This window comes from Oxyura jamaicensis, chromosome 3, assembly GCF_011077185.1.
Source record: "Oxyura jamaicensis isolate SHBP4307 breed ruddy duck chromosome 3, BPBGC_Ojam_1.0, whole genome shotgun sequence".
Taxonomy (NCBI): Eukaryota; Metazoa; Chordata; class Aves; order Anseriformes; family Anatidae; genus Oxyura; species Oxyura jamaicensis.
The window spans coordinates 72,895,471-73,026,716 of NC_048895.1; the positions used below are offsets into that span (position 1 = coordinate 72,895,471).

Sequence of the window (131,246 nt, forward strand, 5' to 3'; positions counted from 1 at the left end):
ACAGTTGCTTTTTATTACTTAAAACACGCCTTTCAACTTTCATTGTCACCAAGACAAAATGGCTTCAAACAAAAAAGTCCCTCTAAAACAAACAAACAAATGAAGGGTCACGAATCCTCAAAAATAACAATGCTGCAGGTCTATTTTGGTAATGCTCTTGGCAGAGCAATATGGAAGCTTCTCTTAAATGAACTGCTTCCAAGTTTCAAGGGAACTGGTCATAAATAGATTGTCCAGGAAATTCACAAAGTTTGGGTATGATAATGAGAAAGTAGTTGATTAAAGTTCAGATGTGCTATCTGACTAGGTAACTTGCCCCCCAGACAGGACACCAGTGTTTCTCTTTTTTTAACCCTTTGGTTTTTTTTGCTTATTTTGTTTTGTTTTGTTTTTGTTTTGTTTTGTTTTGTTTCTAAATTAAATCTCCATCCTTTTCTTAAAGAAGGGTTTTATCTCTGGAGCCAGAGATAGCCTTTGGGCCAGGCGAGGAGAGGACACGCCACAATAAAGGACATAGAGGTCTTTGTGATGACAACAGGAAAAGCTCAAGAACGAAAAGAAAAGAGCATGGTGCTGAAGGATGTGTGCCAGAGAGGGACCGGGGAGCAGGGGAGGGAGGGGATGCAGGGGCCAGGCAGGGAAGAAGCTGAAGGAGCCCTGGAAGCCCCTGTTATTTCAAGAGATGGCACAGATAGGCAGAGAGCAGGCTGCAGAGCGCGGACGCTGACCTTTGGGGAGCTTCACGTTACAGCAGCCCTCGGCAGCTGCCCCGACAGAGCTAGTCCATCCCCAGCGGTACCCCGAGACACCCCGAGCTGCACCGCAGCCACTCGTCCCTCTGCCACGGGCGGTGCTCGCTTTCCACAATTTCTTATTTTCAACCCCCGTGAACCTCCCCACTGCTCAGGCAGGCTGCCTTCATTCGGCACACAGCTGGGAAAAGTTTGACATCGCAGGATTTCAGGAGGAAAGGAGATTTTGATTTCTCCACCAAAACATGCGGTTTATCTTTAATCCCCGTGAAAGAAATCCAAGAGGAACTCTGAAACACTTCCAACTTTCCTCTTCTTTTTGAGGGGAAAATACACATAAGAGTGATTCCATCATCAGGAAATAATTTTTAAAGAAACAGAAATGATGTAGGAAGACTTTCTTTTCCTTTTCAAAACGTTTTTTTCTACTGAAGAAAATAATCCTACAGACTTAATATTATTCTTGCAAGAATAGGGTAAAGTAGACATTTCTCACTCATTTCTCTGTTTAAAAAATTACCTAAGTAAAAAAGATTAACTTTCTTCTGGACATCTCTCCCTCTACATGTATCTGTAAAAAATTATAGATTAGTCATAAAAAGAAAATGGCACATTCAGACTTGTGTTATTAACAGTAAAAAAAAAAAAAAAAAAAAAAAAGTACATTAGCCAGGATGTTTCCTTCCAAAGTATCCTAAAACGTTTTAGATAAATACTCTAAGGGGTACCATGATATATTACTGACATTCAGTCATTCGTCTGCTGAAACTCAGCACCTTGTCAGCTGCAACACTACCTAGTTATTTAAGACAGGAAGTGAAATATATTTCACCTAACTGCAGGAATGATATGTGTGGCTAGAGTAGTACTTTGATTTGGTATTTGGTCGCGTCATGCATTTAATAGCAGTGTTATTGTGACAAGTGCCATGCAATTCTCCGCAACCCAAGTGGTCAATATCATTTTTCTGAACGATGGCATCCTCAAGAGCCGAGTACTGCCCAAAACATCACCCGGGACTCAGAAGGGCTACACTAACCTGCCAAAGTGTTTCAAACACCATTCTCTACACAACATGTTTCCGGGATGTTTTTTGCTCAAAGCAGGGTCCTTCTTAAAGGTAGTAGTTTTGAGAGCTGAAGAAGAGCTAGCATATAGGGAGTGGAAGCTTCCTTTAGAGAATTAGAGATGCTGCTCACTCTTAGTTTGATATTCTGATTGATGTATGCTGGCCAAAATATATATATATATATATATATATATATATATAAACAGTGCAAGTTCTGCAAGATTTCAGCACAGTCTTTGCTGTAATGTGGATAGATCCTCAAAGCAACTTTCGCTGAAAACCATTCTGTTTTCCAGAAAAATTTCACAGAGTTTTCTTTCTTATAAGTGGAATAAATAGCAAGGTAAGTCTTGCAAGGACCGTCATTCAAACTTGTACACAAGTGATCATTTCCAATGAATACTCCCACACGCACCGCAGAAGGTACCACATCAAGAAGATGCAGCACAACTTCCTGTGTCCTAACAAAACAAACAAAAAAAAAGGATGCTGTGTTTGTTGTTTGCAAGTTCTCTGTATCTTTTGGCCATCCCCTTGTCCCAGAACTGTTTTCTGAGGTATTTGAAGAAGCACGACCTCTTAGTTACCTCCCCCAGCCTGTTTTGTGAGAGTAAGACAAGTTAATTGTGCCTGACGATATGGATGGCCCTTTCAAGTCATGTAAAATGATACTGCTTTGCTTATCGCAGGTAGATAACCATTAATATTACGTGTGCCATCTATGGGAAGAGAAAGGGTCTTGTTTGTTTTGAATGTTTTCAAAGGTAGGAAACAAAGGGTTCTGTGGGGACACCAGCGGGCAGCAGACAGTGCAGCCATACAAACTGAAATTAGAAGACAGGAGCCTGTAGTAAAAATGGGTGAAAGACAGAAACCTGGCTGTTTCACTTCAAAAAAGGCTAAGCTATTTCACTGGGGGGTGCAGCAATACAGAAATAGAATAACATTGTATTTAGCTCAGGCAGAGCTCCAGGTCAGAGCTCCTTCTTGGTCAGTCACTATTTTTACTGAATAAAATCCTCAGGTCTGGCTCATTTTTGACTTTGTACACCCATAGTAAAATCTCTTAACATAATTTGTATCTATCAGAATCTGCACCAGCATCATTTTTTCCAAGAGACAAAGAAATGAGGGTGTAGAGATGATGCCTTTGCATTACTGTATATCAGTCATTACAATTTATGTATTTATATATTTATTTATTATAACATGCAACAACTATTGCACTCTGAGAAATCACACCTTTTAAGTCATTGGAAAATGTATCGTTAGTTCCAACTGGCTTTGGATCAAGCTCCAAAAGGTGTTCAAAAGACATCCCCAGTGTCTGAGGGCTTCAAATAGACCAATTTTCAGAAATGGCATCCAACAATTTCTGGTGCTATTTTAAAATCATATAATGTGTGCCACATCATAATAACATGTAACATGATAACAAATATCAAGTTTAGATGTCATCTGACAGATTTTGAGCTATCTGTAGAGAAAGAATGTAAAGTATAGAATTGCTGGGCAGGCAAGGAGCTGATTGAGGGGAGGGATCTCTCAACAGAGCTCAGTGGGACCACGGTGCTTCAGAGAAGAATGAAGATCCCAGATCCCCGGTGCCATGGTCACCTTGGAATAATTAGGGGTTCACTTGCTAAGGGTCAGATCGTCTCTTTGACCTCTAAACATTCTGATCTTTAGGAACCTCCTCAAAACAGGTGAAAATTAAACAAGAACTCTGCCTTTTCAAGTGAGTCCTCAGGAAAACAAAAAGATGTGATTTCTTTGAAATTATTCAAAAGGATTTCTTTTTTGAAGCCTTTCAAAAAGGCAGCTGTTGCCTTTGTTAAGTGAAAAGGTAACATATCTCTTGTATCTTGCAGAGAATAAATGCATTTTAAGATTGCTCTAAAGGAAAATTACCTTTGAATAATTTTGCTTTAAAAAAAAAAATCATTCTTTTTCACCAATAATAGAAAAATCTCCATTTCATGGTGCCTGGAACACTTTCATAGTGTGCGAACAAAGAGACATAAAAAATGATGAAGTTGGAAACATGTTTCATTAATGTTTCAAATGAAAAAGTAAAATTAAGCACTTGATAATGAATAGCATGTGCATAGCTGATTTCCAGAAGGTTGCAAAAAAACTATCCAAAAGAATTTTCAGAGCAATAGAATTCAGTATTGATCCTGCAGTGTTGTATTTGAGTAATAGCCTATTTTAATGGCTACATGAGTTTAGTTCACTTGCAGAGAAAGACTTCAAAAAAAGTTTTAAAAAGCTTTAAAACCAGGAAGATTTCAACCTGAAATAAAATTATAGCATTGTATGCTTATATTTTTTGTGTGTTTTGCAGAACAAATGGTTCTTCGGATTTTCTTTGGACATACCTGATACTGCCATAAAACTCTTTAAAACATTGTATGAGAAATTATTATTTTTTTTTAATAAAAATCTTACTATTATAAAAATTTCTCCAACAGCATGCATACCTTCTGCTAGTATATATATATATATAAAAGAATATTAAATTAGCAACGTCAGAGAAATTAACATATTCCCCACTACCCTGAAAAAATACCTCTTAAAAAAGAGAAGTGCCCAAAGCATCATGAAATCCCCTTGTGCCCTTGCTTCTGCTATTGATTTTATGTAGAGGGCACTTAAGGCTTGAAAGATACACATGCATCTAGACCCTCTGAGATCATGACACTTCTTAGGCACTTAAACACTTTGTAGTATTTAAGCTTTACACTGCAGTGGTAGGCTGCATTGGACAATTCTTAGGCAGAAAGCCATGCTCTTCCAAATATCTTTCCAATACTAGTAGGAATACTTGCTCACTTTGGTTTTCAAAAGTAAAAATCCTATTTAATACAGTTTTCATTTAAGGTTTCATTTTATCTGTGTGAAAATCCACAGATATTTTGCTGAATTCTCTAGGAAAGACCCTATTTACTTACTATAACCTACATGCAAAATAATTTGCTAGAAACCCCCGTGACGATAAATTTTAGAGCACTCATAAAACATTATGCACGGGACAAGCGAGGCCATATTACACAGAAAAATGGACTCTGTCCATGGAGTTATCAGTTAGGTTAGTGGTTAATATGTAATCTTCAATCTACAAACCCTGAAAAATGAACTCTCCGCACTCCATATCACCTCAAAAAATGTGTGGGTATAGTCACTTTCCATGATCTCATAACTTTATCACTGATTTTGTTAACTTCAGAGTATCAAGCTGAACAAAAACTCTACTTCCATCATTTTTCTGCCACACACAAACTTTTCATGCTAAAAAGCTACTTCAGTACTTCTCCTGCTAAATGCATTTTTTTTATTAGAGCATTTTTACTTATATAAAGAATTGAAACTATTATACTTTTTTGTATATTATATGATCCAAAACTGTAACATGGAAATTTGTGAGTATCTAGAAGATGTATTTTACCTAGGTCATTCAAGAATCTAATATACCATCTTGTGTAAGATCCTTATGATTTTAACAAAATTGATCAAAAAAGGTGCCACTAGTTTTAAAACTTGATGGTGTTTTTGTTAATATCTTTTTAAAAAGCGACGCTGTATTTTGCTAGCCAAACATGATTTAAATACAGAGATTGTTGTACTGCATTCTCTTCACACAAACCATGGGATAAATACATGTAGTGCAGAATTATGCAGACACCTTTATAACTATGTTGTCTGCTGCTACTGCACACTAAAAGTAGAAGTCTCAGAGAAATACTATTTGTGCTAGGTAGGAATGGATTTGGCTACACTATTTTCCTTTAGTATAATCCATACCCAGAGGAAATCGTTACTCAAATAGAAATGGGAGCACATACTTCAAGTTTCAGGGGGACATTGTGTTCCCTAATAAACCCTAAATAAAGACCTTTTCCCTAAATAAAGACCCAACAAAACCTGCCTAAGAAGCTACGGAAGTGACTGAACTTTTATTGAACCTCAAAGTTTTGGCTTATCTCTTGGGCAATGGCTGGGCTGGTTCTTATTTATATCCCTATTTAAAACAAGCAGATTAATTCTTGGGTTTGCTTTCAAATTCAGTCACACATGGAATGTCTTAATTGTTTGTTAAAGGAACAGCAGGTTGTGGTCAGGGTCAAATGCCCTTGTGCTCAACAGATTTTAACTTTGCATAGTACTAACTCTTGAGACTATGATAAGCAAGCAAAGCAAACCCAGAGGAAGATCTTCATGCTGTGTATGAGGGAAGCGCTGAGTGTGCAGGTATGCAAGGGCAAGGAAAAGGGAGGAGGGAGCCTGAGCCCATGGAGTGGGCATTTTTTACCATACTGTGTGATGTGGTATGTACTGGTACATGGACTGTCGGTGCATGCACTTCTGTTAATGTGGGATTCTGCAGCAAAACATTGCAAGATGCAGAGTTGACCTGAATCTTAACAGAAGGGTTTAAGGAATGAAACCTGGTTCTGTGTTCACTCCTGCTAGAAGCTCATCACCTGCTTCATAGTGGAGCTGCAGGCTGGACCACGGACCTGCTGAATGTCCTCCCGCAGTGCCATTCCAGAATTGCCTGTTGCCCTAGAATGGGTGGGCTCCTCTCTGAGTCTCTGGGGAAGGATCATGAGATTTGCAAAAACTAACAACTCAAGAACTAATGCAGGTATTGCAAAATGGCTGTTCTCACCCAAAGTAGATTTGACCCAGGTGTGGAGAAGCACAGCCAATTGTTTCTGTTCATGTATGGTGGGGATGTCCTTCAGAAATACATGAGGGAAGGCAAGGGCCTGGTGGAGTGACAGAGCCACAAGGCACCGCAGGAGAGCTGCCCGGAGGCATGAGCCCAGTGGTTGGACCAGCGCAGCTGGGAGAGCCATGGGCTAGCTGCCTGGGTGCTAAGGCAGAGTCCCAGGGTGCTGTGGCATGAAGGCTCCCCTCACCACTTCCTCACTGGCCTTCCAGATCTGATCCTGCCTGTGCAGGGATGGATTATGAGGGCGCCTGGAGCAGTCAGATGTCATCAGGGAAGACATAGAGAATTCCCTTTCCACGTGACCTAGGAAGCGTCAGACACAGGTGTAGCACTCCCTGCCATCACGGGGTTCCTCTCCCAGCTGGCAAGCAAATCCTCCCAAAAAGGAGAAGTTTGCAGGAGTAAATCAGGGGGGTTCAACCTGCCCCACCACAGTGGGCTGGGGGAAATGGATGGCTCAGCAGGGAAACTGCCTGCTCCAGCCTGATGGCTGTCCCAGAGTCTCACTTGCGCATCAGGCAGCCTCCAGGGAAGAGAAAAAGGTTATTTTAACTCAGTCAAGTGTGGTTTCAGCTCTGTGCTCTTCTGCAAGGAGAAGTGGAGTGGCTGTCCAGTGTTTGGGACTGAGGGACTGCTTTTGTTTGTTTTCATACGGAGAAGATTGATAGCCAACTTTTCCACTCCTTGGAATGAAGGGGCTGGCTTCGTTTATTTTCAGCACCCTCCAGGAAATGAGGCTGTTACATTTATTATCCTGAAGCTGGAAGGCCAGATCAGTTTCTTAAGTAGGTGTAGGGGCACAGTTACTAAATATACTATGCTTTTTCCAAAGGTTGAGCCTTGGAGCAAGTCTGTTATTCCCACTAATTACCTGGTGCCTCCATGTGTCTTTGGCCAAACCTGCCACCTCAGATCGTGACCTACCAGCATGAGCAAAGCCCTTACAAAAGGAGCAACCTTCCAGTTAGTTCTGGTAACAGAGAAATCCTGTGAGCTGTGTAGAAATGTACCTATTGCCATGTGCTTGTAGCTGGGTTTGAATGACGCCGGGCACAGCGGTGTATCAGTCTGGGGCAGTGAGGGCCAGCTTACAGCAATGTGCCAGTCTTCTGAAAGACAAAAAGAAAATCCAGGTAGCATTACACAAGAGAAAGGTACATTTCTTTCTCCGATCTCTTTAGTGCTTACAAGATTTAGATAACGTGCTTATCATGAAGCAAATGGAGATATTTTGCAAGTTTTACTTGGTGTGGTAACCATTATTACCCTTTATACCTTTGTAAATACCCTGACGTCCGCAAGAGTAAGGGCATAAATAAAGCTAACAAACACAGCCGAGCTCCAAATACCTCCTGGCTTTTCACATACATACCTAATTAAATGATGAGGATGAATTTTTGTGAGGTTGTAATAAAATACAGTTATTTAAGTAAATATCTAAACAAAATAGTCACATTGCCAGAATAAATTACCATCATATTTTTGATTACTGAAGTGTGTTTTGGTAGGAGGGAATGAATAATATTAAAAGATTTAATTAGTGAATTCATAGAGAGGCTATTTACAACACTAACATCAATGACGTTACATCTAACATTATTAGGGATCAAAAAAAGCCTACTACAACACTAACATCTAACATAACTAGAGATCAAATAAATTCTACTAGGCAAGCAAGACCCTTCTTGCAGCGGAAGATGTTGTCTCCCAGTCTTTAGTTCTTGCCTTTAAGTTTTTGTTCTCTCCTGTAAGTTTCTTTCCCAAGTACTTTTATTTCATCTAGAACACTTAACCATAAGCAATTAAATAATTTTTGTAAGGAATCAAATGACCTGCAGGAGTTGACTTTTCTGCATTGACTGCTGAATATTGACTTCAGGGTACCACCACCTATGAAGCGCAATGGGAAGCAGGACATGTCACTGTTATTTTGCACATAAGCTAATTTATTAATTTATTTATTTTTCCCAAGATGCATAAAGGGTCCTTCTGGGTAATTTCAGTGGAGCTTTGGAATAGTAGGTCTGCCCTATAACCAAAGGTTATACATTCACCTTGTCCTGTGTCTTTTGATGGCTCAGGCGTGTGCAGGATTTAGAATAGGACTCCTGCCAGAATTTGATGAATTTGATGAATTTGATGTTTGTGAGGATTTTTTGTGCGATTTTCTTCCATCAAAATGTGTCATATATATTTCTTCAGTTTCCTTGACTTGCTCCATGCTTTCCGGCTGTACTTGGGAACCTGTTCCAGTCAGTGAAGAGGATGCCTCCTCCGCCTAGAACAAAGGCAAAATAACAACATCTATTAAAAATGTTCGGAGAAGGAATTTATTTTCACAAACTTCAAACCTTCAAAACTCAGTTTCTCTTTTCCCTCATTTTCTGTCAGAATTCTAAGCCCTATAAACATAAAAAAAAAATAAAAAATATGAAAGCTTGAAAAATCATAAAAATTTCCAAGTGAGAAGAAATAAAAGTTATACTTATTTGAATATCTATTGAGTCTTCGAAAGTCCTGTTCCTTTGAAATCACTGCACACTTTATCATGAGCAGGAAATAAAATATATTGAAGGCATTTGTTTTCAGTAATATTGTTTTAACCTGAGAAACTTAAAATTCATCTCCTAAAGTGACTATCTTCTCAGTAAACAACAAAGGGTTTCTGTACCAGCTCTGCACTAGATTAGAATCTGTGTATTAAAAAGTTTTGGCGGTAGGATTTAAAATCACTTAGTTATTAAAAGCATTTATTATCAATAAATCTCACGCTAAAATAGGTGAATAATGTGTCCTCCCCCTGTTGAGGGCACCTCCTCTCTGGGTAAGCTCATCTGTAAACACAAGCCCAACCGCTCATGCTGATGACTCAAATCCACTCTTATGCTCCCTTCTGTCCAAGCCCAGATCTCAGCCTGCTTCTCTCCGAATGTCTAGCCATCGGCTCAAGCTTAGTATGGCTCACCAGAGCTCTTAATCTTTCTTCTAAGCTTTCTTTGCTGCTGCTTTTTGCAGTCGCTGTGGCTAACATCACCGTCCTGTCTGCTGCTTAGTCCTTGAATTTGTCAGCACCCTTAGACTAGATCCTTATCTGCCTCAGCTTCTCATATCAAGGGCTCCGTGTAAATCTTGATACATGAGACTTCAAAGCTATGACCTCCCTCATACTTCCACACAGCTAAAATTATCAGTCCGTGTTTCATCCTTTTGCATGTCTGTTCCCACAAGACGGTCCTCCCTCATTTTGACAGAGTGCTTTCCCACTCTTTCCTCTTTACTCACAATTGTAAACAGATTTCCTCTCTCCTTGCTTCGTCACACCATCCTCGCCATTACCAAGCACAACATAATTTTCCTCTGTGCAGATTCCAGCCCTACTCTCATGTCTGATAACCCAGAGATGTGCCAGCAGTCATGACACCTTTTACACCATTACTTTTTCTACACTGTCCTTCCAGCCTGGGAGGAGCAATCTGTGAAAAAAAAAAAATACACAGTGCACGGTGAAGCCCTGGTCCGTGTCTGAATTACACAGACACTGCAATACTAGAAATACAGAGATTTCACATACAGCTATACAAATGTTAGGAATGTGTTCTTCAAATACAGAACTAGGTTTAATTCATACTCTCTTAAAAGAGGTGATATTAAAATCACCTCTAAATGTAAAAAGAATAAAAATAAAGTTGGATCCTTAACAAATATAAGTATTTAGTGTCTACCAAAATGTAGTGCCTTTCTTAAAAGACACTTCTGGAACTAAAATTATTTCTTTTTATTTTTGTCTCCATTATTGAACTGTAGTTCCAGTATTTTAAATCAGTTGTTATATGGGGTGGTCAGAGCACAGCAGTAAGTGATAACCTAGTACATTGTCCAATGTCGTTTGCATTTCCAGTTCAGTGGTCGCTAAATTGCAGACAGTCTTATTTCCTTCTTTTTCGCATGTATTGAGAGGTTCTTCTCAAAGGCATGTTCACGTCTTGTTTGGAATCACATTTCTAGTGCTCTAAATTTTATTTTTTCTTCAGGGATCTATAGTTTCTATAGCATTATAACCCAAACCAAATGTTTTCTGAGGCACAACGGAAAGCTCTTTTTCTAAGGTATTTGAACACATGTACTAAAAATGTATTAAGCATGGATAGACGATGACTGCAGAAGAAGATATTTCTAAATGTGGAGTCTTTTAGAAGGAGCTAAAACTCTTTTCCCTTCCAAGAAAAATATATCAGTTTTCCTATGTTTAGTGTATTTCAAATTCTGTCAACAAGTCATAAGCTGTTAACAGGAAGCTGACTTCTGTTTTGCTTGCTGCCAAGATTAGGGGTGACATTCCTACCCTCTTGAAATTAATGACAAAACTTCCTTTGACTTCAGTGGGGAGAACGATTCATCTAGAGCAAGAAAATGATACTTTCTCATATTTTCATAACTGGAAAGAATAAAAAGCCTTCTTTCAATTCACTTTTCTCTCTCTCTCTCTCTCTTTTATTCAGATACTGCCATGTATCAATTATTTTTACTGTCTTTCCTTACAATATGGAAGTTATCTGACTTGGTTTTAAGACCTGAAAATGGGAATTAGCTTATAATTTTTTTTACTGTACAAAACACCAAAATAAAAGACGGAAAGACAAATTAAAAAAAATCCCACATAAAAATAAGCAACTTTTATTAATATGGATTTGCTATCTTCCCACACAAAAGAACGAATATAATTTCATTAGACAGAAAATGATGCTTATAAAGGTAGAGTTCATTTTGCAGAATTGTGTTTGGTGGGAGGGAGGGAAGAAAGGTTGATGGGGGTGAAAAAAATAGGTAGAAAAACTTCTGTTGATTGTGTGGAGCTTTATGTTACAGTCTTTCTCGTCTGTTAAGTAGTGTGTAGCAACAAAAGGTCAAACCCTTCTAACTTTTCTGAAAAAGCCTTCTTCAGAAGAACAGCAAAACATATGAACCTTGGAGTCCCAGCTGAATTGTAAAAGATTAGGATGCCCTTCCAGAAATGCTGAAGGAAGTATATATAATCTAAGTGTCAGGAATACACCATGACCTGGTGGATAAATAGATAGTTACCTAACCTAGCAAACCCTGATAACTATAAAAAGACCCAGATACACCAAAATCAGTAAAAGTTGAATATTCAGTATCTACTCAGGGATACAAGAGCCCATATTTTCCTATGTTGTCTCTGGTGTTTGGTAAATCCTTCTTATCCTTCTTTTAATGGCTAATTGTTATCAGATAACAATTGGGGAATAAAAACAAAGGGCCAATTAAGAAAAATTTGGTCATTGACCTCTTTTAGGATTAGAATTTTGTTCATTCTTCACTTCACAAGGAAGGTCACTGTGGAAGGAAAAGGTAAGCCTAAAACACTTTAACTCTTACCTGTCTGAAAAGATTCGTGCAGTTTAAGAAAATGTATTTTATTTGAAGGTAGTTATTCTAAGATGATATTTATGTTGATACTCATACGCCAGTTTAGATATGGTTTATCACACTATAATCATGATAGATTTGTCCGAGATACTTTGAAATAGCTTCTCTGTAATTGCTATTCCACGCTAACTCCCCATGTGGATATCCCTACATTACTTAACTGACTTCATAGCACCAGAGTGTAAGCATATCAGCCCAGAACACCATGGTAAAGTAGAGAAAGATTCTGTAGCATGCCACTGACTTTAATGCACCCATCCTGTCCCTTAGTGTCCAGAGCAGTAAACAACAACGAAATAGTGCTTTGCTTGACTGCACTTTCAAATGTTGACCATCATGTAGTAGTTTATTTAACTTAAATAGTAAAAACATATTCTGTGTTATGCTCAAAAAAACAAACACACAAACAAACAAAAAACAGCAACCCTTCAGTTATCCATAAATGATACTGAATTTTCACATGTAACATGTACTGTAGGAGAACAGTATTTAGAAATCAATGATTCATTGGAAATCAACAGGACTTAGTCTCTTGAATCAGTGCTTTCAAAATAGAAAACCAGCAGGGCAGATACTTTTAGAATCACATTCCTCTGAAACTTGAATTATTTGTACACCTCAGCAGGCTCCTGTTAATGAAAGACTGAGGTTCTGCTGACACCTGTTGATAAATGTCTGAACAGCAGAACTGGTGCCTTACAATTAAGTAAATGACATCTTAAAAACTAAGAAAACAAGAGCAAAGGTACAAGCCTGCCTTTTTGCTATAGCAGAAAAGTTTGAAGTCATTGTCAAGTCCTAGTGGTACAGTGAGGTTGGGGAAAAGAATGAAAAGGAAAGGTGAAAAGAAAATGTGTTGCCCTTTTTTTTTAAAAAAAAAAAAAAATCTTCCCTGACAAGGATAATGAGGTCACTTCCTACTGAGTCAATATACAACTTGCAGTGAGTCATTGTGGATCTGCTGACTAAGGTGAAAGAAATTTACTAATGACTGGATGATCAGCAGAAGTGTAATTAATATCAGCAGAGACGAGAATGTGTTTGTTTCTCAAATGATCAAATTCATGCTAACATGGGAGTATGATAAATGATAAAGACTACTGAGAGATTTTCAAACTTTTTTTTTTTAAGAACAGGAAGAGAATTTTTGCTTACTCAGCAGCGTATCCTCAAAACTCAGCAAATATCATATCTGAACTCTGCTGGTTTTTTTTAGGCCCAGGAAAAGCTAAAATTTACTAAAATTTTTACCTGCTGCTGCACCACTGAACAATTAAACTAGGCTTCAGAGTTATGACACAATCCCAACAGTAATCCCTTTTAACTCTGTGTTAAACAAACATATGGAAAAAGGGAGAAGATTGCTACATCTTTTGTAATAAGTACCTCTGTTAACAGAGTGCACACTGCACTCCCTTTCATTTGTACAGGGAGTACAAGCTCACTGGTAAGAAAAACATGTCTGGGGCAGTGTTTTAGACACTGTGTAACCTGTAATAACTGCTTTTCTGATAAGAAAAGTTCAGACAGTGTAGATTTTCTCCTTTAGCTATTGTTCACATGCAATCTCTTCCCCCACCCCCCACACCCCGAGAAACAAAAGAGAAATTTACATTAAAGAAAAAATTCACTCTCTGCCTGTCCCTGGTGCTCACCTTTGAAAGAAAATTACTGCTTGTAAGATACAGGCCCAACGATCTTATCTTGGGCAACCATGTACTTGGGTTTCTTTGTACATTCCCGCCTTCTCTGTATCCAGGATGAATTGGAAGGTATTATAATGGATAATTACTGTGATTACTGGATGCTTGCCAGCCCATGCAGTAATTACTGTGCACTGGTTTGAGAGGGTTGCTCAAGTCTGAAAAGTATGGGCACTCCTCTGGGTCACGGTGGCATGCAGTCAGCCTGCCCTCTCCTGGCAGGTCAGATTTCTTCATGTGCCCAAAGTACATCTGTCCAAAAGTACAGTACGTGTCTGCTGGGCTGCTATTACTGCATGATGCTGATCTACAGATACACTGTGGAAATGTCCAGGCTGCTTGGGTGTATGGCTGCTCAGTCAGAGCTACCTGCAAGTCTGACCAAGCTGATAAACATCCAGAAATCCTGGACATTTCCTGTGAAATACATTCATTCTGGACAACATTCTAAGGTGGAAAAGAAGACATTTTCTGCAAGAAAACTGAAATCAGGAAATATGAATCAGATGCTAGGCCTTTGCTATGTACGAAGGCCTTTTGCAGTTGAGACAGCTCAAAATTCTCTACTATTCAAAGGTTTTGAGCCAACTCAAAACTCTCTTGGCTGAACAGCTGGGCCTGGAGGGCAGTGGTCAATGGTGCAAAGTCTAGCTGGAGGCCAGTAACAAGCAGAGGTCCGTACTGGGTCAAGTCCTCTTTAACATCTTCATTAATGATCTGGATGATGAGGTAGAGTGCACCCGCAGTAAATTTGTGGGTGACACAAAACCGGGGCAATGGCTGACTCACCATAGGGCCATGCAGCCACCTGGAGGGACCTTGGCAGGCTGGAGAAATGGGCTGACAGGAACCTCATGGAGTTCAGCAAGGAGAAGTGCTGCCTGTGGAGAGGAACACCCCTGGGCACCACGATATGCTGGGGACCAGCCAGCTGGAAAGCAGCTCTGCAGCTCCTGGTGGACACCAGCTGAACAAGAGCCAGCAGTGTGCCCTTGCTGCTAGGAATGCTGATGGTATCCTAGGCTGCGTTAGGCAAAGTATCACCAGCAGGTCAAGAGACATGGTCCTTCTGCTCTGCTCAGCATTGATAAGGCTGCACCTGGAGCACTGTGCCCAGTTCTGGGCCCCCACTGCAAGAGAGACCTGGACATCCTGAAGAGAGTTCAAGAGGGCCAGAAACATGATCAAAGGACTGGAATACCTCTCCTATGGGGAAAACCTGAGAGAGCTGGGACTGTCCAGCCTGGAGAAGGCTCAGGGAGATCTCATCAATGTGTATCAATGTATAAAAATGCCTGAAGGGAGGGTGCAAAGAGGACAGAACCAAGCTCTCTTCAGCTGAGCCCAGTGCCAGGACCAGAGGCAAAGCACATGAACTGAAACACAAGAGATTCCATCTGAACACCAACACTTATTTAGTGTGTGGCTGACCAAGCACAGAACAGGTTGCCCAGTGAGGTTGTAAAGTCTCCCTCCTTGGAGATCTTCAAAAACATCTGGATGAGGTCCTGGGCAAGCAGTTCTGGGTGTCCCTGCTTGAGCAGGGCCAGATGGCCTCTGGAGGTCCCTTCCAACCTAAACTGTTCTGTGATTCTGATTTACAGTACACATGCAGCATATTTGTGTAGCACACAGGCAAGCTTTACAGAAGTATTGAGCTAATTCTCCATATAACAATTCATGTGCATATATATTCTGCCTGGGAAGCTCAGCCTTTCCCTTTCAGTATTTATCTGAGCAAGTCACTCAGAAAACTAGCAAACTTTTGGCAGCATTGGGATCATCAAGGCATTGCCATTAACCACATTGCTGGCTGCATGTTTTAAGTGCTAGAAGAAAAGGTGTAGTTGGCAGCTATGTTACAGCCTTACACAAGAAGAAGATTAATAGAGCAACAAGGTAAGAAGGAAAAATGACCAAAAGAGAAGGGATGAGAGACAAGAAGCCATATGGGTGTTGTTTAGGATGTAAATGAAGCTGATGAACATAGTTATGTCAATTAGTAACAGTGATCAGTATTGCATTGCCTTATTTCATCATACTTAAAAAATCCTCCCCCAAAATATGCCCAATTAGAGATGGTAGCTCTTTTCATTAAGAGAAACCAATCAAGACACATTTCTGAGCCAGTAACTATGAATGTTTGATTCAATTTCTGGGATATTTTATATCATTGTCATTCCAAACTGTCTTTACATGGGACTGTGAACACTCCTTGGGCTGCTCTAGCCTTTAGACACCACTACGTGTAAACATAATTGTCTCCAGCTTCGCATCACGCGCCACACGTACACACGAGTTTACCTTGGGGAAATTCAGTTAAACCCTCCCCACAACAGCAGAGTGATTTTGTGAGAGCTATGAATGGAAACTTTGAAGCAACATCAGTTTGGAAGGAAAGCAGCTTCGTCATGCTGCTGGACAAAGAACCAAGAGCCCGTCTCCTGCACATTTCCACTATTTTTATGATATGGGAGTCCAGTGGGTCGCTTACTTCAAAGGAAAAGGGGTTATAAGATGTACAATAATAGAAGCCCTGTTGTAAAATAAACACCTGGCTGAGGAGCCCCGAAGTCATCCATCCAACACCTTCACTGGGTGAACTTCCACCCAGGCCAGCCACGCAGGTCAGAGCCTGCCTCTGCACAGGACCAGAGCTGGGACACCACAGGGACCAGGACAAATGCCAGCTGGCCAGGCTGGTGTGCTGGAGGCACGGGTCCCACAGGGACTCTGTGGACAGCTAGGACTTTGCTCTTGGAGTGAAACCTCATCTCTGGCAGCTTCCAGGCAGTGTGAGAGAGCAGAGCCCGAGCCTCTCCCCACAGACAGCATCAAGGTGCGCGAGCTGAGGAAAACAAACCCCAAAACCAAGCATCAAAACGTATTTTTATTTTATTTTTTTAACCTAAAGCGTTCACTCTAAGCAAGGCGAAACCCACCGGCGGGGTGGCGAAGGCGAAGGAGCCCCCACAGAAGGGCAGGGGCTGCGCCAGGAGGGGCCGCTCCCAGCAGGGGGCGCCGAGCTCCCGTGTCCGCCGCCGGCCTCCCCCGGCTGGGGCGGGCCCCGGCCCCATGGCGGCGGCGGGGGGCGGGTCCTATGGCGGCCGCGCTCCGCCTGGGCCGCGCTGCACGCCTGCTGCCGGCCGCTGCCTCCCCGGCCTCCGCTTCAGCCCTGCGGCCGCCTCCGCGCCTCGGTTCCTCCTCCTCATCCTCGTCTCCCCGCCGCTGCCCGCCGCCCGTCGCCATGCAGGCCTTCCAGTACCCCGAGGTGTACCGCGACGAGACCGCCGTGAGTACGCGGCCTCCCGGCGCCTGGCTGGGCCGAGGGGAGCCGCCCCGGGCGCGGGTGGCGGCCGCTTGGCCGGGGGCAGGGGAAGGGCCGGGGGGCTCCCGGGCAGCCCTCAGCCTCCTGCCGCTCGTGTCGGGCCGGCAGGGCCGAGCCCAGCGCTTCCCGAACCGCCCGGGTGTCCCTAGAAAGCCAGGCCTCCCCCGGGGGGAGCGGGGCTGCGGCAGGGCCGGGGATTCTGTTTTCGGGGGTGAAATAAACCCATCTCCGCGTGTCGCGGCCATGACTTGGTGCGCACGAGGGGTTACCCTGTCGTCTTGGCTAAAATTGTGCCAGTCTTCTGCTGCTTTTTCTTCTGCTTCCACAAAATGCTGTGCCTCAGGCACCGGTGCAGGAATTATTTACAGAAACTGGCCTCACTTTTAAACCAAAATGTTTGCCAAGATGAGCCAGCAGTGGAAAAGCTTCAGTGTTTCCTTTAGTAGTTGAGTGAAAGGAAGAATTGTGCAACTCCTAACAGCAGGTATCTTTTTTTTTCCTTTTTTTTTTTTTTTGTACTCTGGAGAAAGCAAGCAGATAAAAGACCTAACCTGTGTGGTAGAACATGTGGTTTGACTTCCATGTTGATGTGCATACTTTGCTGGGATATTGGTGAGGAACATTAGCAGGAGGAGGCAGTTAATCACCTAAAAACCAGAGACATAACCAGAAATTACAGTTCGGGTGTATCCTGTAATCAGGTTTTGTGATTGCACTTGAGCGTCTGGATTTGGAAGAAGGGTTGTGTTTGTTTGTTTGTTTTTAAAATAATTCTTCTCATCTAGCTTGTGGAAGGAATTAATGTTCGTGTTCTGCATTTCTCTGGTGCTTTGTGTTTGTTTTTTTTTCTGAGGATAAATGTGCTACCTTAGTTCTTCCACCAAAAATGATAAAATTAGGAACTCACCTGACAGCAAGGTGCTGCTTTTCTCTTCTTAGCCCTGTGTGGTTATGTGAATTTCCGAATATACTTCCTTTTGGTGTAGTTTGTTCCTTGATTAATGGAGTTTGCTTGTATGCGTATCTCTTTTTATAAAGCATTGTCTCTTATAAATTCAGGTGTTGGATTACCATGGGCATAAAATCAGCGACCCATACTGCTGGCTTGAAGATCCCGACAGCGAGCAGACAAAGGTAACTTTTCTTTGTTCAGGAACGTCCATGTCAACTTAGATCTTTCTTACAGGCTAAGCACATGGGTGTTCCGTAGTTTTTTAAAATTTCCCATTGTGAATGTAGGTGTGATGTAGTACACCTGATACTTAAAGGTGCCAACAGAGCAGTGCTGTTATTCTGCAGCTTTGTGTTAAGCCAGGGAAAAGACTGAGACACTTGGTGTAACCTAGGTCGGTCACACAGTTTGGAAAATGAAGGCCCTACTTCACTTGCACCCATTTTTTTAGGCAATTCACATGTTCAAGGTTACATTGGCATTTTGAAGAGAAATGCTCTGATTTTAAAGTGCTTTATCTCTGTCCTAAGTACATCTAAAATTGCCATAATAAAACAGGTAAGAAAGGGTAGAAAGAAAACTTTTCTTGGTACAGTGACAAGTGTGTGATTCCCCTTTAGAATGGCTAATAACTTTATGCCAGCTGTAGTTCCAGAGCTGCAGCTCTGGGTTCTATCTGGTGTGCTTGACTGTTTGAGACAGAAGATAGAGGGCAGGTTCTTCGTTTAGAGAAATCCTGCAAGGTATCTTTCCATTGAGGTTCTCTCATATATATGATATACATGATAACATTTTGATGAGCTAGAGGATGGCTGAATATAATTTACTGTAACAGTTATGAGTAAAATAAAATGTACACAGATTTAGAAGTAGGAAAGAGGAGGCTGTCAGGATTTATAAATATTCACCTGAATTAAAAAGGTTTAGTATTTTGGTGGAAAACTCAGCTGTGGATGTTAACAAGGGGAATTAGATTGGTAGTAAGTTGGGAGTATTTTGATCTTTTGATTCTGGTATCCTTAAGAAATGGTACACATAGGATAGTTTTATGTCAAATTCAGACGGATGCATTTGTCAGGAGTTATGGTTCTGCCTTTCTCTTAAAGCAACCATATGAATACCCATTCAGGTGGTTTCAGAATCCTGTGGAAGAGAGGTAGGATTGAGAAAATGACAATACACGACTTCTTGAGTCCCCGTGTTCAATGCTTTTCCCACATATTGTGAACAGATTGGGGAAGAAAAGTTAAAGGAAATGCTGTTAAATCTTACTTGCCTGTATTCCAAAAAACATATGCCTTGGCAGGATTTTGCAGTGCTGCAGTAGCATGATGCAAACAGTGGAGAGAATTCCTGTTTGTATTTGAGTAGGTCATCTTTTTGCTATGTTCCGGGAGTTAGCAAGCAACGGGGAATTTTGCTTTCCTACTTCTTTCACAGAAGAGGTCAAAAAAAAAGTCTTGAAGTGCTAAGCCTTTCATCTGCTTCATCGCTTGCTTTCTTGTGCTCTGCATCAGAGGTTGCTGACAACCACTCTTTCTTGCTAGCCCTTCTGAATAGTTTTATCTCCATGTTCTTGAGATTATTCTACAGGACTCATGAAGAGCAGCTGTTCCGTACCCACCAGATCAAACAATAACCAGACACTGGTATAGGAGCAGGCTTCAGAGAGAATTTGGAGCGTACTCTGTAGACGTTTCAAGCCTTCAAGTCACTGATCTTGAGACCTGTGTCCTTCCCTACTCCTCTTCCAAGTCCCACTCTTTCTTTACGTGCTCCTTAGTATCCCACACTTCCATCTCTTTGGGGAAAAGTCAAATGTCTGGTGTCCACCCCCTCCAATAGGCTACCTTTTAATCTGCTACATATTAAACACAGAACTAGAAGAATTCCTGTGGCATTCATGCTTATCTGCAGTGAAAAACTCCTATTCAGTTCCTGTTTACAACATGCTTGATTTGTGTATGTATAACAGGGAGAATTCTGGATTATGCTAAAAGTGAAGGGTGAACTTCAGTTAGGTGGTTAGGAGTATTTCCTCACACAAAAAATAGTTTAGTGTGTGCTGTTGGATAGCTGGACAAATATGTTTAGAATTCTACTTTTGAACTCTGGACATTGCAGTCATGTCAGGCATTGGTGTGGTCATAGAAAATAAAAGGGCAGGCTTGCTTTTTTTCTGTGTTGACAGGTGTCAGTGAAGCATCACTTAAAAGAAATTATTGAAAATCTGTAAAAAGACATCTATAAAAGAAATTATTGAAACCTGCAGGTGGGTAACCAGGACTGCTTCTCGTCAGGTGAGCAGTTCTAGAGTTGATGAAGCCAATAATCAAGTCACATCCTCAGTCTCGTGAGAAGCTGTTGTTCAAGAAATGCACACTTCCATGTCCATGATCTGTGTGCTTGTTGTAGTACTATTTTTCTTGTGTGTGCATGGTGGATGTACTTGTGCAAAGTTATAAGCAACTAAAAATCCCTTCTGCGGATACATAAATAGAAATGGAAGCACTGATCAGAGGAGGAAATTCCTATCTAACTTTGGAGAGAAGAGGGCAGACAGTGGGTTCCTGCTCTACTGTTCATTGACCTTTAAGACAAACTGAGGAAACTTCCCTGGCTCAGTTGCAGTGTTTTGCTGCTCTGATAAAACATTTCTGGTGATGACACAGGCCACAACTGCAAAACCACACTTTGCTGGTGTCTTGGGTTTGGCTTGGTTGGACTCAGCTTCTTGGCTTGTTTTACGCTTTGTGGGATATAAGCTCTATTTTGGTCCAGGAAAGTCTTTTGCTTCTCTACGTTAGTCATATACAACATCCTACCTTCCTAAAACAGCTGTGTAGACAGGAATGTGTAGCTTGTTTCAGACCCAAGGTATGGACAAGGGATGAAAACGCAGGGATTGTGTAGCAGACAGTTGACCTGTGTTATTATGAACAGCTGTGTGTTTGGGCTGAGACTAGAATTGAAACTCTCAAAACTAAATTTACTTTTTTGATAGTTTTGCAATTGCACTTTAAATTTTGATTTAGTAAATCCTAAAGTAATACTAAAAGTAAATGCTAATGGGCAAGCCACCAGAAACCTACTTAGTTTTATTTTTATATTAAGGTTGGAAAGTACCTCCAAGATCATCTGGTCCAACCACCCCGCTACCACCAATGTCACCCACTAAGCCATATCCCTAAGCACCAGGTCCAACCATTCCTTGAACACCCCCAGGGACAGTGCCCCACCACCTCCCTGGACAACCTGTTCCAATGCATAACCACTCATTCTGAGAAGAAATGTCTCCTAATTTCCAACCTGAACCTCCCCTGGCGCAACTTGAGGCCATTCCCTCTTGTCCTAGTTTTGTAATGTTTGATACGAGGTATGTGCCCTCTTGTATTCAGAACTGCAGTGAGAAGATACATATGGAGACTTCGGAAATAACTATTAAACTGTAAATATTTACAGGTTAATGACAAAGACTGGTAAAGCTTTAAATACAATTTCTATCCTAAGAATTCTCCTTGGAAAGTGTACTGTGAGCAACCTTGGCAATTTTCTTCTTAGGTAGAAATCATTATCTTGTTCAGAGAATGGCATGGTAGCATGTGGAAAGCTGATGCTTTGTAACAAAACATGGTTAAAAAAAATGTCACTTGTTGTTCAGATAAAATGTAAATATAAAGTTTTTTAAAATGACAATTGACATGCTGAAGTGATAGCCAAACACTTCAGCCTTAAGTAGAATGTCTCTGCTCCTACTGCCATGCTTTAGAAATTGTCCTTTCAAAGTTTATCAGATGTGGATTTCAACAGGTAAAATCTTTTCTCTGGAGGTTCATGAAGGTTTATGGACAGCTGTTGTTAGTCCTATACCATGGGTGGCATCTGTTTAACTCAGCACGGTTGATACTGAGTTGGTACTTAAATATATAGTGACTTTTGAATATGAGTGCAACCTCGTGATCAAATATGTAAGAACATATCCCAAATTGCACAGGATCTCTTTCAAAAACCCGTAATTCCTACCTCATTTTTTAGATAGCAATGATATTCCCTTTTATAGTCTCATGATCTTTGGTGCATTCTGAGTGGAAGTGGGAAAAATGTGTGAAACTGCTGTAAAAGCAAAATTACTAGTAATTCAGTTGAGTGCAACAGTTGACTTGCAAGCATGTTCTTGTGCAATGAACACTTGCAAGGAAAAGTTTCTCTGCTCCTTGAATACCAGTGATGAAAGCAGATGTGGTGAAAGGGGTGGCTGTAGTTAGAAGTGAGTAACACGCAGTCCCATTATACCCTTGCAGCAATATTGCTGTTTTGGTCCCATTATTGATCTAGGAAACAAAAGATCTGTGCTGATTTCTGTCCACTAAAGACAGTTGCAAAGTGCTTTTGCCTGTCTAGTACAGTGGGTAGTTTTACACATCTTTTTACTAATACAGGTTTACTCTGAGGATGTCACGGCACTTAGAGTAGGTCATGTGGTATGTGCTGTCTGGATTTTCATGTCTGTGCTCTTTCAAATTCACGTGCTTCCATTTAGAGAAAACAGATTCAGATATATGTAATTCCTGGGTAGATTTGGTTAAGTTATTTTGTCATCTGGTGGAGGTGGGAAACAGTGTTAGTACGAGGTGGAGGCTGCACCCTGTTCTGAGCAGAGCAATGTTTTGACTTACCACTGGGATGTGCTGTGCTGCCGTGCTGGATGCTAAAGAGGCCTATGCCAGTACCACCCTCAAAGGGAGATCAAACGTAAAAAATCAGCTTTTCCTTAGCAATGTATTCATCTCTTGCCTTCTTCTTTCTCAGGAGATAATTTCCTGACTCTGTCCTCACTGATGCATGGAGTCTAACTTGAGCAAAGGTCCAGAAGTCTTAGCTGTTAGCCCTCTGTACCTTTCCCTTTTCAGTGTTGTGCTGGTCATTTTTTTTTGTCATCCTTGAGTGGTGACTTGCATGTAAGCAGCCCACGTGTTCTTCAACTAATGTATTTCAGCACTTTGCCAAGTGTTCTTAGAGCATTACTAATTCTGCACTTGTATTTAAAGCTTATCACTTTCTGTATGCTTTGTTGGACATGAACAAATACCTCTCAAGTGGAGAGTGACCATAATTAATGCACTTTCTCCCTTACCTTGTAGCCTGACAAGTCTCAGAAAACAAAGCTTGGCATGCATTGCAACTGTTGGCCATGTACTGCTGTGGCAGTGAGGTGAATGAGAAAGGGAGTCTGTCATTCTCCTTGCTTCGTGGAGTCACTTTTCACTGTGTGAAATGTCTGTGAAATGCCACTGAAAGAATTTTATGTTCTATTCTTTCCGCTTTTTTACCTGAAGAATTGATAAATGGGTAAACATTGTCGGCAGTTGGTGAATGTGTGTCTGGTACTCTGTAGAGCAGCTGGCATTTCTGAGGAGTCGTGAAATGCAGGTTGTAGAACGTGGTTTGTAGCCCACCTGCGCCTGTAGTTCATACCCTGCTGTGAAATGCAGCTCAGGCATTACCATGCACTGATCTGCTTGCTGCATGACAGATTTGGGACAGGTAGAAGCAATGACCTCATTCAAAGGAACTGGGGAAGAAATCCTTGTAAGCAAGAGATGGAGTTTGAGGTTTCAGGCTGGAGTACTTGCTACATTGCAATGACAGTTAGAGGGTAGCTTCTGCGTGGTGCTGCAAAATGCCATCACTGCAAAGCCTTACAGCTACGTGCGCGGTGCCCTGTCCTTTCTACTCCATCTTAACAGAAAAGCCTGTGTGTCTGCTGCTTAACAGCTGTGGTTCACACCCTGTCACCTGAAGATGCTTAGGTATTAATTTGATGTTAATGCACTGTGCTGTAAGGAGGGATGGTGAAACACCAACGTAGCACCAGTTTTTCCGTCTCTGTCATGGGAGTGGTAGCCTCTAACAAGCAGCTGAAGTGGTGGTGGTTTTGGCCACTGTAGTTACATGTTTGCATCTTTCAGGTAGTGTTTCAAAGAAACCAGACCCCCTGAAGTTACCTTTTTAGATGTTACATATTCTTGTCTTTTGTAACTAAGAACTGATCTGTGGCTGGGGTGGGAAAAACAGCCTCATCCGTACTTGTGAAGGACAGTACTTTGGCCCAAGAAATACTGGCTCGGACTAATCCTAAGTGTTTTGTTAATAGGATGACCAGATGGTGCGCATGACATTTTGTATCATTTTCCAGCTCTTCACAGTTCCTGAAATGATAGTCATAGATATGGGCAAAAGGGTTCGTTACTAAGTTTCTTATTGATCTGCTCAACAGTATTGGAGTATTATGTATTTGTGATGACGTAAGAGGTGACTTTTCCTAGGTGTTTTCTGTAACTTAGCTTTATCTATACCATTTAGATAAATACAGGGAGAGTTTAAAAAAAGGGGTGGGGGGGGGAAATAAAACAAGCTTTGGTGGTTTTGTTTGTTTTTGTTTGTTCTTTTAAAGGAGAGTGGCAGGAATCTAGCTTGTCTTTGTCCTGACCACTGCTTACCCTAATATGTGTGATGGAGAGATTATCTGAGATATAAAATCAACATAGAACATAGCAGCATTTAATAATGCAGACAAGTACGTGAGGCTGTTCAGGTGTAACTCTACACACCCTATATGGGGGTAAGATGTTGGCAATGCATTGCATCAAAAAAAGTGTTTCCTGTGGGAAATGTAAATTTCTGCTTGAACTCATGTATTCTGGGGGGGGGGGGGGTCTTTTCTTACAGGCGTTTGTGGAGGCTCAGAACAAGCTTACAGTACCCTTTCTGGAGCAGTGTCCCGTCAGAGGACTGTTCAAAGAACGAATGACTGAACTCTACGATTATCCTAAGTACAGTTGCCACTTCAAGAAAGGAAAGAGGTATGTGAGGAATGTCTTTGTAGATGATGATGAATATGGAGCAAGTCAAAAGCAACTACAAGATAAATTTGAAAATATGCTTGCCTTTATTCCTTTATTGTTGGGACCTAGGAAAAGTATGTGTTCAAGCCAGTATTGGTATGTTGCATGATGCAGAGCATAAGATGCTTGATTGTCTCTAATTCCCAGTCATATTATCGTCTTGTGCTTTTGTCATCTTTTTATAAGAGGAGTAGTGAGTTTATCAAAATTTCATTGTAGAAGATCAAGTAAAAGTGAAACTGTGAGGAGTTCCTTTCCGGGTCTGTCAGGTAGAGCCACTTCATCCTAGAAAAAGCACAAGTCTGTCAGGTGCATGTTGTTCTCAATATTTTCTAAAACATGTTGGTCCTACTTAGAGCAGCTGGTCAGACTTTTATTTAGACACAGCCAGTGAAAAGCACTTTTTTGAAACTGCTCCTAAAACCCTAAATTGAATATACACCAATTTTCTGCTGAAGAATAGTCGCTAAAGGACAGTGTCTGAAGAGATGTTCTGTAGGATCTGCAAAAGTAAGAGTGTCCTGCTGTCGCAGTCGTATTGTTTGACCTTTGCTTCTCAGCTTATTGCTTAGCATTGCAGAGATAAAATTGGCTAGAAAATGCATGGTCAAATGGAAGATGACGTATATTTTTCTTCTGTTGCTTTGAATATTTCTGTTTTCTTGCTCACTGAACATACGTTTAGTATTTGAACATGTTCAATGTGCAGATTGTTAGCCAGGCCTTTGCAAGTGTAGTTCCCCCTTCTGGGTTTACCAGTGTCTCATGCCTGTATCCAAGTACAAGTCATTCTTAGGGAAAGGGTAAACTTATATTCAGGCTTAAACGTTACCCCATAGCTTTCCCTGCTCCCCTGGGTGAAGCTGCTATTTGGTTTAAGTTGCAGGTTTGTGTAGTAGAACTCAGAAAAGTTATTTGAAGGAAGGAAACTGTAGTATCTATGAATTACATAAAATACAGTTACTAATTCTTGTCTTCTCTAGTGTCTTCTAATGTGAACAGTATCTCACTGAAAACTATGCAACTCTCCTACAACTGTTTCAAAATGCCCACAGAGTTAACGGATCTTGGGAAATAGAGACAAAACAATTTCAGTTCTGTTTCATTTGAACATTTGTCTACTGCCCAGTACAGCTTGAAAGCGGACAAGTGAATGACAAAGCATAGATCATAGGAGATGGGAACCTTTGCCAACACTTGTAACAGAAACTCTAAGGCTGCCAGAGCTTTTCAGCAGACAGTTACTTGGAATTTATAGAATGTTTTGCTTTGTTTGAAATGCACTGTGGTAAATGCATTTTTTTATTGCTAAAAGATATTTTAGGTGCATCCTACAGTCTCCTTTGTGTAATCTTTATATCTTGTTGAGCTGAGATTCCTCTGATCTTCACCGAAATTAGTGTCTGGGCCTCTGTGCCAAGGAAGGAGCAAGGCACATACAGTGGATGATTGACTCCCTGATGGCTGAAGGGAAGCCATGGTTCTTGCTCTAATGCAAAGCTTGTTTTTCTATATATTTTATCTGCCTTTTATTTCTTGACAGTCTCACACAAATTTGTCTGTTAGCCTAATTGAAAATCTGAGTTCACTGATTTTGCCCTCTTTCGTTCCTTTAGGTATTTTCACTTTTACAATACTGGACTACAGAATCAGCGAGTTTTATATGTACAAGACTCCTTGGATGCTGATGCCAAAGTTTTTCTTGATCCAAATAAGCTTTCTGATGATGGCACTGTGGCTTTACGAGGTTGGTGAAATAGCAGTTCCTGCTGAACGAATCCGGGTTTTGTCTTTCCAGCACAAGTTGGAAATGGTTTGCAGCTCTTCATGTGTAGAAGTATGGCTAGAGTGGTGTGTTTGCATGAAAGGAGTCACAGTAGCCATATGTGGATTTGTATAGCCTTTCAGAAGAACACTTCTGAGTCTATATTTTATTCACAAAATATTGCAAAAATGAACAAAGTTTTTTTTTTCTCACAACTGGAATGTATTTCACTGAAATATGAACTGTCCATAGCTAGGAAAGAAAAGTTGATGCATTTGTATCGACTAATTCTCTTAACATTTTAAAGCCAGCGAGATGATGTAAGATGCTTTGAAGGAGCACAGCATTAATTTCTGTGGGAATCACACAATGGCTTGTATTCACTAGAGTATTAACTCATGTTATCTGTCCATTTTCCCACTTGCGATTGGCTTTTTAAGTTCAAGAGCCTTGCTTCTATGAAGTCTTTGAAGTCTGTACAAGATCAATTAATAAAAATTATGCAGAGGACAGAATTAGGGGATGCTTCTTTAAGAATGATACAGTTGAAAAGAATCAATATTGTTTTCTTAAGGAGAAGTCCTGCCTTAAAGTGTGGATATTACAGGTTATGTACATATAATTGTGCTATATTTCTAAATGTGTTTGGAAAGAGACGTATATTTGAAAGAGACTGCTTTTTAGAGGAAACAACCACAGAACAAGAGGTGAAAGCCCTGGCACTGATAAATAATTGACTTAAAGGCAAGGACAGGAATAACTGACCAGCTCTCAAAGTGGAAATCTCCAGTGGAGCTCTGTCAGGGACTGTGCTAGGACTTAAACTGTTTGGTATGTTCACGTATATAGAAAAAAGAGTGAACAGAAAGCTGGCAGAGTTTGCTAATATAACTCTGCCCAGGTAAAGGCTGAAGAGTGACTGTGAAGAGCTGCAGGAAGACCTTAGTGATAGTAAGTGAGCAATAATTATCAATTAAAAGTCTACGTAGATAAACTAAGTAATGCACAGGGGACAAAGAATCCTGACCTCATTTGGAAAGGATGGATGGGATTCTGAGCTGACCATGACTATTTCGGAAGAATTCTTATGTTGTAATCGATAGATAGTTCTATGAAAATGTCACCGTGGTTCTCCGTAGTGGCCAAAAAAAAACACCACAGAAAATGTCAGAAGTGATTAAGAAGGAAATGGAGAACAAAACAGAAAATGCCATAATATTAGTAACCCAGGGGCTATACAGTAGCACTTAAATACAATTCTGGTCCCCTCAGCTCAAAAGGGGCTCTGACCTCTAGATCAGAGGAGGGCAATAGGAACAATCAAAGGTCTGGAGCAATCATCAGGAACAGTTGAATGTGCCCAGACAGATCAGTTTGAGGGAGGAGAGAATTTAGTAGGGTATGGTAGCAGTCTACCAAATTCTGTACAACACAAGCATGGAGAAGATGAAAAGGAAGTTGTTATCCCTCATTTTTTCTATTACAAGAATGAGGGGATATGAAATGAAGGCAGTGGGAGTCAAGACTGACTGACTCAAGAAGGGGGTGGTTCATGCTGGAAGTAGTAGATTTAGACAGCAACGTTGGATGTTGTTGATGACAGCTTACTGTGAGTTTAAAGGGAAGCTGGAGAAGGTCAAGGAGGAGGGGAACCACTGATGATAATTAACAGCCTACTTTATGGGAAAGAAGTCTTCTAAGTTAAAAATGGTCAGAGGCTGAAAGAACACTTAGGGGAAATATGTGCTTGCCTTCTTGCTCTTGCAGGCACCTCCTCGTGGTTACTTTTAAAGACATCTAGACAGAATCTTGTTCTGAATCAGAACAGCCATTCTTATGTTCTTGCAGGGGGGAGAACATACTAGGGTAGAACAGTGGCATCTCTCAAACCTAAAATTTCTGCAATTTTTTGGTTATTTTTTCCAACTCTAACTTTCAGGTGTTGATAGGTGTGCATTAATTCAGCCTCTTCACTTGAGTTGATTTGCAGAAGTTAATTTGATCTTTGGCAGCTATGATGGAAACTTTTCTGATTTTTTTTCAGAATCATTTTTTCTTCACACTTCAGAGACAACTACATATATTTCAGATCTTAGCTGAGAATACCAGGAATTAACCTATTGGCTCACTGGTGGGGATTTTTTCCAGTTACTTCAGTTTTCATGGTTTTTAGTTTTCAGTGATTCCAGTATTGAAATGGAAGCTGCCTTATATCAGGTTGTATTGTTTGCATTTCAATTCATGTTGACTTCTTTGGTGCTGTTACTTAGAATCTCATTTTATGGTCTATACCTGTGTGCATTTTCAGTCTCCACCCCTTACCCCAACCTCAGGGAAGCAGAAGAGCTATTACTCAAATTGTCTATCAGATGTTGGACATAAGTGATGTTACTGAATCTATTTCCTGAGTGTGCGTGCCTAAACATGGATCTATGAATTATTTGAGAAGTCCACAGAGACAGGAAAAGTGCTGCACATCCCAAATAATAACATGTAGCTACTTCCACTGTCTTTTAGAAAATAAATCCTCTCCTCTTGGTGTTGAGTAAACACAGTTCTTTTACCTGCTTTCACAGTTTTACTTCCCTTTTGTTGGGATTTGACTAATGTATAGTAAGTAGTAAAAAGCTGTTTGGCAAAATAAACACTGTATTGAAAATGCTGATTTGTTGTACTGGTTCCTACCGCATCTTGTTCGGTTCCAATTTCCTAGGATATGCGTTCAGTGAAGATGGTGAATACTTTGCGTATGGCCTGAGTTCCAGCGGTTCTGACTGGGTTACTATCAAGTTCATGAAGGTGGAAGGTCCTGAGGAACTTCCAGATACGCTGGAGAGAGTTAAGTTCAGTTGCATGGCATGGACCCATGATGGAAAAGGAATGTTCTATAACTGCTATCCAAAACAAGATGGGAAAAGTGATGGTAAGTGTGGCTGTACCGATTGTATGCTACGAGGAAACAAAAGGAACTTTTCATTAAGCTGGTGCAACAAATAGTTAGCTATACTACTTTATACAATTAGATATCAGATTGTCTTGTATGACCAAAACCTATATTTAATTAGTGTCCCTTCCTTTCATAAGGACACTCTTGTCTGCCAGGCCCTGTCTTTCTTTGGAAAGTTTGCTGGTCCTTTTCTTTTTCTCTGCAATGATTTTTCTTTGCTTTCGTACAGGGTGTTGTTGGCTGGAAGATGATGTCTCGTGACAGTTTACTTAGTTTACTGCCTTTTATGGATTTTTATGGGCATAGGTGAACTGACTTGGGAAGTTGACTTGGTGAAGAGCAAACTGGGGCATAAGGTTTTTGTTATTCAGTCAGGTTAATTTAATCTGTGTTTCACTGCCCAGTTTAAGCTAGCAAAACTCGAGGAGTAGCACAAGAAAGGAGCTGTTACTGTGAGGCAGTACTTACTTACCAGAAGCTGTTACTGTAAGGCAGTACTACAGAAAAGTTTCTTCTGGATCTATGCTCTTTATTAAACCTTAGGGAGAGTACCTAAATCTGTCCATATTTATATTTGCAGCCTATAACTTTGCCAAACTTGCAAGTTAAGTACACACCATGTGTTTTCTTTACTTTTAAGCATGTTTGTAGTTCAGAAGCTGAAGTGTTGCATTGGAAAATGCTGCAAAAATATTAAAAGGAAGAGATAAATAGCACTTCCTGCAGCTCTTTAGAATGTTTTTTATTTTCAGCAGATGGAAATATGAAAGTTTCTAGGATTAGTAGTAGATCTCCTCTTAATTGCCCAAGGTGAGATGGGAGCAAACACATCACTGAATGATGTGCCAGAGACTGCTGTTTTTCTTTGCTTGTTTAGTATTTCTATAAAGTGAAGCTTGAAATGATGAATCCTGACATTTGAAGAAAGTATCTGCAATAAAACAAAAGGGTAACTGAACAGGTCTGCCATGTGGTTTGATGCCTTATTTTATTGTATCTAACATTGCTTGTTTGCAGGGGAATGGTTTGTAGACTTGAATTCTTCCTAGTTCTTTCTCCTGAATGGTTCTCTTTTTTTTAAATATAAAGGGTTATTGAAGGTTCTGAGGGTTTTACTTGGGTGTTGATTTGACAACTAATTAGTTTAAATATCTACATTTCACTAGGCACTGAGACCTCCACTAATCTGCACCAAAAGCTGCATTATCATGTATTAGGAACTAACCAGTCAGAAGATATCCTATGTGCTGAATTTCCTGATGAACCAAAATGGATGGGTGGAGCTGAGGTATGGTAAACACTGTGAAGCTTATCATCAAGTCTGGCTTTTCAGGTTCTAACAGCTGGTAGCAGGTGTAGAATGGAAAACAGTTTGTTAAAAGAAAGCTTTTTATTAGTGTTGCAGAGCTGAGCATTGAACTAAGAATTATTGACTAAGAATTGCTGAAAGTAAGACTGGTCTTTAAATCAGTCCTCAAGTCTGTAATGACACCGTTATGTACTCTTTTTTTAATATATAATTCTTTGAGGACATTCAGTCTGACATAAATTCCAGAATACGCAAGGATCATTTGATGGAAAATCTGTCACTGTTCTGTTTGCTCAGTGTCAAGTCCCAGCCTTCATTTCTTGCATAAAAAGCTTATTCCAGTAAGCATCATGTCTGGATATTCCCTGCCATATATTTATTTTGCTTTTGTTTTCTTGGTGTCTTTCCTGAAAACAAGTATGTCTGTTCTACTTGAAGAATAGAGACATTTAAACTTTCTGTTAATACCATGTGCACAGTTGGAGAGTTTTAATTTTCCCCTTCAACAAACTTTATCAACACAGATATGCTGTGGACAGTGTTACTGGAGATGGAAAGAGTGACTGCTGAAAATGCCTTCTTAAGTTTATTCTGTAGAGCTACATCTACATTGTTCAAAGTCCCAGTTACTCATAGTTGTAGGTAGCCATGCTCTTTTCTTCCCTATCCCTACTTGAATGCTTCAAAAGACTGTAAGTTTTCTCACTGGTGTTTTATTGTTCGTATTAGAATTACACAGTCGCTTAAGCATTGTTGAAGTGCTGTTGGAACATAGAGATCATTCTGTTAATCAGGGAACTTATATTTTTACCAGTGGATAACATCCTGTTGCAATTCTTCGTACTTTTCTGGCTACCGTGCTTTATCTGTAGGTTTTGTTTCTATGGAAGGTCTCATTTGGTGTAACACTTTTGATTGAATATAGAAGGCACTTACCTTGACTGGGGTATTCAGTTCCAGGAAATACTTTTCCCTGAGTATCTCCTTTTAAAGATTTGATCATCAATTTATCCTCGCCATTCAGTATATCAATACATGAAAATGTTGGGGGGATCTTTTCTGTGGGCTGCCAGCAAACAAAGCTTCCCTCCAAGAATTTTACTGTGAGATTCAAAATGAGACAGCAAATGTGCATGTGACAGGTTCTTCACCAAGTGACCACGCTGAATTTTGTCTATACAAATCAAATTTATTCACAGAACCTACAGATAAACAACCTTTTTACATAATGTCATCTGTTCATGAAGCATACCTTTGCCATCTGACTTGTATATCAGTATAAACTTGCAAATAGGGCTTTGAAACTTTTTTACTGTTCAAAAGTTAGTCAGTTCTGTTGAGTTAAACTAGAACTGCATGGAATTTAGAATCGTTATCCTTATTTTTCCCTAGTTCCATAAATAAATGGGTTTCTTTCTGTTGGTGCCAGATGTCTTGTAGTGATGTATCCACTGAGTCACACAAGTGATGCATCCAGTGATGATTGCTTTGCATTGTCCTGAGTGAAACTACACATGTTGTTGTGATGCAAATTCGTTTTCCTTGGGGGAGTGGTATTGCAGTCTTGATTCATTTGCATATACCGCTTTTTAGGGTGGCAAAAGTTTGCAGACACAGATATAATTTCCATGTAATTTAATGCTATCTTCTGCATTAGGCGTAGAGGTACTCTTTTCTTACAGGTAGGGTCTTGTTTAGCAGAGCCATCTTGGAGATAATAGCATGGTGATAGAGCCTTTTCTAACCTGAGTTGAACAAACAGTGCGGGAGCATTTCAAGATCAGAAATATGGAACTGAACATTAGGAGGACTGTGGAAGAGAACTCATAGCTGATATTTAAAAATAAATGCTATTTAAGGTGTGTTAAAGCAGAGATCCACCTCAGTAAACAACCATGAGCTTATTATCTAAGTGATGGTACTATATAAAACAGCTGATTTTCTAGGGTTGTGCTGTGAGCTCTAGCTGTTAAATGTGGCTCAGTCTTCCTGATATTAATGAAAGATGGTTTTTAATGGTCTGGAGAAAACAAATATTCTGCAATTAAAGTACACCACTGTAATTGCAAAATGTGGCTTCATCTTTGTGGAATAGGTCAAAAATCTCCTTTTGAGACTATTCAAACAAGTTTTCTGGTCATTTTTTTAAAGCAGGTCCTTGAGAAAGTGGAAGACCACAAAATAATAGGGAAAAATTAAAGTAGCTTTAGTAAAAATCAAATGATACAGCGTATTGGCGCTACCCTAAATATAAATATTCTTACCTGGTACTAATATGCTGCCAGAGATTTTAAAATGCAGCTTTGTGCAGCTCAGCGTTTTATGAAAGTCTGCTTACTTGCATTCCTGACAGATTAAAGTAAAAACATTTGTTTATTACAGGCCCTTGCTGGCCAAATAGGCAGAAACAGTTGGATTCTCTTCTGTTGTACACAAGTTCCAGGGGAGACAGTTGGATTATGGTGTGCGTTGTTTAAGTATCAACTCACTCAACCTTTAAAGTAGGGATGGAACTTGAAGTTTTGTACGTAGGTTTTGAGTAGAAATTGCAGATTTTTTAACCATAGGGTAGAAGGAGAAAAATACCTTACTTGCCAGCAAAAAGTACCTGACACGGAGATCCTTCAGAGACTGTAAAAGTTCTAATGTTGCCATCGTACTTGAAAAAATAAGTAATCGTGGGTGCACTATAGGGAGTTGGTGTGGTGTATGCTTCAACAGAGAGAAGAAGCTAGGTGACTGATTAGGACAGAAGAGGGTTGAGAAAAACTTTGTCAGGTTATTGTATTTACAAGTCAACATTCAAGAAAATACCTTCAGTTTTTTAACTTGTTACTCGTTCAGTGCCAGCACTAAGCATGCTTGATTTTTAAACAAAGTCTGTGGTGCTGAAAATGGTGTTGGGATAGAAAGACAGATGCATTTCCATCTCCTCACTTGAATGGACTGCTTTTGAGAAAAATGTGTTTATTGCTAATCATACTTTATAGCTAGGTCAGTTTTGAAGAAGATGCTATCAAATCTTTTCATTAGTTTGGAAAAGCATTTTTAACTTTTTTAGAAAAGCATTTAGAAAAAAGCATTTAGCATTTAGAAAAGCATTTTTAACTTTTCTGATACAGATTCTAGGATGGTAGAGGATTTAGGAAGAAGCAGAGATGGAGCTCGAGTAACATCCCAGTAGATGGCAGTCTGGTATGAAGATTTTTAAAACCTCTGCAATGTCACCGATACTCTGAAAGTAGAGGAGCTTCCCAGGCTTCTATCTTTGTGGTGTGTTCTTGTTTCTTCTCCAGACTCATATATCATAACTGTCTTTCACAGCCAGACTGTTATTCTCAAAGTTAAACAGTAAATTATATAAGAGCCTTTCACAGTTGGTAGTGCTAAAAGTTGCTGCTGTAGAGACAGGAATGTAAACAGGAGTGAAAGGAGAGGGTTGGGGAACCCTCCTGTCCTAATTCTGCCAGCAGTAAAACAAGTACAGTTTGTTGTCTGGCACACACTGTGTGCAATCCATAACCTGACAAAATTTATTTTTTTTAAGTTTCAGAGCTGTCAGTTTACATCAGTGGTTCCCAGCCAGGGAGGTGAACTTGCAAATGAAATTCAGAGTGCAGAGGAGCAACCTCTGCCAGACGTGTGCTGGCTAGGGCGTGTTTTCACTGCAAGAACATGAAAGTGCAGCATCCACAGGGGAAGAATGAACAGGAAGGGCTCAAAACATTGTCAGTTTGCTCAAGTGAAACAGCCAGGCAAACCTTCTGGCTGCAAATAGGGATGGTAATCTCTTACAGAGACAAGTTCCTGATGCTATGGGGCTTTCATTGCACTCAAAAGCAAGTTAATGACCACAGACAAAATCAGATTCAATGTTAGTCTGTTACCTCGGAAGGCTACTAGTCTTACTCTGTACTAGATTTAAGAAGGAGAATGCCTGTAAATACCCAGGTGCCTATTGCTGTGTTCCCTTTGGAACAAGGCTGTCTTGTGTAGGAAATTGAGTTAATGCTCAAAGCGATTTCTCTAGGCTGGGGAATGGATGGGGGGAGAGCACACCGGCATGTTTACATATAGTAAGGCCGTATGCTACCTAGAGTATATCCAGCCTCCTCCTTGATGTAGAAAGTGGGATTCTGTTGGACCTGATGCTGAAATCAACCATTGCTGTGATCACCCGCTATTAGGTCTTCTGAAATGTAGTTGATTAAACCAGTGTGATACAAATAGAAAACAAAACAAGCATTTGCAGCCTTCTCAGGGGGCTTGGATTGCGCAGTCAGAAGAGGCTGCTTGGTAAAAGGAAGTTCTCCTTCCAGTTTGCATCTCAAAAAATGCTACGACATAAAATATGACAGCAGCTATGTGCAAGCCTCAGTGGTGTTTTGGAACCACTGCATAGAAAATTGTTCTGAGATTATATGTTCCTTTCATTAAAAACAAATGAGCTGTCCTGGTTTCAGTTGGGATAGAGTTAATTCTCTTCCTAGCAGCTGCTACGGTGCTGTGTTTTGGATTTAGGATGAGAATAATGCTGATAACACGAGGATGTTTCAGTCACTGCAGAGCAGTGCTCGCACAGAGCCGAGGCCTCTCCTGCTCCTGGTGCTGCCCAGCCAGCGAGGAGGCTGGGGGTGCCCCAGGAGCTGGGAGGGGACACGGCCAGGACAGCTGGCCCAGGCTGCCCAAAGGGATGTCCCACACCCTGTGGTGCTGTGCTCTGTGATAGCGGCTGGGGGGGTTCAGCCACTGATTGGGGATGGGATGGGCATTGGTCAGCAGGTGGTGACCAATTCCATTGTGCATCACTTGTTTTCTGTATTTTTATTATTACTAATTTCCCTTCCTTTTCTGAGATTCACTGTCTTTATCTCAATCTGTAATCGATTTATTTTATTCTTTACCCCATCCCAACTTTCCACTTTGATGATAAGAAGGGCAAAAGTGGTAAAAACTTATAATTGATTAGCTTAAAATTTTAAGCATTACTTGCTTAAAATGGCCTTGATATAATAATATGCATTTGAAGGGATTGTATTTGTGAACTAAAAAGAGAAGGCTCTTCCCTATCCTAAATCTTGCAGTGGTGACTACCCAGGTAGTACTCAAAGAACTAGCATTAATATTCACTGGGGTTGCTGTCAAGCCACTTTACTTGGAAGCAAAGCACTTTAATGTCTCTCCTATTGACTTTTTAGTTGAGCAGCAATACATAAAGCCAGGAAGTCTGAAACCTTATGGCCTTCTGTTTGTTCTTGTTTGTTTGTTTAATTATGTATGAATTTCTTGTCTGAAATGTGTTGCTGTTAGACAAAATAATATCACAGAATATCCAAGTTGGAGGGGACCCACAAGGATCATCGAGTCCAGCTCCTGGGTCCCCAAAGGACCACCCCACCACCCCCACCCCCCCCCCCCCCCCCGAAAAACCAGACCACGTGTCTGAGAGCATTGTACAAACGCTGCTTGAACTCCATCAGGCTCGGTGCCATGACCACTGCCCTGGGGAGCCTGTCCCAGTGCCCAACCACCTCTGGGTGCAGAACTGTCTCCTGATATCCAGCCCGAATAGTTAACTTCACTTGTGCTGTGGATCCTCATAGACTGTTATTGCTATTTTAAATGCAGAAGATAGAACTCTGGTGTTCCTTACATGACTTGTATTATGGGTTAACTGTGTTTTGTAAAAGAAAGAATGTAAGTAGTTGGAGAACTTTTTACATGTATGCACTGCTTAGGCTTTAAAGAAAGAAATGTATATCCAGTAACTTACCCAGCCCACAGGTAAACTGCTTCCTCTCGATATTTTTCAGAGCAGTGCTTACTTTTCATGGAAATGGAGAGAACAGGTAACACTGAAACAACATTGCTAGTAAGACCAAAAAATATCCCTCTATAAAGTAAAATGTAGAGGAGGTTTGATTTAGAGGGTGTGATCACTGAGAGCTTAAATAGAGCATTACTTGTGAGCAGCTCTGTTGTAGTGATACACTATTCAAACACAAAGAAGTAAAGATGGTTAGAAAAATATGCCCGAAATAGCAGATCTAATCCATTCAAAACTGCCATTTGATTGAACAGCAACAGCAAAACTACAAGCTATATACTAACAGCTGCTCTTTGAAATAATCCTTCCTTTACCAGTGCTGAGTTAGGGCTTCTTGCTGTGTTATGTCAATAAAGCCATTGTTAAGCTGAAGGCTTTGAAAAGCATTGAGCAGACTCAGGAGCTCAGCTCCAGTTGAAAGGCTACAAAACTACTTCTGGGCTATTTTGCCAGGACCTTAAGAAGTTTGTTTGCTTTATAAACTCCTTACCTTTTATCAGGTGTTGTCTGAAATGATAGAAATTATATTAGTGAGAGAAATGTGAATGAGTGTTGTGAATCTCTCGCAGAAATTCTTGAGATGTGTTTCTCTTTCAGCTTGAATGTGGGAAAACAGAAGAATTTACTTCTGATTCAAGCTGTCAGTTCTGACATTACAGCTGTCTCCCTTGCGCTGAACCATGAGTGCATTCTAAGATTTGAGTGAAATGCTGGTATGGGATTTCAATTCATAAGTTTGTGGGCCAAGGATTGCAGTTGACCTCACGATGATGTATCTGTGCAAGGATAACCAAATGATACGTGGGAAATCCTATTTCCTTTGTCACTTTGAAAGCAAGACTTGTCTGTTTATGGTATAGAGAAGTCAGGGGCATTCAGGCCGTGATTGCACACTCATCAGTACTACCATCTGAGCTGCCTTCAAAGCAACCTCTGCCCCTGTTACTCATGTTTCCAGTTGCTCGGTGCGCTCTTAGCTCAGTCATTTGAGCAGCTGCACAGTGAACTGACTGAGATACTAGTCTGGCAGAGGGGCTTTCCCTTTTATTATTTTTTTTCTTTTTTTTTTTTTCTTTTTTTTCTTTTTTCTTTTTTTTTTTCCTTTTTTCTTTCCCCCTGGGTTTTTGTTTGTTTGCAAGGGGCAGTGAGGACTGTTCTTGGACATGGTATTTTTACAGCTGGAGCAGTTTCCCAGTCTAGCTTGCTACACAAATGGTAAATGCCTGCACTGGTATGACTAGGGGAATGAACTTGTATGGATACAAGCAACCATAGCAGAAAGAAGAGCTAGAGCTGGAGACTGCATAAGCTGGTACTGCTGCCCAAATTTGCTCATCAAGCTGTAACTTTGGAATGCCAGTGTCTAAATTTGTGCTATAATACTGAACACTTGAGCATGCTGCAGTCAGCAGTATCTCGTCCTGTTTCTGTCACATTCCTTTGGATTACAGAACTCACTTCAGTGATAGGGACAGACCGAATTGGCATCCTGCCAGCAATGTGTTTTGGGAATTCCTGCTTCAAATTAAACATAAACTGCTATCAACTCTTCACTTGTCCAGCTGGGAATGTGGAAAGAAAAACTCATTAGATGTGCTCAAATTTGCTGTCGTCAGAGGTTCTGAATTGCCCTCGCTACAACAACATCTGAAATTTGCAAATAAGTTTTCTTTCTTGGGTAAAGTGAGCAGTCTTCTGTTAACTGTTAACTCACAGCATCAAAGAACAGATTTGTGTGGGTTCTGGCTGTGACTGAAAGGCTTTGTTCATCATACTGTTGAGCTAAACTGAAATTTATATTTGTGTATGGCACTTGCTATTTCTTAGCATGTTTTATGACTTAGTCAGGAAAAGAAAGAAACTTGGTGCTTTTACAAGTATGAGCAGTTGTTTAAGCAGCATATTGCAGTAACTACTTTAATGAAAACTGTTAATTTTTGTCTAAAAACACTGAAGATGCTTCTCTCAAAAGAGATCACCTGATCTTGGTTTTCATTTCTGGATATAATCCATCTTGGAAGGAGGAGGCAAAATGTCTAAATGACTGCCCTTTCAAACCTGTCGTAGCTGTTTTTCTTAGTCCGGGAGGATTCCTTGGTGTTCAATTCTGTTCATCTTGTGAACTTTCAGATGTATGGACATCTTCAGTGGTCTAATTCATTGCTGATAAAAATGCTTGTCAAAAAGATAAGTTGGAAACACTCATTTGCTGTTTTTTTTGTTGTTGTTGTTGTTGTTTTTAGTCAGCTTCCTTGTACTGAGATTTGATGCTGTATTTTAAGTTCGTTTGTGTCCTTCAAAACCATAGATGTGTTTGAATAGCAGTATAGGCAAAGGCTAATTCTTCTGAAATTTATTCTGCATAACTAAGTCTACAAATAGTTAGGAATATTAACCCATGTAAGTCTAAGAAGTAAGCAGAAAAAAAGTAAAAAGTAAAAAGAAACAGAAGCAATCTGTGAGTAATATTTTTTGAAGATGCTTAGGGCCAAATGGAAAGCTTCCAGAATTTGGACTCATACTTGGTGACTAAAGATTTGATTTTTCCATTACACTCTGTTATGTAAGAATGTGGACAGGAACCAACATCCTACATCTGCTGTTAATAACACATCTAAACCTGGTGATTTTGGAACACACTCAGAAGAACTCTGCAAGGAGAGGGAAACTTTAAATTGATGCCTTCCTGTTACCTCCTGCCTTCCATTCATGAACTTGCACTTTCAAAAGATTTGCAAAAGATTTTTAAAAGGAAACAGGGTATGTTTGCAAAGCGTTGAGTAGGAAGAAGGCTTCATTGATGAGTTTATGTACCAGCAGACTCCATTTTGGAAACTTTATCACGTCTATGTGTTTCTCCAAAGGCAAAAAACAGAAGCTTTATCTGAAAATTCATGATGTGTTTGTAGCTTATGATATTAATTTAACAGCACTGGATTTTTATGTAAATTTGTTGAAAATGACAAAAATGAAAATTTTGTAAGCATTGTTTAATTTGCCACGGTAAGTGCATATGTGCTTAAAATTAGCATCTTGGATGACTTCTAGGATGTTGTGTGCTGCTTTGTGATGCAAAACATATCTAATTGTCACTTGAAAAACTGAGGGGACAAATTCTGCTGTGAATGAAGTGACCGTCATTTAGACAGTCACTGGGAGACAAAGATGCAAGCCTCTTTGCACCTCCAAGGCAGAGAAAGGTGCCTTGAAAGCTCATTGTAATGAGGCAAACCAAAAATTCAAAGCTATGCTCTACCACCTGATTAAGTCCTGGTGTTGCATGTGGCACTACGAATAATAGTATTAAGTAGGATAGTGGTTTTTCTAGTAAAAATAAATTGATATAGCAAGAATGTGTGTTTCACACACAGACTGCTTTTGTTCAAATACTTTTTTTTTAATTAAAGCTAGGAATAAACAGATAAAGCTGTCTGATTTTGATCTCCTGAAATGTCAGCAGATTATAGTGATGCTATTTGTTGATATAAGCGGTGAATGAGGGTTCTTGGTGAGTTCTCATATTCCATATACATCTGTTAATTCAACTAAATGTAGCATCAATTAATTTTTGCAAGGATTTTAGGGACTAACCTTTCCAATTAGATTTTTTTTTTTTTTGGAGGAATTGACTTTGATTTTCTATATCTCATAGGTATCAGATGATGGTCGATATGTCCTGCTGTCCATTCGGGAAGGGTGTGATCCAGTCAACAGACTGTGGTACTGTGACCTACAAAGAGAGTCTCAGGGCATATCAGGTATGTGTTTTCTTGCTTTGCAGCTGTTTCTTCATTTTAAGGCAGTTTTAAATATTTATGTTTGAACATATATATTGAAATGTGTATCGCTTAATCTCTTTTTTTCTAACACAGAGTATGAGAAGATAACACTTTTAGAACTTGCTTTTCTTTGTTATGTAACAGTAGATGGAAAAATCCATTCTTAGTTTTGTAGTTTGTTTGAAAAGTCACTAGGAAAAATTGAGATAATATAGTCAGTCTTACTAGTATGTATTTTAGGTTTTTCTCCACCAGTACTATTTTTTTATTTTTTTCACATTTCAAAAATGCATGCCTCTCTTAAAGAATTGCTCAGCACTTTAAAATAAAACAAAAATCTGACATCCCCCTCCCCCTCCCAAAAAAAAAAAAAAAAAAAAAAAAACTGATTTCTGTGCATTTTTTTTGTTTGCATATTTTGTTTCATACCAGGACATGAATGAAAATACTTTGATGTTTTATTACTAAAATCTTTGCTTTGTAGCACTGTTATTCTTACAGTAGAAATAGCTACTAAGGATTCAAACACATTTAAAACTGTCGTTTACTTGCTTGGATAGTTGAGTACCTTTTGGCTTTTGTGTATTTGTTGTATTAGCTTCAATACTGTGGGCAGAAAGTAATGTGCTGTGGCTGATGGTTGGCATAGTTAATTTTTTTAATGATTGGTGTTTTTTGTACTGTCAAATTATTGCATTGTTGAAATCTCTTCCTTAATTTATGTTTTACGCAGAAGAAAACAACTTAGTTCTTTTTGATTCTTTGCTGCTTCTATTTTCAGGGACATTAAATAATGCAGTACCTCCTTGTTAAATGTTGGATCTTAAGAAACTTGTTCTCTTGGCCATAAACAGAATATTCAAGGCTTATGAGAGTGATTAGAACTGAGAGCAGCTCTGCAGTAGGGGTGTATTTTTTTTTTCCTCCCTGTCAGTGCCATTATTACACTACATGGTTGCATGTTCATCAACAAGACTTAGTACAGTAGTTTGATTTTTGGTGAGTTAGGTGTTAGTGATGATAATTTATACTTTTAAATTCTTTTCCAGGGAGATTAATTTTTTGTTTGTATGGAGGCATTTAACTCTACCCTTTTAAAATATTTCTTAATTACTTCTAAATTTGTCTTAGGCAACTTTAGTTGTTTAATGTCCTCTTGAATGTAGAAAATGGAGGACCTAATGGAAATTATCACAGATGCTTTCCTTGGAACTTTATTACAACTGAGTAGGTAAAACCGTTTAGTATAGTGAAGGGGTTTTGTAAATGATAAATTGTATTGTCATTCAAGATGACATTTTCCAGCTAGAGATAGAATGCATAAAAAGTATAGCTCTCCTCCTCTGTTCACCCTCTTATTTATAGATACGCTAGATAACCTTGAAGACAAAATTAGGGGAATCAAGTCTTACTTTAAAAATATCGTGCTTTAAAAAATATTATATTATCCTTCTATCTCTTAGAATTGAATTTATTTATAATGAGAAGAGTTCGTACCTCTGGTTACATCTAAGATACTTCTTATGATTTTCCTTTCTCAAAAGTGTTGATGGTTTAATCTGTGCCTTTTTACTTGTCCTGTTTACAATGGTCTGTTTGTTCAAAAATACATTCTAGTGTTCAGAATATATATATATAGATAGATAGATAGGGAAAGAAAACCAGGACAGGTAGTGTATTTCCAGTGTCCTAGATGGTACTTGAAATTGAGGAAAAAATAGTTTCTCAGATATTTCTCTTCCTTCCTTGCTCTTTTAATCCAGGTTGTCCAAGGATGCAGTCATTCTCTGTTTTTTTCTTTATGCTTTAGATTTTTCAAGTATTATACTTCTCTAGATTTACTCAGAGGGCGTTGGGGGAAAAAAAAAGAAAAAGGCAGTGAAATTTTTTCAGAAGGTAACAAGCACCTTTTTTGGGGTGAGGAAATAAAAGCAACTGCTAATCTGAAGGTACTGGATGAGATCCGATTTCTTATGAAGCCTGTAACAAAACACTAGTTATAGAATGACATTTCAACAGATTGTTTTTAAAGCTACTCTGTAGCAAATATTGGTTATAAATACCATTTCAATTATATCATCATGAATTTGTTTTTTAAAATACTTTTTCCCAAGGTCAGCATACCACTGCATAATTTGAAATGCCTGTGTGTAAAGTCATGAGTTAAAGAATTTTCTGTTGCTTCTATAGAATTACAAAAAAATACACAGAGCTGATTATGATCTGTGATTTATTACCTGAAAAACCTATTTCCAAATGTCAAGTTAACTAACTTAGGCACACCTTTCTTGCTTTTGATTGCCAGCAGTGCAATCTTTTCTTTTGACAGGAGGTAATCAAATTTCTTAGTTGTTTAAAGAGTTTTCTTTAAAAAGGTGTTTTCATAGTCAAGTCATATGACCACTGAAGATTGAATTTCTTTTCCCTCTGATGTACTGAGGGCCTTGTGGAGTTAACTGTAGTTCTGTTACTATTGCGTTGAAATGATGGTTGCAATAAAAAAGGCCACTTGTTTGGCCCACTTCTTCACAAATGGTTGTGAAGAAGTCACGAAGTTCAGTGTTGCGACCTCAGTACTGAATGTCAAAAATGCCAGGTTGTTGGCTGTTGGAAAATTGCAGGGGTATCTGTGAAATGAGATTCATTATGGTTCAAGACCAGTAGTTTATTACCAACAGGGAAATTTATCTTTTTACTGGGAGATAAATTCCATATTTCATGATTCAAGAAAAATGTGATTGTTTTGTTTTTTAAATAATGCAATTGTTTGTTTGTGTGAATATTTTTGATGGTTCAAAAGCAAAGAAGATTAGTTCTGAAACCCCAAAATAAATACTGTATATTTACAGTCTCTTGTGCCTCTTGGCTTCAGTATAACAGCACAAATTAGTTTTGTGTAAGAGCACAAACATAGCTCAAGTTACACAGGCAGCCTATCCCATTCCTAAGATGGAGCAGTGGAGGGATGCCTCACCATGTGCTCCAATCAGCCAGAAGATCTGACGGGCTCAGGACTTTCAACAGGAGGGTAGTACTGAGAAGAAAACACAAAACCTATGGATGCATTGCTGCCTCCCCTAATAAACACTTTCTACTTCTGGAAAGTTAGAAAGAATGCCTTGGATGGGAGCTGGGAAAGTGTCTTTCATATTAAGAATTAAAATAGCCAAAGTCTAGAGGGAGAGGAGGAAGTTCCCATATCTGTAGGTTAGAGGTAAAGTCTTCGAGAGAGGGTTGAAAATGGCAAGGTGTATGAAAAGAGTGTGTATATACATGTGAGCATGCACATTCCCTTTATAGCCTTCTCTTCTTTTATACCTGTGGCAAAGTCTGTATTAGAATATTCTGTGTAATGTCTTTTTCAGTAGGAAGGATGTGAGGACAAGATAACATATAACCTAAAAGTTGCATCAGACCTAGGTTTGGTGTGTTCTTATTGAAAAATTGGTAGTTTATTATCTAATATGCATCAGATCTTTTAATTACCGAATCTTTTTGTGGTGATGGTAGTAACATCTGTTAGTCCCCTTTGCTGATGTTATTGAAAGCACAAACGGTTAACTTCTTGCCTGCTTATGTTTACATGGTGAGGCATGTTTCACAGCTTTTCAGTTGTTATATTTAGTGTCACATTTCAGCATTCATCTGTTACTCTACCTGTGGCTATCTTGATTTCTAGACAGAGTTAATGTCTAAGGGTAACAGGAGTAGTATTCTTTTTGTTGTTTTAACCCAGGTTGTCTTACACCTCAGTCATCAAGATTAAAACTTGCTTCAGCGGTACTGAGCAAATACTCCAGAGATTTCACAACATCCGGATCTGCTGTAGCCTTGAATAAGTCAGTAGGAGTATGATAAATTGAAAAAGGTAATTTCTTGAAAACAATCCAATCTTACCCAAAAAGAACCAAGTTGTTCTATTCGGTGAAGGCTGCACAAAGAAATTTCTCTTAGCGATAATATGTCATCAGCACCTTTCCCTGAATGAAATGAGATTTTTTTTTCCTTCTCTTGAGCCTGGATGTTTATTAGTTGCATAATGTGTATAGTGATAGAATTTATTAGTATTCCTTACTTCATACTTTATCCAGTAGTGTCATTCATTAACACAGTGAAAAAGCAATAATTAGCGTCTTCCAAAGGTGTACTCAAATAATCTACTTTTCCAGACTGTAGTGTTTTGAAAGCTTGAAATTATAATTTAACCTTGTCCAGTTGCAGTCTTTTCATTTTTGTTTTATAGTGGATGAAAATACAGGCTGAAAAACCTCACCTTAGGAAGATGTGAGAGAACAGAAGAAAATAGATTTGGGCTCTTCAAAAAAATCATGGTGCATTTTCATAGTTCACCTCTTAATCAGTAACAACCTCCAAAACTGACAAAAATCCAGTTTCCAAGGCAGCTGGACTCTAATTATCCTACTAACACTTCTAAATGCAATTAACAGATTATCTAGATAAAATTTTACAATGAAGCAGTATAATTAATTATTACTGTCCTCACAGCTTCAAGAATGAACTGAAGGCAGCTAAAAGGCAGTTCCCATTGATCAGTGTATAATCTGTACCTTTCTTTGTTGTATTTCCTGAAAAGGAGAAGACAAGTCTGAGATATTTTGGCACCCCTTAGCAATGATCCCAGTCACCATACCCTCTACTACCCTTTGCTCTTGCTGAAACAGAGACCTTGAACAGAATTGACAAACAATAGGGGAGGCAGCAATGCATCCATAGGTTTTGTGTGTTCTTCTCAGTACTACCCTCCTGTTGGAAGTCCTGAGCCTGTCAGATCTTCTGGCTGATTGGAGCACATGGTGAGGCATCCCTCCACTGCTCCATCTTAGGAATGGGATAGGCTGCCTGTGTAACTTGAGCTATGTTTGTGCTCTTACACAAAACTAATTTGTGCTGTTACACTGAAGCCAAGAGGCACAAGCCAGCTCTCCTCCATGTGCCAGAGCTCTCTTCACTCCCAGGCATTGTGACTGTGGCTAGCCTGTCTACTGGGAATGTTTTTGGCAAACACTGTCCCCCATACTGTGACCACATATTGTCTGCTAATTGTCACAGACCAAAAATGTGACAAGGGGTCATGCTAACAATTGAACAGCACAGAAGCCATGGAGCAGTGCATCAAGCCTGTGTCCCAGCTCTCTCACATACTCATGTTTATATATAACCTGATTGATTTGACACAGCAGCCTGTTCTGTGTTGATTTCTACAGCTGGGCTTGTGAATTACGTGGCATAGAGTATAGACTTTTATCTAGGTGGCATGTTTCCAGCTGAACTATTCAAGAGCTGAGGAGATGGCAGCATTGGATGATAGAAGTGGGGAAAGGAAGCAATACAGTTGCAGTCTGCCTGAATGAAAGTTACATGCCTTTAAGGAGCAATTGTCACAAAATGTGGATGGTAAATGATGGTAATGCCTGTCATAGATCACTTCAACCAAAAGCTGACCTAAAGAAACCTCTCTGTTTCCTTAAGAGATGGTCTCCATCTCCTTCTTTCTCTATATGCATTTCTGCTATATTTGTTCAAGTGCTAACTTGTCAGCTACATAATTATTTAGGTTGGAAGGGACCTCTTGAGATTACCTAGTCTAATTCCCCCTGCTCTAGCAGGGTCCCAAGACAATGTCCAGTTGGGTTTTGAATATCTCAACAGATGAAGATCCCACAACTCCTCTGGGCAACCTACTTCAGTGTTTGACCACCTCAGAAAAATTCTGGCCCTTTTCTTTCTTTCCCCCTATCAAGTATTTATACACATTGATAAGACACATCTCCTACCATTCCCAAGCCTTCTCTTGTCCAGACTGAAAAGTCAGAGCTCCTTCAGCCTCTTCTCATGTATGAGATGCTTAATCATGTATGTTGTCCTGTGCTGGGCTGCCTCCAGTAAGTCCATATCCATCTTCTGCAAGGGAGCCCAGAAGTAGAGAAGTACTCAGGATGTGGCCTCACCAGTGCTGAGCAGAAAGGAGGCATTACCTCCTGTGACTTGCTGGCAACGTGCTTCTTCAGGCTGTTTGCCTTCTTTGATGCAAGGGCACACTGGTGGCTCATGCTCAGCTTGCTGTCCAGCACGACTCCAAGGTACTTTTCTGCAGAGCTGCTTTCCAGCCAGCTGGCCCTCATTGCATGTTCATGCATGGGGTTATTCTTTCCCTTGTTGAATCACAGGAGATTCATTACAGCTCAATTCACCAACCTGTTCTGGTCCCTATGAATGGCACCATAACCATCTGGTTTATTAGCCACTCCCTCCAGGTTTGTATCTTCTGCAAACTTGAGCATGCTCTCCCAGCATTCAGGTCATCATTGAAGGTCTTAAAGAATATTAGCTCCAGTGTCAACTGCTGAGATATACCACTAGTGACTTGTCTTCAACCGGACAGCAGCCAAGGCTGCCTCTGACTTTCACGTCCGCAACTAATTGTTCCTTGTTTGTAAGTATTGGGTCAAGCAGAGCACCTTTCTTTCTTTGTCTTCATCACCTGTGTCAGATCCAGGCACTCTAGAAATCTCTTAGACTGCTTGAACCCTGCTGTATTGTCCTTCCAGCAGATAACATAATGGTTAAAGTTCCCCATAAGAAAAAGTAAAGATAAGGCTTCTCCCAGCCGTCTGAAGACCACCTCTTCTTATTTTTCCTGTTCAGGAAGGTCTGTAGTAGATACCCACTACTGTAGCCCCCATGTTGGTCTGTCTGCTCATCTTGACCCATAGCATTTGACTGGCTCCTGATACATCCATCCCAAGCCTACCACAACAAGTCCATGATTCCAGTGAGCTTCATAGCCCTGTAATGGCACACAGACTTCTAACTCCTCATGTTTGTTCCCCATGTTGTGTGCATTAATGTGAAGGCATTTCAGAGTCGCACCCAACCACGCCGATTCCCCTGTGCAAGTTTGAGAACTTCCTGATGAGGCTGTTCAGCAGGCACTTTCTTCTTCACATGCTTACACTTGGAGTGATTCCACTTCAGTTCTGCTGTGTTGATTGCTGTGTCCTTTCTGTTCCTGTCACCCAGGCCCATGACTTGCCTACCCAACCACAACTTTTGTACTTTCCCCTGTCATTTCTAGTTTAAAGCTCTCCTTGTTAGGTTGGCCAGCCAGTTGCAAGGATACTTTTTGCCACGCTTAGGTGGGTAACAGAATAGTAGCACAGAGCGAGATAATACAGAATAGCTGCTGTATCATTAGTTTCTCTAATGGATCTATATGGATGGGTGTCTTCTATTCCTTAACTTGATTTCCATGGAAATAAGAGGTACTTGATCCCACTTTGCATTTTGAAACATTAGCTCCTACATTCAATCTACATGTAATCTGTATAGGTCCACGTAGGTTGCAGCCTTCACAATATTGCATGGGAGGTCAATATCCAGGGAGAAGCAAGAGCCTGTTACATGAGGGGCTGCAACATAAACTTGATTTTGCTGTGCCATGACAATTTACTCACATGAGTTACATGGGTGCCTGAGGTACGGAGAAAGCTTCAGGAGACGTTTTTGCCTTGGTAGACTTGAGACACTTTGAGTTCAGGTTTTATCCCCTATGGATTACCTGAGACATGAAAATCAATGAAGTTTGTCCTTCAGTTGTGACATTAATAACAGTGCTCTTCTCTGTGAATTCTCTGATGAATAGTAAGATGGCATCTTGCTTATGCTGAATCTTAATACAAATTGAGTTAAAATGTCAACAAGTGACTTCCTACAAGTCTGTACACCAAGTTTCAGAATGTGTGACTTAGATTAAAAATTTCTTTCACTACCACAAAATAATGAGAGGAAAGGAATGAAAAGATGTTGGAAAATTACAGTGGCTCCTGTCCCTGATGAGGAGATGATTGATCTCATGACTAAAATCCTGCATGGTCTTGATGGATTTCTGTTATAGATTTGTTTTCTACAGAACTTGCATACTTACCTGGAGGATGCCACTCGGTATTTTAATACAAGTCCCCAAGTAGAAAGTAGGTACAGAAAGGCACCCCTTCCAGGCTATTTGTTGTCTTGAATTATTGTCATCTTCGCCAGGGCTATGTCATCACTGGTATCGTTGTGACCTGAGATGGTACAGTTCCAGAACCGATCCATGGACTGGAAGGAGCAGTAAGAAACAGCTGTGTTTCTAGGGAACTCCTTAAGTTGTTTTCTGACTGTTCCTAGAGGTGACAAGTCAGAAATCAATTCATAGTGTTTTACAACTGTATTCTCAGAGCCAAAATAAAGTTTAACTGGTATAACTGGAAAAACGTACCAGAATAAATACCATTGTGAAGGAGGATTGGACAATGTGGTATATTATTTGAAGGACATATATGATGAACAAATACAGGGTAGTGGTTGGTTTAAAATTTGTATGTCCTTTTTCTTGAACTGGCTAATTACTGAGATGGAGATTGCGTATGTAATAACAGGGCTAAGCTGTTTTTAGTCTCTTCTGATTTCAGGCGTTCATTAAGCTAATCCTACAGCTAGTTGCATTATTCACTGCAGTGAGATCCCATTTGGCTAGGACGGGTAATGAACTTTGTTATGTTATGCTGCACTGCAAAAATGCAGTCCCTGCTGAATTCTGCGTAAGAGGTAATGTGAGAGTCACTTCCAGAGCCTAGATGTCTTAAAGGAGGGGATGGACAAAGTTGACCTGTGTAGGCCATTTGCTGAGGCTCCTGCATTCCTGCCCTTTCCCTGCAGCTATAAGGCAGATAGATTCCCTGTGAAATCAAAGTCCTCAGGATAATGACATGGTGCCTCTGTATGGTCCTACACTTCTGTGCTGAATGCAAAGGGTACACATGGCAGTGGGGCTGGTATCTCCTGTGCTCCTTAAATTAAAAGGAGGGAAAGAAATGGGCGAGACCACAAAACTAAGGACCACTCTCAAAAATTAAAAGGCAAAAATTCCTCTTGTGGTATTTGAAAAAAGTACATAGCAGAAGTGAGGGAGAAAATGAGGCAATTAAGATGCAGCTGTTCACAAAGATCTCAGAGAACTAGTTGGAAGACTATTTAAATGAGCATTCGTTATTTTAGAAATTGTACAGACAGGCAAGGAGGGAATGAGGGATATTGAAAAATGAAAGAAAATGTCAGGATATTACAGGTATTAACTCTATCCCAGCCAAAATCAGGACAGTCCCAGATCTACCAGATAACACCTCTGATATAGGTGCCTCCTGCATGTTGTAAGGACAAAGTGCTTTGACAATGTTACTCCCATTTAGTGACCTTAAAGAAGAGATGAAACAGCATCAAATTAGAAATAGGGGGACTTTGGTTACTTCAATCCAAATACCTTTACATCCTGTAGAAGCTTGTTGTGGAAAGATATATGCCAGTAGTCTGACTTTGCAACTGGAAGCTGAGAGAATGAACACTTTGTTTTTTAACACCATGCTAAGGTAAAATCAATTAAACTGGGTATTGGACTGTGGAAGGCAATTGATTGAAGAAAGCTTCTGTCATATATGCCAGAGATGGTACTCTGGTTTTGTAATGAGGAAAGAACAGCTGTTATTTTAAAAGAAATGATCTAAAACTGTAAAGAGGATCTAAAACTCTAAAATTGTACCTTAAAATTGAAGGGTCGTGACTAGGTTTCTGGTATTATAAATGGTTTTGTAGGAATTCTGTGCTTGGGTTATCTTTTTTTCTTCTCCTTCCTTGTTCTGTTAGAGGCCCTTGACATCCATGTTCCCTACAGTGTTTGGACATGTACTTTAAGATCTGACAGGGCCAAAATTCTCCTAAGTTACAGGAGTGTCCTTCATCCTGTTTAATTCCTTTGAGATGCATCAGAATTTAAATATTGTTTTGAGTAGCAGGTCAAAATAATAAGTACATGTGAGTATATGTAAGGACTAAAGCTGCTCTTCCATTGTAGAAGCTCACAGCTTGTACTGATCATGTCTCTACACAGCGGCATAATGGCTGTAGTAGCAAGGTGGAAAGATGAATGGGGGCAGATCTTACTACTTGTGTCTAGATGGGGCCAAACAAATGTAGGGCTTCCCTTAACTACAAAGGGATTGGGTTAATCAACTAAGGCCGTTTATTCGTCCCAGATATTTTGTAGGCATGTTACATGCTGATACCTCTTCTCTTACAGCATAGCAATGTTGTGGTGTCTAGTATGACGTTCTTCTATTTAGTGGAAGACATTTGTGTTGCCATGAAATGGTTCGTGGCTTGGATCCCTGTGATATTGTGCTGTGAAACTTAAAGTTTAAAGCCATTACTGTTTCTTATTCTCATTTTAAAAGGGCCTTCAAAAAAAGTGTGTGTGGGGGGTGTCATGCAGTATGACAGTACTACTTGGAGGCTGGTAGGTGGCAGACTTCATACACATGTATGAACCTTGGTCATCTCTGTCATGTTTAAATAGTGTCTTCCACTATTATTTTTTTTCTGTTGGTTTTAGCTGTGCTAGTCTCAATTCAGTGCACAGATACAGGAATTACACTCTTTGAATATTTCAAGTCTGATATCAACCAATTTCACATAGTTCTGAATTTATGTTTTAAAGTTTAGAAAGCTGCATTGCAGCAGTAAATACACTATTACGAAGGGATGTTAAAATTACTGTTGGATACTTAAGGTGTTTGGTATTTGTGTTTCTGACTTAGCATATGTTAGAAATGTGCAATTAAGAAAAAAACACGAGCTATCTATTAAGAAAGCTCGGAGTAAAGTTTTATTTTCAGTCTGAAAGACAAAAAGAAAAAACAATAAATCACTGTCCTTTGAACAATACAGTATCCAGTTGAATTATTTGGCTTACGTTTGCAGGAGAGATTGAAGAAGTGGGTAAAAAAAAAAATACATCTTGGGAAAAGAAAAAAGAAATAGAAATGCAAAATGATGAAACAGTTTGTTTCACATGTGGAAATTGAAAACACTTTCCAGAAAGCTGCCTGAGAGAACTCAAGATGATTGTGAATTCAAGGATGAGTCAGCTACTCTGGGAATTACTGTGCAACACAACATAACCCACAGCAGGCTTACAGGAGTTCAGAACTTTCTTTCCCCACCAGATGGAAGGAATGTGTGGTCTTCCCTTTTTACCTTTGTTTACATATAGCATGTTTTTATAAGAAGAAAAGGATTTCATTTTTAACTGCAAATTGAATTAGTTTCTGACTGTTTTGAAAAGATGAATACAACAGGATAAGTATATCCAATTGAACAGTAAAGCTGTAAAACCTTTTTTTGCTTCCTTAAATTACAAACTCTTTTCCTTTTTATGGTCAATTACATGCTCATCCTGTTTTTCATTGGATATCTAGACAATACAAATAAGTGAATCATCAGCTTTTCCATATTAGAGGCTGAAATGGAAGATCAAGATCATCCCGTGAGAATCAGTAGGAATGGAACAATTGAATAAAAAGGTCACCCCTCTTTTGTTAACAATCTGTAAGTAGTAGGAACAATGCCTTACTTTCCAAAGCAATGGAACAGTATTCTAGCTGTTCCTTTGTGTCTTATTCCTGACAGTGATTTTCTATTTTTTTTTTTATCTCCTTTAAGCTTCTGTTTAATTCACTCATCTCTTTTCCAAAGGGAATCTGGTGGGCAGTGACGCAAAATGTTAGTGCTTTGTTGTCTCAAGGTGCCTGACATAGCTCGCTCATCTTTAGCCGTCTTTATTTACAATAACTTCCTTTTTTTTTCCTATGGAAAGTGATGCTTTCAGTTGCAAGAGTGAGCATCATCTTCAGTAATCTTGCTAGTGAAGAAGAATTACAAACATGGAACATAAAGTATATTTCCATGTTTTGTCCTGTATTGAATAGATGTGTTCTTTACTGCTCCATGGCATCCACAGTCCTGAGCTACATTTCCATTCTGTAAGAATCAAAGAGAGACAGGGACCACAGAAAGACACATGATAAACCTGAGTACTGAGCTACTGAAATTAGAAAGTAGATGGTGTTGAGGCAAGAGGAACAACGGGAAACTACGTGGGGTGCAGACGCTCTGTTCTCATGCTACCACTCTGAGGTGCCACAAAACATGTTAGGAAGTACTGTCTCTCTTGTTCTTTTTGTGTGTTGTTTTTTTTTTGTTGTTGTTTTTATTTTGCGTGGTGGTGGTGGTTGTTTTTGTTTTCCACAGTCAGCCCAGGAAGAGCTCACCTAAGCAGTGACAGACTTGGTTTCAGCTCTCTTGCAACTTTAAAGGATTTGATAGTTTCTCACACCTGTAACCAAATCCTGTAAACATCTTTGGAAGCTCTTCTTTTGTACATATAGTCAGATATTGTTTGAAGCAAAAGGTAGTCTCTGGCTACCACTGTGCTACTAAATTTAATGTGTTGGTGAATGTTTTTTGGCACCAAGGCCAATTGACTTTTAACAACCAATGCTAATGCTGGGCATCCTTCTTATCCTTTAAAAGTCGGGGTGGCTTCATTCAGACTGCTTATTATGAATGATTCCTGGACTTAAATCATACCCCAGCCTGGAATTTTCTGGTGACCATTTTTTTTTAGTATTGATGTAGTCTGACTTAGGCAAGTGACAAGGGTCGGTAGAGGTTGACTTGGGCTGCAGTTCCTCATCAGATATTTCATGGAAGAACTGGCCAGGACTTCCCAGTTGTGTGCCATTGCAGCTCTCTCTATCCTAATGAGCATTCACTGAATTACCATATGCAGTGGAAACTTCGGAGACAGTATAAAGTATCCAGTAACCCAGCGGTTCAACAATACGGAAGTTGGAATGGATTCTCAGCCTTCCCTGTGTTTCCCAGCTCAATTTGCAGGTATCCTCAAAGCGTTATATTATATTAGTAGCAGAAGTGCTGGCACTGGTACACTCCTGACCTCTAATTCACAGAAAATTGCATAGACAAGATGACTTTCACGCTAGTGATAACTGCTTAGAAGATCTAGTGTAAGCTAGTTGGCTAGGCTTCTTTTGTCTTTGTGGAGATAAGGAGAGTGGCACTTTCAGAGAGCAATTTGTTTTATCCTGAATGATAAAGTAGTAGTGCCTTTCTTTCCATATACTGTAACAATATGCTAGATTACTAGCTTGGTTTACATCTTTTAGGTGCTAAATGTTAAGTGGCATGAGTTTTGCACCAGGTAACCACCTGAATGGCAAACATGTGAAGGCAAATGGTGGCATTTGCATTTGGCGATAAGCTGAAGAAGAATTCGGTTCCCTTATAGCAGGTCTTCTCTGTGTAGCCTAGGTTTTGGAAAAGCTGGAACAGATATCGTAAACAGACCAAAATAAAACTACTTCCTTCTTATGAAATAAGTTTTAATGCTTTGTAGAGGTTCAAAATGGCTGGTGTGACCATGTAGTTTAAGCATGTCACTAACTTCTGTGTTAGTTTTGGTTTAGAAGTTAGAATATGCCTTCTCAGTGTGCAGTCCTGGTTTTAAAAATGAACTCTGTACAGGTGTTCTTGCCAGATAAGTATTTTGCTAGGAGCTAAATTTCTCTTACCTATCATTTGTACATTGAAGCTGACTTTGCTGACTTTGTTTGTTAGCAGTATAATCCTGTAAAATTGACTCAATCTGTTTTAGTGGGTATGGCATTGTTTGTGTTTATGCTGTTTCTTCAGGCTAGAATTCTCTGTTAAATGCATTCCAAAATACAGTATGGTGGAGATAAACAGTCATATAAGATACCTGCAGTGAGTTACCAAATTTAAGAACAGGACTTCTGATTTGTAAACTTTGTCCTAGTCTTAAACAGTTCTCAAATACCATCAACACAGATGCACATTTTATCTTTCCTGATAAATATGTATATCTATCTCTTTAAGTCTAGAGAGGGGGATCTTGTTCAAACTACTGAGCAATTAATTCTTTTGCATCTTACTTTTTCTGTAGAACAGTCTTTTCTTTAATCTCAGGTAAACTATCCGTCATGGCTTGGCAGGGCTAATGTTTATGTAGCAGGATAGCTACCTTCTTGGGAATATCAAGTGGGATTCACTTGGCATATGGTAATACAAGCTAGTCTGTACAACATCCAAAGCTAGTTTGTGTATTACTTGTAGATAAGAATTAAACAACATGTCTTAAGTGTTTGTTTGATCACTGTGTGGGGGGGACTAATGATGGAAATGGGGCTAATGCAATGCTGGAATTACTTTTTTCAGGAAACTCATCAGATCTATCTAAAATTGAAGTGAGTGTGGTGTGAGGATGCTGGTGAATTACAGAAGAGGTTTTGGAAAAGAAATTGACAAAACAGCAATCCACTTACCAGGACAGATAAATAAGTCTACAGGAACTCATGAAGGAACCCATGAGTTCTAGAAGAACTCAAGGTAAAACTACCCAACTATTGAGGTAGTGTGCAGGGTAGCAAATGAAAGGTAGGAAAGGGATGCAAAATCTGTAAAAGACTTCTAGGAAGTCTGATGTCTGTACAAGATAAACTAGTAGAAAGTATAGGTATAGAATTGTAGGCACTTGAATAAGTAAGAGTCTGCCTTGGTTTTGTAAAGGAAAACATTGTCTTATCACAGAATCGTCTAGGTTGGAAGAGACCTCCAAGATCACCGAGTCACCTCTGACCTAACGCTAACAAGTCCTCCACTAAAACCATATCCCTAAGCTCTACATCTAAATGTCTTTTAAAGACCTCCAGGGATGGTGACTCCACCACTTCCCTGGGCAGCCTATTCCAGTGACTAACAACCCTTCTGGTAAAGAAGTTTTTCCTAATATCCAAACTAACAAACTAAACTTCCTCTGGCACAACTTTAGCCCATTCCCCCTCGTCCTGTCACCAGGCACGTGGGAGAATAGACCAACCCCCACCTCGCTACAGCCTCCTTTCAGGTACCTGTAGAGTGTGATAAGGTCGCCCCTGAGCCTCCTTTTCTCCAGGCTGAACAACCCCACCTCCCTCAGCCGCTCCTCGTAAGACTTGTTCTCCAGGCCCCTCACCAGCTTCGTAGCCCTTCTCTGGACTCGCTCGAGCACCTCCATGTCCTTCTTGTAGCGAGGGGCCCAAAACTGAACGCAGTACTCGAGGTGCGGCCTCACCAGAGCCAAGTACAGGGGGACAGTCACTTCCCTGGACCTGCTGGCCACACTGTTTCTTACTCAAGCCAGGATGCTCTTGGCCTTCTTGGCCGCCTGAGCACACTGCTGGCTCATATTCAGCCGACTGTCAATCACTACTCCCGGGTCCTTCTCTGACAGGCAGCTTTCTAACCACACATCTCCCAGCCTGTAGCTCTGTTTGGGGTCGTTGTGCCCCAGGTGCAGGACCCGGCACTTGGCCTTGTTGAACTTCATACTGTTGGCTTCAGCCCATGGGTTCAGCCTATCCAGCTCCTCCTGCAGAGCCTTCCTACCCTCGAGCAGATCGACACACGCACCTAACTTGGTGTCGTCTGCAAACTTGCTGAGGGTGCACTCGATCCCCTCATCCAGGTCATTGATAAAGACGTTAAGATATTATAAATCAGTTGGTGTTCTTTGAAGGGAACAGCAGGCTTTTGAATGTAGGTGATGTGAATTTGTACAGTTATGTTGGATTTCCAAAAGGCTTACAACCATGTACTTCAACAAAAACTTACTCCTCACAGTACAGGCATAGTATGGAGAACACATACGGTTGTCTTTGCTGTAACTGCAGATGTTTTTTGAGAAGAGATTCTGTATTCACTCCATACTTTGTCTTCAACTTAACCTCTTAACTTAGACGCTACATGCATTTTAATCAAGTCAAAATCTGAAAATTGCTATTTTAAGTACTATGGGGAAAATGTTACCTGTGGAAATGATCTGCTCTACGTTTCAGTACAGCATCCTAGATGTCAGCCAGTACAACTAAACCACGTTGATGTAGAGGGAATCTGGCTTAACTGTCTTGTAAGTCATCTTTTTATGAAACATGGTTTGCCCAATATTTGCCACTTCATTATTGTTGTAGTAATCTTGAGTTAATGCATTTCATTAACTTCCAGCACAGTATGAGTTGTGGCTTCTCTTTGTAGTACTCCCTTTAATTTATAAGTGAGGAGATAATGATATCATTAAAGACTCTGTGCAAGCATGACATTGTATTAGTTTTGCTGCTGTGAGGGTAGTCGACTTGGGTATTCATTGATTCTTTATTTCAGTGGATGTGGACCTGTGGAAGTCAAATTGCTCCGTGTTGGTTAGGAAATGATCTTGACTATGAATGGAGATCACATCTAACAAACAAGGATGGGCTACTTCTAAATGTTTAAGAAACACAACAGATTTGACTTGCTTATTTCTGCATTTGAAAATTTAAGTGTCAGCTAGCCCTTTCCCCTTTTCTGCATGGGAGTGCTCATGATACTTTGTCAGCAGCCATGGGTTAATTGAATTTGCAGTGCAATCTTCTATAATAATCCTTGTCAATGTGTTTTCCCTAGAAGATAACCTGTAAAACAGTGCTTCCGTTTCCTTTTACTAACGTTAAAGGAAGCATCTTTTCTGCTTCTCAGGTTAGGTAAAATGTTCTTCAAGCTTCCCTTCCCCCCTTCACAATCCCTCATACTGCATACAGACTGAGTCATCTTGCTCTTCAAATATTCAGTTTATTTGCTAGGGTTTTAAATGGGCCATTGTGATCTATTTGTGCCAAGAATGCCCCTTTTTAGAATAGAAAATCACCGTGTAACTTCTGACAAATGCATTGCTACTTTTTAAGGAGAGCTGTGATTTAGGCTGCAAAGACGAGGTTTGGGGGAATATTGTTTTCCCTCCCCCCCCCCTTCTACTACATGTACCTCACAAATCCCACCAAGTTAACCCTGTTCGCGGCTTAGTTTTTTACCAGAGAAATCTTCATGTTAAGAATAGCCAGGCTTATTAACCAGAGTTTCATGCTTACAACCAGTTTAACCAAATGCAGCTTAAAAAAAAAAAAAAAAAAAGCTTGATATTATTTAATTCTAATGTGTTTTGCAAATTCTTCATTCTTCAAGACTAGATACTTGTGCTCTTAATTCACAATACTACAAAAAGTCTTAGACACCAGTGGAAGAAGACGGCTGGGCTATTATTTATGTTTGTGGAGAAACTTTCTTGCCCTATTCAACCTAAAGTAGGTATCCCTCTTTGGGTGCTTATGGGATTGGGTTTAGAAAGATCGGGGAAAATTAAAGTGTCAGAATTCTTGCTGGTTTTCCACTGCTGTTTGTCAGCCACTGAACAGGCTAATGAAGTTTAATTTTGTTTTATGAGATTTCAGTAGCAGAGGTGCGGCAGCTGCACCTTTTATCGGGAAGGGTAGCACTGTGGGTTCATGTCCCAAAGGTTATCCCTCATTCAAGACCACATTTCTTTACTTGTCTTGCCAAACTGAGCATAGGTTTCTCAAGCACAGACTTCTGTAACAGTTTTTAAAATGTTTTAATGGTGAATATTTATTTTAAAAACCACAGTTGCCCAGTAGCTGAGCACTGTAAGGCACAATTTTTAATAGCTATTTTATCAAACTTGTCCTCTACAATGCTGGCAACATTCTGGAGTTTGCATATTGAACCAGTCAAACTGAACAACTTTTCTCATTCGTCACTTGGCTTAATTGTTGTTCTCAGTATGCCTCCATCATATTAGCCAAACAGCTGAATACATAGCAATCAAGCTCTTATATATTAGCAAACCTTGTTGTACACCTTACAAAAAAAAAAAGTATCATTTTTTTCTCCTGACATGTCTCTTATTGTTTTTGTGTCTGGTAATAATTTTTTTCCCTTCTAGAAAATGTTTTTTGATTAAGTTGTCAGCCTTGATTGTTTATTCTTTTGAACGTGTGGCTTGGTGAAGGTAGAAGGGGATTTAGCACAAATCTGTAGGCATACAAAGAGAAGCAAATGAAAGCTCTTTAATCATCCTTGGCTAAAAATTTAAACCCATGTGACAAGGCCAATTGGTCTTTTTGAAGTTCTTAATGCTGACCTTTTCCTTTATTTTGTATTGTGGCAGTTAGGAGGCCTAATAAAGAAACAGGATCCTCTGTTTATAGCACCATAGAGCTGATTTACGAGTCACTGTCTCAGAGCTCTGGATGGATCTTTCCTTTTCCTGGGGGGAGCTAAAGCATGTGAACAGAGTGAGAAAGGAAGGACATGGTGGTGAGAGGTCTTATGCTTGGGTAATGGGAACTGGAGACTTGGGGCTGCTTGGAGCCTGGTAGTTTGTCTGGTGGGAACAGAGGGAGGTAGGAGGTGGACATGGGAACAGGAAGAGAAGGTAGTCCAAAATATTTGAAAACTACTGGCTTGGAAGAGGCAAGAAAAATTGAGCAAAAGGTGAAGTTCAGAGTTCGCGAATTGCTTAGTCGTCAGATGGAATTGCTTTGTACTGGATACTTCATACTTTGTACCAGGCTGGCAGGGACAGGTTGCAAGAAGGAATTTTAAAAGCAGGGTTATCAGCTATAAGAATTTTTATTTTGTTCTTTTGCTTGGAAGGGTGTTCAATTTTTCCTAGGCACACTGAAGAAAGTGTTTATGTGCTTTGAGGGCAGGTAGAAAAACAAAGGTGATGTTTCTCAACTTCTTGTTGAAAATCCATTTATGTGACCTTTTGTATTTTAGTTCAGCCTTGCAGTTTATAAGATCATCTTTAAAATAAGCAAATAAAAAGGAATGAACAGTGCTGTCTATATACAGTAACATCAAAAGGATGAGTCAGTATGTGATTGCCGTGTAGCCTGAAAATGTGGATCAAAACCTTTGTAATGAAAATGAACAAGAGAAAGGACGGTGAGGAATGAGACAGTAGTTATCAGCCAGAAAGCTGAGCGTGGTGTTGGGGAGCATACTCTTTTTTGAAAGACTTTCCTGTGATTCAAGTAAGTTAAGAAAAAATGTATATTCTAAAATAAATACTGAAACTAGGCCACTACATCCTAGTTCCCTAACAAATAGAGAGTAAAGAAACAGTTGAGTCTTGGAAAATATGTAGAAGCCTCATGTCATGTTAAGGGTACGTGGCTGAGGGAGGCCCTCCTGTTGCATCACAAGGTTCAGAAAGGGTCCTTTTGCTTTCCAAACTTTTTCTCAGAGGGCAACCTAGGTTCGGCTGCATCCAGTCCCAGACTTGCTCACTGGTTTATGCCTAAAGGATTATGTATACAGCCACTTACTGGAGTCAGCGTCTGACTGTTTCACAGCCTTGCCAAGGACTTTCACTGAGACAGTTTGGCAAAGTTGAAAAGATGGGTGGCTTATTAAGGCAACAGGTCTAACAGATTCAGAGCTGTTGTTGATAAATTCACTTACTGCAATGATTGAGCTCAGGTTAATAGCTCGGTGTTTTAGTCATCAGTATTTTCCTGGGTAACATCAGACAGAACCAGAGGCAAGCCTCTTACCAAAGAGGTGTCCTGCTTGGGAATGAGAGAGGTCCAGGCCATCGACCTGTTGGAGTTCTCATCCACAAAACAGGCTTCTGAATACCAGATCTATACTTTCGGTGAGCTGGGACTGAGACGTCCATCGTGTGCCGATTGTCTCTCAGCAAGGCTTGCTGTGTGGTTTGGTCAAGAAGAAAGGAGGAGGGAAGGGGTGAGGCCAGCATTTGGTCCAGAGGCAGCTTGCTTTCTCAGCTTTACTCAAACAGCATCAGGCTGTGAGGCTTCAGCCTGACTGGGCAAAACATTTATAAGTAGTACACATGGTGAGGTTATTTTTTAGACTATGTATAATTTGTGCATTAGGGAATGTGAGGTGTGAGAGGTCACCTTTGGTTCCTGGTTTTCTGTTGCTCCATTCTGCTGCATGAGGGCATAAGCTATAACTCTCAAAACAAAGCATATATATATTCTCTCCTGTCTTTTGAGTAATCACCCAAATGGAAGTAAAGTAGAAGCCTTGAAACTGATGGAGAAATCTCTGCTCATAAAAGTGCTTGATTTCTTTCTTCTGGGCTAGTATTTGATATATCTTGACACGTCTGAACTTTTTAACTCAGAGGAATAACGCATTATATTTTGATGATGAGTGAGTAGCCATCATCCACCGCATGAGTGGTACTGAGAGCCCTCTCAGTACAAACACGACAAAGTTGCATTGCTTTCAGGAGCCCTTAATACCTCTGCCTCAGATGTTCCTAAGTGAAGTCAGGTCCCAAGAGATTGAGATGTTAACTTCAAAAATAGTCCAAGAGTCCAAGTTTCTTGGACTCGCTCTTACCTTTGGAGACCGGAATGACACAATTAAAGGCTTGTGGCAGTGAAGAAGAAAGAGGAGAGAAAAAAAAAAAAAAAAAGAAAACCACCAACCCTGCATTCTTTTCTGTAGCTGTGTAGCTCTGAGCAAGAGCTTAAAAACAAGCCAGGTATTGCACGATTCAAAATGCAATTACATTTTGAAGTCCGAGTGAAGGGCTGCATGCTGTCATTCATTTTCCAAGATGTGTTGCGGTCATACCACCATGAAGCAGTCATTTCCAGTTTGAACCATAATATGTACCATGACATTTATCTATCATGGGTTGAACATAATTTATGTTTATTAATACTGTGACAAATGCTGGAGTAAATGACTGATTTTCAAAATCTCTTCTCATAGAGGGTACTTGAAATTTAGATGCCTCTAAATATACATATTTTCAGGGTCTGAAAAGTCTCTTAAAAGCCGGATCTGATTTGCTGGTATTCCGCAATGAAAGCGTGCTTCTGCATGAAAACTTAGATACTTCTCATATGGTGACTGCATCCTAAACCATGCTGACTTTGTGCAGTTAAGCTGTTGGCTGGCATGAGTGGTTATGGTGAAAATTAAAAGATAAACTTCAACTTCATCTGCTAGTCCACGTGATTACTTTTCCAAGCAACATATTCACTAGCACCATTTTTTTGTCATTTTGGTTTGATTTTTGTTCGTTTGTTGGACACCAGGAAAGGATAGTGGCTATATAAACTATCATCCTAAACATCATGTGGTTTTTGTCTTCACAGATGTCTTCTCTGGTGACAAATGGCTTGAAATTTTATAGTAGGGATAAAACTTTTCATACTATTTTTAAAAGAAATTCAGCTTTCTTTGGCACCCACAGTAACAAGTTCAGAAATTGAGATAACACGGGTGTTTTTTACATTGAAAACATCAGAAACAATATGGTGTTTTTCTTAAATATGTGTGGTATGTTACTGAATTGATCATTAGATATTCTCCACTAGACGCATTTTATTCTCTGTACTTGGTAAATAGGAATAGCTAGCTATACACAAGCATGATCTGCCATCCTCTTGCATCTTATAGTTGGTTGTGATTATTTTAATTGTTTTGTTTTCTTTTTGTAAGAAGGTTACTGGTAGAGCAAAGCCTGATGTCTCAGAACCACAATAGAGCTACGGAGCTGGCTTGTCGTTTAAGAGCATTTCTGAAGAGAAGTCTCCAGAAGATGGAAAGTACAAATCAAGTGAAGATGTGCAGTTGATCCCAGCTGCTGACATAAGTTAGTAGGAAGCAAGAGATTAACATCAGTATGGTGGCTTGGGTTTTGCAACAACAACAAACAGTTATCTTCAACCTTTAAAACAGAGCCTCCAACTTAGCTACAGGTCTGAATTTCTAAACTGAAATACTTTTGATAGCATTCACCAGTTTGGAATGCATTTCACCTTTCATCCTACAGATCAAAATTTGTTTCATTATTTCAATTAAGAATAAAATCTAAGAGTTGAAAAACCATGATCTTTCCTTGAGTAGAAGTTTGCCTACATAATGGATATGCCATAATGAAATTTGGCATAACTCTTTCAGGTAAAATGCCTATCCCTTCATTCTGAACCAAAGCTCATGGTTCACTAGGTTCCCTGATCATTCATTCTCAGCACTCCCCTGTTTCCAGAAAAACTATAAATCTTACAAAAAATGTAACTGATGTAAGGTGGGATGGAGTATAGTTTAATGGAAATTAGCATTTATATCTTTACCTGATAACATTGACTGCTAGCGTACATGAAAAGAGATGAATGAGAGGGATTTTTATAACATCAGATGAAAAGCTACCATTAGCTGATCAGTAAACCCTGTCTCTACAGCCACCACAGTCAAGAGGTTATTTGCTGCAAATGGATTGTTTGGCCTTTCCATGAACCATGAAATACAGAAGGAATTATTGAGAACATTTGCTAACTGATGAACAGTGACTCTCAAGCTCTGTCTTTCTCAAAGAGGGTTGACAGCAGGCTCTCTGTGATCGTTCTTGCTGTTATAATCACAGTTTGTTCAAATTATTTTTTCCTTCCACTAGTTTTCATCAGTCAGCCACAAAACTGCTTCATCATACAGAGAGCCCTTAGCAGACCACTGAACGTTTTGCTGTGTTCAGAGGCCTGCTGAGGACTGAATCTGTGCTGCTTACTGATATCATTTCCCTTTGTTTGCATTGATGAGAAAATTTTGCTTAAAAATCCTGCCCGTACACTCTAGGTTGTTACTGTTCTAAATATTGCTGAAGAGGGCTCAGCTATGTAGGATTATGACCTTCTGCAACATGCCACATCTTTTACTGACTATCAACCAGAAGTTATAAATTCTGTGTCCCCCCCAGTTCCTATTGTGATGCAGTTACTTATGATGGATAGCAGTCCGGTGAAGTATGTATGCAAAAGCATCTATAGCTCTTCAGGAATGTGTTTTACTGGAAGGACTGGCAGAGAAAAGGATTAGGTTATAGCAACAGTATACAGAGAACTATCAAGAGCTTCAGCCTTACACTTTTTCCATACGTAATAAATCTGTCTCCACTGCATGCTCATATAGATCAAGGTCTTGAGTTTTCAATGGCTTTGGTGTTAAGGATAATGGAGCCTGGACTACAAGTGTCACTTCTCAATGGCTCTCCTCAAAGACATGTTCTCAGAACGTAGCTAATTAAAACTGCAAATCTTTATCAAAATCTTGGTTTTTAGTTACAGGTTTTGATAAAATTTGCTTTTAGAGGGTGTTTGAAACTCATAACTCATCAATGTGCTGTTCTTTCTGTTGCTTAAAGGCTGTTTCTTCATGGTTTGAGTCTGAAAGAGTCTGAAACAAGGATCTTTCATCTGCCTCTAGACCAGGGTGCCTCGTCTTAAAGAAACCATATAGTTCATCTCCGTTTCCTTAGCTTTATGCCCTTCAGTAAGGCATATGCTTTTTTGACTACAGCTGCATGTTCATTGATACCTTCACTGTTTTTCCCAGGTCCGTGGGGAATCAGTACAAGTAACTTTGTGCTGCAACAAGTGTCTTGGGAGGCTTTGTTTCCCATCTATTCTGGTGTAGTCATCTTTGTTTTTCTTCCAGCAATAGTTATAATGTGGGTCCTCCACGGTCAAGCACGCTTTCCTATATCTACACGGCATGCTAGACTGCTTTTCTGGTTACCTCTGATCACTGGAACATCCTCTTCTTCTGTTGATGCTTAGGATAACAGCTAAAGTATGCTTCACACTTTAAGTTACATTCATTCAAACAAACTCACCTCCTCGTGCAGCATCCTGTCTTCAATAACAATGTACTTTGTCTGTTTGAGTACTGGGGAGAGCAGTTTGAGACAGGGCCAGCCTAAGCAGTTGCTGCCCTGGAAGAGAGATGTCCCATCTATCTATCTTCACATGCACGGGCATTACCTACTGCTGGCCCCTCCATTCAAGTCAATCAGCATCTTTTGTCTCACTCTATGAGCAGGTGATTGCATTCGCTAATCTGTCAGGGGAAAAAAAAAAACTGTCTCCTGTAGAACAGAAAAATTAATTTTCTTCTAGGTTAACTAATTTAATGAGCTTTACTATTCACTCAGGCAAATGCCAAACCAAGCGTGAAAGTGGAGACATGCTGATGGAGGGGGAGGGCGAAATGGGCAGGGGCAGTGTTCTGCAGTCAAGCTTATCTTATGGCTCATTGGTAATGAAAAATGTTTGTGATCTTCTGCCTCTTTGTTGCTGCCTCATGCATACTGGCTGCCTTGTAAGTGATAGTGCTCCTCTGCTCTAACAGGGAGCTGGTGCAGGCAACAAAAGGGAGAACTTTATTTTGTAGCACAGTTTTTTTTGGTCACTTAATTATTTGAACCAGCTCCCTGCTAGGGCAGATGAGCGAAACAGCAGTAGGGTGAAGGACAGCTCCTCTCAGGTACTGAAAAGGTGCTAGGTCAACTCAGCTGCATGGTCAGGCAGCTCACCATGGTGCAGTTCCCTGCTGCAGGCCATGCGGCTACAACTGCCCTTTTCCTTGTGCTGGCATTGGTGAGATCTGGGGATCAGCAGCCAGGAGGAGCTCAGCCATCTAATAAATGGTCCCCCATCCCAAGTCATTTTTCAGCCACGTTAGTGCTCTGTAAGCTGCCCGTGCTGCTCAGCAAGCTGTTATTCCTAGCTCAAAGGAGAGCAAAACAGCAATCCCAGGCAATCCTAGGACACATGTTTCAGTTGTAAGCCACATCTGGATCAGCTGCAGCCAGCCATAAAGATGCACCTCTATGGCTGACATATCTCAGTGTAGAGTTTCTTCCTATCACTGAAAAAAGTACAAGAAATACTAATCTGTACAGTATCAAATGTACTGGATGTAACTTCACTTTCAGCTTCTTGTAGTTGCCTTGTTGCCTAACTCAGAGCAGATATTGATGTAATTAACCACTTCAGTGAGACAATGGTTTAGAGGTAATTCATCTGCAGTATTTGTCTTCTAAGGACTATATAACATCCACTTTAACAAGATGAAAGCTCTTGATTTTTGTAATAACATTTAGTGTCTCCCTGTAGAATATCAACCCTCTCGCTGTGTGCTGACTGTTCATTTGGGAGTGGATGAATGAGTTGCAAGGCAGTGATGTAAATCACTAATGTAACAGTGTTGTCCCTTTTCTCTATGGAATATAATTTTTGTTGTGACTGTGCAGATTACAGCTACTGTGTGTATTTACCATTAAAAAAATGATTTTTTCAACAGTCTTGGGATTCCTTTTTATGAAGGTTTGTTCTTCCTTAGTAGAATGGTTTAATTCTGTCAGATACTAAAATATAAATGTAATATTTTTATAGTGTTACTCTGCAATTAACTTTTTATTTACCAAAACACTTGTGCATTGCTTTGAGATCTTTGAACAGTTTTGCAGGTGTACATCAGACTTAGATATAGTCTGGATTTTCTGTTTCATGGGCATCAAAGCATGTTTTCTATGGAACTTGAGGGACTTCAGCAGGATTTTTCTTTACCATGAAATCTCTTGAGAAGAATGAAGCTTTGGACCTCAGTGAAAAATCAAAATTTCACATGAAATTGGCCCACTCAGACAGAATACTATGTTGACAAGATTATCTGGAAAGTTTGTATTGCAGTAGTATTAAAAAGTAGAATTTAATTGGCTAATTCCTTAGTTTACGTGAAGAGCCAGGGAAGTTTTCCTTAAACTGAAACAGCAATTAAGAGATCTGAACTTTATGAATGTACTAGACCTTATTGCATTTAATGGGTTTAAAATGCCATCTCCCTCCTTCCTCAATTATTCCTTAGAGCAGTTATAGCTCAGCTATGATCTAATTCTATTTTTCTTGCTCAGCTTTTAATATTACAAAATAAGTCGTGTTGTTTTATGGAAGCAAGCGTTATATTGTGGAGTTTCAACGACAGGCTTGTGCACAGATTGTTTGTTTCAACTTAAAAGCAAGGACCCAACCTTTAGTTTTAGGGATGAGACAGGGAGTGGGCAATTGTTTTCAGATATTAAGGCTTCAGTTTCTCTCATCAGGAAGGACTGATTTTTATTTTACTTTTTTTTTTTTTTTGCATAGCTGATATACAGTTCTTATGATAACACATTTGGCTGATAGTTTGAATTGTAGCTATAACAAGCATATTACATACCTGATCTAGCCTTGCTTCTTTTTCTTTCTGCTACCTTCTAAACCTATTTCAAAACAGTAAAATGTGAATAAATAGTGTAGTCTTTCACTCCTAACTCTAGGTTTAGTCAATACTAGGACTGTGATAGAGAGCAAATAAATTGAAGCAATTCATATTTGAGAGGTGTGCATGTATATTAATGGGTGTGATACTCTAAAAGGTTGGTAGGGAAAAATGCAATATAATTCTTGACAAACCTGTAAGTTAACATTTTAGTTAACTGTGCGTAGTCCTTCTTGGTGGTAGTGACAATCTTCTGTAGAATAACATTCCAGAAACGCCGTCTCTGAATTGACAGGGAGAGGCTTTAAATTTATTGTACTCAATTATCATCATTTCTATTCTGTGGGAAATTTTGTGCTTTCAGGAATGCAAAAAAAGATGGAAAACTTTATGCTTCAAGAAAAAATAACTTTTTTTTCAGAAAGAAAACAAAGAACTTCTTTTATGGTTAAGTACTATTTTAAAAAAATCTATTTAGTAGAATCAAGCTTGAAAGCTTATTGCAGAGTTCTTTGGCTCAGCTGTAACTCTCAATTCCAAGAAATGCATGTAAGTGGGGGCTGGTGAGCTGTTGCCAAGACCCTCATGCACTCAGCATTGTTGGCTCCAGGGCACGCAGTGTGGTAGAAGTGTCTGCACAGCTAATATCTGAGCTTTCCAGCAGCCCCTTAAGAAAGCTGATGAAAAGTTGGGCATGGTTCTGTCAGTATTGTGCATGAGTTTAACTAGAAATTCCTCAAAACCAGTATGTTAACACGTCCATGATCTGGCATTTTTCCTCTGCAGCCTATTAAACTGGCCAATTCTTCATAAGCTCCTAATATTTAGTATATATTCAGCCCTTCCCATAGCTGTACCCCTTCTGGTCAGTGCTCTTGCTGGAGAAAGCCTACAGCAATTGTTGGAAGACTTTGCTTTCAGGTGTTAAAAAATAAAATAAAAATATTAGTTTCAGGAGGTGAAGAATTTGCTCTGTGTGTTTAATCTTGCAGGAATTCTTCATTGGGTGAAGCTGATAGATAACTTCGAGGCTGAGTATGAGTATGTCACCAATGAAGGAACAGTTTTCACCTTCAAGACAAACCGTCATTCTCCGAATTACCGGTTAATCAACATTGACTTCAGTGACCCAGAGGAATCCAAATGGAAAGTTCTCATCCCTGAACATGAAAGAGATGTTCTAGGTAAGAGTTTATATCAAGTAAGACTCTTCCTTTTTTTTTTTCAAACTAATTCAGTCATTAGTCTTTTGAATGATCTTGTACAGACCTCGTTACTTTTTTTATTGTGTTTAAACTTTGTTTAGGATTTGACATGTTTGCTTGCAGTTAAGGCTTGCCTGAGACATGAGAGATCCAAATTCTGTTTCTTGCTCTGTAACATCCTGTGTGGCCATAGTGAAGTCACTTCATCTGACCCTGTGTTTGTAGGAAATAAGGGGAAAGTATTTTCCTGCTTTGTGTCAATGTAGTAATTGTTTACTAGACAGCCAGGAATTACAGCAAGGGGTGCTTTGTAATCAGAAAGAAGGAAAACAGCAAGCCTAGAAGTGTAGCACATTGAACAGAACTGGTCAGAAACAAGATTATCTGTTGTTCCTAGAATAAGAGGAGTGGGCACCACTTGAAAAAAGCCTTAAGAAAGTCAAACTGCATGGAATTTTCTGAGTGTAAAAGCAAGTTCAAAATATTCAAAACATAAAAGATTTTGATAAAAAAAGGAAATGATAAATTCAGAAAATGATAAATTTTCTGAAATAAGTTTCAGCATTAGGGTTTTTCTTAATCTCGTCATTGAGGGGGGAAATTATATTAAAACTTAATACTTGAATTAGTTTCAGGTAATATAGAAAAACCTCCCTTGAGCTATTTTTTTTAGCAAATGCTTTGTGTACATTTATGTAGTCTATTCTCCAGACAGTGCAAGATATAACTATGATTTATCTGAGTAGCATAATTACAGCTATGCAAAAAGACTCAGCGTTTATTTTTTTTATTAATCCTTCTTTATACAGCTCCACTCATTCATTGTCTGTTACTGCTCCACTGAAGAGCTGTTTTTTAGAATGAGCAGAATTCTCTGTGTATATGATAAGTGTATATGCAGTAACTTCTGTCTTTTCTCACTAAGACAAATCTATTTGGCTACCATTTCAAATTCCTCTCAAGATCTTTCCAGGACCTCTAAAAATAATCTCACTTTCTGCAATCTGTCCTCTGATTTCTGCCAGAGACTAGGCAGACTGCATCTCCAGTATGATAAAAATGGAGACTAAAGCTATTATAACATGATGTTTGGTAGGTTCTTCAGATGACCAAAAGCTGTCTGGCCAGCCCCTGTGCCATCTGTGTCGTAAAACATATTTGGGAGGGAAAATGAGGCACCTATAGAGCATGTCCTACTCTACTCTGCGCTGGGGCAGCCTCACCTCGAGTACTGAGTGCATCTTGGGGTGCCACACTATAAAGAGGATATAAAAACTATTGGAATGCATCCAGAGGAGGGTAACAAAGATGGTAAAGGGTCTGTTGAGCAAGACGTGAGGAGCGGCTGAGGCCCCTTGGTTCGTCCAGCCCAGCGCAGAGCAGGCTGAGGGGAGGCCTCATGGTGGCCTGCAGCTCCCTCACGAGGGGAGCAGAGGGGCAGGCGCTGAGCTCTGCTCTCTGGGGACAGCAACAGGACCCGAGGGAACAGCATGGAGCTGGGACAGGGGATGGTCAGGCTGGGGGTTAGGGAAAGGTTCTGCACCCACAGGTGGTCGGGCACTGGGACAGGCTCCCCAGGGCAGTGGTCACCGCACCGAGCCTGACGGAGTTCAAGAAGTGTTTGAACAATGCTCTCAGACACATGGCCTGGTTTTTGGGTGGTCCTGTGTGGAGCCAGGGGTTTGGACTCATTGAGCCTCGTGGGTCCCTTCCAACACTGGATATTCTGTGATTCTATTCTACATCCAGAACTGTAGTGAAGTTGCAAACAGCTGGGGTTTTGAGTGCAGCCAAATTTTTGCTAAACACAAAAGTAGCAAGCAGAACTTAATGAAAACCAAATCTTCTTAAGTTTGTGAACTCTTTGAATCAGGAACAATCTGGATTTTAAATGAAGTACCTTTGAAGCCGTAGGCAGATCATAAAGAATAAGTAAAAGCAAAAAATTACTTCCAAGTCTAGTTTCAGACTGCATGCAAATTTGTTGACATGATGTCCATGAAGCCATTTTTAGGTTCATACAGCAATCTATAAAAAGGGACAAAGTTGCAGAATTGACCTGGGGATGGCACTTCCAAATAGAATGGGAAAGAAATGTGATTTGTCTAAAATGTTTACTGGGTAAGGATTTATCTGAGATGTGGCCTAGACAGCCTAGGAGCATTAAGTAGTGGCTATATAGGCACTAGCTATACGTTCCTTCCTAGAAACATATCTGTTCTTAACTACAATGTGATATTTAGCTCAACTCCATTTTGTTTTCGTTCTAAAGACAAAGTCACACTGAGTTCGTGTTCGTGCATGTATATGTATGTGTATGTATAGAATGTATGCAACACTCCTCTAATGGATTATACGTGGTAGTCTTGACTGTATAAACATAACAAGTGCTGCAGTTAGAGAATCAAAAGCCCAGATAAATGGATTTGCTGAGGGCACTGGCCTTCAGACTATAAACACAACGGTCATTCAGCTCTTACGTACTTGAAGGCAAGCATAATCTGTCACATGAAAACATCTTAGTGACTTTCAGGAGTCTATTGTGTTATCATGAGGCTTTTGCTGTATTTGAATTTGGAGCTAGAGTACGCAATCATATGCATGTGTTTCTCTTCAGCATTTTGGGGTGGCACGTAAAGGAGTTGTGTTAAAGGAGCAAATGAAAACATCTTCATAAGAAGATGAGTTATAAGTAAATCTCAGAGTTAGTGCTACAGTAAACTTGAAGTGTTTACTTGCTTTTTTGTGGCTCACAGTTGCAAATCAATGTATTCTCTGCTCCAAGGTAAGGGAGTTTTATCATTTTCAGAAGGTTATCGCCTGAGTAAATTAGAACACACAAAAACCAACAACAACAAAAAAAATGCGTTCACACTCAAAGTCAGCAAGTAAGCCAGTCTTTGTCATTTTGTTTTAATCTTTCCAAGATTTGGCTTGGAAAGACATAATTATGGCAGAAGGCAGTTAATAATTCATTGTTTTGAAAGCCTTGCAGTCAAGGGAATTTGATTTTGTGTGATCCAGAGATTACTGTAATGAAGATCCTTCTGCAAAAGCTAGGACAGCACTGATTCAAAGGGTAAATGTGTTGCTGCTTGTCCAGTTTTACATATATTGGGATGATTGTTTACCCAGATGTACTTAACTGTATTAGAATTTCATTTGAAATGTTATAGTCTGTGATCCTCTATGTCACAAATGTATCTTTGTACTTTTACTGGAATATATAGTTACTCTGCTCAAAGTCTCCTATTCTAGCATGATCTTCGTTGCTGTGTGTTAACGGATTCAGTTTCAGAAAAGCTGCACCATGCACATACAGAAATAAATTTTATTTATGATTAATAAATTAGAAATCATGAGTGATAAAACTCCTAGTTTCCATTAATGGTGAAAATAAATTCCACAAAGTGTTAAAATGCATTCTTAGGGAACGTGCTATAGCTAATGTGATTTAACCAATAAATAAATATACTTGCTTAAAAGGCAGTGTGAATGTTGTTTGGTTTCATCAACATATTCTTCTAAATATATATATATATATATATATATTGACTTTGACAGCTTTGTTTTCAGGACTGTTTAGAAATGAGCTGGAAATATGGGGCAGAAAAACATTTTCCTACAGTGGGGACGATCATACACCTCATTTTGCAACTCTCAGCAGGGACTTCACACAGAGTTGAGATAAATTTAGATCTCTACTCTGAGAGTTGAGGGGAAGAAATAAATGATATCTATTTTAAAATGAAATTTAAAGACGAGCCTGAGGACATCTTGGTGTACGATGAGGCTCATTTCCCCCCCACACCTTTGGAGTTTGTTTATAAAGTGTTTTAATTTTCAAGGAGTCTAAAAGGTTCATGTCTCCATAACTTCAAAGGTGAGGTTCATGTCTAATGTTGAGCTAGTGGTTTAAATGACCACAGAGCTGCAACTGGGTGTGCTCAATTAGTTAAAAGGCAGCTATCAAGCCACGACTGCACCATGATCATTATGAGCACTTGGACCCTGGTCCTCATGTATAGGACAAACCTGTGGTCTTTAGAAAGTTCAGTAGTTTTTTTGAGAGTGAAATGATCACCTCAGAAGTTCCCAATACCTGTGGAGCAGAGCATCTTGAAAGTAGCAGTAACATGCAGCTTAATCCAGTTATATCCATATATGTATGTAGCTGTGACAATTAAAAGAAAAATACAGCAGATCTCCTGAGTATGGAGGGCTAATAAATACGAAGTATTCTGGAATGTGCCATAGATCAGGTAAGTGACCTCAATCAATTCCTTGAATCTTGGCCATTTAACAAGCATGGGCAAAGCTAGCAATATTCCTGTACCTTGCAGACATCTGCATACCTAAAGCATAGTGCATGCAGGATGCTTCCCCTCTATTGTGGTTTAACCCCGTCAGGCAGCTCAGCCCCACACAGCCACTTGCCCACTGCCCCCAGCTGGGATGGGGAGAGAATCGGAGAGGTAAAAGTGCCAGACCTCATGGGTTGAGACCAAGACAGCTCACTAGGCAAAGCAAAAGCCGCACACAAGCACAGCAGAACAAGGAATCCACTCACTGCTTCCCATCGGCAGGCAGGGGTTCAGCCACCTCCAGGAGAGCAGGGCTCACCCCACGGCACAGCTCCTTGGGAAGACAAACACCATCACCCCAACGTCCCCCCTGCCTCCTCCTTTCCCCCAACAGCTATCGCTGAGCACAGCACCACAGGGTGTGGGACATCCCTTTGGGCAGCCTGGGCCAGCTGTCCTGGCCGTGTCCCCTCCCAGCTCCTGGGGCACCCCCAGCCTCCTCGCTGGCCGGGCAGCACCAGGAGCAGGAGAGACCTCGGCTCTGTGCGAGCACTGCTCTGCAGTGACTGAAACATCCCCGTGTTATCACCCCTATTTTCATCACAAATCCAAAGCACAGCATTGTGCACAACAGGCAGTCTTTCAGATTATATGTAATTCTTCTGGATGGAGAATTAAATACTGGGAAATGGTGAACAAACACCCAGAATCATCAAACTTATTTGGAGATAACTGTCTTTTGGTGCTGTAGCAAAACCAGGAGAGAAAGTCTGAAGCGAGTACTCACAAAATTGCTTATTTGTGATCTGTATAGGTGTGAGCAGTCCCTTGTGATTATCTCTGCTGGGAGACTTGTGCATTCCATTACCCTGTATAGTCTTCTAAAATACTAATATTCTGCACTGGGGATTTTATGTTCAAAGTAAAGCAAATGAAGGCTTGCATGGATGTTCTGAGGAGCAGTTGTGTGAACTTCTGTCCTACAGCCCTGAGGAAGTACCCTGTGGGGACAGCTAGCACAGAATTATGGCAGAGAAGAAGAAATTGGCTACAGTGCAAAGGACCAGATTGATAAGCTTCTACTGTGAAATGTGGTTTTTGTGTGTTTTGTTCTTAGTTTTTTTGTTTGTTTGTTTGTTTTTTGTTTGTTTGTTTTGTTTTTAATTTTTTAAAAAATGTGGGTTATCTCCCATGTTTCCTAGCAACAAAAATTACCCTCCAAGATCTGGCCAAGCTAGATACAGTCCCTCAGTCACTATGGGACATGGGGAGAGGATGAAGTCCAGATGCATGTCCCACCGAGAGTTTTATTTTGCTCTTCTGCTAGGGCTTTTGTGGCTCTGTTTAACTCAGTTTACCATGGAAAAACCTCTGTCAGTCATAGATGACTAAAGCCTGCCAGTTACTTAAAGAAGCTTTCAGAAGAGCTTGTAGTTTCAGAAGAGCCGGGCCTTCCTGCTCTCTCTTGTTTATGTCTCGTACCAAGAGAAGGTGGAATATAAAATCCTTGTTGTGTTGAAGTTGGTTGGAGCCTTGCCCTTAACTTAAACATGGTGGGCTGAGGATGGTGTCTCAGAGAAAAGGCATATGCTGTGAGGGCTCATGAGCTTTTACTCACATGTTTCAGAATGATTCATGCTTTATTCTGTAAATTGCTAATGCTTTACTTTCAAGTCTGCCTGTAGATAGCCTTGAGTGGTGTTATGGGTCATTTTATTTGAGATCAACATGCATACCTGTTAATCTGCAGGGCGCTGAAACTTACGGTTGCTGTCTGTGATGATCAAAGTAAACAAAAATGGCCTTGCAGGTCTATTTTCCAGCTAAAGCTTTGGCAGTCCATTCAAATACGCTCTTATTTATTAAGTGGATGCATAAGCATATTGTACAGAAACTAACTGAACTGTTTCTTCTTATGACTACATAGCTCTAGTCTGGCATATCCTCCGCCATCAACATTTCAACCCGTGTCTGTCAAAACATGTTTGTACACTGGGACACTTAGCATGCTACAGCTACTGCTGCAGAAATGAAAGGTCAGAGCTGGTATAAGTAATTAAGGTTAGTGGCACAGAGGGCTCATCGTTTCTGTGAGGATTCAACATTTTTTTCCTAAAACTATTTCATAAGTTTTTAATATGCATGGCACCAGTTTGGCTCTCACAGCATTGCTGTGAAAGCTGCCAACGTAAACGAGCTTCTGGGAGGTATCAGTGTATGGACTTCTAAAAGGTTGAACTAGACCACTTCTGTTAAAGAGAGATGGTTGAGCTCAAAGCATTGACAACTTCTCTAGCCCAGATTTAGCAATTGAAGAATTTTGTGGAACATAGTGTAGTCATCAACGTGGACATCATTGTCTTTTAAGGGAAATGGCTAGTACCAACAACAATCCTTTACACCTGCTTTTAGCACTGTTCAGTGCTTCCAAATGTGTCCGTCCATCTCTGATGCTGAAGCCAAAAGGGTCAGGTTGGAAAAGGCAACCATCCACTTGTTTGTTACTTACTAAAATAAATCCCTTGCCTGATGTGGATTGTAAGTATGCTGGAGAACAGTTAATGAATTTAAGTACCTGAGCTTGAAAAAAAAATGTGAGAGCCAATCTGTCCATTGGTATTAACTGAAAATGAACTGACCCTATGTGTTGAAGAGGCATCTGATGGTAAACCTAAAAAAAAATAAAAAATAAAAAATCTTGTGAGTCCATAGAGAAATTGCTCAGTAAGCAATTCACAGTGTCCAGGACCATGGGAAGGCAATATAGTAGGGTGAATTACATCCTAAAGGTGGTTATTTCTGCCTATTGTCTGTAAAGGGAGCCCACAGCAATGATGTCAGCCTTAACTTCTAGACATGTGAAGCTGGATGCACACATTCTTAAAAGCTTCGAGGAAGTGCAGAGGCATGCAGGATGATGCTTTTCTCAAAGCACAAGCAAAACCAGGGAAGCTGACTAGCAAAACAAACTCAAGGGTATTTGCAGTTCTCAGTGCTGATCATGGGAGTAACAGACTCAGCTTGCAGTCAAAAATAGCTCTTGTTAATAATTTAGTGTTGTTTTTGCTTGCCATGTATATAAATGTTGGTTCTTAAGGTGCATTTTTTTTATTTCTACTATTTTGTCAGCTTTAATTGTTTACTTATGTTTTAATTTGCACATTTCTAGGTAGATTCCCTTACTCTTAAGTTTTGGAGGCAGTTAGCAAGGCACCAAGCCAGTTCTAACATTGGTATGCTAAAGAAGCTGTGTTCCTAAATCTCAGAGACAATTTAAAAAACATTTCCTGTTGTCTTCTCATCTGCTATTTTCACCATGCTGAAAGCATCCAATTTGTAAATGAAAGGGGTGGTGATGAAGTTAATATTGCTGCTTCCTAGGTAAGTTCCATAGAAGAAATCCTCACGTAAGCCAGCAGCCTTACCACTGAGCAAGTGAGTCATTTTTAAGAAAAGAGTAATATCTCTTGTACTTCAGCTTAATGAAAACATTCACTAAGCTGCAATGCTCTGTTAAATAATTATTGAGGAATTAGGGTTCGTCACAATTTAATTTTAAAATAAAGGCTGCCTGAACGGTATTTTTGCTGAAACAGAGCTACATATTATATACATTTGAGCTAGATCTGACAGCATCTCAATCCATTTCGTGAAATTTTATCAGGAAATTTCCAGTGTAAAACTGGACATTTTAGTCACAGACATTACTGATAATACTAACAAGTTCACAAGAGCAGGATCTTACGGCGCGATGTTACTGTAAGGATGTTATTTTTTTAATTCAGATTTTTATTAATAAAGCAGTTATACGTGTGACTGTTGGCAGATTTGTGCAACGACAACGTAATGAATATTTGAAATGACTGCATATTCTCCTTGTGTGTACAGCCAGGAATGGTTCTATATTTCAAAATCTGTAATTGGATATAACAAAGTTGTGGAGTTTATTCTCTTCTCCAGTCTCACTTAAGAGGTTTAAGTCACTCCAGAGCAAAAATTACACAGCAATTAAATTTATAGACAATCTTATGTTGTGCTGTATGTTATTATTTCAGATCATGGCTGAAATTTCAATTAGTGTTGTACTCTGGGGCTTGGGCTCAAAAATTTACAGATTTAGGCTACAAGCTCACGAGGGAGTTGAAAGCCTAGGAAAAATAAAAAAGTAATTTCATTGGTGGTCTTTTGGGAGTATTGTTTTTCACAAATTCATATGGCTAGAAAGTCAGAATAGTTAAATTTTGCTGGTTCTTCAGGAACAAGCTGAAAGGAAAGTAGACTCCCTGGACCTATTAGGATTTGAAGGTCTTCAAACTCTTGGGGATCATGACGGACCTGAACTATATATAAAAGCAGAGACTGTTCAAGATGCTGTTCTTTGCAGAGTAATGAGTTTTGACCTACAATTCAGAAAGAGCTTGTTATCCTTGAAGGAAAGGGCACAGGATATGTCTTTGTTCTGAAACCTGAATGCTCGAGGACGCTTTTAATAAGGCTGTGGTCAGTACAACTCTGTGAACATAAATCACTTGGTTTTATAAGGCTTTGAGAAAAATTGAAAGAACTGTTAAAATGTGAATAATATAAAATAGTATAAGACAGAAAATGAGCCATTTTTTTCTTGCTTCTGTTTTATTTTCTTTTCTTCCCGTGTTGGTATTTTAAACTCCCCACCTCGCAGTGCTGCTTTGACACTGCAGTGTGCTCCAGTCAGTCCTGCCTCATTTTTCTTGCATCTTTTTTTGGTTTTGCTTCCAGTAGATAAGACATTATCTAATGCTGGTACCCTGTCTATGATTTGGGTCTCCAGTCACACTTGTCAGGGCAAAAGTAGCATATATGTGGTTGGAAGAAGGCAATAACCACAGCCTCACCTTGTGCTACAAACAAAAAAATACAAAAAGTCCCTCCTTCCATCCTTTTTTTGTTCTGGACTCTTAACCTTATTTGTATTTTGCCTTATTTGTATTTGATTTGCAAATTAATGAGAAGAATTTGAAATACTTTATTACAAAGTAGGGTAACCAGTTTCTTAAATGGCAGAAAGGCTAGGAGGGAGGAAGAGGTTTCAATCTCTCTCCTGTGTGCATGAGTAAATAGGTAAGTGTCATGCCATATTAAGCATCTAAATCCAGTGGTTCAGGGGACAGGAAAGATGAGGTGACAAGGTATAGTCTGGGAGAACTGAAGACCCTAAGAATTCATACACCTAACAAGATAGAAAGATGGAGACTGAAGTGAAATGATCAGGAGAATTGCAGGAAGTCTTGTGGAAACTGCCTGGCCAAACTTTTGTTTTTACCTTAGCTTGGATTTTCCAAAGTAGAATTAAAAAAAAAAAAAAAGGCATTCCATGAAAAAGTTCCTATTTCTGTGGTTTGTTTTTTTTTCTGTAATTCTTTTGGGGGAAAAAACAGCATATGAAAAGTTTGGTGCAGTAGCAGCCCTTGTTCCTGCGCAGCTGCACTTCTGAGGGTCCACAGCCCTGCAGGGGCTCAGGACCATCAGGAGAGGCATAAAGGAAAGGAAGTTCTGCAGTGCCATTTGTTCCTGGGTCTATATGCCAGGCTGAGGTCACTCTACTATTTCCTGTCCCTCCAACTATATAGTCTCAAAAACGCTGTTTAAAAACATGAACTTCTTGAATATGCAGTTGTTGGTTTGGTGTCCTGTTTTAGGGTGTTGTTTGTTTTTTTGGGGGGTGGGGGGGGGGTCATCATTTTGTTTGGTTTTTAAAAACGGCATGTTTGAGGACATCACAGGGCTCACTCAGAACAGCCCTTTTTTTATACTGGGTAAAGCTTGATTACAAGAGTAGTCTTCTGAATACTGACAGTAAAAACAGGATGAATGGTAACCTCTAGGTTCCATACTTACTGTGCAGTACAGGATAATGTCTCTCTTTTGTTATTAATTTAGCCTAAGTCTAAATAATAATGATTTGAATTCTGCCAGCAATACTTATGGAAATACGTGAAAATTAAAACAGTTTTTTGGTGGTCATTTTGTTTGGTCTTTTTTCATTGAAATATATGATATTTAAGAACAATACAGATGCATAAATTCAAATTGCAGAAAATTCTGAGTTAAACAATTCTTTATACCTCTGTCTGCATAAACTTAAATCAACATGGTTAGTGCATGTCCAAAGAATGTCAGCTTTCACGTTTGGATTCATTTTTTTGGTTTCAGGAGGCAGGTGATTTTTAAAGCTTTTAAGAGCTGGTTGATGTCAGAAGGGTTGGTGCCTTTTTTTTTTTTTTTTTAGGTATGCTAAAGAATTTGGGTCAGCTCTTAACCTGATTTGTTTTCTTTTGTGCAATTTATCTGTATTTATTATGTCTTTGTTTTTCTGTGCAGAATGGGTTGCCTGTGTGAGGTCCAACTTCCTGGTTTTGTGCTACCTGCATGATGTGAAGAATGTCCTGCAGCTTCATGACCTAGCTACTGGTGCACATCTCAAGACTTTCCCACTAGAGGTTGGCAGTATTGTGGGATATAGCGGTCAAAAGAAGGATAGTGAAATATTCTATCAGTTTACTTCCTTTTTATCTCCAGGTAAGATGTTTTGTTCCCTTTTTGTTTTGTTTTCCCTTTTCCTGGGGACCTGCTTTCTGTTGTTTAGTATGTATTAGGTACATCGAACATGCAGGTAAAATTGCTTTCCCTCAACTTATGGGCAACCTGTGCGTTTCAGCATGTACCAGTGGAGAAGTCCGTGATCTATGAAGCCTAAATAATGTGCCGGCTAACATTTGAGATCTGTATTCAGAAATTACAAAAGACTGGCTTGTGCTAGAGATGAAGTTCTAGCATTCCCATTGCTTCATACAGCAAAATAAAAGTTTACAAATGCTGTTGCAGTGTATGCTTAGTGTGACTGCTGCCACAGAAGCACTTCTCACCTGAAAAAGCAAGTTAATTGTGCAGACAGTGAATCCTTTTTAAAGCTATTTAATGTCCCAAACCAAAGGTTCCTCTTTCTTCTTCCAGAAAATATATGTTAAATTGAACAACAACTTTAGTTGGATCTAAGGAAACTTACAAATTTCCCAATCTTGTCTATATCTTTGTTTCTTCTATTTGTTCTTCTTCTACTTGTTTAAGCTCCCACTAGCTTTAAGGATGGAAATTTGGGTTGCATCTTACTTATGGAAATGAACAACCAACTGGAAAGGACTTTTTCTAAAGACAATTTTGAGGCATATTTCTCACTGTATTACTGTATTTCATAGTTCATGTTTTCAGAGATTTTCACATAATTTCTATCATTTAAAGAGAAAAATAAGGGTGTGAAGAGGTCAAAGCAAAACTAATTAAAAGCTCAGTGTCTTCAAAACAGCATAATATAGCTAGATAGGTATTGTTTTGTTGAGGTTAATACATGTATTCTAATTACAGAGAGGGAAGGAGGAGAACTAAAGTCCATTGCAAATAGGAATGTATCCTGAAGGCCATCTTCATTGTCCGAGATAGCATTGACCTGTATTGAGAGTTTCCCTCATCAAAGCGATATTTGTTCCCCTAGTGTTACATTTTATTTTTCCGAAGTGGTGTCATTCTGCTCACTGAGTATAGAAATGTGTAGGTTTGGTGTGACTGTAATGAGAGGTTGCACCTAAGTACAGAGCAAAGCTTGCAATGTGGCTGTTGTCAATTGCAAGACAGAATCAACTTTATGTCTGTTGCACCATCCGTATTCAGAATCCAGTAGTTATGTTTGTGACTCTGGCATGTTTACAGATGTGCAAAACTTATATATAACCAAACCTTTGATTTCTTAACATTATGAAGAAATGCAAACAGATCAAGAACTTTCTTGGAAGGTAGAAGAACAACTAATATTAGTTAGTGGGAATTCAAATTGACTAAAAAATTCGAATTTTAACTCATACTTTGGTTATGAACTTGAAATAAATCAGGAGATAACATATAATGCAGGAATTGGAATTAACTAATAATAGTGAAAACTAAAATAAAGTTTTCTTGCAATGTTCCTTGTACTGTGTTTAGCAATAACAGTAAAAAAAAAAAAAAAAAAAAAAACAGTAAAAAAAAATTTAAAAGAACCTAAATGTTGTCGTACAAATTCTATGGTTTGATAAAAGACTAAGGTGAGTGTCTCATAATGACTTTTGAGTATTAATTTCAGTTTTCAGGTTTGAAGGTAATGCATCAGATGATTCATTTGACGTAGAGAAAACTTCACATAGGATCAGAGAGCATATGTCATGTCACTTAATTAAGACACTAGGACAGTTATGATTGTTGTCTCAGAAGTGCGTTATCTGAAGAAAATAAAATGCCTTGATCTTTTATGGAATCTGTTTTGTAAAATATTTCAAGAGAAAAGCAGCTTTATTTTTTTCCTTTTTCTCTTCAACTTGACATGGAGAAAGAATTGGGAAGCTTTTCTAGTTCTCATACATTAATACCAATATTAATGACAAAGCATTGGGTTAATACCTGTTTTTTTCCAAAATACCTGGGCGCTCACCCATTGGAATGGGTACACATCAGAGCTATAAGCTATGAAGAGGCATTTCTCTGGAGCAGATGAGGCAAAGCCAAAGTCTGTCAACACTTGGAAAGTTTTCAGTTTCAATTTTCTAGCTAAAATGATTGTTTCCTAGATTGGAGAAGAAACAGAATGCATCTACCACATCTTAGGACTGCTTAATAGGTGTGTTTTAGGATGTGCTGAATGACAGTCTTATTTGTCACTTCATTTTCAGAAGGACCAAAACCATGAAGAAAGTACGTTGTGCGTTGAGAGACACTGCAACAATGCTGTGTCATGAGGAATATTGCATAAAAATGGCATAGATGATAGTATAAAACAGTAATTAAGGGGATGATATTCATAAAAGCTTTAGCCTGGAAAGGCTTGTGAAGTATTGCTTGAATTATTGCTTGAATTGGGATTTAATGTGATCTTCATCACAATTTTGAAGAACATTAGTAAAAGTCACAAAAAATCTTCATCTGATAGCTTTGCGATGCCATTTATGCATGGCATCATTAGAGCATCCTTACTAGCTGTTCTTACAACACCTTCGTTTTGGGGCGCTGTAAGAATCCCCTTTGTACAATCCTATGAGGCAAGAGCTGCCCAAAGCATTTCATAGTACGTGTGTAGTAATAAATATTATAATAAATATTGCTGGATTCTGAAAAATGAAAGGACTTCCTACACAATTGTCAAGTTACAATCATGAAGTCAGTGTATGACAAGAAAAATGTATTTGCTTCTGGGTTTTGTTTTGTTTGTTTTATTATTATTATTATTATTATTATTATTATTATTGTTTTGTTTGTTTGCTTTTATTTTTTGCTCTGCCTCCCAGACAGTCAATAGCTTACAAAGGACAGGATTTGCATAGGGAGAGATGAGACAGGCTCCAGGATCTTTAGCCTCTTCCAGAGTTATCAGTAATCATGAATCATAAGATGATCAAAAATGTTCTTATAGCATCTGATGTATAGTTTTGCTCTGTCTCAGTAGTTAGAGCATCACAAAATGGCTGTACGCTAGTTTTGATAGATTTGGTGGTTTTGCTAAAGGATTGTGTCAAATTATCAAAATTATGTATCAAACGTAGCAGAAAAGAAGTGTGATGACTTTCCTATTATCATTTGCAAAACCAGAAATGTTTCCAGTTCCTTAAAAAAAAACACCTTTTGAACAGCACTCCGATCATTGCAATCAGGTGGAGAGGAGCTTGAGGACACTTTAACTCTTGCTTCATCCCAATTTGATGGTTTAGATAGTACACTTATTCACATCCCACTCTGTGGGACAGAAGTTGCCAGTCTTACAAGCCTATGCCATTCATCTTTTTAGTCTCTGCAGCTGCTAAACACATGGAGGGGAAGAGCCCCAAGATCTGCTTTAGCTCCTGGCTTGCCAGCCAGCTAGCAGCGGCTGCTCTCACTGATCGATTAGGCAGGTTTTTTTCTCCTTTTCCCCAAGTGCTTAGCACGTACAGAAAATTTGCCATAAAGTAGATTTGCTTTGTGTGGCAGAGGGACCTGGAATCTTAAAGAAAGAGGAAGGGAACAAATGGAGGTCAAATGCCTGGGAATAAGGAAAGGGTGAGGAGAGCAGACCAGGGAGGTAATTTTTAGGTAGGCGTGTGGAGATACATACAGATAGATATACTTTTTTAATTGCCTAAAACTTCTATTAGTAGAATAATCAGATGAAAGGTATAGGGCTGGTCATTGGTTAACCTAAATCTTCCTACATTTCTGCTAGAATGCAGTATTATTTGCACTTGCATAAAGTTAATGTTTTTTTCTAATGAGAAACAAATCTGACATACTGATGCTTAATACTTAAAATGAAATATTTGAAATAATGAATAAAGGACTTCTAAAACTTTAGATTTTGACACCATGAAAACTGTCTTTGCCATTCCCTGAAAACCACTGTTAGCTATTCTGCCTACTCCAGGCAGCAGTAAAACAACTGCCCTGCCTGTGACCAGCTGGTGTATTTTCCATTTTCACATCACTTTCTGGTTCCTTATACATAAGGGAAATGCTGCTTTAATGCCTATTTGTATCTGTCACCATGCATTAGTTAAGTTTGCTAGGCACTTTGTGACATATGAAATGAAGGAAAAGTATTCCTGGCAGATTAGAGTAGTCCTCCTCTTGATTCCCATATTGACCATTATGGAAAAAGGCTTTATCAGTTATTAGAAGTATTGCTTTTTGTCTGTGTTTCTGTGCCAATCTGTATCTTTGATTTTCCACAGTCCATAAAAATGATTTAATGAGGCAATTAACTTCTATCAGATGTGTCCTCACTATTTCATTTTTCAATATAATTTTTACAGCCGTAACCTCTGTAATACTTTCAGGAAAACAGAAGTAATTATCTAAAAGATCCACAATATAGCATTATTTCAATCAAGTCTTGTCCACCTTGGTTAATTTTATTACAGTGAGAATTTCTATAGAGGGCTTGTTGCCTTCAACTTTTAGTGTTCTTCTCCTTAATACACATTTAAAATTATGCAGAGACCATCTCGTTTAAAAGCAGAAAACCAGAATAATTAACATTGTGGATAGTTTTATATATCATATGTATCTGCACTGTATGCATGAATCGTAGGATTTTGTAGTATGTTAACTAGTGTCCAAACACAACGTTAGCCTGAGACCCTTTCCTAAAGGTCTTAGGCTGTATGGCACATGTTCAAGTGGTACCAGGATTGACAGAATTGGTGACTTGGTCTAAATACAAAATTACTCTTGGCCAATTACACATCTGTATAGTGTCTCAACTGCTACAGTCTCAGTGATTCTGCCTCTGTTGCAATCTGAAAAAGTACCTTAAAGCCTAGAAGTTTTGTGCTGCTCATAGAGAGAAATTTTCTCATGTGCACAATCATTTGGAAATCATAGGTGCAGCTCAAGCAAGTTGCCTTCAAGCCCTTAGGATCAGGATGTAAGATGTTGTAGACCCAAATTCTGTTCAGTCTCGTAGGTAACCTCTGCTACTCTGCCACAATTTCAAGGGGATGCCCAGCTCTTTCCATTACCTAGGGTTCTGTTTGAATTGTAATTTAAAAACACTGTATTATAGAGAGAAAAATGTTGATTTGAATAAAATTCTTGGTGTATTTATTCTCATGCTCATGGCTATGGAAGAGATGTTTTAAAGTACTATGTAACTTCATGAAAACTATTTTCTTTTTCAGTTTAACCCACTTTGAATACTGACTTGTATGGGCAGCCAGAATTATTCTGTCTATGGAAAGCCTTTGCAGCCCTCTTAGATGAAGTGCATATATGTATATGTTAATGTATATCAACTGAAATAAAATACCAGGAGCTATTGTTTTTCACCCTGCTGAGTTACCTTTGCCATTCGTTACTCCATCCCAGTGCCTAAACCAGCATCCTTTTAATGATGCCCATACACTAAGCTGACAAAGCTGCACTCTGTTATAGGTATTATTTATCACTGTGATCTGACCAAAGAGGAACTGGAGCCAAGAGTTTTCCGCGAGGTGACTGTGAAAGGATTTGATCCTTCAGTTTACCAGACAATTCAGGTAATAAATGTGACTCTTTCTGTCTTCTTTTAATCACTTACATGAGAGTTTAATAAAACTGTGCTTCACTGAGGGTGGGAGTGCTTTTATTAGCTGCTGGATTGCAGGTCTGTGTGGGAAGCGTAGTGCACTGAAGGCACTGCATTAAGTTTTGTTAGAGATTTGAAGATGATACTACAAGTAACCAAGCAGGCTTAATCCTCAGTTGTCTACTCTTACAAGGCACTGTGTTCTATAATCTTTTATTGTGTTATGGTATTCTTTGATATTTGTTTTAACATCAGGCTATTTCTTTTACATATGTTTTTTTATTTCTTCCAGCAGGGCAACTTGCCATGTCTCCAGTAAGGGTGTAATAGGGCAAGGTTTAAGAGACAGTGAAGAAATAGAAGAAAGCTGAATAGCTGTTCTTCTTCCCAGCACTTCCACAGTATGCCAGAGCCCACAGTGGGAAGTAGCAATAATAGATAAAACCCTCTCTCTTCCCACCATTCTTACATAAAAATAGTGATGGTTTTTGCCGTAGATTCCTACTGTGGAACTCTAAGACACGAAGAAGACATGGGGAGGAAAGAAGGAAATGCATTGATTCATTCAGAGCTAGCATCAAATATGTGAAGTCTGACATAGAAGTATGAAATGTCTTAACCATGAAGGTTTGGGACAAAAGCAGGAAAATACCTAGTGATGTGAACAGAAAAATCCCTTTCATTCATGTTATATAAGAATTTCCTCCTCTGTCCACCTTTCCAAGAAGTGGCGTAGTATATTGTGTTTGTTAGTGTATCAGTGCAGTTACACTTGAAACGCTTCACTTTGATGTCCATAAAAGCAGGATTAGACCCTTTGCTTGCAGTGCTGGCACAACTAGAACAAGGAACAAAAGATAAGAGTAATTTAAAATACATGCATACGTATATGTAAGTAAATTCCCAGTGTAGAACACCTTGAAGCAATTACTGTACAGGTCTAACATCTTTTGATATTAAAAGTTTAAATGATTTTGGACAGGGATCTTTTCTATCTGCCTGCTACCACAGGGACCATGGGATGTTGCTGCAGTACTTAGTAGGAGTAGGTTAGCACTGCATTAATTCTGTTTTAACTGTTTCCTAATGTTGTAATGATTCATTGGGTCTCCAGGAATAAAGAATTAAAAGGTAAATGTAGCTGTCCTGTGTCGTTTGACAACAAACATGCCTGCTGCCTTTTGGAAGGGAAAGGTTTCATGGGTGCCTTATAAAACTATCAAAGGATCACATTTCTTAAAAGACTTTTTGCTTTGATAAAACAAAGGCGTCTGGATTTAAAAGTTTACATCAAAATGATGTATGTGGATGGTCAACAAACCATTTCTCCATGGGGTGAGATGAGTGAGGTCTTTCCTTGCAAGGTCTAGTGCCATTCAGTTAATTTCACAGCAATCTAGAGAATAAAATCTCTGATGAAGTATTTGGCGTCAACAAAGATTGGTAGGTAGCAATAACAAGGACAACAGCTTACTGATTTATAATTATGTAAACTTTTACTAAGTGGTCCCATTATGACAATCTGTCACTCAGTGTATATATGCCAAGTGAAGGTAAGATATCTGGACACCAGAGAGAGATTTATTGCACTTCACAATCTGAAATCATGTGCGTTGTGTCAGTTGTTACCCAGAGGTCTCTTTACAATCTCTGGAAAGCCATAAGCTACATCTATAATAATAAGCAGCATGGCATAACAGGAGCAGATCTTTAGAGTGAAACTGCTTGTGCTGAGGGTCCAGGGCCCATTTTTGTGAGTTTTTCTTAAGACTAGCGTTAGACCTGTCTTATGAATTGATTGAAGTGCTTCTGGTGTACTCATGCAATGTATCTGCTATTTGAGTTTCATCCAGAAGGAATCCAGTCTGCATGCATTGAAACCTCTCTACTGTGTGAACCAAAACACGAGAAGAGTGGTGGGGAGACTTACTTAAAACCACACTTGTGTTGAACTGAAATGTTATGGTAGGTTCACAAAATAGTCTCTAAAGGCTCAGAGTGGTATCTCAGTTGAGTAACATAGAGACTTCATTGGAGGCGCCTGTTTCTCACGTGTAAGACTTAGCTAAGTTTAAGGCTTATAAAGTTAAGTGAAATTACCCCTATGAAAACATCAAGCTATGGATGAGATGCAACAGGCTTGAGGAAAATGCACAGCTCTTTGTAGACATGTGCTTTGGGCTCATAACAAATATTGCGGCTATAAAGATTATGTAAAATGTGTGTTTCAATTAACAAGTGATCTTGTGACTAAGCACAGCTTTGGTAAGCCCCTGATAAGATACTCTACCCTGGACTTTAAAAAAGATACGGAGCTTCTAGAGAGCACTCATAAAAAATGTTAAAGAATTAGAATACAGTCATTACATTATGAGGTGTGGCATATTTAATTCCTGCAAATTATAGAACACTGGGGAGGTGGTTTAGTTACTTAACATGTAAGATTTTGCAACTAAGTCAGAGTGGAATAGAGGATTTTTATTTCTATGGACAAAGGTATAAGAACCAATGCCTGAAAGCAGAATTTAAATATACCTAGTATGGAAAAAGGTGAAATTACCTGGTATAGATAGTATAGCTAAGATATATAGATGTCTATCTTATAGATAGAGAATATATCTTATAGATGTATTGATTATATATCTTATAGAGTATATGTCTTACAGATGTATAGAAATAGTACAGTTAACCAACAGTGTGACACTGTGGCTTGGAATCTTTGAAAGGAGATTAGGTATTTTTCTTAATTTCTTATTTCTAATTTTGCCCCTGCCACATACACAGGGCAGACTCTGTAAAAGCAGAAAGACAGCAGTGTGTGTGCCTAAGGCTGTTGTAAACAACCCCATCTGTTTGTCTGTGCATCTGCAGACAGAAGTAAGAGTTTTGCAGATGACAGTTTGCTGAAAATGTACTCACAGAGAGTGTGTTTCACTCAGATTCATGACAGAGGCTGCCACAGAGTAACTTCAGGGCATAGTGAGCTGAAAAAGAGAAAGAAAAGAGCATTCTCTTTAGGAAGAACTTGGTACAATAATAATACTGCCATCAAACTCAAGGATAATAATGGAACACAAATACCCTTATAATTAAAAAAAGGATTTAGAAAGGGTTGCAATAAACTAGAAATAATGCATTTTTTCTAGCAAATCACGTTTAATGAAATAAATGTCTGGAAAAATAAAATCTCGTTTTACATTTAAATCAGTTACATGCTAAATTAGGGTAAAGCAGAGTAGTAATACACCTTATTTCAAGGAGGAAGCATTCTGTGCTATGCCCTTGGAAACCTTTACTCTGCGAATCACTAGCAGAGGTTCACTGCTAAGTTGTGACAAGGTAAAGTCAGTATTATTGTTTCTAGTTTTCTCTTTATTCCTTCTCAGTGCCAGCTCTAGGTAAACGTGACATGTGCAGTTACGCTGGGATCTGTGTTCATAAAGAGCACTCTTGGATCACCGCCCTTTCTGTTTTGCCTTTTATCAACACATGATCTCAGGGTGGCAACATCTTGGAAATTAGTTTCCCATATCGTTCGGATCCATGGGGAACTTTCAAATGAGCCATGGAGGAGGCTGTTTGTCAAGGCCAGAGCTGGAAGTAGAAGTACCTGGTACTACATCATAGTAACCCAGCCTGATAGTTCTGCACGCTTCGGCCAGACCCCAGTCCTCATCCCGTTTGTGGGGTCCCAGGTGGTTTGATGGTCTTTCTGCTAAATTGGTGTTGGAAGAGGGAAAGAGAGGTGGTAGCTCATCAAAGCATTTTATACATGACTCTCAGCCTTGCATAGCCATTTCAAAACTCAGGCAACAGTTCAGGGAATTGTGAAAGAAGTTCAAAATTAAGAATAAAAGGAAAATGATGAAGATAAGCAAAGATTGTTAATTACAGAAGAATAAACAAAACTGTGGTATGTATGTATTTCAGATTTTTAATCTCCATACGAATTATTAAAGTAGTAAAGGAAACTGTTGGCCCTATCGGAGTCATGCCCTTAATGAAAGGCAGGTCCCCTGCAAAGGTTTTTCCTTTATCCTCATATACCTGAAGAACTATCCATTAAGTTTAGCAATCTCCCTAGTTTTGTTTGTGTGGCATATATGAAATTTTAATGAGTTATTGTTCTTTAGCAGTCTTTGAACATGACTGAGTTAAGAAGACTTGAACTGAAGTTGTAAGGTGTCATAGTGGTGGAGGTGTCATTGTAAAGTGGAGAGTGACTTTTTACACAGGCAAATGGAGACAGGACAAGGGGGAATGGTTTTAAACTTAAGAGAGATTTAGATCAGATGTTAGGAGGAAATTCTTTACTATGAAAATGGTTAAATACTGGCACAGGCTGCCCAGAGAAGCTGTGGATGCCCCATCCCTGGAGGTGCTCAAGGCCAGGCTGGATGGGGCTTTGGGCAGCCTGGTCTGGTGGGAGGTGTCCCTGCCCATGGCAGGGGGTTGGACCTGGATGGGCTTTAAGGCCCCTTCCAACCCAAAACATTCCATGATTCTGTGTATAAAATCTGAGTTATGGCAGCTGGAAAATGCCACAGTGCCTTTTTTTTTTTTTTTTTTTTTTTTTTTGGTCTTTTGGATCCATTTTAAAGTGTTTCACAGACTCCTTGCAGTCTGTGAAAGTATGGACCAGCAGTAAAGTTTACTACAGTATGTAAATTTATGGCAGAGCAGCTGCTTTGTAGTACCTGAGGTTACATTACTACTCTTTGGCAGTCCAAAGAAGAAATTAGCCAACTCATCTTGTACCGAAGGGAGAGCTGTTTCACCATGCCTGACATTTACCCCAGGGTATGAACGTGCCCACGCGTTGTTGGCTCTGTGGGCCACACTGCAAGTACTTAGTCTAACTTACCTTGAGACCTTCGTTAAGGATCAGGCTGTGTGAAATGCTTGTTCACACATCAAAATTGTATCCTGACTGTGTTTGTTAAATGACATTAAGTAGCGTTAATAACTTTTTTCTACCAGATGCTTCCCGAAATTTGTCTTTTCTTTCCTGAATGCTTTCATCCGTCACCGTGACAGACTTTTTCAGGAAGTAGCTGAAATCCATGGGTGGGTTTTATGGGAGAGGAGAAACACTCCTGCAGGAGCTTACAAAGGGCAGTTGACTTTAGCAGTTCACTGCATAAATAACTGCTGCTTTAAATAAAAGGCCTTTATTTTTACAAACAAAGCACATATGTGCCTCTCCATATTAACACCTCGCTGTGACACCTAGGCGTGGATAAGCAGTGCTCTGTCCTGGCTCAGAATTCACCTACTTTTGGCTGATATGTGTGATTGTCAGCATTGAAACTGCAACAATTGAAATGTTGTTTGGCTCCATTTGCCATTCTTTGAATACCTTCCAGTACTACCCTTAAAATAGTTTGAGATGAACCAAAAATAGTTGTTGCTATTGACAGATGCACTTTAGATTAGGTCTTGCTGAAGAACTGTGAAATTTGTAGTACTACTTAGTTTGGTTTGAAAGCAGTTGGTGGTTAGGACAAGTCTTTAAAAGGGTATGTGTTTTCTTGTGGCTGGGATGAATCATTTCCTCTTTTGCAAAAATCATTTCTATAGGTGAAGTGATTTTCATAAAAAGTTTGTACTGTTGCTCCTCCTTTCACCCCCATCTTCAACCCCTTGAAGCGCTGATCTCAAGTTATGAGTCACTGGTGGGGAAAATTAACCTCCAGTCATTCTAATTCCTGGTGGAACTTTACACCCTACAGTTTGGCACAGTTGTTAATCTCTGCTTCAGGAAAATAAAACACCGGGAAGATGAGTCAGGCTTGAGGTTGATTGGCAGAGCAGTGGGAGAAACTTGTGCACAGCACCTGCCCACGCTATTCCTGGATCTTGCCCTCGCTGTTCGTGTCATTCCATGAGCATTAAATGCACTCATTGAAATAAAGGGTAAGAGAAGAGACGGCAGCAGAAGAAAGCAGTGTCCTATGAAAGCTGTAGTAAGCTCAGCCTGCTTAGCAATATAAGAGCTGACATTATTGCTGCTCTTTCAGTGTTGATAGAGAGATGGTTTTAGTATTGTTTCTGTCTCTTGTCTAATAGGTATGAAGAGTTCAATGGAGTTTGGAAAGATATTCAGTAGTTCTGTCACCTGTGTTAAGAAAAAGCATTTCCCTAGCAGAGAAGGGCATGCACTTTTTACAGTGAATCTATGCAGAGACAATTCTTCTTATGGTTGATAGTCGGCTGAATATGAGCCAGCGGTGTGCTCAGGTGGCCAAGAAGGCCAACAGCATCCTGGCCTGTATAAGAAACAGTGTGGCCAGCAGGGCCAGGGAGGTGATTGTCCCCCTGTACTCGGCTCTGGTGAGGCCGCACCTCGAGTACTGTGTTCAGTTTTGGGCCCCTCTCTACAAGAAGGACATGGAGGTGCTCGAGCGAGTCCAGAGAAGGGCTACAAAGCTGGTGAGGGGCCTGGAGAACAAGTCTTACGAGGAGCGGCTGAGGGAGCTGGGCTTGTTCAGCCTGGAGAAAAGGAGGCTCAGGGGTGACCTTATCGCTCTCTACAGGTACCTGAAAGGAGGCTGTAGCGAGGTGGGGGTTGGTCTGTTCTCCCACGTGCCTGGTGACAGGACGAGGGGGAATGGGCTAAAGTTGCGCCAGGGGAGGTTTAGGTTGGATGTTAGGAAGAACTTCTTTACCGAAAGGGTTGTTAGACACTGGAACGGGCTGCCCAGGGAGGTGGTGGAGTCACCATCCCTGGAGGTCTTTAAAAGACATTTAGATGTAGAGCTTAGGGATATGGTTTAGTGGGGACTGTTAGTGTTAGGTCAGAGGTTGGACTTGATGATCTTGAGGTCTCTTCCAACCTAGAAAATTCTGTGATTCCATTTGTTTGGGGGGGGGCGGGGGGGGGGGGAGTTGTTTTGGCATCCTTTTCCATTGCCTCCCGAGAACTGATTGATTTTTGAGGATCTGGACATTCTTGTTTTTAACAATATTTGGAATTTGCCTCCTGCCTTGATCTCATGGGATGCGGTGGGGGAATAGAGTTAATACTTGGGGGAAACAAGTTGCTTATTGTTGCTTGTTTGGATTTTATTTCCTTGTGGTTTCATGTTGCAGTGGGGAAGAAAATGAAGTAATACTGTGGTGGAGGAGGGAATGTGAAGAAGCACATCGGTTTTAATGCTTGCCACAGCGTAGCAGGTACCTGCCCTCTTCCAGGAAGAAAAGGAGCTTTGAGCTGCTTCTCTTTCTATCAGGATTCCCAGGAAGAAGGCTCAAGTCTTCAGCTCTGAGCTCTGCCAGTGTCTTGGTAATAGCTGTGGTTTTGGCACCAAGGCAACAGTCTGGAGGACATCAACACAATCACAGTGACAACTGTGGCAGTACTGGCAGTATGCCTGTGTGAATTTAGCTTCTTACACCCTTGGCAAGTGATTGTTACAAACACCACTTTAATCTGCCATTACCTTTTCTAATTCCAAGTCAGTGAAGAAACACTACCTGAAAACAGTCTTCTAGCTTTTAGGCTCTGTATTTCTTTAAAGCCAGGAGATCGTATATTAAAAAATTATTCATATTTGCAGCTGTAGTGCACTCCATTTAAGGTGAAAATTGTCAGTATGAAGGATAGTATGTCTAGAAGAGCATCAAGTGAAGGATTTCCCATAATGACCTTGCATGCTCTTGAACTTTGAAGTCCTTTTGCCTAAGTAGAGGAGTAGTGGTTCACTCTACACCCAGTATATTTAAGCAGCTCCATCCAGTGCACTTCAGAAAATTCACACCAGTAATTCTGGTGAAGCATAATATTCCCTAAGTGTCTGGAGGTGTAGGAGGAGTAGGAACCAGGTATCCCTATTCCAAGTAAGAGGATGAATTGACAGGAGACTGCATTGCTTTCTTCACAAATCCAGTTCAAATCTCAATTTAAATGTCCAAGGTCACTCTATCCCCTTCTTACATACCACAGAGGACTGCTGAACAGTTTAGGATGTTGGGAGCTTTAGTTCAGCAGAATCCAGAACAATGGAAATGTGGTTTGGGATGGAGGAATACAGAACTGCTCTTAGGAAGAATTAGCACTATACCAGACCATGGGGGGGAGGGGGGGGGGGAATAATACTAAAATACCATTCTCCTTCTTCATTTGGATCATCTTATAGGCTTTGTGATTCACTATTTCCAAACTTTTTAATATGAGATTGTTTCTTTTTCTGCTAAATGTGCAGGGACTTGAAGAACTTCTTTAAAATAGTTAGTCTGTAGAACGTTCATATTCAAAGCATTATAAAAGTGTTAATTTGTTTTAAGTATACAAGAGAAGTGATTGCTTAGTAGCTTAACTAACATTCGTTTCAGAACATTCTTCTTATGCCTTATTCAGTAGAACTTTTGATTGAACTTGCAGTGGTTTGTTTTCAACTTTTCTAATGAATAGAGATGTTAGCTGGCTTGCTTGATCCTGAGCTGCATGCTGTGCTCCATTTCTTTCTCAGAATTTCTTAAAACACAAGGTGGAATAACATGGATTAAAACGGAGTTATAATCATTGATTCTAGTGTACATAATCCGTTTTTAAATACAGGAGCTTTAAACAAATGTAAGGGAACTTAAAGGATTGTTTTACAGCCTCCCATGTCTTAAATTACTGCATCGTTATTGGTGAATAAAACAGTTTAGATTTCTCTGGTAAATGGCTAAATACATTTTGCCATCAAGAAAAAAAATATTGAAAAGATTGTTTACTTAAAAGAACATGTCTGTTTAAGCCCTCAGGTAGGTAGATTCTTTGCCAATGTAGGGAAATTACAGTCGGAATGCTGTTGCAGGGAAAATGCTTATTTCTTGTCATCTTTGTAAACAAATCACTGAAGATTTTTCCCTTCGCTTTTTTCCAGCTTTCATATTCACTGCTGTGATTGATCTCACCTCTAGTAATTAACCATGAACACATTACTATTTTAATTAACTTCCTTACAAGATAAGAAAGAATTCTCTTTAATGATTCTCAGTGGGTATATTCTCTCAACTTTTATTCTCCCCTTTGTATAAGTGTATCAGTGTTATTTCTCAAAGGTGGTGAGTATTATAAACTTCATTTTACAGGAGCAGAAGCATTCAGAATGAGACTTGTCGGTGGTTACACACTGATGAGGTGTTGCACTAGGGATATGTTTGGGTACGGTCTGCTATTCTAATGGCAGTGGTTCACTGCTACTGTTTTTGCTGATCCTGAAAGCTGGCCTTTCGGATCTGGTTAGAAAACTGTTTTTAGTCTTAAACAACAGTTCAGAGAACTTTAACACGAATTAAAAACAACAACAGAAAACAACTCCCAGTATCTCCAACAGTATTATATCATGACAAAAAAACAATCTGTTGATCACTGTAGTATTTGTGTGTCTTGTATAGTGCAGATTGAACAGGCATGTTTCATAGTGGTAGAGAATCAAACACACAGGATACTTCAACAGAAAAAATGTTCCAAACCTTGTTTGTGTTTCTTCAGTTGTTGTCCAGATCCAAGTAGTCATAAAAATGGAAAATTATACCACACTAGGGACTGCATGTATAGTCCTCCCCTGAAAGAAAGTAGTGGTAACTACCAGTTTTCTTTTCTCTGTCCCTGTCTTGGGGCTAAATGTTGAACATTGCTGACGTGCCAGCATTGTTCATAACAAGAGTGCTCCTCTGCAAGTGTGGGATCTTTTTTTTTTTTTTTAAATCCATCATGCCCACCCAGTACTTTGCCTTACTGAGCCTACCCAGTAGGGTGTTAAATGGTGATGATAGTGCTACACTGAAGACAGATCTCTCTGGGACTACCATTACTGGTTTTATTCACTTAGCTGGCAGAAGGTCATTAAATGATTGCAGTTGTCAGTCCTCACTAATGTGGGCGAGTATTCATGCCATTGATCTAGCAGGGAAATACACTGAGTTCCATTATTAGGCCACTGAGGCAGGCAGACTCTGTAGAGGGCTGCTGGCAAGTTAAATACTTTTTTTTTTTTTTTTAAGTGTTGTGCTAGTAGTGTCATGTAGGTCTGTTGAATAGTCATTGGGTTTCCAAAGAAGAGGACTCCTATTTAACAAGTTGTATGGACAGGTATTTATCTGTTTCTGCCACAGGATGATTTTGAAATTGGAGCATATTTGCTGAACACTGGTAATTGTAGTAGTTTACTTGTTAGGGAAGCCCATGATACTTGTGAATAAAATATTAAGCACTCCATTTTTATAGGTGTCTATGCAACTGCAAAATAAGCATAGGGATGTTTTATAACATTACAATTTTCATTTAATTATTTAAAAGACTCTCTGAAATGTAGCTAATACAAATTTTCAGTGCTGTTGGTGGATTTTTGAACTTCTATTCTCACCAGCTCTTCCTGAAGCTATTGTATCATCGCTTGTGAAAGGCAGAAGGTAGACACTTACTCTCTTTCAATCCCCTTGTGTTCTCCATTTCTATTCTAGTTCTGAAGGCTCACTTCTTGAAATCATATAAAATGTTAGTAAAAATTACCTCAAAAATAATTGAATTAGTTGAGGTCCAAGAGGTAAGATACTGGCTTTTCCTGCAAGAGCCAGCTGTTACTGCCTGGCAGGTGATATTGCAGCTGTGAAGAGAAAAACCTGTGGCAGAGCTGCTGTAATAACTGATGGACATTAAAACAGGGAAAGAGAAGAAACTGCAGTCCCTGAAAGTATCATGGCACGTGGTAGCAACACGGTTATATACCCATGTACTGGAGCTAACCATTGTGGCTTCCAAGGCTAGTGTGCTGGTATCTGTGGCAGGTGACTTCTGCCTGTACCATTACAGGCTGGCTTTTATCTACTTTTGGATAAAAAACTTAATATTCCCTAGACAATCTGTCCCAATGTCTCACTGTGTGTATTGTTAAAAAGCTTCTGTTACCGGGAAACGAGGTGTCCACCAGTAGGTCTCACCTAAATTCCCTTGCTACACTTGGAATGCATTGCTTTTCATCCCTCACAGACATGGAAGACAGGCAATTTTCTTCCTAGTTACTTCCTAGCAAACTTCTTTGTATTTAGAGACTGTCACCATGTGTCCCTTCATTTTTTTTCTTTAGACTAGAAAAAACCTGCAGACTGTTCAGTTTTTCTAGTGGATTGTATTCTGGGCCTCCTATCGCTCTTACCACTCTTCTTCCTTTTCCCTAGAATCTCTTTAAATGGCCAGCACATGATGTGCCATGTTTTGAATTGAACCGCCATACTGTAGCTGAGGCTTTGTAAATGTTGAATACAGCAGAAAGGATCGCTTCATATGTCATACTCATATTGCAGGTGAGACTTGTGCTGATGTGTGTGGGTAGAGGGTTTTCTCTCTTCTCTCAAAAATCAGTTTGCTCAGGTTCAGTTTGGCGTGTTCGAATATTTCCAGGACACTTCTCTGAATTAATTTTTGTCAGTTGTTCCTCACCCTATAGGTCTGAGCATAATGTGTTGAATTTCTGGCCTTATTGGATTGTATTTTACTTTTTCATGTAGTTTTGTCTTAGGTTTGTTTCTCCATCCAAAAAGCACTCCCTTGTGCCCTCTTTGGTGCAGTCTTGGTGCTTTCTGTTAGCAGTGAAGCTTCCCCACAGTTCCGTATTCCGTTTAGATACCTCACAGTGAATGAATCTCTTTCTGAATGATGTCCCTGCAGGCTGCCGAGGAACTGGGGTGTTTTCAGAACAGAAATTGCTCTGGCAGAGCTAGGTTTATGTTTCAGGGCTCCAGGCCTCTAAGTACACACAAGTTAGTAGCTAGCTTATGCAGTCATATACTAAGCTTGACATGATGCAACTGATGCAAAGACATTTAACATAGTACAGCAGCCTACAGGGAACAAAGCAGGAGGTTATTGCTTCTTTATCTACTTGTATTATTGTAGCACTTTGGAGGTTTAGTCATGGACCGTGTTTAGCAGCATGCTGAAGAGTTACACAAACATAGGCCATAGCAGGGCCCTTACCAACCACAGCTTGAAAGCGAGGCAGAGCAATAAAATGTGTCTGGAAGATTAATATGCTAGCTATGTATTAACTACATAGAGGTGTCAAAAATTATAATCAGTGATATCTAAAAGCAATGAAAAATGCCCATAAACTTTATATATATATATATTGCAACAACCTGATAGAGTTCTACTTGTGCTTTTCACCTAGGCCCGAAGCTGCGTGGTGGATTAAGGTGGTGGTTGTTGTTAATTAACATTCATCACCATGGTAGAAGACGGATGGATAGAGTTGAGTGGTGAATATTAATAGTAAATAGCAATTTCAAATGTTGGAGAGATCTTAAATAGACGTGCTTCAAACAGTGTAACTAAGTTGTTCATAACCTGGGAGTCCTCTGGAAAGTTTTGTGACTACTGCTCAAAGCAGACTTGGCAATTGAAAGGAAAAAGGGAAGCAAATACTAGCATATTTGTAAACTGAAGTGACGACTCTTGCTTCCACTGTGAATGTGATTACCTTAGTAAAGGATGCAATTCAAGTAAGATGGCCATATAATATTTATGAGCAGTTCAGTTGTGCTGAGAAAACAATTCTTACTAAATAGAAGTGAGAGGTTTTTGGAGAACCTCTTCAGGGTTTATCTTCTGTCAGTGTTTTCTTTGGCAGAGATCAAAATGGCACCATCAAGCCTCTTAATATTATGTTATTGTTGCTAGACTCTTTCAACAATATAGTCTTCATTTATTTTTTTACTAAGCACAGAAGAAATTTGCACTTACAGGTAAGGCTTCTTTGTCAATACTGTGGGTTTTTTTTTCTTCAATCTAAAGAGGTCTAGTGGTTGATTTTCTTCCTTAAATTCTCATTTACTAGTGAAAAGATGGAACAAAATTAAAGAGCTTTGATAAGTATCCGAGGCAGTTGTCAGCTTCTGTATGTGGAGCACTCATATGCGTGGGATCGTTCAGAAGACTTCTCCCTTACCCATCCTCAGTAGGAGATCAGAAATAATAAAAATTTTAAAATGATAAAATGACAGCACATTCTGAAAGAATTCCTCTTCCAAGGAAAAGGAAGTTAGCACTTAACTTTCCACCCAGAAACAGTTCAGTCACTAATTATGTGAGTTTTTTTTTTCTTTGGGTATTTGTCTGCATATAATCCGGTGCAAATTCATCAGTACAAAGTTTTATTAAGGGTAATCTAGTTTGCATCTTCATTTAGCAATTGATTTGATTTTAGCAACAGTGCCCGGAGGTACCAATAGAATATCATCTTTCCTTAGATTAATTATTTCTGCTCTGTCCTTGAGACATGTCCCAGAATTTATGGGATAAGGGAAGCCTCCTAGAAGCATCATCATTTTTCATAACAGCTAGTTTTCAGACTGTGCAGATGAATGATATCTGCTTGCTTTTCAGACAGTTTATCAATTACTTTTGAAAGTACTAATGCACAGCGATCACTGGTAACGCCTTAAAATAGATAACATACAGAAAAGGTTCAAAATATATAATGGTGCAATACCTGAAATCGGAGAATCTTTTACCAATAGGAATATCCCTAACACTTTCCTTTCATTTGTTGGTGTCTGGAAGTTGCTTCATAAAGTGAAATTTTTGCAGGGTTGTGTTATACTCTTTTAGTGTATTTTTTCCCCGTTGTTACAGCAGTATCACAAACTCATTCCTATCATTCTTTTCTGCTTCCTGCTACTCACTGGGTGATTTTTTCTTCATCATAGAATGAGTATTGAAAATCTGAAAACAGTAGATGAACCTGAAGTGTACCATCTCCGAAAGTGAGGAGGTGGGCACCAAGACACAGTTGTTGAAATCAACAGGATCTGATCTTTAGAATTATTTTCTAAACTGGCAGCCTGGGTATTTTGTAGGACTAATTTATCCTTGACCATTGTCAAGTTGTTTTTTTTTGTTTGTTTGTTTTTTCCTTCTGCTGCCCTTTTGTTTGATTTAAGCATGTAGGGATACGAATGGGGAACTTCAAATTCAAGCTTAAATCTCAGATACTAAATTTTTAGCTATACTTTGAGAAACCTCATGTAGAAATGTTTCACTGTACTTTTCAGTGACCTGTTTTTCCATAAGTTCTTGAGGATTCTGTAACGTGCATTATCTAGTGTAGGTGATCCCTGTTTGTTTTCAAACCAAAGAGTAGAAATGAAGAGTATCACCTATTTTTTCAATACTGCACTAGCCACATGCAGAGCTTCTGTAGGTGTGGGGTGATTTACAGTGCCTCTGTTTTGGGGTAGCCAGTGACATCTCTGAACAGGATATTATTTTCTAAGGAAGAAAGAGCAGATCACTGAAATTATCCAGCTATTGGAAGTCATAAATCAAGCTTCTTGGCAGTTCAAGTGAGGGTCCTCTGGGGGGCTTTGACACAAGCGGGGTATTTGACATCACCAGTGTCGAGATTTAATTTGTTCTGTGCAAGAACTTCTGGAAACAAGTTTATGGGCAAAATTTTAATACTTTGAATACTCTAGATGCCCTTGCATTAGGAAGAAGAAACAACAAGGTTTGGGTTATCTTTTTGAAGCCTGCAAGAGCAGAGCTGTGTTGAGAGAACCAAGCAAATTCTGAACAAAATAGAATCGGGAAAAGCTGAATTAGCTGGTTACTATTTGCATGAATGTACCTCTTTCTCAGCAAATCCAATTAGGTGTGTGTTTCTATCATGGTATAAAACCATAAATCAGAATAGTTATTGTGGAATAACCTACATAACGTAAGTTCTCTCACTTGCTTACCCCAGGGTAAGTTGCCTCTACACATGAAGAATAAAAGTATTTATCATTACAACCTGAATTTCCAGCATAGTACAGACAAATGATGTTTGCTTTCAAATGCCTACATGGTGTTACAGTGAATTGTCTCCTGTCAGAGCAGATTTCTCAATGAAGTAAATCTTGATTTAATAAAAGAAATTGCACTAGCCTGCAGCTTGTTACTTATATGTTTGTGTGTTACTTCCACTGAGACATCCTTTTACTTACTTCATGCTGTACTACTTCACACAGTAATACATTTCTTGAATACCTTGAGTACAGAGGTAATGAAGGAAAGAGACCATAACTTTTGTAGGCCTGTAGGAAGTTTTTCTGTTTAATGAGACTGCCATATATATCTAACTTAAAGGTAAAGTATATTGACCTGATATGTCTCCACTGTACGCTCAGTTTTCTTCACAGCAAATTGAGAAAGAAAAGGAATAGCTGTACGTGGCAGATGCTAATTGCTCTGTTGTAGGGAGCCCTAAGATCACCTTGAAAGGAGCAAAGATTAACATTGAAAGAGAAGCAAACAAGTCAGTCAGGTTGCAGAAGTGGAGTAGAGGGGATTCCTTGAATCCAATTCACCACTAAGGGTTTATGTAATAGGAATGCTGCCTCTGAACTAATCAAGAAAAATGTGATTTAAAAACATTTTCTGCCATGCCTGCCCTGCAAGATTTCTGAACTTTTGACTGCATTTTTTTCTTGCCTTTCCCCACCACCACCCTGTGAGCTACCTCCCTGCAGTCATTTGCAGCTAGGCAGCTGAACTTAGCAAGAAGGCATTTCTTCTAAAAGACCATCTCCTGGCACTTCGCCTCTGTCAGCGTGAGGCTGCTTTTTGTCCCAGCGGGTGGGTAGTGAAACAATTTCTCCTGAAAGGTTTCTTGATTATTTTCATAGTGCTTTTGCAAATGTCTTTAGCGAGTGCTCTTCTTCCTGGGTTTTACCTGCATTAATTCTGGCAGCACTGAGTTACTTTGGCCCCTGTCCAGTTCTGTATTAAGTTTTGCAACCAGCAGAGAATTGCTTCAAAGCTAATTTAAGGGACTTAAAGAAGATTGATGAGGATTCCCCTTGGAAGAAGGGAAGCCTCAGATGCTGTGGATTTGCTTTGTAGTGGTAGTAGCTCCCTGTTAATTCTCCTGACTTCTGGCTCATCCTGTGTACATGAGAACACAAAACGGTGGCTAGCAATAGCTTCTCTTAAAGCTTGCCGCTAGCTGGCTGCCAGAGCTGTCCACTGGGCCACTGGACTTCAAGTGTGGGTCCAGACTGGGGTGCAGACTGGTTCTGTGGGAATCTGAGATTCCTGCCCTGGCATCTCGAGCAAGGAGAAGATTCTCCCCCTGCCTGCTGGTGCTGATGTTTTCAGACTTGCTGGTGTGAAGGCAGCCTTTGTGATTTGCCTCCCTGAGGTGCTGAGTAGCAGCTGTGAGGGTTTGTCAGTGGGAGGTGTTGCTACACAGCATCGCTCAGCCTTGGGTGCTGCGTACCTAAATACAGGCTCAAACACCCTGATGCCACCATCTGTGTAGTCCTGGGCTTCCTTAGCACTGCGTATGCCTTCATGGTGGCCACAAGTGGAGTCACAGCAGCCCTCTGAAAGGGCAGACATTCCTATCTAGCAGCACAAAACAGCTAAATTTCACAAGACTGCTACGTGCTGTATTTGTTTCAAAAGAAAATGAATTATTTCAGTAAAACTGTAGTAGAAGACATGGGAACAAAAGTCATTTTGAAGGCATTGTCTTGTTATTCCCATACTTAAATTACAGAACACACGATTTTAATAAGGACTGTTCACTCAGGATTTGTATGCCGCCTTAGTTCTCGTAAAATTCTTTGGCATTTTAGCACAATGAATGTCAGTGCAGTGACAAATCTTACCTGGTTTGGATCAAGCACACACAGACATGGAAAGAATTGATAACTGTGGTATGTGGCAACTAATCTTGAAAGACAGGTTGAGAGAGACATTTTTAGAATCACTAGTGTCTTTCTAAGAATGATTAGCCTACTGTGATTTAAAGGGTGTTTGCAAATCCCAGAAGTCAAAGTTTCTTTTCATATGTAAAATTCATGTATATGCAAGGAATAATTTTTTATGAAAAGCCTAACTAATCACTTCTTAATTGGATTTTAATTCTCTTTCCTATTAATTACTGAGGCAGAACAATTAAAATGTTTCTAGACATTCAGATATTGTTTGCAGCTTATAATATACACATTAGACCTATCTGGATAAGATTTTTTAAATTATTTTGTGTTTCACGGCAATATTTCAAAACCTGTGTTGAGTCTTACCTTTACAAGGTTAATTTAAAACCTGTACAAGTTTGGGGGGCGAGTTTTTTTGCTTAGGATGATTTTCAACTTTATAAAAGTAAAGGGATTTCAGGTGTACGTGCCCTTTTTTTCTTGAACAACTGTGATTACATTCGCCCTTCCATCTCTATTCTGTAGATGGACAAAAGATTTTTTAAAGTGAGACAAAGTGAAACTGAATATTTGCAAATTGCTGACTCTTTGTTCTTAAAAGTGGAAGTTTGTATTTAATTTCAGCAGCTTAAAGTACTTTTAGCTGTGTGATGCAGTGCGAGTATTCGGGCAGATTCATTTTGTTTGTTGTGATGATCATATCACTTCCTTTGGTATAAAAAGATATTGATTTCATACTTACTCACAGGAGAAGCACATAGTGGATGGCTGCCAAAATTATTTTTAATTCAGTGTGTAAGTCTCGATATCTGTTTGTATTATCTTAATAGAAAAATAAAAGGAAAACCTTAGTTTTCAACCTACTCTTTCAAACCCTGTTAACTTTTCAGAAGCTAAACTACTGTTTGAAGGAGAGGATACTTGTTGTCAATGCAAAGGAAGAAATGGATAAACTTAGCATCTTTCTGAATTTAGGTCTGTGACTATGATACTGGGTGGTGGTTTTCCTATTTCCTAAGTAAAGATCACATAACAAATTCTGCATTTTAAAACAAGCAATAGTTAGGAGGGCAAAGACCTTCACAGGAGTAAAGGTACAGAACATTTTTTATCCTATTTAACCAGTAAGTTACAAATTGTGTCACACAGCTGTTAACTACATTTACTTGTAGACCTTACTCTGCAGAGTTAAACTTCCAGTGTCTTTTTTTAGATGGAAATCGTGCATACGTTGTTTTCAAATGCTAAAGGTTTTTTTAAATATATATATATGTATGTATGTACTAAAGAAGAATGACAAGGATTTTTGTTTGTAGTTTAATCCTCACCTACTCTGTAGTAATGTAGCTGTGCAAGCAGCGTTGCTTTCTCTCTGGATCGTACTAATAAGAATAAGGGCTCTAAATTAATGCTTCTGGTTCCAGTGGCTGAATTGAGAGTGATTCTTTCTGGCACAGAGACCCCTCTGCCGTGTGACAGATAGGGATATGGCTTTGCTTTCTGTATGTGCTGTAGTGAAATGAGAGTCTTTATTTGAAAATATGTGAGCAATGAGTAATATAATGTGGCCAGCACAAGTGGATCGCTCCTGACTGTGATAAAGCAGAAAACACTAGTACCCTCTTATGAGCATTTACTCTTGTAAAAGCTGTCATCTTCTAAAATTAGGCATGAAATGTCATCATGGGAAATTCTTTAGGGCTTGCCCTTTCCAGTTTACCTTAATCTTTGAGATAGAAGCACGTCCCTTTATTGGCTACATGAATAAACCGTTGGACTTGCTTCAGAGATAACACCTAATTTAAAGGTGAGATTGAATCAGTTGTTGAAAATAGTCTATTTGGAGAAGCTTAAATAGCTTCGTATATCTCGGTGTCTCACTGAATTGATTTTTTCCCCCTCCCATTTGTTCATCTTGGCGGGAGACGTAATCATTATTTTAGCAAAGATAGGAATGAAAACTCTTAAATTGCAAATGTCACCTTGGCATGCATCTTTTTTGTTGAGTTTTCATTTAATGGTATGTTATTTAACCTTACCTGATGACGATAAAAGCCCTGCTGAAGTCAGTTTTCAGAGTTGTTTAAAGAAAAAAAAAAAAGTCTCTTGGTCAGACAGAAACAGGAAAATTAGTGGTATCCTTTAATCATCAGGCAATGACTGGCCAACAACATTGAGTGTTACTGGAAACACAGGAGGGCCAGGTGCTCATTTTGTGTAAATTGTCAGCAAGAACTGGAGCTGATGGATAGCATTTCAGAGAGGAGTCTCCGGAAAGCCTCATCTCTGCCTCAACAGTTCTCTTGTCCATCAGCTGTTTTATTTGGTTGTAGTGTTCAGTTTGTCTGTAGCATCCAGCTAAATACTTAAAATGTTGTCTCCTGTAGTGAGTTCTGATGACCACTTTAGGAAAGATATGTTTGTGGCAGTAGCTGGAAATCTGTGTGAAAATGCCTTCAGCTTTTTGTTCTGAATGTTTCCATCTAATGAGAACTAAAATACTGAATTTCACCTAGAATAATCCTAAATGATTTGGTGAAGCCTTCAGACATAGAAATAGTTTCATTTGAAATTTCTCACATTTCCTTAGCCATGATCAAATTAAAATTAAATGTGCTTTTTTTTTGGCCATGCGATGTGGATTTCCGTGTTTCACATTACAGGCAGTGCTCAGAATAAATGTGTTGCACAGGATCATATTACTGTTGGGGTTCGTTAGTTACACAAGTAGATCCCGTTGATCATGTATGCTTTGTAAAACACGATAGGTCTGTTTCCTTTAAAATCACAGAGGCTGTAAATTTGCAATGAAGTAAGAATGTAATCCTCTGTTACTTCTATGTTCTGGTTAGACTAGAAGCTGCAAATACTGACACCAAAACGAAAGCAATGAAAAGCAGTCAAACAGAACTTGAGGATGAGCAGTGAGCTCCATTCACACCCACATTTTGTTGACTGTCAAAATGAGATGTGCTGGATCCTAAATTAGAACATGCACGCAGATACATGCATCAACACAACAAGACATGGGAATTATGCTAAGCGTTTGCAGTGGATATTTCTGTACATGGAATTGAGCTTTTATCTTACTACAGTGCTGTGACAGTAGTAGAACGGCGTATGTGAAAGCATATGCTATGTGTGGATGCTTGGTATTTTGGGAGTTGGTTTCCTGAAAACCAGCAGATAGCTGGTTGTCTCGACGTATGGTTTTGGGGGCTCTGCAGTACTAGCACTCCTGGCTCTAACTGCTGGGAAATACGCCAAATATTACAGAAGTATCTGCCATGGGTTGTGTTACCACCATGATGAGGTGAAGTGGTTGTTGAGACAGCTTGGAAAGACTGGCCAGTGCTTGATCCATGTTTGCTGGATCACCTTCTGCTTCTGATTAAATTTATGTTTTTACAAGCAAAGACCACTGCGCAGACTGCAATAAAATAATTATCTGATTTTAGCAGTACAAGAACAAGTCTTCAGGGAGTTTTAACATATTTGTCTGGGAGTCACATAGCTCTTTGTTATCCAAAGCGGTGTAACATTTAGTTGGGTCTTCCTAAGTCACTACCCTACCGTGAGTTTTCTTCTCTGTACACTATTCTCTAGTGTCAGAAATTTTGAATCTTTAAAAGTGAAAACAATTTAGAAATTAAAATTTTTGGTTAAAAATCTCATTTTAATTCTGTTCATTCTCCTTGCCAGCTCAGTCAGGGTATAGGATGTGTAAAAACAATACAACTGTACCCTTTGTATTGTCTCATTTTGATATTTTCCAGAGCTGTTAAATAACCAAGCTGGTGATGGCCATTACTTAACCTGACCAGGTTGAGTATAAAATGTGAGGGAAAAGGCTGTAGCAATTGGTGCAGGTTGCTGAGGAAGTTTTACCCAGCATGGAAGGAATAACCTCTACTTGTTTGCGGCAGTTACATAGACATACAACAATAACAGCATTTCACATTTCTTCTCGTCTTGTCTTAGGTTTTCTACCCTAGTAAAGATGGTACTAAGATCCCAATGTTTATTATTCACAAGAAAGGAATTAAGTTGGATGGTTCTCATCCTGCCTTCTTGTATGGATATGGAGGCTTCAACATATCAATTACACCAAGCTACAGGTAAGCAGGATAACTTATGCCTTCTTCTAAAGTACATGATGTTAATGACTGTCAGACAGGTCTGTGGATGGATTACGGATCTGACAGAGTTAAGGATTTCAGGTCCCTGAAAAGTAGGATGGGGCCACAAGGACTGTACATCGGTGTTCAGGCAGCGTTTATCTGCTTTGCTAGTTCTGAATTCAAGGGAGTTGCTCAGGGTCACAGAAGAAATTTGTGTCAGACTGGAGAAGTGCCATGCTTTTCAGAGGTTTACAGCAGGCACCCTACTCTAGATTATAGCTTAACCTCTTCCTGCTTTGTCACTAACAGAAAAGCAAATGGACATAATGAATTAAACACATTATTGAGGCTTCTGCTGAACTAATAACATAGGAATTTTCCTTTTATCAATTTATACCATCGCTTATGACTAAATATTAAAGAAAATATGTATTTAATGCAAATTATGAAAATAGTTGTATTTTCATATTATACTTCTGATGAAATTGTCAGAAGCAAAATCATACTGTGTTCCTTTATAATCAGGAAAGAGAAAAGATGATTGTGTCTCAAGGTTTGTATGGTACAGGCTCTGCATATGCAAAGCAATGCATTGTAAACCAAAAATGCTGTTTGTGAAACAGGATTTGTAGCCTTCAAAAGCCATAAGCTTTATTGAATAGATCATCTCTTTAAAGAAAAAACTTATTTCCCAAGCAAGGGAATTTGAATAGACTTAGCAAAAGTGGCACTCATTGTCTTAGAGCTTTTAATACATGACAAATGCTCCTAGGTAAGAGGTAAACAGAAATGCAGAGGACTGAATGGAGAGTAGTTTTTCAGACAGTAGAAGAGCAGCTCACTAACACAAAAGTAATGTATTATTAAACTATCCTATTAAATTTGTGTGCTACCAGTCTTGCTTTAGAGTTAGCACATTTCAAGAAATCCTTTGTACTGCTTGCTCTTCCAGGTCACTGTGACTGTACTTCTAAATAGCATTTACAAATTCTGGTCCTCTATAGCAAACACCTTGGGTAAGAATGGACCTCACATCTTGCAGTCTGTGATTGTTTGGAAGTTTTTTATACACCTTGTAAAACTGCATTTTTAATTTCCTGTAGTTCTTGTGAGACACAATTATATAACCAGAATTGGTTTTAAATTCCTTTGTAGATTAGACTTGAGCATTGATTTATTACAGTTTATTGTAGATGCTGAAAACTGTGATAAAACCTACCATGTTTTCTTTTCTAAAGTAAATATAATGTATTTATTGATTTGGGTTAAAACTTCACATACTGCAGAGCAGACATGAGCTAGTTGCTGGCAAAAGCAGGAGAAAGTATCTCACAGTACACTGTTCTGTCTCCCTTCCATTAGCCCTGATGCTTGCTGGAAGCTTTGCTCGTTTCCCTCACAAGGATGGCAGAAAACTCTCCTAACAAAAAGAATGGGTTGTTTTCTGCCATTTTGGCAAGTTAAGAATTGACTCACAGGAGTCCAGTGATCTAGGTCTTCCTGAGCCCCATGAAACTGTACTCCTATTATACAGTTGATTAAATAAGAATATGAACCTGTAGCAGTCCCTTAAAACTAAATACACCATGAACTATCAGTCACCTCCAGATCAACATGCGTTATTCCACTAACAGTGTAAAGAAAACACAGATGTGCTGCACCTCCCTCCTTATTCTCTCCCCATAACAGCACCCCTTCTCAACATTTCTTTCTAAAAGAAAAATAAGCCAAAGCCTTGGAATGCATCTTTACCTTTAATAAACTCAAAATTGCATACTTGATGAGGAAGCATGTTCCAAAAGTAAGCAGACAAGATCAGGGAAAAAATTGTGATAGAGAACCTATGCCGGAAAGGTTTCTAGCTCCCCATTTACTTGGGGGATTCAAGTAACGTGACTGTGTCCATGTTACTATGTACTGCAGTAGTCAGGAGCACCTCCTAGCTGGAAGTGCTGTTCCCACCACAGCCTACACCACTGTCTTTTTTTTGTAGATGAACTCAGGCACAAGTGCTAGAAAAAAGCCACAATATGGTCAAGGCTGAGGCCTGCCACTGAGTTGATCTGATGCTGAGCCGAGATAGTTATGGCAATGCAACTGAATAGCAGCCTACTTATCAAACACTACCAACAATAAAACGTTATGTTTGTGGGTAAATATTCTTGATTTTTATTTGAACTTAAGGCTCCTGTAAATTTTCACAAAACACACCCATTAACATGAGCCAGCTCTTGAGCTTGGAAAACTCATTTTTGCTCTATTCAGAAACAGATACTGCTTTTCACTTATTCTCTAAGACACATACACTTTTTTTTCCCCCTGAAAGTAAGAGAAACAAATCAACAAGTTAGAGGATCCAAAAATAACTACGAGGCTAAAGTCATGAAGTCAGTTACAGCAGTGTTTTATTTTTGAATACAAGCATGCATCTTTTATGTTCTCCTGGACTGAAGGGCTGTATTTGGTAGCATTTCTAATATGGTGCACGCTAGAGCGCTGTCATTAATTATACAGCTTGCACAGCAAGAGCAAGTTAAAATTGATGGAATTGGCACTTGTGGCTTCGCAGAGCTGCTGCGGAAATGGTATTGCAAACCCACCAATAATGCCACAGGTTCTGCTAATTACACTGCAGGAATCAACATGTTTCTCTGTGCTGTTCTGTATGTACCTCTGTAGGTGGAGTAGAAGCAATTTCTAATGTATCCAGAAATACAACTGACTGTGAAGCAGACTGAAATTTTATTTCACTGCTACAGGGCCAGATTTGAGCAAGCTTTTAAGAAAAGAGTGCAGGGGAAGTCTGTAAGCCCACAAAAAGTTCGAGCAACACAGCATAGACCAGTGCAGCGTTCAAGATGACTCCTCTGTTACCACTCCCTCCAGCTTCACAAAAGCCAAGAAAGCAACAAAGTCAAGTGATACAGGATATTCTCCCTACCACCAGTGCATCAGACTGCATTCTTCCAAAGAATGAATATGTAGCAATCAGCTGTAATACCCAAGAGCACATCATTAATTCTGGGAAAGCATTCTTGTTCCTTGAAGCACAGCTCCTTGTTTTGTTCTGTACTGCAAAAAGTACTTTTTTTTTTTTTTTTTAATGCTTCTTAAAAAAGAGTAACAGGGATAGGAGGGAGCTCTCCAGAGAAAGAACTACCCTCTCCTCCCTCCACTGACCTTGTCAGTCTTTCCTTCACTTTTTCTTTACCCTGCTTCCAGAAGACAAACAGTGCTGATGAGAGAAAGGCTATAGAGACTGTTAGGAAGGACAGGGAGCCATGTAACGAGGTGTTTTCTGGACATCCAGGGCTACTGGGCAGTTTGCTGTGACTCAAGCAGCAAGTTGACTTGAAATTGAATCTGGAAGCAAGAACCTACCTGGAGTAACACAGGAGGCAATAGCAGGGTTTGCTTGGAAAATTATTTTTGTGCTGATTGCTTTGGATTTTCACTTTCTTTAAAGTTAGTGAGTCCTGATTATATACTAATAAAACCTGATTCCTTGAATTTAAAAGCTGCTTTGACAAAGCTTATTATAAGCTCTAGGCACATCCCCCTAAAAGCATTGGTCAAGTTAAGACTCCTGACTCACTTTACCGCTAACTATACCCAAGTGAGTATTAATTATTATTTGCAATGACGTTAGCAGATATGTATGTGTGGGGTATGGCAGTAATATTATCAGAAGTGCCTAAATCACAGTAGTATTGCTGAGATTGAACACAGATGTACTAAGCCTTACTTTGGCAATATAATGATTGTTCCCAAACCCTGGAATTCATCCTATTGAGGATCTGTGTGACAGAAAGAGCATTTGCTCGGGGAAGTGGGGACTACCTTCCTATAATAAGAGTGACTGGTTGCATTAGGAGCTCTTCTGAAATGAAGTATCTTATGAGATCACAAGTCACTGAGGCCCCTCTGCAAATTACCTTCAGGTTAGCATCTCTGCTAGAGGAGTCTGTGTACAGGATGTACTCAGGAATTTGGTTTTGCGTTGCTCAGATTCTTTGTTGGTTAGATGTGCTGATTTCTCAGATAGGCGCAGTTTCTTTCAGAAGATGGGAAAGGATGGACTCGGTTCTGGCATGTTTTGTTTCTTAAATATTCGCAGGCAATATATTTGCATGACAAATTCATTCCTTACCTTCAACTCCTGTTCTTTTACCTTTGATTATTAGAAGACCAAGTAAGTTGGACCAAAATTTCTGTTGATTTTGTTTGAGACAGAGACAAGAAAAAGTAGTGCAGAATATTCTGGGAGGTTTTGTGGTTTTAGCATACCGAAAATGAAGAGGCCATCTCATGGGTTAGGCTACTGTCCGGCTACTCCACATCCACATTAGCAATGTATCAACTTGCAGAAATCTGTTATCCTGGAGCTGGACAGAAAAATGCTCTCTGACCTTTGCACAATATGCTTAAAGAATATAAATCTTACATCTGATCAGCATGTCCCAGTGATCTAAGGAAAAATGTGATTCACAGTGATGGACTTAAGAATTGATCTTTCCAGAAGCAGAGAGAATTCATGCCTCCTGAGCCATCTGATGGCCACAGATAACCAGCCCAGGCTGAAAGTTTTTCCTTTGGGTTATGAAAGTACAAAAATCTCTTATCAGTCATCCTTTTGCTTACCTCTTTGTTTTCTTAATCCTTGGTATATATTGTCAAGACCACTGCCAGTACGTAGATAACTGCTTTGGGAGGTATGAAAAATTTACTTATTTTGATACTACATCCATGTGTGAAACACTGTAAGACTGTCTTTCAGGACGTTTCTGATAAGCAGTAGGGGGACTTAAAAATAAGAAGGCCCAACCCTTGCTCTTGTCATTGAATAGGATTAATTTTTGCAGGCAATGGTTTCTTGTGAGGGCAAAGATTTCAAGAAGATAAGAAATTTTAATCTACTAGGGAAAAAAAAATGTTGGGATTAAGTTTGAATATATTACTGTTCTCTTTGGCATATTCATGGTTTGCCATCTGGAGCTTTTGCTATGTTAAGCTACTGCCTCAACAGATCAGAGATCTATTTTTCTTCTTAATTGTTAAATATAATCTAAATTACTTCAATCCCTTTTAAAAATATAGTAATCACTTTGGTACTTTTGCAGTTTAACATCTTTTAAAAATTAATGTTACTTTAGCTTTCAGACTGGTTGGAAAGGTATCAGGGAAGGCAAAACTGTAATTTCATGTTTTACGATTTGTTATGCATTTAACAATGCAAGTATAGAAAATAATGACAGAAGGGGATTGACCAGAACTTGACTGCAGATCCTGCAGAACTTTTCTTTGCAAACACAATTTTATAAAAGTCAAAGAAAAAGTGTTAAGCAGAAGCTGAAAATACCAACCCATAAGCAAAGGTCATGTGCTGATAGTAAGTCTTAATTCTTTGCTTTCTTCATTTGGGCTAAACCCTGAAAAAGCGAAGGGCCCACCACTGAGGAACAGTTAGAAAGCCATGGGGCTCCAGTGGTACCAGACAGCTTTTGTCCCCACACTGGAGGGTTCAAAGATGATCAAAAAATGGTGACGTGTCTTGGAGGGTTGTCTTCAAGGCAGAACCACTGGCTGCTCTCCTCAAAGTGCAGAACTAAAGGAACAGAGCGGGTTCCTTTTGAGAGGCGGTTTCATTTCCATGGAAAACCATTGAAGAAAGCCTGGCTACTCAGGTTTGCTATCAGGGAAGGACTTTGTTCATGGTTTCATTATTGATCTTGGGAGAGATCTTTCCCTCAAAGTATTTTTGTAAAAGTGGTAGGAATGTAAACAGTTGGAAATTTGAAAGTAATCCTCTGTTTGATTTTTCAGTGTGTCAAGACTTATTTTTGTGCGACACCTAGGAGGTGTTCTAGCAGTGGCAAACATCAGGGGCGGTGGTGAATATGGAGAGACCTGGCACAAAGGTAAATCAGTCCAAGCCTGGAAACAAAACTGCAGGCTTAGCCGTGAAGATGACAACAATCTTTCTTTCCCTCTTCCGTACTCATATCTCCTTTTGGCTTGTAATTATTCCATTGAAAAATCTTTTTTTTTTTTTTCTTATTCATATATATATTTATGGTTTTTTTTCTTATTCATATGACCTGTAGCTTGTCCAGTGTTATCTGATATTTCCAGTGTATTTTCAGTGAGTTTTTGCAACCTACTTTAAAATAGTTTTGTACAAAACCAATATTTTTTTCCAAGAAAGCTCTTACATTTTTTAAAATAAGATGAATTTCCTAGACTTACAGCATCTGTAAATCCAGGTATTTATCTGGAACTATGTTTCAAAAATGGCAGTCTTGCAAGAAATCTGCCTTGCTTTCACATACTACTTATGATATGTGTAGATGCACATGACCCCACAGTTCTAGATCCCCAAGGCCACACCTGCTGACTACTTAGTCATTCTTTGTATCACTTCGTAAGAAGTTAGCCATTTGCAGAACCTTACAGAAGGTGTGAACTTTGGAGTTCAAAATGCTTTGCATGTTAGACATCAACAGATTGGTTTTGCACAATTTATGAATAGGCCAGGTTTCATTTTTTATTTAGAGAATGTGATTGTTTTCATAGAAACTTTAGCTCCTCAAATGCAGTGGCATATCACACATTCTGTATTCTTAGGAGGTCCAGCTTCTTATACAGGCATTTTTAAGCTGCCTTCAATGCTGCAGGGAAGCCAGGTCACTCACTAGAAAACCCTGTCAATCTCTTTCCCTTTTTTTTAGTACCTTTGATGTATTATTCCATACTTTTGCAGTACAGTCCTTGTTTAAATCCTTTGATTGCCTCTGTCAACTTGTCTGATTGTTGACAATTTTCTGCATGGAGATTTTCAAGCTGGAGAAAGTCCCACTCAGCTGTATAACATATACAGTCATTATGTGATGATGCCTTATTAATATCCCAAGAATTTGATGGATAAGTTGCTGGAGATGTTGTCAGTTAGGCAAATGGACCAAAACAGTGATATCATGATGCAACAGTTTGCATTGGGAGCAATCCGTAATAACTTTGTATCAAACAAAATGGTATTCCCAGATCATTACATCTGTCTATTTTCATTTCATCTGTGGTAATTTTTTGTCTGGGTCATTTCCTCACAATTGAGTTAAAGATGTAATGGTTTTATAAATAGAAGCTGCATAAGCTTGCAAATGCAGGATATTATTGCCAAAGGTGAAGTATCCTTCATTAATTTTAATTTGCCGATTGATTTGTAATAGGTTTTAATAAAATTTATCTTAATATGATAATGCTTTTTTTAGTCCACCTATTTCCTGCTTAATTTTGACCCAAGTCTTTTATTGCAGTTGCGAAATTAGATATGCATCTGTTCTTTGTTAACTCTAAAAGCAATTACAGAAGACTTTTTAACTGTATAGACAGGCTTCTGACCTTACACCAGATCAGAACTTTAAGCAGACTAGTAAGGTTTATTTCTCCTTTGCTGCCACACTTTTAAAGAATTTTTCATTGTCCCAACATGTCTCTTCAACAGTCTTGTTAATGTGAGAATTATGTTTGTTTTCAAATAAATAAATTACTGGTTCCACTCCTACAAGGAGATCTATATGACTAAAGGTTAGAGTTTCCTTACCTGACCTTTTGCAACAGAGAAATGAAGCATCCAGGGTAAGCAGAGTGTGTGGGACCATTGGATAGACAATGGAGATAGAGACACCTCCAGATGATAGCTCATTCCACCTACTTTAGAGTGAAGTCCTTATTTGACCATAGCTATATATCATCGGATTTGAAAACGTAATAGAAAAAAAGGTAAATTGCCAGCCACATATTCTATGCCCAGGAAATTAGAAGTCCTTATTTTATATAGAAGCTAATTGGAAGTTTTATTCCCTTAAGAAACTGCCACTGCGTTTAATGCTGTTAAAGTCCCATTAAATCAAACCTCAAGTGGATCGTATGTGGTCATTTTGTTTATATTTTGCAACACAAAGCTTTTAGCTTTAATTTTTCTGGTTTGGAATGTTACCTGGCACTCACTCTATAGTATAGGTATGTATTATTCAGAGTTTCTGAAAGCATTAGAGTTATTGACAGAACCATTTTATGCTCTCTGTGTTGAAAGAATCTTTCATTTTTGCTGTCTTTCTGACCTGCATCAATTATTAAAATGTTCATGAAACTGGAACCGTTCCCAGGTATTTTTGCACACGTTTTCTGAATAGATGATATTAAATGGATTTTATGGTGTTGGAATCAACTGATTTGTTTTATTTGTGTGCTAGGTGGTATCTTGGCCAACAAACAAAATTGCTTTGATGACTTTCAGTGTGCTGCCAAATACCTCATCAAAGAAGGCTACACATCTCCAAAGAAGTTGACTATTAATGGAGGCTCAAATGGGGGCCTATTAGTTGGTAAGAACTGCTTGTATATTGCCTGGGTTTGCTGCTTTCCTGGGGTTTATCAAAGTAACCAGAGTAAAATGTATCAGAGCCTCTTCTTCAAGGATTGCCAGAATGTCAGCACAATAATATATACCAAGCATTAAATTCCACTTCAGTTCCACTTCATTTGACATTTCCAAAGAACATTGGGATTCTGCAGTCTCTAACAAATGCTGACTGTTAAAAGCCATGCTTACCATTACTTTCTTACGTGCTGGAGCAAGCCCTATGATAAAATCAGAGAGTAAGAATGTGTTAAAAAAAAAAAAAAAAGGTTAGTTGTTTTAATGTATTTCTTAAGGCTGATTAGTATGAATCAATAACAAAACAAACAGAAAATCTGTTATGTAGCATCAGGATGTTATGTTGCATAAACCAGAATCCCATGTTCTGCAGTCCTTCATCAGTTTTCTCGTTCAGTCTTTCTGTAGTCATGCATTCCAATTCTTAGAGGGAAAATGAAAACATGACAGTTCTGCATTTAAGGTCTCTGTACAGGAGCACATTGACTGCTTGACTGAACTTTAATTGTGTAGAGTCAAAACAGGACCACAAATAAAACCATGCAAAATGAAATGCAAAATACAAGTACGGTTACTTGAAAAAGACACAGTCTTTTGACAAATTATGTAAATGTAATACCATCGTTACAAAGGCATCTTGTTCACACATAATACACTACCGTGTTCTTAAATTCAAGGAAATTAAGAACTTTCTCAGAAAAACTTGCACAAAAATCCCATAGTCTAACTAATATTTAAAGAGCTACAGAATTTATTTCTGATAATATCACAGTGTCTAAAAGTGGTAGAAGAAAAATAAATGTTTTTATTCAGTCTTGAAAGGAGAAGGAAGTGCAAAGGAATAATGTTGAGGTTTGTTTGGATTTCTTTAAACAGCATGAAATACATGTGACAGAGATGAGCTACTCATGAGAAGGAAAAAAAGCATATTTCAAGTTCATAAACATCTGGTTTACAGAAAATGAGCAGATTTATTAGGACCACCCTTTGCATGCTCTGCTTTTTATACTCCTCCCTATTTATCTGCTGCTGAATACTGGCTCTATTGATTTTTGTTTGGTTTTGAGTAAGCTGGTATCCTCTCTAAGAAGCAAGATCTGGAGTTACACAAGTCTTTGGTCCAAGCCATGTTGGCTATTCCAGCTTTCTTATTTTTTTTTAATCTATTGTTTTAAAAATAAATAACATCTAGAGTATACATGTAAAGTTGTATTTTTGCTTTCTGCATATATGCTTCTAAGTTACAGATGACAGGAGCTATTTGTGCATTGTAAGTAAGAACATTGATAGAAATGGATGAAAATAATAAAGGAAAAATGGTTTGCACACCATTTTTGTTTGCACAAGTCCATTTTATGTGAGCACAAGTATTTATCTGAACATTCAGTTATGCTGTGTAACATGTTGGAAGTTTAAAATAGTATTTTCAGAAGCTTACTCGGACTTCAGCTTCACTCAGGATGAGATTCATCCTACCCAGCTTTAGTCATCAAAAAATCTGTGTTTCTGCCTGAACAAGTCAGTCTGGCTCCTTGTTTTGGTTAGGGGAAGCAAGTGACATCTGCAGAGTGCACATCATGCCAGTGTGAGACAGGTGCCGTGACTCTAAACCTCTCTGCTGTGAAAAGTCTAGAGTTAGAAACGTTCAGTTGCAATTGCAGGCTGATTACAGTCCAGCTGGGTTTTATTGCTCTTACTGAGCTAGATAAGGATTTTTCTTGACTGGGTAAAATTAGGTTAATTTAGGAAATACTCGGAAGTGTTTTTTCATCAAAGCAAACCTAAATTTTGCAGTAGCTGTTCCTGCAATGCTAGAGAACATAATAGATATTTTAGGTGCAAGGACACAGTGCTAGATTTTCTTAGTTTTCATTTATTGAGAAAAAAACTGACAAGGAAGAGTACTGTCAGTCTTCCAAAATACCCTTTCTTTTTTAGGCTTAACTAACAGGAGGTGCCTCTGAGGAGTGCAGGGCTCTGGGCTCTTGCCTCATTCAGCTGCAAAACAAGACTTCCTTGTCCTGCAGAGTGTCATCCCAAAGCTTAGCAGAGTAGCACAGCTGTGAGCTGAAAACCTCCTTCATGCAGATGCAGTGTTCGACCTCTCGTGTTTGCTTGGACAAACAGTTCTGAGGTTCTGAAATCTTATTTTAGTACCAAATTTTAAAGCTCAATATGTAGAGGGGTAAAACTCATGAATAAATTCTTGTTCGAGGTAACAGTTCATCAATGCATGTAATTATGGCTAATTAAAGGGGTGCCGTGGGAACTGATGAGTCTCCATAAGTGTTTTCTTACTGAAGTAACAATTCAGAGAGCTAGGAGCAGCAGTTCTGATACAATCCCCAGCAACACATGGTGGTGCTTCAAGAGACTCTGCAATGAAGGGTACTAAAATTCAATCTTACGATTGGTATTTTGGCTTTTTTTTTCGTACCAGAACAGCATTTCTGTTCAAAAAAGGAAATAACATTAAAAGGAGGGGCTTGATCAAAAGATACAGACAAAAGGGTGAAGACCTTTTAGGCAGCGTCTATTTAAGACACTATACATACCTTACGGAGATGGCTCAGAAAGGACCCAGGAAGAGTCATGTGGTTATACGTCAGAGACGACCAGAAGTAAAATAACATCTTCCAGAAAGCAGAAATCACATGGAAATGAAGAAAAGAGGATAGAGGTAAAATGACAGGGACTGATGGAGCACAGGAGGTTGATGAGCAAATTGCTAACAACAAAAAGATTGGCAATAAAAACCTTCTGTGCACATCAAAGCAAGAAGCTGGCCAGAGAATCTGTGGGGTCATGAGTTATAAAAGGAGCACTAAACAAAGATAATGGCAGAGCAGAACAACTAAATGCTCCATTTATGTTGATGTTCCCTCCTGGGGAGCACAGGGAGTTCCCTGCACCGGAGTCTGTCTTTGTGGGGAATACTCTGAGGAGCTGACTCAAGCTGAAGCATCAGCAGAAGAGGGTTTGGAATAAATCAATCAACTGAAAAGCAGCGTCTTGCCAGGACCAGATGGTGCACACACAAGATCTGAAGTGAACTCCAGTGTGAAATTGCAGACTACTAAGTCTGAATATCTGAGGAACAGAAGGGGATGAGTGTAATGCCAATCGTTAAAGTGGCAGTCCACAAACTGCAGATCGGTAAAACTGACTTCTGTAACAGGCGAGCTAATTGAAACCAATAAATAATAGTTGACGCACATAGAGAAGAATTTTGCCAGCTGAAGTTGCGGCTTGCAAATCTTAAAGCTACTTGAAGGAGTCAGGGAGCATGTGGTGCTTGTAATAGTGATCTAGTTATTCTAGGATTCTCAGAAGCTTTTTACAAGGTCCCTTGCACAAGGCTATGCATGAAAGTTCTTGTTGAGCTGGAAGGAAGGTCATGTTATAGCAATAGCCTGCTTAGCAGAAAGCAAAGAATAGGAGTTAATCCATTTTCACAGTGGACAAAAATGAGAAGATAAATCATTTGGGAATGACTGTGCCTAGATGTGGATGCACAGTGATTAGCTCTGAGTTAATAAAGGTATTCTGAGATCCATTGTAGTTTGGTGAAAACCTCAGTGATGTTATTTCTTATGCTACCAATAAGTAGGGGGATATGTAAAATCCTCAGGCAATAAATTTAAATCAAGCAACAGAAGTTGGAATGGAAGAGCTCATTGCTACAGGTTATCACAACACTAGATAAATAAACATTAAGAAAGGAAAAAGTTGTATTTATGGAGGATATTTGTTTTGATGCCTGCAAATAATCTCTAACTGAGGGTAAACCTAACCAACTAGTTGCAAAAGCTGGTAATGTACAGGAAATCTCTCAGTATTTGCTTTATTTCTTACAGCTTTTCCCACAGCATCTGCCAGTTGTCACTCTTGTAAACTGAACACTGAACTAGATGGAGAAATACTCTGGTTATTTTTATAATATGAGGCAAGCATTATTCTTAAAGAAATTACCCATTCCAGTAGCAGGAAGATGAAAATCATTAAAAAGAACTAATTTGCTATATTAAAATGAGGTTGTTCCTCTGATTTTTAATAATTTGCTTTTATTAGAACTCTTTTCATATGGATTTACATAGTAATTATAGAGGAAAACTTTCATCAGTAAATGGAGTTTTTTCTCCTTAATGTCCTTTTCTTTACTGACACTTTTATTAGAAGTTTAGAAAGTGAATGGCTTACTAAACTTCAATTTCAGTAATCTGAAAGCTCACATTTAAAAAGTAAGTGTCATCTTTGGAAGGCAGTTTTCTAAGAACAGTATGTTTGGAGGAGGGAAGTAGCTTTTGAAAATGCCGTCTTTGGGAGGTATTTATCCATTTGTGTATTTGCTTTCAGTTTTGCTGAAAAGACTATTTGATTTCATAGACACTGGCAGGCTTCTCTGTGTAATTGGTTTTATATTGTATTCAAGTTCTTTGGCTTCAGATACTGTATGGGAACCTATATTTCTTCTCTTCTTGTTTTGACTTAACAGTTCTATGTTTTTTTTCTTTTGAAAAGAAACTCCACATTTATAAAAGACAGCAATGCAGAAGTTGGTCTGACGTGAACTTTTTGGCAGTGGACCTTTCACTGCTGAGCCTAATTCTTTAAGATAAGAATACTAACAGAGTTGTTTTCCTGTCCAAGCTGCCTGTGCTAATCAGCGCCCCGACCTCTTTGGTTGTGTTATTGCCCAAGTGGGAGTGATGGATATGCTCAAGTTCCACAAGTACACCATTGGCCACGCTTGGACTACTGACTATGGTTGCTCTGACTGTAAAGAGCAGTTTGAATGGCTGTGCAAGTAAGTGTCTTTAAAATATTTCTGTGGTTGCTAAAATGCAAACTCTGCTCATCAGTTTCAGGTTGTCATGATCAATAGCCATTCGAAGACTTATTTCTTCTTTGATAAGAATTATTTCATCCTTTCCCACACTGGATTTAGGGAGTTCAGAATTGCCTTACACGTCAGCTTTGCTTGAACAACTGTCTTCAAAACCCTGTTGATTCAACTGGTCATTCAACTGGCTGTAACAACAGAATTTACTCAAGTGAACCACTACATAAATCGTATTTTTTACGATGGGAGGTAGACTATCACCATTATGAATTATATTATACAGTGTGGATAGGGTTTTATTTGTAGGAATTGAATGGCAGTAGACCACAACAGGATATTAATTCAGTTCTCAGCCTCTTGCTGAGAAGGTCTGGAAAGATTATTTAGAAGAAAAAAATCAAGGAGACACGGTGTGCGAACAGAAACGGCCAATGTATTTGTATGGCCAATAATGACCGAGAGTGCCATCAGTTTAAAATATTTTTCTGGCACCTCATCTCCTGTTACTGTATTTGGATACCTTTAGTAATGAAGATTAACATTACAGGAGAATGCCTCAAATGTACTAAACAATTTGGCTTGTCTGAAATGTAATAGTGTTTAGATACATTTTTTAGTTTAGAAAAAAAAGTCATATCCAAATGCTGGAGTCAGTTGGGCCCATTGTAATTTGTTTGTTTCAAGGCCTCCTGCTGTTCAATTTAAGGTTTCAGTGGCAAACGCTTTTTTGTAAATATAGTGCACAAAACAATTAACAGATCTCATAATTCATCTTATTAGTAGCTTTCAAAACAAGAGTATTTAAAATGATCCAGATAATCTCAATGATTTTAAAATAAAATTTGCCTGAACGTGTGTGAATTCAGATACTTTGAAGAGGTGAAGTGGAAGCAAAGTTTTTAAATTCATTCTGCGATTAGGAGAAACGCATATGTAGAAAGCAGTCATTCTGTACCTAGTTATATTCATTATACTTAACTCACAAAATCTAAATGCATAATTTTAAAAACATCTTCAATGACAATACATTAAATACTTATTTCCTGATGGAAAAATTTCAGCTGCTTTGTTTCCTGTTCAACTGTCAATTGCTTATCAAATGTATCAAGATAAATAATGTTGCATAGATGTTGTCCTTACAGATACTGAAAAAATAATTAAGGCAAATAGACTGCTACATACTGACCATTATTAGTTTTTTTTCAAAACAAATCATCTACAAATTCACTGATGTCCTCATTTCCACTTAAAAAATAAAGCTAGGAATCTGTTGGGTTAGACATTCAAGTGTTGTCATGTGTTCTTAAAAATAATTTGGGTTTACTGTATGAATACTCATCCACACGTGAAATTGATTCAAAAGTAAAGCAAAATTCTCTTTGTATTTCCTGTGATGAAATAGGAAAAAAAAAAGAAAACTACTATCCTATTCTTGATTTAAGAAATATAACGTTCTTTCTAGCTGTAGCTTTGTCTAAATGAAGTGTGAAATGGTTAGATGGAATACTTTGTGACTTACTATTACATTTAATTTCTAAAATCTGAGAGTATCTTGTGTTGATTTATGCAGATATATTTTTAATGTTATGCTGCAGTAGTTTAAAAAATAAATAAACAAATTCTCCTGCAATGAAAACAAGTTTTTGTAACTCAGAATATTCATTGGTCAAAAAATAGGAATCAGTCTTCCATTTAAAGCAGGAAAACATACAGCTTCCTTTCAGTTTACTGCATGGGATTCCCTTATGCATGTTCAAAAGTGGTGTAAATACTAGACGAATCAAAATTTGTAAGCCTACAGCACTTGTGGCTTACTATCAGAAACTGTTTCCAAATTTGCATGGAAAAAAGCTACTCACATGCAGACCTGGACTACGTATGTGCTGGGGAAAAGTCTTGATTTTCCCAGCAGGGTGGATCCTGCAATGAACTTTAGAGTTTTTGCCAAAGTTTCCCCATTGCCCCTTCCTGATGTTCTGATATTTCTGTAAGGTGTATGCATAGGCCTCATTGCAATTAAATAAAGGTACTTGTTTTACATGTGTTTGCCAGAGATCTATGACATATCGTTTGCCAGTGGTTTAATTCTGACCTTTGCAACTGAGAATTGTAGCACTGAGTGCTATCGAATGCTGCTATGACAATTTCAGTAGGAGAGGACCTTCTTGTTGGGTCTCGAGGAAAAAATACGTAAACATTTGTGTGCTTTCCTCAGGTACTCTCCACTCCACAATGTCAAACTACCAGAAGAAGATGGCATCCAGTATCCCTCTACGCTGCTCCTCACAGCAGACCATGACGATCGTGTGGTCCCTTTACATTCGCTGAAGTTCATTGCTACTCTGCAATATGTCGTGGGCCGAAGCCGTAAACAAACCAATCCCCTTCTCATCCACGTTGACACCAAAGCTGGGCATGGAGCTGGAAAGCCAACTGCTAAAGTTATAGAAGAAGTGTCAGATATGTTTGCTTTTATAGCACGATGCCTAAGTCTTGATTGGATTGAATAGGCAAAATGTTTATTATTGTCTCCTTTAGAAAAAAGGGCTTTAACACCGTTTAAGACCAACCAGACTACTACTTGGTGTAGTACTTACATTTAAGAACTGCAGTTTAATATTTTATTGATCCAACCTGCTATGGAATTTTGATCTTCTGTGCTTCCCTTTTTTTTAAGAGTTTCTTTGAATTTCTTTTCTACTGCGTTTCAGAGTACGTTTTAAGTAGCATGTTCAGATAAATAGCTGAGCTACTGTCAGTGCTATTGTGAGCATTTAGATTCCAGAGTTAGTGCTAGCTGAGCTGATTTCATGTAAACAATTTTAATGTATTTTGCACCAATAAGCATATCCAGGTCAATTGTAATTAAATGTAAGTACTGTCCACATACAAGAGCTCTGAGCATACTTTATTTACACAGTAACTTATTTAAGAATGGAAATTGAAAGTGTTCTTCGATAATCATGAAATACTGAAGAGATGGTAATCTGGGTAATTAATTACCCAAATATTATTAAAAACCTTATATTTCATGCTGTTTGTAACTGTGTTACAGTCTATGATAACAGTGTTGCTAAATTGTTTTTTCTTTCTAAAAAGGCTTCAAACTGTCTCTGCTTTTCTCTTCCATCATTTATTTCCACACAGAAGAGAAAAACTTGAAGAATTCTTAGATTCTCATTCTAAGCTCAGTCAAGGTATGCATACACACTTCACAGTGTTCCCTGTCTGCTGTTAGCTCTTTTAACTATTTCTTAACAGTAGACCAGACGCTCATTTGTTTAGACTGTTCAAATATAAGTTTCCCACGTGCATCTGACAGAATATTCTCTAAGGAGCCAAAACCTGAAGATACGTATATAATCTAGTCCAGCTTGCAGAACATCAAAAGCACGTAGGCAGACTGCTTAATGGTTTGACATGTACAGTATTTGAGCTGCCATTTCCTGACTTTGATTTAGGCTGTAGAGCGATTAAGTAGATGTGAGTAGATGTTCCCTGCTAGCTGTCTAAATTCTGATGCACTGCAGCAAATTAGGTTTTGATCTGGGGGAGCAAAAAGGCATTCTACCAATTACTGTTGCCCCTCCAGAAAATACTGACACTTTCCAGTTTTGGATAAACTAATATACTCTGCCAGAATCATGCTTGTTGTCATATTTGTGCTTGGACCCTTAGGCGGGTATTTTAGCTCTGGGCTTAAGAGTTTAATCTAAGCAAATGATGTCTCAGCCCAGGAAGAGGAGGGAGTGGTGTTTAAAAGTGGAGTAGGCTGCCGTTTATTCGCACCAGATTCATGCTGTTTCTCTCACACTCTCAGGATTCTTCTGATTCCCTCTGCAGCCCAGGAAGGATCATGCCTCCAAGGCCTTTATAATGCATAATCTGATTTTATGGAGGGAAAAAAAAAAAAAAAAAAAAAAGTCTACTTTCCTATGAAATACCATACTGCAAAACCCTGTATGTCTTCTGGGATCTGTTTGTGGGTATTACAGTTTTACCAGATACATTATGGACTGATGTATTCTGATCCCTGCACTGTATTAAACAATCAGACAAACTATCAGGGGTAAGGGATTTTTTTTCCCTCCAGGTTGTGAAAAGAGGCTTCAGGTTCACCTCAGCCCTTCTTCCCCACCCTTTTCCCATGCGCATGGGAACTATTTTCTAAGATCATCGCCGAATTTCTAACAGCTGCACTGTAACTGCAGGAACAAAGGACATGAGCAGTGCCATCCATCTCTGATGGTAACACCCAAGGGTTGCAGCATCTGGCCTCTTATTGAATGTTACAGTATCATTAAGAGGACAGAACTTTCTCTCCAAGACAAGAGCTTTGCAGGACAGGGTATGTAGAAAAGCACATTCCTTGGACATTGAAACTGAGCTGAATTGTATTGGTGCCTTGAATTGCAAAGCCTTGGGCACAGCTACCTCAATCATCTCTTCAGGTCTTTGTTGTACTCCAGCTGCTCAAACAGAAAACTTCTGGCACAGGATAACAATCGTTCATTTTCCTCCCGAAGCTCGGTATCGGGCCAGATGACCAATAATGGGGACGGTGGAAAAATCATTTCACTTTGAGTGACAATCAATAGTATTGACAGTGGATTTAGCTTGCTGGAGAAACCACTCAATAAATAAATGTTCAAGAGTACCCCTTGTAGAATGCTGGTATCTCTATTAGCAAGGCACTTTGTTGCCCTAATAAGGTCTTAATTTCAGTATTTTAGCTGACCTTAATCAGGTATGCCAAGTACCAGATTCAGGTGCCAAAAAGTGGTGTTGCAGAGGTGTCCTATTGGCTGCATTGCTTCTTTCAGTACAGAAAGGATTATGGCCCCAAATGGAATCCATAATTAACTCTGAGCAAGTAATGCGCTTGTAATACAGCAGGATTTAAGCCTTTAAGATTTGGATTAAATAGACCCGGAACCAAACCACTTCTGGTGTAAAAAAAAAAACGATAATGAAATCTTAGTTAATCTGCTTTCAAGGGTAGCTTCTTCTCTATACAGTGGAAATACTATTTCATGGAGGGGCTCTGTGTTCTGTGCCTTATATTTCCAGTGCATGAAGCAAAATTCACTGGATGGGCACAGTGCGTGGTAACCTCATCACAACTAAGTACATTTTCAAAGTCTCGTTAGAAAAACAGATGCCAACATTTTGTTCCAAGATCAAAACTAGAAAAATCTTTAAAGTCCTATAAGAGGCTTATATTACATAAACCTAAATCTGATTTTAAGTGGAAATAAATGAACTTCTTATATATGCCGTTCCTTTCTGATATTCTTCACAGCTAATGTAAAGATATTGTAGTCATCTTTGCCCCCACGAGAACGCATTGCATCAGTGTTAATATATGTGAAAAGGGTTGAAAGTTTTTTAGAAGTTTAAAGTCTTCATATTCTTCACAGAAAAGGAAAATTGAATTCCCTCGTATTTGGGTTGATCTAAATTTTGGTATCTGAAAAAAAAATCCAGAATTTATATACTGCTGGGGAGGGTGCAGCACCTATAACCATCAACATTTAAGGGCAGAAGAAGGGCAGCTGGCCTGTGGATATATAAGAATAAGGGACGCTCAAGATAGAATTTGGAGACAGCTGTTCCTGGCACCCAGAGCTTCTCCTGTTTCACCAGGATTTTCTTGACTTGGCTCTACTTTGCTGTCAGTCTGTGGGAAGGCAGAAATACGAGCAGCAGTACTTTGGTTTTGATACGGCCAGCAACAGCTTTCAAACATCTATGTTTGAAAGGTTGCGTCAGGTCATTTATCTATTTTTAGCCTGAGGTAGCCCCTCAGGGTTGCCTAAAGATCTGCTTATAGACTCTTCCTGTCAGCCTCTCCTGTGAAAGGGGTTTTCCAAGCTGAGTAGGATTTAGGGGGGAGGGCCAAGGGAGGCACTTGGAAGCCTGGCTAATTAACAACCACCTAATTTTCTGCCAAGCTCTTCTACTTTGCAAGTCTTTAGTAAACAGCTTTTGTGCAATTGCCTCTTTGTGCAGACCTCTCAGGGTTCGGATAGTTCGTGCTGTTTGAACAACCGGGTTTGGCAACTTTTTTCACTTCTCCATGTGTTCTTTTAATTATTTCTGCCTTACTCTTATTGGTTGCCAGGAAAAGAAAAAGCATTCCTCTGATTTTTTTTCTTACCCTTGAAGGAAGAGGAGGTGGGATAGCCTTCCAGTACTTGTGTCTGTGAAGATAACCAAGGTGTGTTCTCAGATAAAATTATTCCTGAATAATTCCACTCCGTTTCTGAATAATCTCATGTCTTCAGTTTATTCGTGGCAGAGAGATCTCTGTGATGGAGTCCCTGAGTGGAAGCTATACTAGCTACTGGCATCTGCAGAAATAAACTGAAATTCTGGACTAGGAGACAAACTGTGATTTGGCCATTTCTCCTTGTTTTTCACAGGAAGACTAACTGAAAATTTAACATTTAAAACCAAAGCTAAGTGGTAACGTGTCGGTAAGAACCTCTGCTCTGTAGACAGCCCTCTACATTGACAGCAGGAGTAACAGAGATGAGGAACAAACATGGTGCCCGCATCCTCACCCATTGCAAGGTAACTTTAGTGTTGCAGGTCTGAATAGTAAGAGTCAATCATTTCATGGTGATTTGCACTAAAAATTTTGAGCTTCCACAGCAGATTCAACATGAGAGCTGGAGTCCATGGATCAATGTCTGCAAATGTGACGATTCTAGCCTGGTGCATGCTGTTCAGAAGATAATCATTTGTGCATTACTACTTTCAATGCGTATCAGGCCATCTATGTACAAGAAAGAAGACATTCTTCTTGAACCGCTTCAAACGCATGTGGGATGGTGTTGCAAGCTATTTTAAATAGCATGCATATTAGGTAGGCATCTGATAGTGCTAACTGGAGCATTAAACTAGACATTTGTCTATAAGCTAAGCAGTACACTATTAGGCCAAAAATATTATCTGTAATTTTCATCTTAGCATCACTGTCAAAATATAGTGGAAATAATCTGAAGAAAAGCAATAGAAAGGTCTTAATCTTTTAGTATCCATATTGTTTTGACCCTTTCGGTGCTTCAGGAGATTAGATAGACATTAATTTTATGGGTTCTAAAATAAACATCCTGGTTTGCAGTGTTCCCCCAGAGAGGGAGGGGAAGGGAATTTCCTGATTTTAGGAAACAAGGCTGCAGTAGAAATGTAAGATCACGAAGCTACAGACTAGCAATACGTTGAGCTGTACAAAATACCTTAATTCGTCAGGGGCACCTGAACGCGTAGGTGGTAATTCTATTTAGTTCTTAACACCATCATTTTCACACTGCTTTGCTTTCCCTGTGAAGAGGTGTACTTAACCTCTAACATTTCCTCGGTAGAAGAACAGATGAACATTAAGATATATTGCATTTCAGTGATGCTATCAAATATATTCTCTTATTCTGTGGGACTTTAAAAGCATCAGAAGACAAGAGCAATAGCTAAAAAATTGATGTTTGCTTTGCTGTCTAGCAGTCATTGAACAACTGTGAGCATACTAAATAACAGGAATTTATTAATTAGTTACACACCAGTTAATGCAATTCTTTACAACTAACAGAAGACTGGACACCTAAAATCACTCACAGGGACCCAAGCTTCACCTCATGTATTGTTTACCTTTCATCGTGCAATTCACTACATAGGCATGGGTATTAGGAAAACTTCACATTACTGCAAAAAAGTGGCATAAACCTTCATGATCACTGCCTGCAAATTGCAGCACTTGGGAAACCTCTATTGCTGCTTGTAAACAAACTTCAAGCTATATTTTGAAATTAAAGGGATGACTTTTCCTAATCAGAGGTGCTTGGACCTTCTTGAACTTCCAGTAAGTGCCGATCCACATCTCTGATCTTCGCAATACCATCCATCTCTCAAAACACTTAAAAGCAAAATAAGCGTTCTTGCAGTTCCCTGTATGTGCAATGTCATTACCCTCCAGCACTAGCTTGCAGAGCGTTGGCTGCCAAGGACAAACTGGAAAACATCCTCCTCTCACAGATGACAGTCACTCGCAACAACAACCCAGTCATTAAACAGTTTGCTGCCGTGGGCCAGCTGCCCATTCTTCCTGCCTGGTAGAGCCGTCCAAAGCCTTCGCGCTTGCCAGAGGAAGTAGATCGAGGGGGAGGGGTATCAGAGCTGCAAAATTGCTTCCAGCTAATGAATTGGAAACCCTGTTGAGACCATTTCATTAGAGGTTTTGAACAGCATTTGTTGTTTTTGAAGCTGGTTCCCTTTGGTGGGAATCAGGCAGCCAGTTCTGCCAAGTGGGGCCAGCAATGTTGGGTCAGAGGAAGAATGAGTGTGACGGTACACATCACCTGGAGAGGCACTATGGAAAAGATGCTTTCTGTGCACTAGGGTTTAACAACAAAGTGTACTGATTTCTGCTGTACTCGTTTAATCAGGTTCTTTTCAAGGGAAGAGCCATAACATTAACTGCAGAGGGGTGTTGTAGCCTGTTCAGCCTCTCAGAGCGGCCGTACCCCTGGGGCAAGAGTTACTGTGGCAGACCAGTCAGAAACACGGGGAACAGTCACCAGACGAATCTAAAAGTGCCATGTCTCAGTGGGGAATGGGATGAGAAGTGCGTATCTTTGTTTTCAGCACTATGGAGCTCATACTCCTGGAGCTGAAGGAAAAGCTGTTCTCCCGGCAGAGGCTGGCCTTAGGACATGCTGGCTGTAGCTCATCCCAAGCTCCCACACCAGCCATCGTGCTGGTGCTTAGCTGCAGTCGCTGAACCGTGAGCGTTCTCTATTGGGCTGTTATTTTGGGAGCTGAGTACGAGAGACTTATGGGGTGGATGTGCTAGCCTGAATCATGTAACTGCTCAGCTTAACCCTGTTCTGTGGCCTGGATGCAGAGGCTGGGTTGTCATGGGGCGGCCTGCACTAACACTGAGGGCAGGTTTTGGTCAGGACACCTCGCCCTTCCTGCAGGAGGCCCCAGAAGAGCTTGCTGGCTCCAGAGAAGCCATTTTTCCCTCATCTCAAAAACCTTACAGCTCTAAGTGCTGCAAATGGCCAGGCACAAGCAGCTCAGCCCTGTGGCTGCCCTACCTGTCAGCTGCTCACGTGTGCCAGGCAGTGTGGACACCCCCCAGGGACCCTGACTCCCTCAGGGCAGCCATGCTTCCCCTCACGGCAGCGAGCAGAGGTCTAGCTGTCTGAAGGGAGGCATGTCAACACTGGAGCCCTTGCTGTCCTGCGTGCTGCCATCTTCCAGTTTGTGCCCAGCACGGGTGCAGAAAGGCAATGGAGAACACAGGCTCGTATTCAACATGAAGTTGGCACCCAAGGGCTTGTTAGCCCAAGGCATCTCTGCTTGACTTTCAAATCCTTTGGAGGCTTTTAGTAAAGCCCCTGCCCTGGCTCAGTTGACCCAACCGAGATAACTTTGTACCTCATGTGGTGAGGCCTCAGGCATTTGCTCTGCCTTAGTGTTTGTGTGATGTGATTCAGTAGATGTTTTCAGAGAACATTTACCAGAGCACATTCAGCAGGGCAGAGCTCCTGCAAAACATGGCTTTCCCCTCCCTTCCTTCCTAAGCACAGCAGTGGCTCCTGGCGAGGGCCATCCCCAGCCAGAGATGAGGAGAGCGCTGAGTGGTGCCGGAGCCCCCTCCCTGGTGGCAGGGAAGACAAGGGCACAGCTGCAGGGTCCACAGCCGTGTTCTGAGCTCTAGAACCAGCACCCAAAACTGTGTCTCTGTTTTATCCCATGATGTAAATACAAAACACCGCTATGGGCTAAGGCAAACTGCAGGGATCTCTCATTTCCAGGTAAATAACCAGTGCACAGCTGGGGTCACTCAGGCCAGAGGTAACTGCTTCTTTGAGGACAGGGAAGGAGGGGGATCTGCTACACACAGCTGTGCTCATCCATCCGGGCAGACTAAGGTTGTGTTTTGTAGCTCCTGCCTTGAGCCCATCTTTACCTGATGTGGCCTGTCATGAAACGTTCTGTACCCCTTTAAATAAATAAATCCCTCTTGCTCAAGACAGCTTTCAGCACTGCAGACATCTGGTCAGATTCAAACAGCTGGTGATAAATCATCTTGGCGGAAAAATAAAAAAATCTTCCTCTCATGTGTCCCCAAATGTGATGTTCTTCCAGCTGACACCAGCCCTCAGGCAGAAGTCAGGTGGTAATCATTTTTGCTTGGCTGATGCTGTAAAATTCAGGGGGTCTCACAGGGCCAGAGGTGCCCAGCCCCACGGTAGTGTGGTGGCACCACATGGGCAAAGCCCTGGGTGGGCAAAACTCTGTGTGAGGCTCACGCTGAGCCCCAGACGCAGAGCCCTGGGAGGAGGACTCCTGGGAGGAAGGCTGCCAGCACTACGGCCCCTCTGCCAGGACTGGCAGGAGAGCTGCTGCTGCCGGCAGTGTGTTTCATGCTCTGTGCCTGTGCCAGAGCAGTGCCAATGCTTGACGGTGGTCTCAGCTTCATCAGAAACTCAGGAAATGTGTTTGGTCTCTTGGACCACCTGTCCTTCCTCAGCAGAAGGCCAGAGTGCTGCCAAATTGCAGGGGCAACCTTTTTCTTCCTTTAAGTATAAACATCTCCTGTACTCAAAGCTATTTTTTTTCCAAGTGTACTCATCTCATTTGTGGGTTTTCTCTGCTATTCAGAATGGCAACAGATGTCTAGAGAAGCTAATCACTCACATGTTCAAGCCCTAGAAGTCTGTGCAAGCCTTTTGGGAGCTCATGTCATCCTTCTCTCTAGCATGAATTTTGTTGGAAATGCCACTTCATCCTAGAAGCCAGCTTCCCAGGAGGCTGGTAGTGCAGCAGGGAGGTGAGCAAATAGGCCATTTTGAGAACAGGTCTTCAGGAAAAGGCCCTGCCTCCCTGGTGAGGAGCCCTGACCTCCCTGCACCTTGCAAGCATCTCCTGAGGGCAGGAAGGGTTGCTGCCCTCTGCCTGAGTGGTCCTGCTGTGCTGTACGGCGTGAGGCCACAGAGTGACAGCACCACAGGATGGCTGAGGTGGGCAGGAACCTCCAGAGGCCATCTGGTCCAACCTCTGCTCAAGCACGGACACCCAGAGCTGCTTGCCCAGGACCATGTGGTGGCTTTTGACAATCTCCAAGGGGGAAACCCCACAGCCTCTCTGGTCAACCTGTGCCTGTGCTCCGTCACCCACACAGTAAGGCTAGCAGGAGACAAGGCAAGTAGAGGCTGACTCTGCCTCTGAATAAACAGAGCCTGGTGTTCAATGCAAAGTCCAACTCTGGTTACACAGCCCAGCTCAGGCCAGGGCTTGCATGCAGTGGAGACCTCTGGAGCTTCCTGGCCTGACCAGGAGTCATCACGGGGGAGAAGTGGTGAATTGACAGGGCTTTCTGAATCACAGGTCCAGGCTTAAATACCTAGTGCCTGCCTCACAGCTTCAGGTTCATAAATCCTCCCGTCAACTCTGAGCCTGTATCTGCCAGCAGCCTCATCCTCCTCATTCTCCCATCCCCTTCTCTCTGCACTGTATTAAACATTGCAGGAATACTTTGTTTTCCTTACCTCCTCTGAACTCCACAAGGTGCTCTCACCATTCCTAATTACACTATGGATGCTCATTTTTCATTCTTCACCCTCTTTGCTGTCTTACCTTGTCTACTCCTTGAATTATACAGAGATTCAGCATGCAAGCGTTGCTATAAAGCTTATGGCAAAAACAAACATGCTGTAGGATCTCACTCACATGCAGAGACCTTTCCTTGGGGCTCTGCTTAATTTTCTCTCTGCTTTGTTCCTGATCACTCATTAGAAATTCAGAGATCCCTCGAGCCAGTTTCTGAAGACCGGCTGTTCCCATTGGGTGACATATGGCTCCCACATACATGGTCCTCCAAAGAGCTGTGCTTCTCTTAAATCTCATTTCTGGGACACAACAGGGACTTCAGGCAGCGTGTTCGTTTTCCATGAATGACTGGCTCTCACCCATCAGGAACGTTTGGTACCAGCCTTACGGTCCCCCTTCAGCCCTCTGGTTTTCATCCCTGCTTTCACCTCACCGTCACCATCTGCTGCTAATTCCAGCAGTTGTCTTTTGCAGAAACACTTTCTGAGCTGCCCTGGCTCTGTCAGACCTTCTCCCCAGGTGTTTCTGTGAGCGCTGCCTGTCCCTGGTTAGCAAACACTTGGCAGCACCGCTCTGAGCAGCACCCTTTCTTACCAGCTCCTCTCACTGGGGCGTGCTGCGCCCTCCTCCCTCATGTCAGCAGGGCAAGCTGTCCCTACAGACTGCAGCCTCCTCTTGTGCATCGCCTCCTTCCTCTCACTCCTTGGAGCTGCCAACAAAAGCACTTTGCATGACTCGCTTCTCCGGCTGGCAGGCATGCAGCTCGCTGGGCTTTCAGCTCCAGCAGTGGTTTCGCCTCCACAGCAGATCCTTGTCACTGTAATTGTTTTGGATGCGCAGGCCCCGGAGACAGTTTGGTCTTCTCCTATAAACGCCACGCAGTCTTCATTATTCCATCCTTTGTGTTGTCATAGAGAATATGTTTGTCTGGTTTTATGTTTCCCTGTTCTCATTTCAAGTAATCAAATCCACACAGGTCTAAATGAAATAAAACCCAGCAGAACAAAAGCACACTGCTATCCCTCCACCACAGGTTTCCAGCACTGGAAACCAAAAACTATCCACAGTCCTCATCCAAAACACAACAATCAGCACCAGTCTTCCCTTTCAGGCAATGAAAGTCCAGATTGGACCCAAAAATATCAGGGAAATTCTCATACAAATGTCACTGGGGATGAAGGAGCAGGGTCTGTGCCTTGGGGAGGAGGACAGGGAGCTGGTGACTTGTCCCACGGGCTTTCCCAAAAGAGTGGCTCCCCCAGCCCTGCACAGGGAGGGCCCAGAGTTGGAAACCAATCCTCACTGGCCTTTCTCTAGAAACAAAAAGACATTAAAAGAAGCTAAAGAGACAGAAATTTGATAAAGAGTATGCAACGTATGCATAATCTGCAGCCCTCACTGCCACAGAGATGTTACTGGGGTTGAGTGCAGGATTTAAAAAAAAGAAAAAAGAAAAAGAAAAAGAAAAAGAAAGAAAGAAAGAAAGAAAGAAAGAAAGAAAGAAAGAAAGAAA

At 39.7% G+C, this 131,246-nt stretch overlaps 1 protein-coding gene and 1 long non-coding RNA gene across 2 annotated transcripts; both read left to right on the forward strand.

Annotated features, from left to right (window-relative positions):
- The first annotated feature begins 16,819 nt into the window (after positions 1-16,819).
- PREP (prolyl endopeptidase) lies at positions 16,820-121,226 on the forward strand. The gene is made up of 15 exons (XM_035321267.1): positions 16,820-17,002; positions 18,098-18,172; positions 24,720-24,853; positions 26,512-26,642; positions 29,374-29,583; positions 30,774-30,895; positions 40,396-40,501; positions 67,405-67,596; positions 78,282-78,479; positions 83,886-83,989; positions 104,695-104,831; positions 110,658-110,752; positions 113,087-113,218; positions 117,922-118,078; positions 120,330-121,226. Exons 1-15 carry the CDS (start codon positions 16,958-16,960, stop codon positions 120,622-120,624), a joined length of 2,133 nt encoding a protein of 710 aa, XP_035177158.1. The 5' UTR covers positions 16,820-16,957; the 3' UTR covers positions 120,625-121,226.
- Positions 83,999-88,311, forward strand: LOC118164021. Its single transcript, XR_004749304.1, has 3 exons — positions 83,999-86,240; positions 86,334-87,618; positions 87,654-88,311. It is a non-coding gene; the product is annotated as an uncharacterized LOC118164021 (long non-coding RNA).
- Positions 121,227-131,246: the final 10,020 nt, after the last annotated feature.

Excerpts from the sequence above, each read along its gene's own strand:
- PREP (XM_035321267.1), top strand. The coding sequence starts at position 16,958 with ATGCAGGCCTTCCAGTACCCCGAGGTGTACCGCGACGAGACCGCC. Across the intron at positions 24,854-26,511 it reads CACTTCAAGAAAGGAAAGAG|GTATTTTCACTTTTACAATA; the intron begins GTATGTGAGGAA and ends TCGTTCCTTTAG. Across the intron at positions 110,753-113,086 it reads TGGAGAGACCTGGCACAAAG|GTGGTATCTTGGCCAACAAA; the intron begins GTAAATCAGTCC and ends TTTGTGTGCTAG.